Consider the following 144,179-nt stretch of genomic DNA (forward strand, 5'->3'; position numbering starts at 1 on the left):
CAATAGAGTCCATATTAACTATGTTCAACCGCACCACACACTTGCAATGCTTTAGGCTAGTGGTGCTGGTTAAAGTTGTATATATATGTTTGAAAAGAAAACTAAGAAAGTGCCACTTACCTTAGCAAGCGCAACTAACTACAAATGCAGGAAAAAAAGTCATTCCTGCTTATTACAAAATGCATTTCTTATAAATGAGGTGGCTTGTAATGTGGGTAACCCCGTGTTCTACCTGAACTGGGCAGCACTGGAAGAGCACCTGTTGTGTGAAACAGGGAGTAAGGAGAGAGAACGGAGAACGATCACGGCTCTTTCATTGATGTGCTTTTTCTTTTCTAGCCTGAAGCTCTTGACAATGTAGAGAGAGAGATTATGAAACATTCACGCACATAGATGTGGTGAGGGAATGGGGGAGGAGGTGAGAGGTAGGGACAGGCAGGGGAGGCGAGGCGATGATGGTGTGATGGGGGATGCCGAGCGCACTCACCATCCGCTGTAGGATTGCTGTGTTTCCCTCTCAGCATCCAGGGGTGCCGCCAGAAATTCTGGGCCCTATGGAAACCAAAATTTCTGGGCCCCATACATTTTTTACAGATAAAATGTAACCCAATAAACATGCCCTGTATACTTGAAAAAAAGATACTTAGCACATTGCATAGTTAAAATGTCTAAAGATGAGTACAAAGCCTACAAAAACAAGAAAAAAATATAGAAATATGTACTTGTTTACATAAAAGGGAGAACATTTATTATCTCAATTGCAATATTATATGAAACATATAACTATACAACACAAGAAAAAATTTTGACAATCCAAAACATGATTAGTTTTTTACTACCTTGGTAGCTGACCCTGTTCACCTTACCTGACACTGAGAGGACTGGGTAGGAGGACGAGGTGCAGACAATAAAGCTGACTCTGCATCTGTATAAGTCACACACACACGCACGCACGCACACACACACCATATTATTTGTATTGGCCTATTCAGTTTCTATCAGCTCCGCTTGCTGTCCAAAATCAAACATTTTCTCACACCTAAAACTCTAGAAATGGCTGTCCACGCTTTTGTTGCGTCTCGTTTAGATTACTGCAATTCAATATACTGCGGTATATCTAAGCGTCAAATTGCACGTCTTCAGTTAGTTCAAAATGCTGCGGCCAGACTCCTTTTAAAGTGTCGTAAACATGAACACATTAACCCAGTTCTCAAATCCCTACACAACATAGCCCCTGTCTACCTCTCTGAACTTCTTCATCTAAACATCCCATCCAGAAGCCTACGATCCTGTGACCGGACATTGTTGGTAGTCCCGCGAGTTAGGCTTAAACGTCGAGGTGAACGTGCTTTTGCAGTGGCAGGGCCTCGACTCTGGAATGCCCTCCTCTAGAGATTAGAACGGCCCCTTCTCTGTCTGTTTTTAAGTCTCGGCTAAAAACATATCTATTTTCCTTAGTGTATTGACTACTGGGATTTGGCCATTTAAAGTTTTTAATTCAGGTTGTTTTAAGCTGTTGACTACAATGATATAGCCAATGGGGTTGTGTTTAATTTGTGCATGGTCTGTTTTTGTATATGTATAATAAATGTTTTCTCCTGTAAAACACTTTGGTCAGCCTGATGGCTGTTGTAAATGTGCTACACAAATAAAATGAACTTGAACTTAGTTTTCTTATTATGAAAAATGTAAATATCTATTTTGTAAACTCCGTATGGCCAATGGTTACTACAGACACGTTTTATTAAATTTTATATAATTTTTTTCTGGGGCATTTCATTCATGTTAAGAACGTCAAGTTTGACAGCATCGATCGTAGCAGCAGCACTGCTACTTCACAGAACACACGACACGGCAAACTAATTTTGTAATTTTTGAAGCGTGTAGATTACTTTTTGTTTTGCAAAGTTATCATCATGTGGCTAAAACAGTAGATTAGACGTTTTTAGAGGCTTCAATCTTCGCGAAGTTTCGCGCTCAGGCTCACCGTGTTCGGCTGAGGGGATGGGGGACGTGGGTGTGCAGCAGCCGCTGAATCTGTGTCTACGAGACATGATAACGTCCCGGAGACAGCAGAGATGTTATTATTGTTGGATGCAATCATAAATCAGTAATTATTTTACTAAGCTAGGCTAGCTAGATAAAAGCAGGTCATGTAGCAACAAAAATACGTTTTGGAATACAGGAATAGGGCAAGCTACCTTTCTTTATGAAAAACTGTGTGACATACTGTCGACTTTGGCGTTCTCTGTCTTCTCTTTCCTTCTTTTCTTTCCGTTTTTGATGCCCTGACTTCTGATGTGACATGCCTGCGTGTGTCACTGTCTGCGCTGCATCATAGTAAGTCCAATAAGCAAGAGACTCTACACTAGCACCGATCGTAGCTCGGAAAGGGCAGGTGGAATGAACCATTGTGAGAGGGAGGGGTGTGACTGAAACAGTAAATACATTATTTGTTTTTTAAATATTAAATCTATGGTCAAAACGGACAAAATACACATTTAGTGCACGAGAGGCCCTAGCACATTTAATGTATGTATAAAAAAGAGAAAAGAAATAGGAAAATTAAGAGGGGGTCTGCTGTTCTGGGCCCTAAATCTGCCTGGGCCCTTAGAATCGTCCTAACCTTCCACCCCTTTACGGCGCCCATGTCAGCATCCCTGCGTTAATCTCTCTCTCTCTCCTCTCTTTCTTGTTCATCTCTCCTGAAAGACGTTTATCACTGCTATTCACTCACGCTGGTCATCCTGTTTTCTGTTCATCAAGGTCGTTGGCAAGGACGTTCACAGCATCTCTTCACTGATTGGTCGATTCGCCAGAAGGGACTTAAAGAGACAATAGCATTAAAAATGGCTGCCATCTTCTGTGTTTTTTTTTTCAGTTTTGGGCCTTTTAATGTAAACTAGCAGATATGTACATGAAACACAAAGTCATCAGCTAGGACACAGCAACTGTTTTCTCTGAAAACAAGACGCGCAGGACGGTTACAGTGTTCATCGATTGATTTCAGCTTAAATAGACCCTAAGGACAAGACAAGGTTATAGGGGTTTTGCATTCACACGCACACTACAGTATTGATTATGAGGAGACTAGTTTTGCATACTGAATTACTAGCTAAATATATGTCTTTTTAGATGTGTAGGTCAGAGAGAGAAAAGGTAAAATAATAGGAGATAAACCATGAGAGGACATTTGGAGATTTTCTGTAAGTTCATTCAAGAAAGGTCTGTTCAGAGAGAAAAACAAGGGAGAGTCGTAGTTTGGTAGTAATGTGATAGTGAGGGAAGCACTATAGTTCACATCTAAATCGATGAAAATGCTTTTATGAAGGAGGGAGACACAATGACTATCTCAGTGGCTATTATTACACGCACAAGTAAGCAGGCAACACTTTCAGCATGTGGATCAAATATCTAGATTTACCTCCGCGCAGTGTTCTGCCCCAAGTTGAGCATTTTTCAACTCTTGGCGCCCGGTCGAACTCAAAAATAAACGCGACGTTTCCTTTGGAAACAATTGAAAGAACATGTCGTACACCGCAGAAACACCTTTGTAGACACGGCCATATTTTTAAAATATCAGGTCAATATTTCAGAAAAGCTTTCTGTTGGAGGAACCATGTAAAGTCTTAATGTTTTTGCAGGTACTCAAGGGTTCGATTAAGCACTTGGCTTAAAGGAAATCCAAAGAAATGCCGGAGGTGTCCATTGTGCGGTGTTCTCATGAACTCCAATGAATGCATGTTTTTGTATGTGTGCTGTGCCCTAAAAACTAAGCCAAACGTGATCAGACCAAATGGGTTTTGGTGGTTTTGAATATTTGGGTCAAACATACAAAGTTGATCTTAAACAACAGCTTGATTCAGAAAGTGGCCGTTTCAACAGCAATAGTTTTAGCAAAAAAATTTGTTAAAACTAGAAACACTGTAGCTGTAAACAGATTTCTATTATACAAAGCATTCAACCATTGATGTTTACCTCAGGGATCTATTAGGCATTTGTCTGTTTAAATATTACTCAAATTTGACCACTAACTCCAGGTTTTATAGAGCATGAAAATGCAATAGTTTATACTTCGCAAGACGTCACTTCATTCAAAACCTCTATTAAAATGTTCTGTTCAACTGCACTTTCATAATATTCTGAGTGAGTCATTCAGATATCAAATTTCACGAGTATTTGCTTAAATTAGTAGTTTTGGGTTTAAGAGGTTAATTAAACATGTCCTTCAACCCCACATCTCCATCTCATGCTCAATCATTCTCTCAATATGTTACTGCCATGATTGGGGGTAAGGTTACTTAGCTGCTGTTGCTATGGGGACCTGATGGAGGGTGAAATTAAAATGGGACAGATGTTAAGAAATATACTGTGGCTTGGATGTTTTTGTCAGCTAATTTGTCTTTTTTTACCAGATGAAGTGAATGTAATGCTTGTGTTGCTTAAAACAACAAAAGATTTAAGGATATTGGCACTTTATTTGGATGTTGTGGCTTTAGCAATGTTCTGGATTTAACCATTTTAAAGCTTGAGCTCTTTTAAAATCAGATTCAAATTTGGTTGTCAAACGATTCATCGCGATTAATTGCATCCAGAATAAAAATTTGTGTTTTCATAATATATATTGTGTACTATGCACATTACTTTTGTATTTATAAACAGAAAAACATACTTTGTGGATATTTCTTATATATATAGAGAGAGAGATTTTCTTATATTTACAAATAATTTAAACTTTATATTTGTTCATACATTTTTATATTTTACTTAAATATATGCATTGTATGTGTTAATTAATACTTAATTTATATGCACAGTACACAGACATATATTATGTAAACACAAACTTTTATTCTGGATGCGTTTAATGGTGGTGTTTGCTTGCTTTATGCATTATTACTATGTTGTTATGCTCCACAACTCATAATACCCCACGAAACACTCGGAAAGATGTCAGACCATCCCCAACACTAATCAAACAATTTGTTTGTCTAAGCATATGCAGTGTTTTATGGTCTGGTGAAAATAACTTTTGAGAAAATGTGTATTTATATATTGGAACTAAAATATTGGATGATTATTTATATCAAAGTAATTTGCTTGCTCAGAAACCAGCGTGTAAATGTAATTATAAATTATTAATCTATGTTTAGAATCTGATGAAAAACTCTTTATCTCATAGATTCCGGAGGGGTGTCATCTCCAAAGCTTTATTTTTCGCTCACTGTCTTCACTATCCAGACTCTGAGTAGATGGTTGAGTCATTCTGTCTCTTCTATTCATTTATAACTCTCTCCGTTTGACTCACTGCATCCGAAATACCTGATCCTCTGCCCGCCCAATACAAACACAACACAATCCACCGTGAGTCTCTATCCAAAACACAACCAACCCAAAAACATCTTTATTTCCCATCCTCTGGTTGCTCAAATTCATTCTCTTCCCTTCATTTTATTATTCTGTGCTTTTTCCATTAAACCTGATTGTCTGTACACCCACACAGTGATTTGAGATCAGCCATAGTCGCAGGGCTCAGATAACATTGTTATATTGGATTATCTTTGGGAACATGTGCTGGGAATCAAAATAAGTTTTGCGGGGCTTAAAGGTGTTTCCAGGAGTAAAAATAGATCAAAGCGGTGAGAACATTTATTTTTAATAGCACTACATGGATTCCTCTGCTCTGCTACATTTTATAAAAAACTTGTTTGTAAGAATATGTGTGTATTTATTTACATTTATTCATTTGGCAGACGCATTTATCCAAAGCGACTTATCTAGCATATAAAACATTTTTCAACATGTACACCATACAACGTAAACTTCAGGATCATTTAAAAATACCACAGTTTTACCATTTGGCATTTCAAACATTCTTTGGTGAAATATTCCATGAGGCCTAAATCTGTGCATTGGTTCGGCAATAGGTGATGTTGAGCAATTTAGCAAATTTTTTCATACTTTAAATAACCATCATCTTCTGAAAATGCACAATTCTAAGGTGTCCACTGCACTACTTTCACACGTGGATTGATACGCAGTGTGTGCCGCGCATTCTGTCACTGTGGCGGAAGGATTGTGAAGCAGACCGAGCGCGTCGGTTCATCATCTCGCCGTTGTGATTCAGCTCGAGACGCTTCATAATCTCCTGTATGTTTGCTTCTACCATTATATCAAAGGCAGCCACACGAACAACCAATGCAGCTTGGCCCATTCTTTATGTTTTTCTTCATGTAGACCCAGCCTAGTGCATACTTGTATATGAGAACTGCAAGTGTATTTAGCTTTAATTTATCACATCTCTAGACGTCCATTAGAAAAGGGTCGTCAAATAAGCGCTTTATTTCTTCGCTCCAGCTTAACGTTTCATAGACGCAACAGCGACTGACGGCTCCAAGATGGGGGTAAGAATATCCGCTTTACGTTTTGAATGGTTTTCACACTCACATCTCTGCTTAGACCTTTTTTTGAGCATGAATTATACGCGTCTAATTATATGTTGCATTTAACATGCGAATGTACAGTCACCGGTTATTTCATGTGTTGGCATTGATCGCTATTGCAATGGCAAGCAAATGTTTATTGGTTAGTCTTAGGGCATCGTAACTCGAATACCCTTTACGTCTTTGACATTGTGAGATAACGATGCTCGGTCGTTTGGTAGTCGCGTCAGGTCGGACCACATCGGATGCTTCTGCATCGGCACCGGTGCGTCATGATGCAGTTTAAAAAAAAACAGGAAACCTGGCTGTGAATTTAAATCAATCAGTTGGCATAATTTTTATAAACGACGTTATGTGTTTGCCACTGAGCCTTTACAAATGCTAAATATTCTCGTGAGATTGATGCGTAAAGGCGCGCTGAGATAAGCGCGCATAGGCTCCCAGTGGGCAATTGATGTTAAATAGACATCAAATTGACGTCAAACATCGGCATCAAAGAATTGGTCAAAAATGCAAATCAAATCGATGTCAAAATTTGACATCAAATTGACATCAAATTTTGACGTTAATTTGATTAGCAATTTCTTTTACATTTTTTAACATATTGATGCCCTATTCTAGACCAATAAATAATGAAACAACAGTACTTAATGTAAGACATGTTTTATTAAATACAATCAGCTACAATTCCAGAAATTTAAAATGTTCTTAAACCACTAATAAATATAAAATCCTCCTTGAATTACATTTAAATTAATATATAAATATTAAGTGATCTGGAAAAAGCCATCACATGACAAAATTGTACATATTACAGGTTTTGATATCATATGAAAGCTCTCAAGCCCTTTCCATTTGTTAAAAACATTTACATTTACGTGTAGTCATTTAGCAGATGCTTTTATCCAAAGCGACTTACAGTGCACTTATTACAGGGACAATCCCCCTTGAGCAACACACTGGTGGTGGCTACTAGGATAGAACCAGCAACCTTTTGATTTACCAGTTCAGTGGTTTAACCCACTAGACCACCCACTCCATAAAAACAATTTGTAAATTAAATAAAAACAGTTTTGGAAAGGGCTTAATAGCTTTCATATGATACTAAAACCAGTATTTTTTATTTCACCATGTGATGGGTTTTCCTAGATCATATCCCAAATGAACAAAAATAATTTTGATAAACAATTGGCTTAAGGCCTACTTATTCAGAATCCTTCTTCAGCCCTGAGCCATCCATATTCATTGTTGACATCAATTTGTTTGTAAGAATTCTGAAAAAAAAGACAACCATATCAGTATTCAATGATTGTTAAGATTGTTGAACAATACAACTAAGTGACCAGAACAGCTGAGAAGTTTTCCTTTGAGCACAGTAACACAAATGGTCATTGAACCAGCTTTTGGTACCTTTAGTAGTGTGGGCTGGTCCTGCTTGACACAGTGGACCATCTACCAGGACATTTTAGAACACTTCATCAGTGTGTATCAAATTATGAATTATAATTATGGGTATGTTTCGCTTTGTCGCATAGCATCGGTAAAGAGATTCAAATGAGGGCATTTTTATTTTATCCGAATATTAATTGCAAAACTAACATTACTCACTGACATTTCTAAATCGTTAACTCAACGTTACACGCTTAATGGATCGCACATTAACATTACCTCAGAAATCTTCACGGTACTTCTGGCGGGATATTTCAATTCACCAGATTCTAATATATCGCCAAGTCATATATTTCATCAAAACACAATCTTCTAGGTTTTCAAAGTTACCCAATATAACGTATTTTTTATTCCATGAGATGTTTATTACTCACCTGATAAAAAGCGACAACCTTCTCCAATGCTTCGACCGCATAGCAAACACTGGCCTCTACGCAAGACGTGATGACGTACGTTTCAACGGTCAACGTAGTAAATCCTCCAAATATTTTTATAAATTTTATATTTTTACGTGTATGTATAAAATAATATGTTATACTACATTTGCATCAAATTTCACACAAAAAATAAATTAATTGTTGTAGTCCATTCACTAACTTCAGCTGCTGAGAAACCCGGAAATGTGAAATAGGCCATGGCGCCGTCTACAGGTGGTATTAAGAAATACATAAGACAGATAATAAATGGGCATTGTAGGCCCAACATTTTTCATAATAAAATTAATGATTAATTAATGATTATTAATAAAAATTAAGGAAAAATAAAAATTTATAAAAAATAATAAAAAAGTTATAAGAGTTTTTTGACTAAAATGAACATGAAGTTGTAATACTGTAAAAATGGTACATACATTATAAGGTATTACAATTTTATGAGTATTTTCAATTACAGCAATGTTTTTCTAATTTTACAGTAATATAATATCACTGTAAATAACAAAAATAAGGATACATAATACTTTATGTGGGGTTACAGCAAAAATGCTGCTTTTGTTTTTAATATTTTAAATTGTAATTACATCTGAATGTATTATTGGCAAATCAGTATATTTTCTTGTAAAATTTAACAATCACTGTTTCCTTTTATTTCAGCATGAGTATTTACATACTTTTAAAAAAAGTGTTTTTTACCACAGAAGTTACAGCAGTCCACTTTCATGTACAAATCCAACAACTGCTTCAAAAGATGTGACAAATAGATGCATTTTGAGGGGCCAGTTAGAAGAAAAATGCTATTTCAACTGGATTTACATTGATGTCAATATGATGTCAATACAACATCAAATGAATGCCTATAATGCAACGTTGATTTGACGTCATTTCAATGTCAAACATATTGGGCTATACTTACATTAACCAATTTCAGTATGGGATAAACCTCATATTTTCACCTCATTAAAAACCTTGAAGAATTTAATGTATGATTTGAATTTGAAATGATGTGGTGCACCATCTTGATCAAATCTTGTCTGAAATTTGACATCAAATTGACATCGAGGTGCCCGCTGGGCTGTTCATATAATAAACTATTATGGAACACAATTGTTAATCTTTCTTGTTTAAAAGTTGCTTTAATGCCTATGCACTATATGCGTCTGCGATGATCTTCCATGACTGCACGTCAGAAACAGAGTCTGAGGAGAATTTCTATCAGTCCCCTAAATGAAAAGGCGTTAACCACAGATGGGGCGGGGGCGCCCGGATTTGGGTTGGCTGCATCTGGACTCCTTCCGCATCGACCTAACATAAACTTGTTAGGAGTCGAAGAAATGCATTAGGTCAAAAATCGAACCGAATTGGTCAAACGAACCGCAAACATCTGCGTCAAATTGGATGTCTGCAGGTCCCATTCATGTATTTGCGGTAACGTGTCAGAGTTAGCGTCACACCAGACGCCTTCGAGTCGTGTTATTTTGCGACCTTGCAGAGACCCGGAACGCTCATCTGAATCCTTATCAAGAGAGACAAATTGTACCAGTTGATCTGAAAATAAATGGTGATGCTGTGACGCACGCGCAGCCGTATGGGAGGCGCAAGGCCATCACTCCCTTCAATCGAAGATTGATTTTTGTGGCCTATATATAAACTGCATAGCGGTTAAAATGTCGTTGTAACCTGCTGACGTCCATCGTGATGTCCGGAGCTGTCACCGCGACTGTGTCAAACCGCAAGCGGATCAATGAGAGTGGAAATTCCCGAACATGGATAGCGATTGGTCCATTATTCGCGACGAGGGCGGGAGGGCGGGGTCGAATTCAGACGCACTTTTGATGGATTGGTCTGGAGCCAATCGATCAATAGAGACTGTATGGTTGGCAAGATGGAGACTACCCGTTTCGAAGGGCTCATCAAATGCCCTAAGCCCTTCAAATTGTTCTCCCTCCTGAGTGAGAGCTTTAAAGGGTCAAAGGGTGTAGGGGACCAAATGACTGTTTCTTGAAGTGCCCTTCTGCCTCCTCATCCGACGCCCATAAGGAGGCAGCGGCACCACGCAAAGAATCTGTGCAATGAATCATGGGAGCCCTAAGTGACCAACAGTTGCACCCTTCCAATTCCTTTATTATGAAGGGCCCTTGAAGTAGCCAGTTATAAACACTTCGATTGGGAACGAACCTTCAGTACGGCGGCCATGATTGTTGTCACTCCGATGGGCCCTCGGAGGGCGATATATTTCCCAGTTGGAATGCAGGGTGTGTGTGTAGGGGTTAGTGGTTGGCAACAGCAAGTGTTTACCTGCTGTCACCTTGAGAAGACATTGTGGCTCAGGTGCACTGGTTGTAGGCACTACCAGATAAAAGTTTTCGGGTGGGTTTGTTCTCACACTACATTTTGCAATTTTGATAGTACACATGTACGTAAACTGTCTATAACGTTCTGTATGCATAAAATATCCAAATAACCTACTACAAAGGTGGACCGGCATTGTTTACATTTCGAATGTGGGTTGGTAGCAGACACAAGAAGAAAATCAATTGAACAGGTTAGGGCAGGTCGTCGATGAAGAAATAGGAGGCAGTCACCTGGTGTCACCTTTTGTAAAGCAGGGAACCTCTCGTAGGAGGCTCAGGTGTGTGAAGTTGTCAGCAATTAGTATGATGTGAGTGTTTTTTGGAGGGCGACTCTGATACCTTTGGGACTGGAGCCTGTCTGAAGGTTTCAAGGGCACGGCAGGTGTTAAGAATAGCAGAGGTGTCTTGGGGATGCGGTGCGTGACGGGCCATTAAATCTCCTTCAGTGATTGTATTTGAGCATTTTGTGATGTCTTCCACCATTTCGGTTTGAGAAAAGATCATCTTAATCACAGATTTCACTTGCAAAACCAATTTGTATGTTGCATGATTGTGGCATCGCACATTAGACACCCTGTTGGGTTTATGTGTGTGTTCGATGAGACTGTGGCTGCTGGAGGATAATGTCTTATTATAGCTGGCTGTGTAATGGACATGGTCAATAACACATTCTCACTGGGCGATGTTTGCACATGTGTGCGAGGGAAGCACACAGTCGAGAATAATCTCCCGAGGTCAGATGAAGCCCAGTTTGCAGACAGGCTACCGGTCAATTTGCTGTAGATGCCAGCATGATGTCATATCCTGTGGGACCCTCAAGGTCAGCCAGAAAGCTGATTTGATTGGCCCTCAAATGTCGATAGCATCAGTTTGTTCCCTCTCAAGGTTGGTTTCTTACAGTATTTGTTTAGCCGATCACAGCGACCGGGGTTTGACCGCCGTATGTCTGGTGCAATAGAGCTCCATGTACTGAAACTATCGAAAGCCAAGGATTATGATGTTTTGTCTGCAAGGTATTTAACTGCCCTAAAAAAAATGACTTTCTTGCTTAGTATTTTGTCTCGTTTTCTAGTACAAATGTCTAAAAATTCTTTAATCAAGATGCAATTTCTTGTGAGCAAAATGAGAAAATAAGTCTTGAAAAAGTAAAATAAAGACATTTCAGTGAATTTTGGCTTAAACAAGCCAAGAAATGGGATAAGAAAAATAATCTTGAATTTAGTGACTTCAATTTTAATTCAAGATTCTTTGTCTTACCCCATTTTAAGCGCAAATTCAATGAAATTTCATATGTTTTGTCTAAAAACAAGACTTATTTTCTCATGTTGCTTTATCGAGAAAATTCATCTTGATTCAAGAATGTTTTTGACATCCGTACTGGAAAGCGAGACAAAAATACTAAGTAAGAAAGTCATTTTTTGCCGTGTGTGTTCAGTTTAAGATTAGTTTATATATGAGAAGTGAGATAAAAGTTGCAAAGTAAATAGAATCTCAAAAACCGCTCATATTTCACTCATTACTTCTCATTATTGAAATGCAATTTCTTCGACTATCATCGTAAATTATAGTAATACAGTAGAAATCCTAAAAAGACAGATTCAAATATGGATGATAATGGATTTTCAGTCTTGACTTGTTGATGTCCACAGAGTAGTGCAGCATAAATCAAACGCCCACAACACTTTTATCATAATTTCATCATTCCTAGTGCTATGTGATACACTTTAAAATTGAATTATCCATTTGGCTTATGAGATCATGGGCCTCTTGTAAGCTTTCTATCTTTTGTGCATTTTAAGTGATGTAATATTGTTTTTTCAGTTTACACTTTAGCTAGATTTCTTTTAGGGATATTCCTTTCTAATGCACATTGTTAATGCACTATAGTGTCAACACTACACAGTGTGTCTCCATCACCTCAAGGTCATTAGATTAAGACTCGGACAGGGATATAAAGTCAATCTCAGATGCAAAAAAATTATCTTAAGATATGTGTTCCCAAACCCATACCCGTATTAATTCTGTCATAATTTATCCACCCCTTGTGTCATTCAATTGCATTTGGTCGTTATTTAAAGGGACAGTACAGCCAAAAGTAAAAGTTCTGCCATCATTTACACATTCTTTGTTCTGATTACAACAGAGAAATATATTTGGAAGAATGCTTATAACCAAACAGTTCTTGGCCACCATTGACTACCATAGGAAAAATTGCATAAAGTGCCCCAGAATTATTTTCTTTCTTACATTCTTCAAAATATCGTCTTTTGTGTCAAACAACATTGAACAAACAAATGTATACAGAATTGGGACAACTTGAGTTGTGTAAATAAGGACAAAACTTTCATTTTGTGAATTCGTAAATCTTGAATTTAACGGCTGAACTTGGATGTTATGAATGTTATTCAATCTGACAATGTCCTGCGTATTTGTTTAAGGTGGAGAAACTATAATGTTCTTGAAACCCTTGTTCTTGTTTGATGTCGGGGTCATGATGACTGAGTGTCCACAAGAGCGCACAAGGATGTTTTATGAATGACAATACAGCGAGGACACAGTGTACTGTTTATAAGGCCGCTCTATCTCATACTGTTGATGTACAGGATGTTTGATATGAAATAGCAGGTGAATGAGGGTAAGACAATAACAAGAGTATATAATCTGTTAATAGTAGCATTTAAATGTATGAATATGTGAAATAATGGAGAGAGAGAGAGAGAGAGAGAGAGCAGGATTACGTTTGTTCAGTAGGTTAATCCAAATGGTAGTAAACAGTCTTAATCCTACATCACTATCTCACCCAGACGATATAAAGAGGAAACCCTTTACAGATGGTCAAACTGTTTTAGCACACAGGCACAAGGACTCCACAAACTTGGTCTTTTTGCCATTTGTTTTATTTAAGCTTTCAATAAACTTTAAAAATATATTCAACATTATAGTTTTTTTCAGCTTGGAGCTGAACTATATTAACTAACATTATTTATTGTTTGTGATTTCATAGCATTATTTATTATTTAGCATTTATTATTTATAACATTTTTTATTATTATTTTATAATAATATTGATTATCATTCATGTTCTATTTAAAGCAAAACATTAAAACATGAGTACTACTAATGGTGTTTTGTTTATGGTTAATTTGAGGAAAAATTGTTTTTGTTTAATTGAGTTTACATTTATCATACATCTATTGAGCTGAGTTTTGGATTGAAAACCATGCAAGGAAATAAAAGCGCAAGCTATTTATCTTGCATTTGTTCATAAAAATTGAGTACAGAAAGAAAATAAATCATTTCAATCCATCTGGTTTAAATGTCATTATGTAATAACCATTACGCTTCTTTTTTTATATATTTATTCAGTTCTTCGAAAATCACAGTATCAGAGACATTTTATGCATCACCCATTAAAGTCTTTATGTCCTTATGTGTCGTGATGGTGGATTTGACCGTAATGCCTCGTCGGGTTTGCAAGCTAAAATAGGTCACACATGGGACATCAGATGATAACACATCAATGAAAAGCGTGGAATTAGGCGCAGTGGACCACCGTTAATGGATCTCACGCACACCGCCATCCATGTCCTGCACGGGGTTCCTGGTTAAGCTTTGCCGTTTCAAAGATATTCAGAGTTATGGATGAGATATTATCTGACTGGCATTGACATATTTTCCTGTACTGCAACGGCTTGCAGTGATGCATGAGCCTCCTGCGTTTTTATTGCATGAAAGTGCCAGCGTGATCCTGCATTAGACCTGAACAGTATATCCAAATGATCAGAGTTCTGCAGTTGTGCGTAATGCAATGTCCTGCAGTTACATATATTACATTTTTAGTTCGATGCAGATAGAGACCGCCACACGGATGTATAGCTTGAGTGCATGTGTGTGCTTTGACATGTGGAAAAATGAATGAGAGATGTATATGTTGGTTTTAGAATTTCAGCTTTTAAAGAGAACATGATAGCCCAATTTGATTTTACGAACGTTTCCAAAAGCACTATTTAGCAACCTATTGCATAATGCATTTTTCTTCACAGTTCAAAGCAGCATGTGTTTTTATAGTCTTTGATTTAGTAACTTGAATCTGCTTGTGGAATCGTTTTTGTGCAACTTACTTACGGAGTCTAAAATCTTTCATATTCAGTATGGGCGGTCGGACAGTTACCGCGTGGCGACCACGCAGGACAAGGATGAAAAGGAGTCACCCAAGAAGAAGGGGGGAAAAGATTTGGATGACCTGAAGAAAGAAGTACCACTGGTAAGACAGACACACAGGCACATTAAAACATGGTTCAATGTGAAGCGATTTACATAACATTTATGGCAAAATCTCAAATGATCTCTTCAGACATGCGATCATCAGATCATCTTTTTCCATTTCAAGAATCTTACAGAAAAAGTAACATAATGTACTCAAATGATCTGGTCCTTGTGATGGTGTGTCTTTATTGCCCCCCATCTGTTATTCATGCAATGTTAGACTCATTGACAATAAAGACTTTTTTACTGCGCAGATTGACATTAGTGTTTTTTTCCAGACAGAACATAAGATGTCGATTGAGGAAGTGTGCCGGAAGTACAACACTGACATTGTGCAGGTGAGTCTCTCAGACCGGGAGTGCAAAGCCAGATCAGACCTTTTAATAAGATTATAATATATCATGTTACACAGATAAAGCTTTTAATATTCTGCTATTTATTAAATGCTTGTCGAAAACAGCAACAGACTAATTCAATTCTCAGACATCCGGAAGTATTGTGTGAGCAACATGTTCTCCATCTTAAAGAAACAGTTCACCTGACAGCCGTGGAAAAAGCGGCCATTTGTAAATTATCTTTAGTTTTTCTGAATTTACTATTTGTGGGAATGCAGTTAAGTAAAAAATTTTGTTTCATTCTATGAACTGCTACAAATATTTTAAAATGTCAAACAAGATGTTGGATTTTATTAAAATTGACACTGGACTGGAATGACAAGATAAAATCAAGAAATGCTGATTTGATTAAAAATGTGTAATGATTTCTTAACTTTATCTTGTAAAGTACATGTCAAAAAATTGGTATTCATTCGAAATGTTGCAATATTTATGATCACACTTTAAACAGGGCTAACCTGATGTCCAGGCAGGTGTGTGATAAGTTACCATCGCCCTCTAGTGGCAATGCAGTGTCGGTGTGAATTTCACAGGATCACTGAAACGATCCCCTCTGTCTCCTTCTTTTCTCTGACTCTTATTCCTTCTAAAGGGTCTGACTAACGCTAAAGCTGCGGAGTATCTCGCTCGTGATGGACCCAACGCTCTCACCCCACCCCCCACCACCCCGGAATGGATCAAATTCTGCCGACAGCTCTTTGGAGGCTTCTCCGTCCTGCTGTGGATCGGAGCTATCCTCTGCTTTCTGGCCTACGCCATCCAGGCTGCCACGGAGGACGAGCCTGCCGGAGACAATGTGAGAACTCGCACGTGCACATTGCATATCATTACAATGCCACATTAGATGGAAGGTCAGATAGGTGAACTTTAATGGATAATAAACAAAGGCAGAGGACAGTTCTGATGTCAGGAGGACATTAAACAAATAACATGAGAGATGGGAAATGAGAGAATTTGACATATCCTGTAATCTCATTCATTTGTATTTATAGACTTATTTGAAATTACTAATAAAGTCAACAGCTTTCTAGTATAATAATTATTTTTTCTTTATTAACATATGATATCTGTATAAACATATTGGTGGATTTTACCAAAATAGTTCCAGTTTGGATTAAAAATAGCACACAAAAGGACTCAACCCACATGGATGAACGACACATATCTTTTGTCAATCTAGTGTGAATTTCTGGATGCTAACTTGCTCTTCGTTCATCTCTTTTCTCCAGTTGTATCTTGGTATCGTGCTGTCTGCTGTGGTCATCATCACCGGCTGCTTCTCCTACTTCCAGGAGGCCAAGAGCTCAAAGATCATGGAGTCTTTCAAGAACATGGTTCCCCAGGTACAGAACACAACCTCCTATAATCTAATGCAAGCAAGATTACACAATAGAATCTGGAGTGACTACACTTTCACTTTGATGTGTGACCACAATCTAGTCCTAATATACCCTGAATCAAATTTAAAAGGAACACAAACAGTTTGTTTTGAATGTACATATTATACAGGTGCATGCATTTTTATAGCTTTAGATTTCTCCCCTTTAAGGAACGATAGACACGATATAAACCTAAACAAACAACATTAGTGAAGCATTTAAATAATCTTAATCTCCTGTTTGCTTCTCTTCTCATAATCCTCATTATCTCCTTCTGTTGAGACGCTGAACCCTCATGAGTTTATTAATCCTGCTCTAATCTCTCGTTGCCCTCACAAATCCTAACAGGTTATAACTTGTGTGCGTCTTTGATCCCACAGCAAGCTTTAGTGATCCGTGAAGGAGAGAAGCTGCAGATCAACGCTGAGGAGGTGGTGGGCGGAGATCTGGTGGAGGTGAAGGGAGGAGACAGGATCCCTGCTGATCTCAGAGTCGTCTCCGCTCACGGATGCAAGGTACCTACACACCCACGCAGCCTGTTTATCATATAGATAGAGTACATGTTATAGATAAATACGCAGATTGATTGAGCTGGATTTTTGTTATACAAAACGCTCACATTATAATGAATACTTTTGATCATTTTCTAGGTTGACAACTCCTCCCTGACCGGCGAATCAGAGCCCCAGACCAGGTCACCCGACTGCACCCATGACAACCCTCTGGAAACCCGCAACATCGCCTTCTTCTCCACCAACTGTGTTGAGGGTACGGTTGCCATGACAGCTGCATCGCTGATCCATTTTGTCTCCATGCTGTCTCCTGCACTCCATTATCTTTCATATATATTTTCGTTTTTTATAAACTCACTCTCTCCGATCGATTCTCGATTTTCAGTTTACCCTTATCCATCTATTCTTCCTTGTCATTTATGCCAAAAAACTGCCACAGTGGAAAGATTTTGTCATGACAACGGGCTCTCACTTTTTCGCTGCCCACACGATTGCTCACACTCCACACATTTCTATTTTTCTGGCACGCTTTATTTGATCTAGCTCTTACAGAACAACTGAATTACGTAGCAAGGGTAAACACCGGCATGGGTATTTTACAATGGCAGTCAATTTCTACTCCTCAGCGTTTCATAATTTGATCATTAAAGATCACTCTGTTTTATAGTCAAAATGCTTGTAAACATCACCATTAACAAATCCAACTGATTTATCATTATAATGAAATGTGTTTGATCACAGGTTTCATATGTGACCGGCATTCCCCTGTTGAAATGCAACCGTCTCAGCACGTCACTTGAGTGATGCTGTTATGATAAGTTGTGAGTGGTTGCATATGTCCAGAGCAGTGTGCTGGATGCTCTTTCGTGACTCAGACAATGCTCTACAGATGGTTGTGGCCAGAAGGGATACAGCTACCTCCACTGGGCATGCGCACTTCAATACCGCATACTTTTAGTCATGTTGACAACAGTTTATTAAAAAATAAATATTATTGTAGGTTTACGCTTGGGGTAGGTTTATGCATTAGCTCATGTCATTTATTGTAATTTTATGCCGAGGTTTCGCATCACTTCTGGTCATAGCTTCCTGTATACCTTCTAGCCCAACCCCTACAGAGTTGTGCTCCACTATAAGTCTCTTCTTCCCCCTTGTGGTAGATTGAGAGGTCTACACCTATGTTTGTCTTTCATAGCCCGAATGCACAAAGTGCTTCATGAATGGACTGACCTGGAATATAATACCAAGAAATCTAATTTAAAGCTAAAATGGATGTCAAGGTTAAAGTAAAAAGTAGGAAAAATCCAAATGATATACCAGTAAATGCCCTGCGATGGGTTGGCACTCCATCCAGGGTGTATCCTGCCTTGATGCCCGATGACTCCTGAGATAGGCACAGGCTCCCCGTGACCCGAGGTAGTTCGGATAAGCGGAAGAAAATGGAATGGAATGGAATATACCAGTAAATGAATATAGTCGCAGAAAAAAATAAGAGAGCATTTAAAAGATAAGATTCAGTTTTTCTGAATTTAATATTATAGGCTTATTTTTAGGTAAAATTAACGTTTTTGTTTCTACTTAAAAACATCTTCCAAATTTTAAATAAAAATATTGTTTCTATTTATGTATTTGGAGAAAATGAAAACTGGACAAATAGGTAAAAATAACAGAAGAGATGCTCTTAATTTTTTTAAACCTGAAAAGAAAAGTACATATTCACTTTTAAGCAATACACCAGTAATATGTCTATATGTATTTAGGAAAAGTTCAATACTTATATTTTATGTGATAACCTGTTGATTTTTCATGTGTCTTGTCGTTCTGTCAGTCTTTCACATTGCTATTGAATGCCTTTATGTCACTCCTGAGGTTTGATTTTGTTGAAATTCAACAGACACTGAACTGGAATGGACACAATACATATAGAAATGCTGATTAATGAATATTTTGAAAGGTCTCTCTTATAGTTGTTTTGTCAGAAACCTATTAAGTAAGAGCTTATATAAAAGAGTTGGAATTAATCGATTAATAAATATCCCATATATCATAAATACATAATCTATGAAAGTCTTGTATCCTTTTACTTGTAATTTACATGTTCTGTTTGTCTAACAGTAAAATTTGAACAGCATCACGCGATGCTGTCACCATAGTAACCGTTCCTCTTGTGCAGGTACCGCTCGTGGGATTGTCGTCTGCACCGGCGATCGCACCGTCATGGGCCGCATCGCTACTCTGACCTCTGGCCTTGAGACGGGAAAGACCCCCATCGCCAAGGAGATCGAGCACTTCATTCAAATCATCACAGGCGTGGCCGTCTTCCTGGGCGTGTCCTTCTTCATCCTGTCAATCGTCCTGGGCTACAGCTGGCTGGAGGCCGTCATCTTCCTCATCGGAATCATCGTCGCCAACGTCCCCGAAGGACTGCTGGCCACCGTGACTGTGAGCATACTGTGTTCCTCATCCTTATACTCCTTGTGTTCTTTTTAGTGTGTCGTGTGAATTTTGTATGTGTGTTCTCGTTGGTGTTGTTCTCTCTATGTGTGTTGTTATTCATGAGAATTTGTGAGTTTATGTGTGCTACTGTCATTTTTTGTCAACGGGCGTGTTTGGAATGGAACATTAATGTGCTGCTTACTACTTTTTGTAGATAATAGTGTGTTAAACAGTCTGCAGACAGCAGCATCATTATGCAATGTTGCCAGCCGGATTCGGTCACAGGGTTCAGGCTTCGATTCGGTGCTCATGCAGAGCTGTAGTATAACCAGTATCGCATTCCAAACACGCGTGTCTGTATACTGTGCGTATCTGTTACCTGTACTTACCTGTGTAAAGCTGTGAAGTTGTGTATTGATCAGTGTAACTGTGTCGTGGCTTCTCGTCTGTGATGATGTGTCAGTAAAGGCTCAAGTAGTATAACTATATTCCCTCTAACCGTCTGTATCTGTGACGCCGACTCTGTTTCTGTCTCTGTGTTTTTCTCTTTCCTGTGTTCTTTTACAGACACTGACTGTTGAAAGCCTAGGCCAATATGACAATCTGAGAAAGTATAACTCTGTGTTATCTCTAGTTGCCTGTGCAAGCTAGCGGCTGCCACATAGACTGGATTGGCACACTTTTAGATTGAGGCTCTCGCTGTGCTTGGCTGTGCATGGGGGCTAGCCTGCGCCCTCTGGCTGTGCCACAAAACTAAGGCCTGAAACATAATCTACGCATGTATGTGAACACACAGATTGTTATCTATAAAGATCTGTACGGAGGCTATTTATTATGCAGCACGATGGTGGGTTTTTAGAGATGAGGGGATGTCACGCAACCTGCCTATTTGACCTGTTTTGACATACATCTAAAGGCTAAAATACACAGCAAGACTTTTGCTCGGATTTTTAGTCTGGACATGTTGCAGAAAGTTTGTGCAGATTTGATCAGTTAGTGTGTTTCTATCTGAAACTTTCAAAAAGACTGCAAATGTATGATGTATAGTTTTAATGAAATCTGTTTAGATTTTAAAAGTCTTGTAGTGTATTCCAGTCATAAGTGAAAGATAAATTCACGTCTTATGTCCTTCAATACATGTTTGTGACTTTTTCTTCTGTGAAACACAAAAGGAGATATTTTAAGAAAAGTCTCTGTATTCTAAGTCTTTGTGTCCATACTATGGAAGGATGTGTTGTTTGGTTACCAACATTCTTCGAAATATCTTCTTTTGTGTTCTACAGAAGAAAGACAGTCATTCAAAAATAACATAAGTGTGAATACATGATCACAAAATTTGTTTTCGGCTGAACTGTCCCTTGACCGTCACGGTCAAGTGTGCTCAGTAGAATATGTTTCTCTATTTGTGCTTTGGGTTTTCTTTGCTGTCAGACCCTCATCTTTAAAAATCTGTTATATTAGTGCACGACACTGCATTGTGCCACGAAAACAACCTGTCGCATCACTAAGATTTTGCTTTGTTTTCTTTCCTTCCAATCTCTCACCCACGCGTTGTTTTCTCCGCTCCTCTGTTCGCGTCTATCTTTCTGTTTCTGGATCTCAGGTGTGTCTGACCCTCACGGCCAAGCGTATGGCTCGTAAGAACTGCCTGGTGAAGAACCTGGAGGCGGTGGAGACTCTGGGATCCACTTCCACCATCTGCTCCGATAAGACCGGCACGCTAACGCAGAACCGCATGACGGTGGCTCACATGTGGTTCGACAATCAGATTCACGAAGCAGACACCACTGAAGATCAGTCTGGTGGGTGGACAGACAGACGCATATCAAACAGACAGTGAACATTACATACAAAGCAATATTATTTAATAAAACATCAAATTTATGTCGAAAGGTACTGTACTGAACTGTGATCTCTGTCTGTATCAGGTGCATCTTTTGATAAGAGTTCAGGGACGTGGTTGTGTCTGGCCCGTGTGGCAGCACTGTGTAACCGGGCCGTGTTTAAGGCGGGTCAAGATGTTCTTCCAATCCAAAAGCGTGATGTCGCGGGCGACGCCTCTGAGTCTGCCCTCCTCAAGTGTATCGAGCTGTCCTGCGGCTCTGTCAAAGCCATGAGGGAGAAGTTCAAGAAAGTCGCCGAAATTCCCTTTAACTCCACCAACAAATACCAGGTTCCTTGTGAATATTTTACATCTCGTAAAACTTGCATTTACAAAGGAATGATGTCCTTCCATAATTCGAGCATCTAATGAGTTGGTTTAAAATCCATTCAATACAGATAATTTGTCTGTAAATGATGGCAATGGATGCTGAACAAACAAACAGCTCTTTAACAAAATATCCTGTCATTTAAACTCGTTCTCGTGTGTTTTTTCTACTTCAGCTGTCAGTACATGAGATGGATGATTCTAGCGAGAATCATTACCTTCTGGTGATGAAGGGGGCACCAGAGCGCATTCTGGACCGCTGCACCACCATCCTGCAACAGGGCAAAGAGCAGCCGATGGACGAGGAGCTGAAGGAAGCCTTCCAGAACGCTTACCTGGAACTGGGAGGACTGGGAGAAAGAGTGCTGGGTAAGAATGAGTTAGTTGTTTTAGTCAAATATGAGAAGAGTTTGAGTTTAAAATAAAATCAAAAATCATATTATTTATTATATTATCATGTTTTTTTGTGTTTTAATGTGTTAGTAAGCTTTTTTGTTATTATGGCTTAAATCAAAACAAACCAACTGTTATTAAAAAGCTTTTCTGCCAACATATCTCTTATTCTGTATATCATGACATTTTTGTCAATTTTTTTACAGTAGAAAAACTACTGTTAAACTTTCATTCTTTCGCTATATTACATTATGAGTGTCTTATGACTTTAACGGCTAGCACCTTGGCAGAACTGTTCAATTTTTTTATAATATTTAATGGACAATATTAATATAATCTCACACATTAAAGATCGCATAGAAACTTTAGATCCTTAAAACCTAAAAACAAAATTACATTTTTTATATTAAATAAAAAAAACCTGAAAAATAGCATTAGATTTTTACGACCCCTGTGCCCTCTCTAGGCCTCTACATGTCAATGCACGGGCAGGGTTTGGCCTGTGTGGCTTAAAAGATAATCAAGTACACCTGGGACATAGGTATGGGTGGAGAGGATTGGGTTGGTTATTATTTTAAGGTTATCACACGTTCTTTGTTTGCCCTTTTTTTTGTTTCTTTTCCTGATGCACCGACACAAGCATTGTATGTACTCAACGTTTATGTATTTTTTTCTTACGCTATACAAAACAATATTGTTATTTTTCATAAACAATAATTTGTTTAAAACTCTATTTCGTTGTCTGTCCCTCTTTTTATGTTACGGGCTTTAAGACTGTAACAAGAGCTACAAAACCTTAAAAATAACATCAGACACTCAATAACTAAAAAATGTTCAGAATCTAAAAATAAAACTTTGTTAAAATCATCAGAATAAAAAAACTTTAGAGCCTTAAAAAAACATTACTGCATCAAAACTGAAAAAATTAAAAAGTAACAACAAATAATTAACTTAAAAAACAGCTTTTCAAAGACTAAAAATATTACGCGCTTAAAATAAAAAAACTGATACTTTATGTAAAAATATTCAGATCATCTTTAAGGCCTAAAAAAAAATAGGCTCTTAAAACTAAAGAAACCATCAGATCATTATAAACATGACTGAAACTTGAACTAATGGGACTGTATCTCCTCCTTCCAGGTTTTTGCCACTTGTTACTGCCCAATGACAAGTACCCCAAAGGATTCGCCTTTGACACGGACGACGTTAACTTCATGACAGATAACCTGTGCTTCGTGGGTCTGATGTCTATGATTGACCCTCCTCGAGCAGCTGTACCCGACGCAGTGGGCAAATGTCGCTCAGCTGGTATCAAAGTCATTATGGTGACCGGTGACCATCCAATCACGGCCAAGGCCATCGCTAAAGGCGTCGGCATCATCTCTGAGGGGAACGAGACAGTGGAAGACATTGCCGCTCGGCTTAATATTCCTGTCAGTCAGGTCAACCCCAGGTAACAGATAACAACACACTGACTGGGTAGATAATATAATCCACACATATGTCGTCTTAAGTGAAAATATGAAATGAGAAAAAATTTGGTGCGCAATCACTACAAGATAATATAATATACAATCTTTTGATTTAGTCTTTTATTTATGTGGTGAACTTTCGTCTCATGCTGGTATGAGATTTCCTGTTTTCAATTCGAGGAATGAAGTTGAATCTGTTTTCTATCCGACATAAATGTGTTCTCAGGGACGCCAAAGCCTGCGTGATCCACGGATCAGACCTGAAAGATCTCTCGCAGGACCAGATGGATGACGTGCTGAAGAATCACACAGAGATTGTGTTCGCCAGAACCTCTCCACAGCAGAAACTCATCATCGTGGAGGGCTGCCAGAGACAGGTGCGCACACACACGCCTACCGGTACTTCTCACACATTTCTAAATGCATATACACTGTTAAAAATGCCCACGATAGACTTTACAATTCTTTGTGGAATCCAAATGTAATCCTACAGTGTCTGTGTTATCGAATGGAGATGGATTTTCTCAGTACTGAAATGTTTTTTGTGGGTTCTTAGGGTGCCATTGTGGCTGTGACCGGTGATGGAGTGAACGACTCTCCCGCTCTGAAGAAGGCAGACATCGGCGTTGCCATGGGAATCTCCGGATCAGACGTCTCAAAGCAGGCTGCGGACATGATCCTGCTGGATGACAACTTCGCATCAATCGTTACTGGAGTCGAGGAAGGTGAGAGAGATACGAAAACATTCTAGTTCATATTTTTACTTGAATTAAAACTTGTGGATTGAGATTTGGACGTAGGATTCATTGAGGTTGATGTTTCTTCGCAGGTCGTCTGATCTTTGATAACCTGAAGAAGTCCATCGCATACACCCTGACCAGCAACATTCCTGAGATCACTCCCTTCCTGTTCTTCATTTTGGTCAACATTCCTCTTCCTCTGGGAACCATCACCATCCTCTGCATCGATCTGGGTACTGACATGGTGAGGCACACACACTTCTCATTGACTTCTAAGTCTGAATGTGTTCTCAGTTCTTGATTATTCTAGATGATGTAGTTATAAGGCTTAGTTTTGTTGACTAAATGTCAATTTCCATCTCAGGTACCTGCAATCTCACTGGCTTATGAAGCAGCCGAGAGTGACATCATGAAGCGCCAGCCCCGTAACCCAGCCAGAGACAAGCTGGTCAATGAGCGTCTCATCAGCATCGCCTACGGACAGATCGGTTAGTGCAGCGCTACATATAAAAGTGTATTTTGTAAATGTGTCTGATTTTAATGAAGCACTGTAAAAAGAAAAGTGACAGCTCACTATCTGTCTCCTGTTTGTGTGTTTGTGTATGTAGGCATGATTCAAGCCCTCGGAGGATTTTTCAGCTATTTCGTAATTCTGGCTGAGAATGGCTTTCTTCCCAGTGTGCTGGTGGGCATCCGGCTAAACTGGGACGATCGCTCTAACAATGACCTGGAGGACAGCTACGGACAGCAGTGGGTATGTTACATAAATGCCTAAATTACACTCCGTCAGATAATATAATCTACACATCACTTTGATTTCACTTTAAGAAATTTTGAGAGGCAATTCATATTTTCAAAAAGTCTGTAATCTATTTTAGCTGTTGATATAGTTTTTCTTACATTTATTGACATTATGAAGGGTGAAGATATATTATTAGGGTCCCAGTGAAATAAACATTTTAAATTCTTATTTTTTCATGAAATATTGCACCGTTTATAGTAAACAGCATATCAATGTGGGTCATTTTCTATTTTTAAATTAATAATCCTCAAAACCTGACAATGCACTTCCCCCCTGAATTGACTATCCATCTCAAATGACGTAAATTAGACGGCTTGGGCGGAGCATCCTCCCCTTCAACTCTCTATATATTTATACATTCTAAATACACTACAGTACATTTTGTAAAAAGTTTCAAGTCAATTGACCTATAAGGCATTTGTTGAAATGTTCTGTTGACAAAATATATTCAACACACTACATACATGTCTGTTAATACAAGACTTAAACTTTACTTAATAAAAATAGTTTTTTGAACTACAATGAATAATGGAGAAAAAGCCCAGAATACATGGGAACTCCTTTAATACGGTTTTATAAGCATCTCAGGATCTCAAGAAAACAAATGACAAAAAAGGCTGACTACCCTAAAGATGCCGAAATAAAACTGATTTAGAAAAGTTTTAGTCACAAAATGTATATTCTACAATGAGGGAAAAACATTAATGAAGTTAAAAAGGTAACGGGAGTCTAACCTTTGAGTAAAATAATCTCTCTCTTTCAGACATACGAGCAGAGGAAGATCGTGGAGTTCACCTGCCACACCGCCTTCTTTGTCAGTATCGTGGTTGTGCAGTGGGCTGATGTGATCATCTGCAAAACACGCCGCAATTCAGTGTTCCAGCAGGGCATGAAGTCAGTATCTTTGTGCTAACAGATATTAAAGCCAATACCATTGATCTTTATATAGTTTTGTCTGCTTTTCACTTTTCTCTAATGTTTTGCTTGTTTATTGTAGGAATAAAATCCTGATCTTTGGTCTGTTTGAGGAGACGGCCCTCGCAGCATTACTGTCCTACTGCCCCGGCATGGACGTGGCTCTTAGGATGTACCCTCTGAAGTGAGCACTACTGACATTCTGACGAAACATTATGAAACACACGCAACCTTTGCAGAGAGATTACTGCATCTCTGATGTGTGTTTGCCTTTCCCTTGACTGAACGTCTGTTTATTTCTCGTGTCTTCACACAGGCCCAGCTGGTGGTTCTGTGCGTTCCCTTACAGCTTCTTAATCTTTGTTTACGATGAGATTCGGAAACTGATTCTGCGTCGGAACCCAGGAGGTACAATATTATTACATCACACATGCACGTTGAGAAATACATTTATCATTTTTGGTATCTATTGATTCTTAATATATCGCTTCTTTCCTTCTTTCTTTCTTTCTTGTGCACTCCAGGTTGGGTGGAAAGAGAGACATACTACTGAATTGTCAAATATTTCGCTCATCCATTCATTTCCTCACCTTCTCTTCCTGCGTCTTTCTCTCTGTCTCTCTCTCTTTCTTCATCTTAATCTGTCCAGCACTTACCATGAGACAACCAACACAGAAGCAACTACGTTACTTCATCCATACTGAAAATGCGAATGAGAGGACCAGCACCCGAGGAAAACAAACTAATCCTCCTTTTTTTTGTTTTATGCCCGAAGACTACAGCTTAAAATCTGCCAGTATCTCCGTCGAGAGGTTTACCGATAACTGTTAAACACACTGTTAGCATGTGCACACGCACGGCTTTTGTAATGGATTTCATAACATCTCTCAAAACCCGGCAGCTGTATTTAGATTCCGTCACGGCCTACAGGGACTTCTGTATAAACACTGCCACGATGTCTCTCTGGTACAAATCCTTTTCCATCCTCTCGGATGCAAACAAATACCCCATTTGTTTCATTTCCATCAGCTCGCTGTCGCCCTCTTCTGGGGAAAAAGAATCAAGACACCTGCACCCGGCTCAACCACATTTGATGCCCCATCGTTGTTGTTCAAGTGTTGTTTTTACGAACCATCCATAATGTTTTTCTATTTTTTTATGTCAGAAGCGTGTCTGAGAGCTGCTCATTTTTCTCAGACATGAGAAAGCACACTGCCACTCTTTCACTCTCTCTTTATATATATATATCTCTCTCCCTCTCTCCGTCCCCCTTTATCCTGCACTGCCCCCCCCCCTCCACCTGTCCGTCTCCGTCCGTTTGTCTTTTTGTGAACGATGTGATTAAACCTTCCTCCTCTCCCCCGCCCGCCCGCTCCGTTACCCTGTTTTCCTTCTACCCCTGTTAAAAAAAGAAAATACAATCTTTCTGTGTCCTTAGAAAAAGAGATTTCACTCTGATTTCATTGATTAAATGAGTGCAGATAAAAAAACGGAGTTAAAGCAATGTAACAATACGTGAAAAAACAGCAAAAAATGAAATAAAAAGATGGAACTCTCTTTAATCAGCTTGGCGTCAGTTTGTTTGATGTGTTTGAGGTCCTGCATGAAATCTTGTATATTCATTAATATTACATTTTGGTTTAGTAAATACCTTTTTCGGGTCTTTGCTTTGAACAATATTTAGTCATGTTTCATATAATAAAAAAATAAAGTCAACAAATGCTTTTGCAGAAATGAATCTCACTGTAGGAGATATTTCTCCCTATTGTTTGCAATCCCCGTTACGAAATTTCATTACAATATTGTAGTGTTAAAAACTATTCTTTCCAAAACTCATGATTTTTTATCAATACAAGAATTGGTTTAACTTCAGTTTAACATAATAAACTTTGATGTATAATTAATTTACTGTTTTTCCACATTGCAGTAATGAGAATTTGACCGAAGGTGGTAGACAATATAGATGCTTCTCATAAAATAATTTCACGAAAATCATATCAACATTTAACTTGAAATCACGTACTAATAATGTTGTAACATTTTTTATTTCGAGGAAGTTTCATTTTTCAATAATGTTTCAAAAACAGGAGGTGGTGATTTACTGTAGATTGTATTTCCTGCACAAAATAAATAAATAAAATAAAATTGCTTTTTCACACACACATATCACCTGGAGGTGTGGGTCACCCCAATAAATGAGTGTCTGCACACACAGATAAAGACTAACGGCCATTATAACTGCTTATATATTTAAACAGGCTGTATATATATATATATATATATACTGTAACACACACTCAGTACATTGTGTGAGTGTGTGTCTGCATGTGCGTGCATGCAGATATGTATTTACACACACAGTTTGTGTTTTTATACAAGAAAAGAGCGAAAGAAAAATTCGGGCTGCAGTAAAGTCTTTGATGAATTCCCTGGTTACATTCAGCCGCTGTTTCATTTTGATGATGAAGAGGTGCACACATACACACGCCCGTGAACAACACACACACAAAACCACACCTAAAAACAGAATTACAAACATGCCTTGAAGCCAACTCTCCAAAATAACAGAAATATGGCTCCTCATTATGATACACACACACACAACACTCCCCTTGTCAGCTGTCCTGCCTGCTTTAATCTTTCTGCTCAATGCAGACCCCAATCTCTCTCTCTCACTCTCTCTCTCGCCCCCCTTTCCCCCTCTCTCTCTCTCGCGCTCCACTGTTCTGTGTGATAGAATATCGATCGCTTGCCTCGTCTCAGCAGAAAGGGGGAAGGGAGGGGGCAATGGTCAGATGTGCTCCAAGGTTGTCTCCTTGGCAACTGCTGGATAGGTCACAGGGTTGCCATGGTGCCTAGGTCGTCAGGGTCATGGGGTGGGGGGGTTTGGGTGGGGGGGTCATGTGGATGACCAGTAATGTTTGGGTGACGAGTAATTGTGGATGTGGGCTTGCTCTGGGTTTCGGTGTGTGTGTGTGTGTGTGTGTGTGCAGGTGGGGATGGGCAGTCATAAAACAGATCGCTCAATATGATGTGTGACAAGATTTTTGTGTGTTTCTCTTCTTCCAATTTATGGTGAGACATCCTACTGTGCATAAGATCAGATATCCCGTAAAATGCCACAAGTTTTAATGAAGGCGCCTAAGAGTTAAACTGAGATGTTAGCAAAGACAAAAAAATGTAAGCGTCAATGGGTTCACAAACCTTCAATTTGTTTATTTGTCTTCACAGACAAAACTGGAAATAATATAACAAATTATACCCCTTGATAAAAAACATGTATAATACAAATATTACATTTACATTACATTTAGTCATTTTAGCAGACGCTTTCATCCAAAGCGACTTACAGGTGGGGTAAGCAATGGAAGCAATTGGGACAACATAAGGACAACAAAAAGCATAAGTGCAATAAAAAAAGTAGACTGGTCTTATATAACCTAACACAAATATAATTACTTATTGTGAAACAATGGTAAATGTGTGATTAAGGGTTTACATCAAATAAAACAACCTCGTATTAAAAATAAAAGACCAGATAAACGGTTTAAGTGTTTTCTTTGTAGCTCGCATACTCGAATAAGTCAACATCTCATACTGTACACCGTTTACCGTGTAGATAAACATTCACGCCGCTAGATGGCGCCCACACTCACAAATTCTGTGATTTCTCCATAAGAATGATTTAAACAGTCCTGTTATATTCACGCACTGGATGTTTGAATGGTTTCTTCAGGTCAGAGTAAATCCTCTCATTCAGGTGATACTTCGAGACACATTTTACATTTTGAAAATTACAAAAATGAAGTTCAAGAACACTGCTGTTATTATATTTTAAAAGCTCTCCTATATCTCTATACATAGCGCTTTATTCAATAGGCTACACACCGTTTCTAAGCAGGTTTACAGTAAAGTTAATTCATAATTGCAAGTGCCTTTATGAAGTTTATATCTTGTGTTATAAATGTACGTTTTGTGGTATGAATAATAATATATGAAGGTTGTTTTTATTTATTATTATTGTCATATTTGTATCAAAACCGTGGTATACTTTACTAAGGTCTCACCATAACAACCATTACTAAGATATTTGAAGTCAAACGAATACAAACGTGGTTACTACACGTAGCATAATATTATAAAAACGTTTTATTCAGCTCGAATCAGTTCAGATTTTGATTCACTTCAGTTTATTAATGTCGGAGTTGCAAAGATCGTATCAAGCAGTTGAATGTCACGCTTAAATTACGCAGATTTAAATGAACATTTATGATAATATTGACAACATGATTGTCAGCACCTTTACATCTACGGTCTGTAATAATAAATATGCGTTACGTTAAGCTTAAAACTTTAAGCAAAGAACTTTAATGATGTTTAATAGTCTATTTTAATATGTTTAGCCTAAAATGTTTAAAAACGTGCTGACCTCATCAACTATTTTATGGAAGCAGGTGTGTATGCCTTTAAGAAAACCAATCATGGTTTTCTTGCAATTGCCACAGTTTAACTATGGTATTTGTAGTAAAACCATAGTATCTACAAATTGACCATGGACTTACCACCATAATAATGGAAATGGTTATCAATCTGCAAAAAACCCAACAAGATTACTTTACTTACAACACAACAATGGTTCATTTTCACGTGTGTGTGTTTGTGGTGTTGAATCTCCTCTAGGTGTATCTGAGAGCTTCATGTGATTTTAACTGGTCAGTTGATCTAATATTTTGAGATGATTCCATTGAGCGACCAGGATGAGAAATGATGGAAAATTCTAGACTTGGTCGAGCAGGAGTTGAGGGATTCTGGGTTTAAGCGACCAGAAGCATCTGATCCCGGTGACCAGACCGCAGTGTTCAGTTTAATGAAGGATTTTAGGTAATGGCTCCACGGGCCATCGGCAGCATTGCAGGCCAGTAAGAGTGTCCTGGGTTTAATTCCAGCAGTTACTGGGCGCCAGTGTAGAGAGCTGAGCAGAGGCGGAAAATGGGAGAATTTCCAGAGGTTAAATACAAGTGGAGCGGCTCGGAGGGGCGGGTGGCAGATGCAGTGGTCTATGTGAAATAAAAGCTTTAGCAAAGCCCAGATAAGAGGTTAAAGGGGCTGATTTGTGTTATTTTGATATTGTCATATTCCATTGCTTTTGTCATTGTGAAGTTCAAGACCTATAGGGTTATACAGCCATGCATTGTTAACCTTAGTGAAAATACTGCAGCAGGTAAGCAATTAAAGAAGGAAAAAGATCTGTGTGATTTCTGGAGGGATTGTTTTGACTTTGAATTATAAAGGTTTAAAGAAAGAAGAAAAGGCAGTCTGAATTATTTCAATATAACTCAGTGCATGCACATTTTCCATTTCTGTATAGAAATATTTATGTTTTGAGTCATTTACATGTTTCTGATCCCGACTTGTTCTAACTTGTTCGTTTTAACATTTATTTTTTGTAAGAAGCTGATGCGAATGTGGGTGATTTCTGGGCATTGTATTTGCGTAAAGGCATAAAATCTTGTCTGCAACCCATTTTATAACTGTAATGTAAAATAATGCTGGTTAAAAATTAAATTTAACAAAGTAAAATTGGGTGGGGACTGCTGAAAAGGCGTCAGCCAAAAATAATACATTTCAGAGTCATTTAGATCAAAGTATTTGTTTTTTGAATAACCTAAAAGACGAATCATTAAGACCAGGATCACACAAATAAAAGCAAATACAATTTTGGTTTTAAGCGATAAAATCAAGCAAATGACAGTGATTATTAAACTTGTTTTTTTATCCAGTTTATTACATACATGTAGATTTATAACAATGCCACACACGAGTTCACGATAAATTTCAGATGTGCCAATGTCCATCAAGTGGAGTCCCACCCTCACAAATGTGCCCCTCTTCCTCATCAGTGTCTACTCGGTCGTCATGGAAACAGCTAAGATGCTGGGTATAACAAGGAAAGTGAGGGAAGGAGAAATGGAGGATGTGGGATGCAGGAAAAAAGTGTCTGAAGGTCGCTCAGATTAAAGGTGGGTGATGACAACTGCATGCATGTACATGTGTTGCTCAAGTTTAAGTGCACATATTAATTCAACAAAATATTTGATCTATTTTGCATAGTCCCAAACAAACCATATCATGCACGTTGATCTTCTACTTTCTCCTGATTTCCTTCTTTCTTTCTTTCTTTCTTTCTTTTTCACTCACTCTTCACTCTCTCCGAAAGAGCCAGATGGGGTGAGGGCTCTTTATTCTCGGAGGCCCTGCTGCACGTGCCTCCTATTCAGAGCCTTAAAGCGTTTAATTCATGAGGGGTTTGATTCTACAGAGAAGGGGCCTCTACATCCCTCCCTCCATCCGCGTTTTCGTATACCCCTCTGATCCACTCTTACACCAGCCTATTTCTTCCTCCGCTCACCTCGATTTTTTCTCCTGCATGGCTTCTTTATACACTCCCTTCCTTTATGAATCTGTTTCTTTCTCTGTACATTCTGCATCTCTGTTGCTTCGCCTCTTTTTTACCTGTCTGAGCTAAAATTCATGTTTTAAGACAGAACTAAGGCTGTAGATAAAAGATGATTACCTTCAAATACGCTGTCTTCAAATACGCTTTATAAAGTCACATTCTAAATGCCACCATTTGCTTGTCCTATTGTTGTGCATTTGACAAAATCCTGTTTTATTGCAAATAGATGCACACAAAATTGACCGACTGATCTCTCTGATGATATGAATTAGTGGCAGTTATCCTGTCATGAGACATCTTGATGTATCTGTGATAAACCTTTTTTCCTTCCATCCTAGCACTGTCTGGAAGGAGGAGAGTCCTTCAATTTAAGCTATATAGAGAAAGGGAGTCTTGATAGTCTGTGGTTCAGCTAGATTTTTTCTTTTCTGGTTCCTAAAATGACAAATGGCAAATCAAGCACCTTTGATAGAATATTGTCCCATTTAAATATTTTATCAGTATAGAATTTTCCCACTTGTCTGATTCTTTACATCTGCCACCCAAATCTTGAATCTTTAGTCACAGCTTTCGCAAATATTCTTGTGATGCAAATTGTGTCGTTTTATTTTCCCCATTGAAATGGTGCTCGTATCACACTCCAGCTTTAAAAAACACGCATGCGTTCTTTCGTTTCGATGACCTCCCCACCTGTCGCGTGATTATTTAGTGCTTTAATTGATATTGAATGTGGTCAATATTTATTCGCCTTCAGTTAACGCGAAAATAATAAGGCCCGATGTTAGCCACCGGTGTGTTCCTGGACAGGGAGGCCGATGCGCCGTCGAGTGGAAATCGATAAACACACTGAGTTAATTATGAGAAATCAATTAAAAGGACGGAATTGTGACTTTTATAAAGAGCGAACTGCCATCGGGATATCGACAGGTCGAGAGGGGAGATAGAAAGACACTTCCTCCCGGCGCGCGACTCTCTGTGCGCGCGTTTGAAGTCTCGAGCGCGCGGCTGCTATCTCTCTATCAAGAGAAAAGGAGAGAAAGACAGACATGCAGACACACACAGAGACAGAAAGAGAGCTCTGTTGGCTTCAGCTACAAAGACTAGACCAAGATCTTCCAGGTTTAAACTCTGCCTGTTAAGATTCAAGAACTTTTATTGGCTTTGTCATGGGTTTTACATTGCCTGCGCATTACATATTAAAATAATTTATAGCTCATATTTTAAACATTCCTGTATTTTTCAAGATTTGGATAAATGCTTTTATCCTTTAATTTATTTGCAAAAGTTAAAGCTCCAATTTACCTCCAATATTTACGCGTAGTCTTCAAACACGAATTTTAAAGCATTTCTTTACTGTTTCTATACTAATCCTCAAACATCCTTTTTCATCTTCACCAATTCGATTACGACTGTTTATTTGAAAGGGTATTGACAAGAAATGCGACATTTTGGAAGATATTTATAGCTTTACCCAACAGCCTGTGCAAAAAGTATGCCACGAAAGAAAATGTTTTGTTTGTTTTTATGCTATTTAGACTTTGAAATCCGATCAAATTAAAACATTTATAACATTTAGCATGGGCAATGCGTCTGTTTTAATGTTCACCGTAGTCCAATAAAGAATAAAAGGTAAAATGTATTTTAGCATATTTTAGGTGTTTATATACGTGTATACTTTGATTTAATGTTTTGAGAAGCTTTATTTTTTTGTTTCATCGGAGTCTGAAGTTGCTCATAACTGTGAATTTGACTGTTGTGGCATTTAGTGTCGTGGTTTCAGTAATAGAAATCTCATTTGAATTTAAGTGCATAAATAGATATTGCATTGATTTGTTATTGACGGACGAAAGGGTCTTAGATGTGAGATATGCAGGATTTAATTACGTTATTTATTAGTGTCGTTAAAATTACAATTGGAAAGCATTTGCATTTATTGGTTTATTATACATTTACGTTTTTAAAAGATTAAATATGCAAACATGTTAATATTAAAGGCTATAGTTTATGAAACAGACTGTAGCCTTATATACACGTAAATATATGTACAAATGAATATTCATATTTGTTGTATAATTCCTTCATTTATAGAATTAACATAACGGTAACGAAAACAATATGTTGAATACTGTAATTCATTTGTTTTTATATTATATATTGGAACTGATAAAACATTTATATTTTGCATGTAAAAATGCAAATATGCATTTAAGAAATTATTGTAATTTCAAGTGTTTGCGTCGTCTTTGCGTTTTATCTTTTGCGTTTGGAAAGACATTTTGTTTTATGAATATATTTGTAAAATTTGTTTATTAGTTGTTTCTTTTTTCATTAATGATACAAACATCAAATGCCAAAATCGAGGCTAACAGTCTCGAGAAAATGTAAGAAAACCCATCCTAATATTATTTCTGATCATGTGAAGATGTTGGTCGAAATTCAAAATGAAAGATGTTAAATCTACGCATTCAACAGTCATGAGATTCACTCTGGAATTTTTTTTACATTTCAGACAGTTCTTTCTGAAATACCTTATAATAAAATCCTGTAATAGAAAATCCATATGCATGCATGGCACCAGATTAAATGATTTAATATTATCAAAATTATTAAAAGCTCGTAACTCGTAAAGACAAAGAATATATGAGTTGCATAGGCGTTATAGTGTTTTATTAATTGTTATAAGACACACAAAATATATTACAATATGATGTCGTTTTGTTTTCACACCATATTTGATAAACTGATGGATAAATGCTACATTTTTTGGGAAAGAAAATCAAGCCCTCAATTTTAGCTTTCACAACGTTTTATATTTCCCCATTTTCGTGTACGGACATTATTTTGCAACTGTATAAATGCAAAAATAAATGCAAAAAGTGAAAGCATAATAGATCTTTAAACTTATACCAAGAATATGCAGCTTCTGGTGCAAAAGACTGTGGCGATCAAAAAAAAATTAATAACGCTGATAATAAAATCTTACCATAACGCTAAAAAATACTATTTGTTTACACAAAGTGCAAAGCTCTGTGAAGCCCATTAGCTCGCGACCTCAGTGTCAGAGGGCGTCTGGTCAGTCTCGAGACATGACCAGCCAAGAGATTGCTCATCCTCTTAGGTCGTTATTGCTTAGTATTTCATTAGTGAAAAAACAGCTATACGTACAGCACAAATAAATATTAGTAATCTAGATTATAGACTTTTTATTGTGATGGTATAGATGTATTCATCATTTCTGCCAGCGTCTTTTAAATTGTGATGAAAGTGGTGAAACTTTAAATAAGCTACAGCGTTACTAAACCCAATATCTTTTGAATAAAACGAATATGAATAAAATGAGTAAAATAAATGAATAAAAGTAAATGTGTACAGTAAATATGCTACATGTAGATAGATGTATAATGTAAAATGCAATTTAAAATGTTTTTATATAGATGTTACATATAATGTATGTCATACATTTCCTTGAAGATATTGTAGAATTGTGTGATGTGGTAGTGGAATTAATTTAATTTTCTCAGTATTACTGCCTATGGACACACGATATAGATTCGGTCTGTATCCTGCAGAGAATTTCTCTTGTTTGACATGTATATAATCAATAGCTTTGATTCTTCTGAGCTGATTATTGACTTTTTGATGTGTCATCATAAGGAGAGTAAGTGAGGTATTGACCTCAACATTGATGTTCTTGTCCTGAGTTTTCCTGTTTGGTTTTCATGGTGTGTATTAACAGACCAAATCAAGTTAGTGCGTGTGTCTTTTAGTAGTAAATTGCAGAAGGTTATTAAGATTGTATTTAATAAATCCCAAATAAATTAATTCAAGCCAATCACATGTATTGTTCATTTTTGTTAGCTGTACTGGTATTATGTTACAAACTGGTATTATGTTATTGTCCACATTGTCAATACACATGTAGGTCTTTATCCATTTATTTTTTATACTCAGAATGAAGAAATTACTAGATTATTTTGTGACAAACACACATAGACATGCATGTGCACGCACGCACGCAATGTGTGCATGCTGGTTGGCCATCCAGGTGGTTAGAATGCTGGCAAGCGATCAAGTTGAGGGGTTAAAGGTCAATTTCATCCCAGACGAATGACCTCATTCGCTGGAGGCTGACCCCTGTGGTCAGACTGGTAAGGGGAGGAAAGAGAGAAATAAACAGAGAAAGAACAATTGGTGGCCGGTCATTTAACAATCGTGCTTTTGTCATTTTACATTTACTGTCATTCATTGGGTCAAATGTAGCTTTTCATCTGTATCCTATCAAGCATTTTACCAGAATTTTTCTCTATTTTTTCACCTCTCTCCCTCGCTCGCTCATAAATTAACACCTGACCTTGACCACTGACACTGAACGTAACCTTTAAGAGTGCCTAAACATCAACCCCCACTGCCCTAAAACACACACTCGGTCACTTATGCGCACACATACATTAGGGGAGAGAAAAGCCAGGCAAACACACACAGATGTTCAGCTGGAGGTTTGTATGAGATTAGGCAGTAAATACCACACCCTGAATAGAACTCTACTCAACATGTAAAGGTTTGTCCCTCTCCTATTTAATTTGTAATTTTATAAGTGAATCCAGTTGCATCTCCTATGTTATTCTGCATTGAATAAAACATAGTATTTGTATTTTTATTGTCTCAAAACACAGTTTTACTTTCAAAAAATAAGTGTCGCCATCGGTCAATATAAAGTACAGCATTTTTTTTATTTTTCCCTTAGTTACTGGAAAGCTACAGGAGGGGATCAATTTGGACTGGTGGCAACAGCAATCACCCCTAGCAACCTCTGGCCATCCATATACAGGTTTCACATATATATATATATATATATATATATAGAGAGAGAGAGAGAGAGAGAGAGAGATATTTGTTATATACATTTCATATATATATATATAAACTATATGGAGTATGTGGACAGAAGAAGAAAAGAAAAGCGATGAAAGGAAAATTCTCTAGACTGAGTATTTACACACTATCATTTTGGTCACTTCTCCTCCCCCAAACACCCCTTTCTTTTTCTTTCTTTCTCCATCTTCCTGCGTAATCCCTGCCCACTTCACCACATGTTTTCTAATCCCAAATATCAGAGGTATCCCCCCTTCGCCTTTGAGCCCCTAATGCTGTAACCTCCCTTGATACAACGTTCTTCGCTTCCTCTTGCTCTCTTTTCTCCTCGTCTTATCACTCACTCACACTCCCCGCACTTGCCCTACTGTGTCTTGCTTCTTTTTGTTTTTTGATTTTTTCGATTCTTTCTTTTCTTCGAAATAAATAATTAATTAATAATACATTTTGCTGATATTTTAAGTAAAAAATATACATTTTAAATTATCATTTTAAATAATTTCATTAATATTTTATTATAAATTATTTTTATGTATTTGGTTTTGTATTTTTTAAGTAACATAGACACATACATACATACTCTCACCGTTGGCGAGTGTGAGAGTATGTATGATCGTGTGCATGTTTGTTCACACTGCTGAGTGTCATATCAATAGGTTAATAGGCACAGTGTCAAATTCAGTAAGTCGCTGATTAGTTGGCACTTCACCAATCTATACACTAGTCAGGAGTCATAGACCCTTCCGCATTGATTTCCCTCTTCTGCCTTAAGAATGAGGTAAAGGTCGACACGGGGTTCACGTATTGATCGACCCCAAATCGCAACCCTCCCGCTCCCCGTCAACCTGTGCCGATGTAGCCGTCCCGTGCGTTCATACTGTAAGGCAATGAGACTGCACCTGATTGGCTAGTTGTCACTCAGTCAAGGTGCATGGATAATTAGGCCTGGTTTTGATTGACAGCTAGTTTTACGTGCTCACGCATGGCTGAGTCCCCTCGTGTTTGACCATCTGATGGGACCGTTGAACCAACTGCTACACCCCTGCATTAAAAACACGGCGCTAACCTTTGACACCCTAATTTGCTTAGTCACCATTTGAAGTTGTGAGATGGTCCATTTAGGTTGGCTGTTGTCCATAATGAGTACTCTCGCCAGCTCTTGTTCATTATTTGTGTCAAATCTTTCCACCGTCCCCTTTTCCGCCCTATTTTTCTTCCCTGGCGAAAATTACATGTCAAAATCCCCTATTTTCTTCCTCTATTTTTCTTCATCTGCACCCCATTCATTGGCTCCGTATCCCTTTCCCTCGCCCACTTCCCTCTATCAACGTTGAGCTCTCGTCTTCTCCTCGCTTACCGATTCCCAGCTGTAATCTCATCGACACAATGTTTCCCTTCTCCTCTCTCTCTCTCGTCTTCACTGTGTAAGCAAGAGAGTAGAGGTTGTTAAACATTTTTCTTCTCTCTTAATTGTTTTGACTTGTGCCATCGGCATCCCGATTAGGGCCCATTGATTTCCTAGTGCTAAGTGCATTGATTTCTACATTTCTTATTGATCTTGGTTCTAAATCTACCCACACACAGTCTCAATGCACAGGGCGAGACAGAGGGAGTGAGAGAGAGAGAAGAGGAGTCTGTTAAATACAGTTTGTCATATTATTAGCCACAGAGAAGTTTACAACTTATTAAAATTATATAAGTAAATTCTGTTTGACTTTTTTCAGCTATATTTGCTGTTTGGGGGGTTTTCACCGGTGATGAACAGCCTGTGTGCTTTAAACAATCGAAATTTGTGAAAGTGTATTTTTTTTCTTTATGTTTTTGGAGCTTTAGTGAGCCGACTTTTCATACATTTTTCTGATATCATTTGTTTTGGTCGAGCACCCATTTCAAGTTGATGTCCGTGCTTCTGTTGTATTTTGTTATTGTGTTTTTTACACAGGTTAATTTTGCTCTTACACATAGTATATTGATATTTCAAAAACACGTATACTGTAAATACATATCTCATATTTCCATAGCTCTTTATATTTAATATCAAATAAGCTCTATGAATATGACTGTCTATTTATAACAGTTAGTACACTCTAAAAAAAATTTGGGTTATTTCAACCTATTGTTGGGTCAAAATTGGACAAACCCAACTGTTGGGTTAAATTTACGCAAATAATATTTATATTTGACCCAAGAATTGGTCAAAACAATCCAGCGTAGGGTAATTTCCGAATTGAACTTGAATTCAGAACACTTATCAACATGATTGGCTCACAAAACAGTAAATATATAAAAGCTCTAAAGCTCAAAATCTATAAAGGCCACACATACTGTATATGGGCCTACCATCTATTCTTTAAAACACACACCACAAGTACATAACAGCATTATAGTGCTCAGAATAAACCCTTTACCCAGTTCTCTGTTGAACCACACACACACATTTTGGCACCCCATAAAGATCACAGACAGGGTATTGGGGTTTTATCCTCTTCTACTGTAACGCTAGATCACATATTCAGCAGGCCTCTGACGGGGCAAAATCAGCTCCCCCTCTCAAGCTAGTCTGTGCTCTACTGATAGCCCCATCCATGTCATAGTATTAGGCTGCTGCAGGCCGCTGCGGGCGAGACACATCACCAGCACTTTGGGGGTCGATGTCTTTTAACAGCACTGACTGCTGGGTCTTCAGCAAGACTTTGATCGCGTTAAAACTAGCGAGGCGTGGAACGGCGCAAGAATGGGGAAGAAATGTGAAATGCGTTTTCCCGTTATAATTTGCGGGGCGTAAAGACTGCATTAATGAAAAATAAATAGAAATCTTGTTTGTGAATTTTAGCCCTGGTAAGCAAATGTGTGAAATTGAAAGAGTGTAAGAGTGTTTGGAAGGGAAAGCTTGCAGATGTAAGCTTGTGAGAAGAACGCAAGAGAAACTCAACAGATGCCTTCATCTGTGAGCATATGAGACTAGCGAGCCACATATGTTGAAAGAATTTGAACTTCACAAATTAAAGTGATAAATCTTGTTCCTCTCCTTACTGTCTAGATATAAAGAACTACGAATCCCAACATTCCCCGTCATTGATAAGCAGGCTGTCAATAAGGCAAGAGAAGACAATATTTGCACTGTACAATGTATTAGCCATCCATCCCTGATCTGTGTGTGTTGAAAGCAAGCTACGACACAGAGGAGGGCTTTGTATTAGAGGTATTGGCAGACTTGAGCTGGGTATTGACAACATGTCAACACTGATCATTAGATCAGCCGAACAGAGAAAGAATGTGTCCAAGTGTCCTTTTCTCTTCTTTACTGAATGAACAACAGATGAGACTAAAAGTTGGTTTAAAGTTGTGTATTTCCACAGGAAAATCTTCTTTTGTGTGCATCTGGGTTTCGCAAAGGTGCAAGATTGTGTGTAGTATAAAGCACATTACATTCTGTGTGTGTGTAGAAGGGTTGTTCCACAGTGGGAGTGTGTCCTGGCCACAGTATTAGGTGCTTGTTACAGCAAGACGGGGTGTTGATATAATTGTAAGCTGGTATTGATTGGGGCGCCTTGTTATTGATGAGAGAGAATTTAATTCAACCAACGCATTTGTCAACATGACATTGCCATTTAACGATGAACTCTTTCACTATCGCTGTCTGGTTCACCCACCCAGACACGCGCAAGCGGAAGTTTCTTTGCTTGGTAATGATTATTTCTATTGATCTCCATTAGAATCACAATAAGAACGTCACAAACAATCATTACGGCATTAACAATAGTGATATAGTGCAGAATGTTAAAACACAAAATATTTTCACACTTGGATCTCAGTTTTTTTAATTTAGAGACATTGACGTTATATGATTTAGGGATATATTAACAATAGCAAGAATTTTCTACACAAACAAATGGAAATGTCACATTTCCACAATCTGTGTTTCAGTAGATCCGCACCTTTCTTCCTTCTCCACGCTATAAACGCGCAAAACACACTATATTCTACAAGAAATAATTGCTTTTGTCTGGAAGGAGTTTGGATGGGGGGGCTCGAAACGCGTGGCCTCTCAGGCGAGGGGGATTCGTGAAGGACAACATGTCGCTTCTTTTTTCTTCCTATTCCCCCTCTCGCTCGTTGGACACGCGGATGTCATCTGTCAAATGGAGGGGGGGGGGTGCTTGGGGACAATAAAGCTCAAGGAACCATTGTGAGTCTGTTGTGTTGCAGAAAAAATATGATTTTTCAAAAAAGCCAAAAAAAATCACATGTGATATAAGTTGTGTAAGACGTTATGATATTTCGCTTTATACAGTATATACACGCGTCTGTGGGGTGTGTAGTCTTTTAAAAAGGCCCTATATTTTTATGACACATTTACCGATCATTGATTTATATAAAATCTCTCAACTCCGATGTAGTAGGATATATAGGCAGATAGATACAGAGAGATTGGGGCAAACGGGAATGAGGGGATCAAGCTGTGCGCTTTCGATTTTCCCGTATTGACTGCGATGTTTAGCGTATAGATTTTTCTATTTAAAAAATCTATGTCGGCAATAATCTGGAGTGTAAGTGCGCGACATAGATTGTAGCTTTAATACTGACAGCATACAATGTGTCTAAGCAAAGAGAGAGAAAGAAAGAAAGATAAAAGAAATATAGAAAAAGAGAGAGATGCTCATGGACCAGCATTAGACCAAATGAAACTTTTGCGATGTGCCAAAACCAGTTTCCGCGTGCTGCTTTTGCCAAACGTGCTCACGATATACCACGAATAATATATGCGGCCATACAGTGTCAATGGCCGCTCATATCGCCAGCATCTTCCGCGCAGACATATACCTGCATGTATATGAGGTTATAATCACCTGATGTAAGCCTCTCTGTCAATGTGTGTAAGCTTATCGATCAGCGGCCCACCGCGATCATCAGAGTCATCATAATGAAGAGTAATCAAGCGATCAATACGCAGGATAGCTCGCCTTATATGGGATTAGTAAAAAAAGGGAGGGGAGGAAAGTGGGGGAGGTATGGATGGATGGAGAGAGAGGAGGGGTGGAGAGAGAGGAGGCGGGGGAGTATAGCGGCTGCTCCTCTCGTTTCAGTGTTGCTTTCATACCGGGAGGCGGACAGAGCTCGCGAGCTACCGGGGTTCCCAGATAACGGGACTATCTTGACGGACGCACACGCACACACAGACGGATGGTGATGGGACAGAGCCATCGGGCTGAAATAGTCTTAACGGGTACCGTGTTGTTTTCTTTCGTTCAGTTTTGACATTCCGAACACTCTTGGTTGTTTATTTATTTACGTATTTATTGATTTATCGCGTTTTAATTAGCGGCTAGCGAGTGAACGCGAAGGGGGAGGGGCGTATTCAGACGCTGCGTAGCCTGATAACGTTACGCGGTTATAGCCTATTTACACCAAACGATTATACTGCATGTTTTATGTATTAAAATAATTAAAAATGATGCTTGATATGCATGTCATGTGCGTGAGATTAACCACACAGTAGGACAGCTAGAAACCAAATAGAGAAACCAAATATCTTGTTAAACAACTGTAAACTGTTGAAAAGCAAACCCTGCCAGCAGCCGCGAGTCCATTGTGACGAACCGAGTAGTTTTTGTATTTTGACGCGAACTGGGTTTTGACTCACGATTTGTTTGCAAAGAAAAACCAAAGTGGTCCAGATCAGAGCGCGCAAGGCCATTGTGACGTTTACCGTCCGCACACCTGGTCTCGCGCGGGATACGCAAAACACCGGAAAAGCGATGAGCTTCTGCTATTAAGAAAAGTCGGCTTTGAATTAATAACAGCGAGTCGAATTTGCATGCTTGTTAACAGCATTATAAGCAGAGTAGTTGTTAAATCTTCAAAAAGAGATAAAACACACATTACGTGACCACACACGTAATCTTTGAGCTTGAAAGATTCCCGACTATCCGTCTGTGTGTCAGTCCGAGATAGAGAATCTCTGAGCGAGCCGTAATGACAGAAATGCACAATACCAAAAATGTAAAGAAAGCTCAAGCCATTTACTTGTTATAAATTATCTAACCAAAAAAGAAAACCACAACCAAAATAGTCTACTCGACAAAAGCAACCAAAGAAGAAGGGAAGAACAGACTGAAGACAAGTGCCAAATCAACGAAACCATAGAAGACAAGCCCAGACGACAGCGGATCATGTTTGTTCCCTTGCCGGTGCCGTTAGTTTTTCAGAGAACCGCTCCTGACTTCGGCGCCTGGCGACTCAAGTCTCCGCTGCCGCTGCGTTCCAGTAACTCCGGTAAGAGATTTAACTGCTTCATGTCTGTTATCCTCTTTTTCATTCGTGAAAGGAACGAAAACTACACGTGGAGCCATAGCACCTGTTCAGTCTTAGACAACGTTCTCAGTGAAATCCATTAAATATGATTTCATGTCATTAGTTTTTATTATTTGAATATTTGTAAATGTGCCACTTTGGTAATGTTGACGGCCGCTTGAGTTGAAAGAAGATGTCTGCCCATAATTGCCCTCGTTTGAAGGTTCGTCTCGGCCTCTTTTGGCTTTTCATCCTTCTGTCCTTTCCTTATCTGCTTCTCCATCTGCCGTCTCTCTTCTCGCGGCCGGTTCGGGGAACATTCATGCTAATTTATCGATTCCGCCGAGATCGATACACGCAGACCGCGGGAAAAAAAGGACTGAGAGAGACTGAGAAGTTTGAGAAGGATGGCAGTTAATGTCACTTTATTAGCAATTGTTTTTTTTTAATCATTATGCATTATTGCATTATTGTTGAATAACTTAATTTCATTGATTTAATTTAAAATTACAGTCATCACAAGTCCTGACTGTGTGTTTTTAATAAGGAATGTTATTGTAACAGTATTTATTATGTTATTGTATTATCTTAGCACTGGGTACAAGGTTAGCAAGCCTAATTCATTTATCCTATACAAATTGTGTGATGTTTCTTATTCAATTGTTTTTGTTATAGTTATACATTGTGATAACAGGTACATTGACACCGCGATTTGAAGTAGCTATTTCTTGGAATTTATTTATTTGAAATAGGATGAAGTAAAAATATAATAATACTTCAAACAAATCCTAAAACCCCAAACCGTAGTATTTGTACTTTCAAAGGAGTGCTCTAAAGTGCTGCATTAGTGAAGGGGGCAGGGGCGCGCAATGTGTGCGCGCGGCGTCTGGCCTTCACCGAAGCGGAAATTTTCTACCGGCAGATGGATTAAATGTATGAGCCACTTACATACAATGTGTCGCTTTAAACATGTCAAACACTCAACGGCTGAATGTAAATAAGACTATTACAAACAACCCTTTGGGTTGGCACCAGATTATTTACAACCCTGTTGCGTAAAACAATTGAATATTAAAAAGTGTTCAACATAGCTCCAGAATTGAGACCTAGAGACTTTAATTACTTACTGGCGCCTAAATGAGCAAAGAGCCAGACGTTCAACATTCACAATATAATGGCCCCACATGGTTTCCTTTCATGAAATGCAGGTAGTGTTAAAATCGGATTGGGCTGCTTGTTTGAGATTGGTTAGGTCAGATGTCTTGTGAATTAAAAGGGAGAAAGAGAAATCGAGGTCTATTCTGTTTTTTTATATATATACAAGAAAGCATTGTGAAAGGAAACAAATAATAGTGAGTATTGTTCATTTTGCAGGCTCCTGTTTCGAACAGGTTCTAATGGTGTTTTCATGTTTGTGCTGCAGACGCCTCATTGATCATGTGTGTTTAATGTTTGCAGACACTCTTTTGTGTTTGTTTTGTCTGCTATGTTTGCAATGATTAGCCTCTTTAATGTCTGCAGATCAAATGGCATCATCTCTTTATGATGTTTTATGAAGTCACAATGTTATTGTTTCAAAACTGGCTGTTTTTGTGTGCAGTTCTTATTTTTTTATATGGAACAGCAGAAGGTGTGCTGTATCTGTACAAAGATTAAAACCTTTCAGCGTTGTGATTATACAGCAAGCCTCAAAATGGACACCATGTGTCAGAGCTGACATTAAATGCTGCAGAGGTCAGATTGGCAAGGTGAACAGCCAATAAGAGTCTATATTTTTTGTGAGGTAAAGCACATTTATGGCTAGTCTTAAAGGTGACAGACACTATGAAGGGCATCAGTTTAAAGGTTTTATTGTATTTTTTTCAAGTCTTCGTTTCTAGGAAATGCCGAAGAAATGTTTACGTGTGTAAAAAAGAATATAATATATAAATAGAATACTGTTATGATTTTGGATAGATATGTGAGTGGTTGGAGTTTTGGGAATATGTAAAATGGTTAAATGTCATGTTCAGACTCAGAGGTGAATAATTATTGATACATTACCAATTGCATATCGTAATTATTCAAATCAGATCAAATATATATATATTTTTGTATTTATTTGCTTAATTAAAGCAATTTTAATAAAGCAAATAAAAACAAAAAAAACACCTAAACTAGTAAAGAATTGGAATATAATGCAAATATTTGATCACGTTGTGTAAAATATTGTCAGACACAATCATCGCTCCTTTTTCTGGATGAGTCTGTAAAGTTCTGTTGTAGTAAAATCAACATTGGGCTCTGCGATGAAATTTAAAATCTGAAGTTTTAAAAAGAAAAATGAAGATTTTTACTTGGTGTTCTCAGCAGTTTGACCACATGCTGTCATTAAAGTGGATCTAAAAATACTAAGAAATTAGGAAATTCATTAAAACATTTTCTATTTAAATTGTTATGCATTAATATAATTCTAATGAAAAATCTGCATCTGAATTAGAAAATGTACAACTTAAACATTTTCACTATTTGTCTCAGACTTTTACACTCCACTTTTTATTATATGCTTATTGATAAAAAGCTCAAAAATACAATGTATCTACAGCAGAGTTTTATTCAAATGAGTTTTCATCTCTTAGAAGATCATGTTTCCTATCAGGACTAGTGGCGTTGCCGTGTATATCAGAAAGTAAAGTTTTTCTTTCCTCCTCTATGCTGTGGAGATGAGCTAGATTCTAGCCTTCTTTTTTCGTCCAGTTGTTTCATTTCCTTAAGGCAAAAATATACTATTTTTCACTTGACGAACAAAGAACAGGTGTAAATCCAGAAGAGGTACTACAAAAAGCCGCAGTTACAGGTGAATTTAGATGTCCGCTGTGGTCCGTCTGAGTTCAAAGGTCAAATTCGATCAGGTCACTTGCGTCCTTAGCTGTCTGCCAATATGAGTTGCATTTACGCCGGTACAAATTTACAGTTTGATGCGCCGCAAAGTGTTTTAACCTCAAACAGCTATCGATTAAGGAAGATCAGCCCGGCCGTCCACAGCCGGCGTGTGTGCGCGCATGTGTGTGTGTATAGATCGGATTTGAGCGAGAACGTCGGTGAGTCCCAGTGCTAACGTGATTGCGAATGACAAAATGTCCACCCGGGTTTGTTAGGGACATAATGGGGAATCAATAGACACAACAGAGATGTCAATACAACATGCTTTATTGCATTAAACCACCTCTCTGTTCCGCATCCCGACACCTAGCCTTTCCCTCTACGCCTGCGCTCTCTCGTCCACATATTTTTACAGGTTTGCCATTTTTTGGTGTTGCATTTACAACAATCTGACATCATTTAAAGTACTGCACTTATAACACTATATATCTCAAAACACACGCGCGTGCATTAAGATAAACACACATACGTGTCGGTTCCCTGTTGAGAGGCCACCTTTACGATCGGAGCTGTCCCCACCCATCCATCTCTCTCTCTCCCTTTTGAGTATCCATGGAGACATTCATAGGCCATTAAGCAGATGGTAATAAAGGGATGTAGGTAAACACTCTCTCCCATGCTCGGGCATCACCTCTGCGATGGAGACCACCATCAAGACCACTGCAGACTAAATGGACCTCATTCGGGCTCCAATACCCCATATCTGACAGAGCCAAGTGGTTTTCTCGTGCTATAGTGTTGTGTGTTTGCATTACCAGGTGTGTAGGTGAGGACGTTTGCGTAATAATCGCTGGAGGGACAGCGTGTGTCGGCCGATTTCTGATAGCTCTTAACACACTGAGCGCTATTATGGTCCGGCCGTCTGAAATGGAATCCAGTGGTCATATTGTGACAGCAGAATCTCTCGCTCGCTCTCTCTCTATGGACCTTTATCAGACTCATAAACCAAATAACACATTCTCGCTGGTCAATTGTGGACTGTCTCTTTTTCCATCTCTATTTCTATTGGTCAATACCAGATGAGGACGATATGTAATCGCATGAGACTCAATTGTAGATGTCGTTGCATTCGATAATGTGTCAATGTGAGTCGTGCTCTCAGCACAATATTGTAAATGGTTTCTATGTTAAGTGTTTTTCTCTTAAGTCAGCCTCGGCCATGATAACAGAGAAACAGTTTAGAAAGAACATGGTTTAACAAGTAGTTCACGTTTAACTGTTGTTTTAATAGAATTTTCAAGCAAGGTTAACCTTGTTTATTCATCACCGTTTTTACATTTGTAAAACCCTTCTTAATGTTTCCTTATCAAAAGCGAAGCTCTTGCGATGGAAAAGAGTCAAGGTTTACTTATTTTATTATGAAGAGCGAGAGGCCGTAGCCCTCTGATCAGAACGAGAGCGATCGCTGGCCACATTAAAGAGAAACTGTTGCCAGTTCCTCTTTCTATTATTTATTTGAGAGACTGAAACAAGTTAGGAGAAAAAAATCTAAGTGCGTTGGAGGAGTGTGAAATGTGTGCTCATTCACGTAGATTTTTAATTTAATCTTCACTGATTTAATATTCACCTTTTGACTTGTATTAGTTCACTTTGCATTTGTCTTTCACAAGTATCTGTATCCTCTTTAAGTAAATGATACCAACAGAATCTTGTTTGATTGAAATGTCCCCCGATACCCAAGAGGTCCTGGACGGTTTTGGGTGGGAGCACCCAGTTTAATTTGATAGAAAGGTTGTACGAAAATGAGCACGTGTATGCATCTGTCTGTGTATGTTCGGACCTCAGGGACGGCCTGCCCTTCCTTATGGCTGCGTAGCGGTTACAGTCGGGTTCGAAGGGAGAAATTTAATATCTCTCCACAATGTATACACAATGAAGGGGGTATTGCAACAATGGTGCGGACTGAGAGAGAGAGGGGGAGAGAGAGAGAACGGGGTGCGAGCGGCAGCTTTTAATAAATCTGAGTGCTTTTGCGCTTCAATCTCCTCAAAGTAACCGCATCTTTATCGTACACCCCCATCCCAGCACACGCACAAAATGTGAACAGGTTCTCTTTCACACTCTTGACAATGGATATAGCTGAATGCATGTATCCCAAAGACATCTACACAAACTAACACAGAGAAGTGCTTATAATTTTTTCCAAAGAACTCTGATTCTTGCACTCTTGAATAAGGAGTTATGTAAAAAAATACAAAAATGTAACCATGCAAGTGAGAGTAAAGGAATGCGATTATCCATCACACAGTGGCACACATATTCCACTTGTTAGGTCAAGGTATGCCTTAATGTTGTCACACAAGGACAAGTGTCCAAGTATAACATTTCATTTGTTATTCGTCCTCTTAACATTTTTATTTTCTTAAGAATCCTATTCATTCCTTTGATCCTCAAATGAAATCAATCAACCTTTCTTCGGATCATCTTCATGGTTATGTCTTTTTGTCACTATAAAGGTCTTACATCTGACATCTCCACATTGGATGTAAAAGTGCTTGAGAACCCAGAACAAAGCATCGCACTATCTGTATGTGTTAATACAGCTCAATTAGTAAAGCGTTGCGTTGCCAGCGCATAGGTCATGAGTTTGTTCACAGGAAACACGCAAACGGATCAAATATTTACCTTGAATACACTTAAGTGGGTAGGGATAAAAGCATCTGCCAAAAGCGTAAATGTGATGTGTAAACTAAGAGGAATTTAAAGACGCATTCACAAACATATACACAGTAATCTGTGAATGAATAAACCTCATTTACCCTTTTAAACAAAAAAAGTAAAACATGAAAGTGTATAAGTGAACGTAAAAATTGTTGTATTTGTTAACATTTGTAAACACCAACTAACAATGAACAGTTCTACAGCATTTATTAGCCTTAGTTCAAGTTTATTTCAGCATTTAATAATATATTTACCATTAGACAATAATATAAACAACTGTATTGACATAGTTGTCAACAAAGATTAATAAATGCTCAAAAACATACTTAGAATAAATATTGCTTGATGTATGTTCATCCTAGCAAATGCATTAACTTATCCGAATTGTATATTGCCAAGTACAATGAGTTCACATGTACGAGGAATCTGGTGCATGACAGTTAGAAAACAAGACTTTAAAAAGACGGAAAAAATATGTATACAGCATAAAATGAAATCATATTCAATAAAACAAATTAAAGAATGTCCAAAAAAAGGCATTGACATTTGTGCAATTTTTGCAGGGTGTGCAACAAATACAACCTTATTGTAAAGTGTTACCGAAGCAAGTTTCTAATTTCCTAATGGACTTATTTGCTTTGACTCATCTTGACATTTCTGATTTGTGCATACATGTATGACTAATAGGTATTTGTGTATGTTGAGAATAAATAGGTCAGGTGAACCCCATCACTTTCACTCCTCCTGCTGTCTATCCATCTTCCCCTGTTCCATATGCAGGATGAATATGGTGAGTATACGTGCCGGTCAGCTGCATAATTCTGTAAAGAAATCCTGCGCTGATTACCCCAGAGGGTAACCACGGGAACGGGGCAGTTGGTGCGGGGAGTGGTTTACCTGACAGACCGCCTGGCTAATCCCGCAGATAAGATAAATGGCTAGCGTAGCTCCGAACGCAAGTGGACTTGACCTCCGCCGGCGCGGCAGCGGTGCATGTTTTAAGATAATGAGGGAGCTGCGACATGCACGCGGACTCCTCCACGTATATATGTAGCATTGAGACGTGTTATCTTTTCCCTTGAATCGACAAAGAAGAATCTTCAGTTGCATTAGCGTATTCAAAAGAGCCTCTGTGCATTCGCGGACCTCCACATCGACTCCTTAAAGGATGGCACTTGTGAGGGCGGGTGTGTATTCAAATTTCTCTTGTTGGAGACCTTGAAAAGAATTTGAATGTCTCAGCCGGTTAAAACGTCCTCAAAAGGATGAGCCGAGTGTTTGAAAGACGCTCTTTTCTACGTGTGGCTAAAGTGACGCCCCCCGATTGGAGCGTGTTCACCAGTTGTCCATTCAGTCCTGCACTTTGACCCCTCTCGCCTCCCTTTGTCTGGCCGGCAGGGGCAGTGGGGGTTGACAAATTGACCCCTGACCCTCGCCTCAGCTCTGCCCCTCTGCCGCGCCTCTCTCCTGCCCCGTCTATTCATGCGGCTACTCATCTACCCCCCTACATCTCATTGCGTTTTTCTAAAGCGGCATTTTCTTATCGACTCGCTTGCTGTCTCAAGTTCAAGGCCTTGCTGGGCCTAACATTGAGGCAGGAGTGAGTCAACCATGTAGAGATCTTAATATTCATCAAGTGCATGAATAAAAAAAATCTTAGTAAACCAGCTATTAAAGATACTTGCTCTTGAAGATAAGAGGTTCTAAAATTAATTTAATATGGTGATGAACTGAATGTTGTTTATTGCAGAAAAGTAATTAGAAACATTATTCTTAGTAAGACTATTTATTATATTTCTTTCTATTTTTATTTATTGAGAATAATAACATTTTTGTTATCATTGCAAGTTTAATGTATTTAAACTATTGAAGGTTGTATTTTCTTTGCGTAACTATTTTCAGGGTTAATGACAAAGAAGTCATGTCACGCCACTCCACTTCCTCTGTTAAAGTTTGCATCAAATAACAGATGCATATGCACCAAAATACAGTATAGTTTGAATAAACAACCTTTCACAACAACATCAACGGATGGAAATGTTTTCTCCCTTTTAGATGGTGAAAAGCATACATACTTTGCAATCCTAACGTTACACAGTTATATAGATTGCATTTCATTGTTTGGATCCAGCATTGTTTCCCCCTGCCGTCAAGAACCTTTTCAGAACCTGCGACCGATTTTTAGGTCACGACCCATCCTTTGAGAACCGAAGTTATAGATGTTATACACCAAAAGTCTCGCTATTTTTTCTACCAACGCATGAATGTGAATGTATGATCCTGTTTGCATGAGTCCAACGGTATTGAAATCTCTCACAAGCCTAATCAAAAGCCCATTAGAGCAAAACTGAATGAACCAAAAATATCAGTAAATACCGCAATCTACAAACATGACCTTTACATCACAGATGCACAAACACGCCAAAGAAACGCAGCGTTCTGATGAGACTGGCAAACATCTATTACACACTTGCGAGCAAGGGTCATTATTAGCTGTTCTGTGGACATGCATTCACATGCATTCCCTCCGTGCGGTTCAATACGGTATGAGAGGTGGAGGTGAAACGAATGAATTGTTGAAAGGCAAAGAAATGCACGTAAAAAAGGAAGGAATAATTGATTCAGAAATATGTAAACATGTTACTCGAAGAATGTGAATGTTGAATGTGGATGTTTTTGTCTGAATGTGATTTTTGTGTTTTTTCATTGGATGGTGTAATTGATTGATTATTGGAGTGGCCTCAGGGTTGACATGAAAGAAGAAAAGACATATAATCAGAATAAGATGAAATTTGTCGCATTTTTACATGTATGCGTTCTTAATGTTGTCTCGGAGTTGTATAGATGACAGAAGAATCTCAAGGACATAAATATTTGTTAAATATTGAAGTATTTAGTGTATGGTGGGATAAGTATAACAACCTCCAAACATTGTGTCAACGTTTTGTCTTAATCCATTGCTGAGAAAAAGTGTATTTTTGTAAAGGCATTTTGAAGATTCAAAGAAGTCTATATTTTAACATTTCAAAATGATTTGACTGAAATATCGTTAATATTCATTAAATATTTGTGTGATTAAAATTGCCGAACGCTCTGCCGTAGACTAAAATAAAAGTGTGTAGCCTTAAAGAAAAAAGAACACTTTACTTTGGACATGAACAATTTGTAGATACAGTTTTTAACACACACACACGCACGCACCGCCTTCTGTCCTAAAAGCCCCTTTTTACTCCCTCAATTTTGTCCATTTCTCGTCCATCCTCTCCGCTTTTATATTAGAAGTCGCTGCGAAACAACACTGAAAAATAACAGAAATAGATGTGCTTGTCCGAATTGTAAGCCTCAGCCCATACATCTCACCTTGAAGATATTCCACACTTATTTTTTCTACACATTGGAAATTAAGTTTCAAAGATAACAATTATTTGAATCAGGGCACATATTGTTAAATTGGAGTATGCGATTTTCCACTATATGGTTATACGACTGTTGAAATGATACACTGTGTGCGTCATTTTTCACTGCTGGAATTATTAAAACATTTGTCACACTGACGGAGTGCTCGGAGATGCTTCTATCTATCTGTGTTATGCCTTATGTTATTTCAGCAACATACATGCGTTGAGCGTATGGTCATTAGTGGGCACTCATGTTTGGATAATGGTGTATAATACATCATTTCTACTGAATAGAGTTACAGAATCAGGAGTAAGTATCGTGTCTTTGAATACAAGTGTGAATATATTTATAAGAATAGTGTTGTCTGTTTGTATACTGATGCTATTTGATTATAGCTACCTGTGGCTGCTTTGTATATTTAATTTTTTTTATATATTTGAAAAATAGATTTTTTATTTAAAATGGTTGCAAAATGAATATTTAAAAACAGTCATTTAACCTGGACATCTTTAAATTTTGTATTTACTCATAAAGCTTTTCAAGCAATTTAAACAAACAAAAAGGCACAAGAAATACTAATATGCAGTGGTGTACTTTTAAAGGTGCCAAATACTTAAAAAAAATATTATTTCTGTCTAATTAAAAAGATTTCACAGATCAATTGTTGTTACTTGTTTCATTCCGTTTTGTATCCGAAATGAGAAGGCTAGTTAACAGAAAGGGGGGAGGTGAGCGTCCAGGGTTCGGAAATGAGAAATGACCCAACGCCACACCACCAACCCCTCCACCTCTCCCCTCTGAGCCTGCCCCATCCCCCTCTCCTTTATTCTCCCCCCAGGAAAGAACGAAGGAGGAGAGCAGAGAGATGGGCGAGGAGAAGAAGGGGTGGAAAAAAGGTGGATGGGGGTAGAGGAGAGAGAGAGAGAGAGGGAGACAGAAAGCATTAAAATTCATGGCCTTTTTTATTTTCCCCACTGAAAATCAATACTGTCTACTATGGATGAGGTGAACAGTGGACAACAGTGGTTGTGGGCAGAGAAGGATGGGGGGGATAGATGGATGGATCTCAGGGTGGGGGGGTTGTTGTTCATTAAGTGTAGGCTGCAGTGGTGGGGACCCTCAGTAGGGACCCGAGCAGAGGCTATTGTCCAAGGGGCAGTCACACACTGAAAAGAGGACACAGAGAGACGTGTGTGTGTCCAGTCAGACAGGTACTAACAAAAAAAACCACACACTTCCTAACCTCACAATTAACATGGGACAGTTCACCCAAAAATGAAAATGCTGTCATCATTTATTCCCTCTCATGTCATTTCAAACCTTTCTTCTGCCGAAAGAAGATGTTTTGAAGAATTGAACAGCATCGAACAAGGACTTCTTTTGTATGAACACAAAACCATCGAGACATATCTCAAAATATCTTCTTCTATAGTAGAAAAAAATCACAATTACGGTATATTCGCCTACTACCCAGACATAGATTGACCAATCAGAAACGAGTATTCTATATATTCCATATTTTTACTTGTATCTCGCTCCTGACATAATAGCATCTTGTCTCGGCTTGTTCATACTTTCTAGATTCTCACCTGGATCTCAGAGACTCACCTCTCACACCTCCTCCCCAGGACACAAGGAAGCCCATTACCATTGTGCATACATGTATGTCCGAACGCACACGTGTATATATATGCCGATGCATGTGTGCTGTGGGGGCCATGCTCATGTGCATTTACAGGGATGGTGAGGTCGGTTACTATGGGGATAGGTGTAGAGGTGTATGCCCCGGCATTTTTTCAGACGCGAGTAAAAGAATCATAAATAATGAAAAGGAAACGGCATTAAAATGCAAAGGCCGAGGCGTAGACATGTGGCTTGTATCGACATTTGTGAATTCTGAGATCCACGGACTATGTGGAGTTTCTATCTTGAACAATATTTTTACAGCGATATCGGTATGTTCGCATAATATTTATGTCATAGCTGTTTAACTGAGAGGTTTTAGCATATGTTTTTTTATGTATACAATATCGTTTTCATTTTTGATAGTGTGCTTTTGCAGTTTGCTTAAGACAGATAGTTTAAAAGCGAAATGGAAGACGAAGATATTTCGTGAAATTTCTCAGTGATGGCTTTAAAATTGAAGTCGATGGGGTTCAATGTCGTTTGGTTAACGTCCTTCAAAATATCTTCTTTTGTGCCAGAAAGCCATACAGGTCTAAAATGACATGGGGGTGAGTAAAGTCAGAAAGAATTTTCAGTTTTGGGTGAATTGTCCCTTTAAATACACTCGTTTCTTCAATGCACATGTAGTAGATTTCACTCCAAACTTGAAAACAAACTGCGATTCTTGATATGTTCAAATTATTCAGTGAGTTAAAATAGAAATGCTGCACGCTTTATATCCATTTAAAATCACATAATAAGGATCGCTGTAAACTTGGAATCGCTAGTTTTGTCATCTCGCTCGCTTCCAGCACGGACGGGCGTTATGGACTTTCAGATGACAGATAGAGGTTTGAATTGCGTACTGAATCACACTTTAAGTGGCCTTCTTTATATCTAAGATTACACACGGAGGTGGACGGCACGGATATAGGCCTGAACTACAGATAGAGGTTGGAGTGCATTTCATGCTCACAGGTGAGGGCGAGTGCGTGTGTATATGTGTGTGTGAACGCGGACCCTTTGAAGTGGAAATGGCCCCTGGTTGGCAGTAGGCCAGTGCATCAATAAAGCCAACTGGAGTTTGAGAGCCAGTGAGAGGCATTTAAGTTCCATTTCTCCCAGGCCTTACAGCTCAGGAAAGACCTTCTCTTCCTGTCTCTCTCTCTCTTTTCTCTTGCACATACACACACAGTCAGAAAAAAGAGCGTAATCAGGCCAGAGTTGTGCTCTACAATGTTCGAGTGTGCCATAATTGAATATGTGCCCAGGTGTTTACGTGTGTGTGATTGGTTGCTGATTTTGAAGTGCCTTGTTAGACACACTAGCACAGTAGGGTTGACTTTCAAGTTTAATCAGATGATTTGTGTTTCTGTGCGACACACAACTGCAATGGGAGACACAAACACACACTGGTTTTCACTGTTAATCTGGCTTTACATTGTTACTAATAGGCACGGTGTGTACATCTTTGTCTGTTTGCTTTCATCGTACTGATTTAGAGGTTAAGTAGGCCTTCAACGGGCAGGAACTTGAGATTTCGGCTGTGAACAATGTTTGAAAACTGTAACGATGCAATGAAGTATATTAACATCAAAATTTTGTGGATTTTTGTATGTTTTAAAATATATTTTTTATTTACAAATTTTTATTACATCTTTTAGTTTTATTTCATTATTAATTTATTATTAGTAGTATTTTTTTGCGTTTATTATAAATATAATTTACTAATGTATTATTACTATTATTATTAAATGTAAAAAAAAATGTTTTAAAGTTTAATTTTATAAAAATGTACAAACATAAAATTTAAACAGAGCGTCTTGGGGTCTTAAATATTGACCTTTATTGGTATTTTAATGTTTTTGAACTTCTATTTTTATCGTTTATTTTATTTTAAGTTTTTATTGCTCGTTCTATTTTTATTTATATCAGTAGTGAAAGTGGAGAAATAGTAGAAGGTAAAAGGCTTTAACTTTTGCCTTATTTTGAGTTTTTGTGCAAACAGCACAAAAACTCAAAATAAGGCAAAAGCGTAGTGTTTCTGTCTTCCAGTTTGTTGTGTAAAACTTTTGAGATTGTTTGATCATTTGTGATCGCAAAAAGACATACCACAACTTTTCTACTAAACTGTTACATATACTTTTTCTTCAGATAAGCCACCGAATAAACCGTTTGCGTTCTTTATCCGTACAGCACAACACGTTTTCTTGTCCCTTTTATTTCGAACAACTGTTGCATCACTCAGCTGTTTTTTTCTGTAAACTCACAACCTATTTGCAGTTCCCCCACAAAACACGCAGCCGTCCGCTCTCTCTTTCTCCCTCTCTTTCTCTCTATTGATCTAGTCATAGTTTTCTGTCTTCGGTGTGCTGGCTGGCTGGCTTTAATCAATACAGATAATTGTCTGCTTTCTCCCGATGCCAAACAGTCTGCGTTTTTTCTCAATGAATCCAGGTCTTCCCCCAACTTGCACGCATACGCACACACCCGGCCCACCTACCCGGGATTCCCCCCATTAATGACAGGAGATAACCTGCTTTCCTTACCGATTTTTCCTCCCCCCCAACAGCTCCCCCTCTCATCGATTGCCGTGAGATATTGCTCCACGTGCCATTCTCTCAGTGTAAACATGGCGAACACGTGGCGCCGAGCTACACGCCCATAAACAAGTACAGCAAGAATACATTACGTAACCAATGATGGTTGGCCGCATTTGTGATATGCTTATGTTGTTTTTCTGATAAGTTTTTTAGAAGACCTTGCTGGTCGACTAACTTTGCTTTCAAAGTGTAGCTTGGTTATGTGGGTCCACCAGTCAGGTTAGCATCAACGACAAGTACGCCACATATAGTTCGAATAGCACGTAGGTTCCAATAGCTAGATCTACAGATTCAGAAAATAGTATCGGCCCTGTTAGGATTAGTCCCAGACTAAAATGAATGTTTGAGCTGTCTAAACTTAAAATAACTTACCCTCACATATCTTTTAATATGCCAGCGCCATTGTTTTGTCTCAAGATAAACATAAGTTATAAGGCATTTGTATAAAAGCAACTTAAATTTTCTATTTCTGGTTAAAGTTAAGCCTTGTCTGTGAAACCTATAATAATAATAATATATAAAAAAATATATTGTTGAATATCCTCCGAAACAAGCACTGGCCTTGGCTAAACAACTTTGTAGACTTTTGTGTCAGTCCTGCAACCTCGGTGCACTATTAACCCGAGACATTTCATGTTTTTGTAGCTTGTTCATTCAGCTACAGACTTGCTTATTTTTTAACAAATGTTTTCCCTGCCACACCATGGAAACCAGATGACAAACATCGCAGGTCGGTAAAAGTGTCAAGGTACCGCCATAGCACCATTTCTTGACATATTGTCAGGCAGGAGACACCACAGCATTTGTTAAATCTGAAGGGCTTATCTGCCTACCAAGCTTTTTTTGTTCAGTGCTATTTCACTGAAGCACGCAAACGGTCTGAATGCTCAATCACAGAAGATATATTTATAAAGAATGCGACTTGCATTACTGTCAGAAGATTGTTTATCTTGATTAAGTTAAAGAATCTTATTTAGGCCTCTGAGCATCAGAGGCCTAAATAATCTAGATGGTTACGTTACACCTAATAGCATTCATGTGTTAAAGACAACATGAAATCAATATTTGACTCTATTTACTTTCCAAACAAATGTGCTTGGCCTTTTGCACAATTCATCAGTACATGCAAGAAAAACTGTGTGTTTTTATAATCTATCATGAAAAGAACGTTCTCCATCTTTGAATTGACGTGACTCAATGAACTTTTTGTAACTTCGGCTGTGTGGGCAGGGAAAAATGGTTAACCAACATAATCTTTGATTTCTACTGAAATCTTTCTGGATGTCAGAGACAACGTCTGGTGGGTAGTGCATGTACATGTTGAATACTGTAGTGTATATTCACACCCCTACCATTGTCACATAAATAGCAATACGGCCAAAAATAAATAAATAAATGCAATTTTAAGTCATTGTTTCCTTCTGAATGTCTTGTTTTACTTAAAAGCATGTCACATTTCTAAAGGTAATGCATTTCATGTTGTCTTGAAGGTCAGTACATATACGTGCGCCTTTACAGTCACTACTGCATTATTTCCTTAATATTGTGTACCGAGTGATTTTCGTTTTCCTCTAACCATTAGTCAGCGGTCCACTGTCCAGTATTGCGGTACTGGAGATTCAGCCATTTTGTGCGTCTGATTTTTTTGCTGGTGCAATGAGAACATGGCCTGATCCAATTTGTGTTGGTCACCAGTGTGAAATGGCGGTCGACCGGGGGATCGGCGCTCTCCAAAGCCTCTCAGCTCTCTACCTTTTCTTGTCTCTCTTTCGCTCTCTCTTTCCCTCTTTCTCTCAGCTGGTGATGTGCCATTCATTCGATCCCTCACTAACACTGGCATCCAGCAACACCGCAGCCCGGCTATCAACAGACAGTTTATCTAAGCAGCCATATATAAGTATATACATGTGCATGCACACACATACAAGCACTGTGAGGAATAGGCTCTTTTTAAGTTCATTTGCATTATATTTACTGTTGTGGAACTTAAAAAGCACTTTTTTTAATTAATATTTTGCTCATTCATATGCATATATTAAATCTGCTTAAATTCTTATTAATTAAGTCTAATTAAAGTCTTTGTCAAAGGATTAAGGGACAGGGAGAATTTTGCATACGTAATATTATTCTTGATATTAGACTATATCAGTTAAATTTCTAAAATGTTTTGCCATTTTATAATATTTAGTATTATAACTACAATAAGACGGATTTCAATTCTGTCTCCTCTATGAGAGGCAGAATTAAAGTGACTTCACAAAGTACTGTCGACCCCCAATGGACACACACACACACACACTCCATTTTCAACATCTTTAACTCAAAAACACATATCTTGCCATTTCCCCCTCAAATACACACATTCACTGTGATTTTGACAAAATTGCCATGCTTGACGACCATATAGCCTACGACATAGCAACAAAGAGAGAGAGCGCAGTAGATGGGGGGTGTGTGATGGGGGGGCTGTTTGTGTGTGTCATTTGGTGAGTGAACATAAGTGGCTCTGAGGCGGTAGAAAGGTAGGCTGATGGAAAGGGCGAGGTAAAATTAGACAGAGAGTGGCCACCTTTTTGTGCAGGCAGAGCTTAGGACAGCCTCTGAGAAGAAATGCAACCGCGAACCTGGTGAGCGTGAGCGACACGATTCAAAATGGAGTTTTGTTAAATAACCAAACAGAAGCTTTTCAGATAAGCTCAGGTGCTGTGGCCGAAATGGACAGCACATAGTACAGAAGGAAGAGGTTTAATACACCCCAGGGAACCACGGGTGAAAAACCTTGCCCAAGGGCACAAGCGGAGGGTAGAGGGGGCCTTCATCCATCTAACTATCTCTCTTTTTTCCTCCTCCCTCTGTTTTTTAGAAGAATTGTCAGTCTGTCTTCATCTACACCCATCCTCGTGTTACGGTTCTGTTAGCATCGCTATGCTAGCTGAGAAAAAAACACGTCTAACAAAACGGTCTCTAGTCCACAGAGAGGGAAATGCATGTATCCGTTTCGATCTCTTCTTTTTTGTTATGCAGTGGCAAACGCTTTCCTCCATTGTCAGGAACGCAGGCATTTGTTGAGCCTACATCAAAAATAACGTTCAACAAGGTGAAAAAACTGTGTGCAAGATGACAAAAATCAAGAAATGAAGAAATCAGGCTGAAGACAAGGGAATAGGAGATCTGTAAGTTTGTGTGTATTCATCCATGTTTGAATTGTGAGGCCCGTTGTTGATTCCACTCCCTGCCGCACTTGTGTATGAAGTGGTTGGGTAAATATAACACAGCCGTCTCCGTCAGCTCTCAAAACACATTCTCCGGATTTAAATCCCCGGGTGCGTAAACGACAAAAGAAAGTGTGTGTGCATGTGTATGAGAGTGAGTAAAAGAAAATAAAGAAAGGAAGAAGAAATGAGAAGGGGGATAGGCGGCGTTGCAAAAGTGCCTCCAACGCGCGTGGCTCCCAGCTCCCTCCGAGAGGGGCCCCGATCGATACCAACTCGGAGCAATAAAGCTTTCTCCCTGTCATCTCCACAGAATACAAAGCAGAATGGGGGAGAGAAGGGGGGGGTGCTGGTGGAGGGGGGATTGAGGGGTGAAAAGCTGTTCCGCTAGCCAGACCAATTTCCTAACCCTCCCTTCTCTTCTCCCTCCACCTTTTTAGCCCTCCAACTACTACTATGTACACCACCTTTTCTCTCTCGTTCCCTGCTTTTTCCCCCAGACTTCTCCCCATCTACCGCAAGCCGAGTGTTGTGTCTGGTTATATTATTAATAGTGTTTGAATAAATAAACTTAATAATTCATCGCTGCAGTTTTACACAGATTGATAGCAGGTGAAAGATTCTGCGGGATGTAGAGAAATGAAAGAGGTCTGCGGAAGGATGGGGCACAGGGTCCGAACGGGGGAATGCCGAGGTTTGAGGTCGGAGCTTTGAGAACGAAACCGTGAATGCAGGATGGATATTCAGGCGGGGAATGAGAAAGAGAGGAAAGAAGGGGAAAATATAGGTGAGAAAGAAAGACGGCACGCAGGCGAAGAGGAAGAGGTCAAATAAGTGTTCTCTTTAATTGAGAGCCAATTTAAGTCCAGTGCAATCGATAAACCTATACACCAAGCAATCTACCGTCTCCCATAACACATACATCATGCTGTTTAGTTGCTTAGTAGATTCTGTCATGGACAGACACTGTCCTCGGCCCCCAGATGGGATTTGTGGACACATTAGATTGGCTCGGCTTCGGTGCTTATAGTGAACTTGGACTTGTGCACATTTGCACGGGATTTATTTTTATTTTTGCACTTTGAAAGGATTGACAGGACACAGTCATAATTACACCCTGTATCTCTCTCTCTCTCTCTCTCTCTCTCTGGCAGATCCCTTCCATTCTCTCCGGATCTGCTGTTATTCTTTATTAGGAGAAGGCTGTGTAAATCTCTCTAGCCTTCTCTTGTCATCCCCATTTTATTGTACAATCACAACGCGTCCGTTTCCCTCCTCTCTTTCCTTCTCTCTTTGTCTTACCTTTTTCCACTTTTTGTCCTGCATTTACTCAGATCCTTGACTAGCAACCTTCCAGTTGCTCATTGCTGACCACTCACTCCTTCCATCCAACCCTCCATCGCCGACACCTCGTGTCAGGGTGAAATAATAGAAGGACAGAGGGTCGGGGTGGACGGACAGAGGGATGGAGGAAGGGTGGAAGCGTTGGCCTCCCTCCCTGTTTTGTGCGTTCCCCCGGGGAGGGTGGTAATAATGGTAGCCATACAGGGGAGGGGGGAGAGAGGAGCGATTATTGTCTTGTAGGGAGTCAGAGGTATCGATCGGCCCAGAAATATGTGGTGCGAGAAAGAGGTACTGTATCGGATATAATATACACTCCTGAGACGGTAGACGCAGAGGCACACACACAATAATACAAAATACCAGGCGAGAGACTCACGCATACGCACACAAATAAAAATGAAAAAAATACTCACAGAGTGCGGCTTACACACACTCGTACACAAATATATTTACGTAAACCTGCTCTTAGAAACACATGCCGCAAAGATGGTCGCAAGCTCTTAGTAGGAAACACACACATGGCCACAGCCAGAGGCTTAGGAAATACACACACACACATACAACACACTAATACAATTAAACCTCAGCAAAAGATTCACATAGCGGAACAACTACACAAATGTTTCTGCAAAAACTTGCAAATCTTAAAACCTTTAAATTATAAGTCTGTTAAAGGAAAGAATTACATAATATCTATATATGACGCGGAAAAAATGCTGTTGTAATTCATTACATGATTATATTAAATAATTGTTAAAGTCAAGTATTTAACTAAAAACAAAGCAGTGTAAAACTCCATTCCTGTGTTATATGGTTAAAAGGTTTAAATGTTAAATCTATATTAAATGGAAATAACGTCAAAAAAATACTAGACCAACTTATTAATTTATCACGGAAAATTCTCACTCTTAGTTAGATTATCACATTAAACGCTCACTCACACACACGGATGCAGGTCTTTCACTGCTGTTGCCTGGCAACGTTGCTAGGTGTCCTATTGGAGAGCTGTAATGTCCAGTGATGTCATGACCACAGCTGACCAGCACTGCTGCATGCTGTACTGAAAAAAAGAGAGAGAGAGAGAGAGAGGAATAGACCGAACAAATGAGGCCTGGAGTTTGTGTGATGCTTAGTGTAAAGTTTTGACAAAGCAAAAAATTGCATAATTTTTATAATGCCATTAGTGCTAGTAAGAGCATCTTTTAATAAATTATATAAATCCAAAACGATACAAAAGCGGTTAAGTCTCAACATTAATGTGTACACTTCAACAGTGAAGTTATTTTGCTTTTTTTGTGGTTGCTTGTTTTAAGCATAAAATCATAATTTTGATCATTTATTCTGAGAAAAAACATTAGTGTCTCTCTCAATTAATTTTGCTTATCTCAAATTCTTGAAATTCAAAAATTCTTTCTGAGAAATGAATCGAAATGTATTTTTCGCTTTGATGCAACAATGTTTTTTTTATAACTTGGCCTGAAGTGATTCATCAGGTGAACCGAATACAAAACATAATGAGAAAATGATGCAACTCTATTAGTGTGTTTCTTTTGAAGAGTGTGAGAGGTCTAATTTTAAACCTGTACTCCTCCATTGTTCTGCTCTATTGTCTTTAAATCAGGTCAACAGCCGATAAGATTTAACACCCTAACCTGCCTCTGCATCTCTCCATGAGTGGAGGGGGAGTCATGGCTGTGCTTATAGTATGAGAAGCTCTGCGTGTATGTGTGTGTACTTCAGAGCGCCACGTTTATCTTTTGATTTGTTGTTGTGGCGTTGCTTTAGTCTGGGTTAAAAGGATATTCTGGGTTAAACATAAGTTAAGCTCTATCGACAACATCTGTGACATGCGCTCGATTACCACAGAAAATCATTTTACTCCTCCCTCAGTTTGTGAACAGCAAAACTTGTTTGCAATTACGCACTTACAAAGGAGGAGATATGGGACGACCAACTTCCTTCTGTAAGCACATCTTGTTTTTAAAAATTAAAAGTGCAGTATGATTTTCTTTTTGATATAAACGTTGTATATATTTTTTCTCGTGCAATTATTACATTATACGCTGACTGACGCAAATATATAGTGGCTAATGTATTGCTGTCTCACATTTTGGCACCCTCTTTATCAATTGCACCATTAACTAATTACATCAAAACTATATTGAGCAGCGCAACTAGTCTATGAACAGCACCCCGCCATTATTTATAGAGCTGTCCATAAAATATACCCCGCCTCCTGTTCCTCCGGGGCAGACGTACCCCCTCACTGGCCTCCCCAAAGGTTAAGGGGGCCAATACCAGGAGGAGGGAGATGAGGGAGGGTGCGTGGCAGAGTGACCCTTGACCCTAACACACGCCACCCAGCAGCCCTCTTTCAGTCCCTCACATGGACACACACACACCCACGCGCCGTCTGTCACGGTCCTGACAGGCGTTACAGAGGAGGTTGGGGGTACATAAAAGGGGGCCCAAAAACTTGCTAAACCCCTGACCGTGACCCTGAACAACATCACACACACACATTCTAAAGACAGATTCATTATGAGCAGTGGGCTAAAAGGCTTATGGCAGGCCGGAGGACGCATCCACTGTCATACTGCTGAATAATAAATGTGTGTGTGTGTTCGTGTGTGTTTGTGTGTGTTTCTGCATGGAAGTGTGTGGAGATTTTAATATGAATGCAAGTAATTGATTGATGGGTGTCCCTTGAATTGCATGGTGTGAAATCGTTAATATATGGAAAAAGTTCAGTTCAACGTATACGTATGGCTATTAATGTACATATATATGTGACATTATTTTCTTAAATGCAAAAAATGTGAATTTAATACTAGGTCCGTGAATTGTGAAAACGATGTTTAAACGATTAAAATAAACATGTAAGTTAAATGGGAAGAGAATTGTTGCGTTGCATGCATTTATGTTATATAAAGCCAGTATTTGGTGACCTTTGATATTAGGAACACAATGTTACAAATAGTTAAATATATAGGGGCAATAAAAAATTACGTGGAAATACGTAAATTATTTTTTCTTCATTTTTTTTATCTCGACATATTGTAATGTATTTACGCCGAAAAACTATTACCATAGACCATAAATTGAAACTAAAATTTAAATATATCCCAAAATGAATAAAAGAAACGAGTCAAAGTTCTGAATGAATCGGTCCTTCGGCGCTCGTGCAGCTTGAGGCTCGTTTAATATTGATGTGTTTACACTGCATAATAAGCACAGTTTACCTGATAAAACCATACGTAAACAAACTACAGCAATATCCAAAAGCAGATTTATATTTCACAGTTTGAAAATCACGAGAAAATAATCCTACAGTCTTGCGTTTAGCGTGAAGCAAGTGTTTGATACGGGACATTGAAGGCGTCTGCTACCCCCTTGCGGTCGCATTCCGCCATTGCAGTTTCTTTTTCGCCGGGCGTTTTTCGCTCTTTGAGAAAAGACAGTGGAAAAGAGATGCGTGTGAAGAGAGCCAAGAACGAGAGTACGATATAAGCTGCTTGTTTTTTCCTTTTACTGATGAAGATTTTCCAGCCACCCCAGCACTTTCTAATGCTGACAAGAGCTGAGTCTCTTGTTCTTTCTCTCTTTGTCTCCTTCCTCTTTTAGCAAGACAACACATCAAACCATCTTTGACACGTGCCCACAATATCAAAAAAGCACATCTTTTTTTATATCCTTATAGTATAACTCTTTTACTTTTATTGTATGTTGATTTGCACACAGGGGATGTCAAAGGAAGTGTTGGGTTCAAAGCGGCGGTATTTGGGGGTGAAGAGAGGAGGCAGGTGGGTGGGTGGATGGTTAAATTAGGAGAGAGTGACTACATCATCTTTTAACACCTCTGTCTTATTCTGTCTTTCATCTACACATGGATTTTAGACGAACAGAGTTAGCCAAGAACTTGTCAGGCAAGAAGTTGACACCAAAGTCTTTTGATAAGTTCAGACTTGAATATTTAAATGACAGTGTGAATATTTGTTCCACAATTGTCCTTCATTCATCCGCGAGAACTGGGATTGCGAGGTGGACCGAAGTGTTTTGTGTACAGTGATGAACCCGAGTGACTCGGATAGTAAGATAGAAGGCTGGGGTTTATTTAGAAAATGGCGGCTATGGCGAAATGTCTGAATTCCAGGTAAGTCTGTGTCTGTCTCTCTGGCTTTTCTCCCCTCTAATGATCTCTCGAGAGGGGGCCGCAAGGTTAATTAGCTCTGCCTTCACTAACACACACTGCTAATGAGAGAACATCAAAACTAACTGGACTAGAGACAGAAGGACTGAAATGTCAGGAGCAACTCCTTAGAGGAATGCAAGAGATTGGAGTATGTGTGTGTGTATGAAATAGACAGTGTAGTCAATGTTTGCACATCCTTATGTTACTTCTCATAAACAGCAAGAATTTGATTAACAAAATATGCTTTTTTATGTTTATATTTACTTTTGCGTATATATTTTTAAGATGGTTGTGTTTGTATTTCCAATCATAAAGGGTGTTACCATCAGGGCAGTTTTTGTTGGTTTCTGCTGCGTCTGCATTTGCGCTAGGGCATAACTCCACATTGGACTGACAAAATCTGATAAAAAAATTATGAAGTTTTTTTTAAGGTTGGAATCACAAGCTTACAGCGTACTGTGTTGCAGTTTAATTTTTGTTTTTTTAATCATTTCGTTTTGTTGGCAATCAAACACCTGCTTACACCAAAAAAACTGCATTGCCTTTACCGCACTGAGGGACGTCCTTTTACTGTAATTCATAAAGCTTAATTTATGCCAGTCAGACACACTCATCTCCCACTAGATTTTGAGTTATTGCATAACATTTTGATTGAAATACAGCATTGTTTCCTCATGAAATCAAATGCGTAACATTCATAATTAAAAGTAAATAGCCTGAGTTACGAAATATTTCAAATGTAAGTTTAAAATAATGTAACTTATGCATTGTGTATAGTATAAGAAAATTACTTCAGTGCACTTTGTTTCACAGTTTTATTGTATTCGAAAGCTCTCAGGAACACTATTTCGACAGCTTTATGCCTGATAAAAAAGCCACTTTCCCAGAATCTCTCTTTCTCTCTCTCTCTCTCTCTCTCTCTTTCTCTCTCTCTCTCTCTCTCTCTCTCTCTCTCTCTCTTTCTGTGTGTGTGTGTGTGGGATACCACACGTTTGAACAGGAAATGTGATGACACTACACTGACTCACAGCACAGAGGTTTGTGGGTAATACTGATACACAATAGGTTGCATGTTACAAAACCTTTTATATCTTTCCAGCCAATAATTACAGTATCATCGGAACAATAGATCAAATAAAGATATCACAGTGTGTGGTCTGCATTTTAAAGGTTTGGATAAATTACTCATTTTTTTTGTGACCTATAAATACCAGCATCACTTATTACTGACACATTACTGTTGCGTTTGTGGGTAAATCTGCCTTAAAATGTACTTTTTCATTCTTTACAAAAAAAATTTGTAGTGAGGTGAGCTGAACTGTGTTGTGAAAGGTCTTTTTATTCTCAGGTGAAATGTAAAACTGAAAAAAAGAAAAAAAAACATTTTTTCCCTCTATAGTTTGTCAACGTAAATTATTCAAGTTAATATTATTATACATTTTACAAAAGATTTACTTAAATTGCATAACTGGTCCATAGAGTTTGTTTCAAGTACAGACTTTGTTCCTATCTTCTTAGCAAAATTCTTCTTTAAGGATTTAATTGTTTTTGCCACTATATTACAGGTTTTTCCAGGTCAGAGTACCCTATTAATTTCTGAAATATTTTAACATGAATATTTGGTTTTCTTTTATATAAACTGTAAGAGTGATGGGTGGTCTTTAGTCAGACATGAAGGAAGTGTGAGAAACTTTTATGTAACCAGTGTGTGTCGTACTCGCCTTTCAAGGCCTTTCATGGCTTTACACCTTTACCGACTATTCATTGATTTTTACACCGTGCTTGAAAACTACAGTTCACCTCACCGGTGGAAGCTTGTGATGAATCTTTTCTTTCATTTTAACTCATTTGACTATCAATATCAGTGAGTAATTTGTCTTAATTTAGTAACCGTCTCGAATGCGGTGGGTGGCGGAGGAGGGTTTCGTTTGCCTCAGTTGGAAAGAGGCATTGAATTGTGTTTGTCTTCTATGACTAAAGTAAGTGAAATTTGTGAACCACCAAAAATAGGGACATATAGAGTGAAGGAGTTATTCTCATTGATTGTTCAGAGGAGTCAAAGAGCAAAAACCGTTCCGGTGAGTCACAAATAAACAGAATCTGCGATACTTCATTTGCGACATATACCGCAATTTAATAACATGCATTATAGATTATTGAATTTCTTCTTCGCTATCAGGTTATTAAGTTGCTTGTGTGTTACCAATCTCTTGGACTGGTGTTTGTTTGTGGTTGTGTAGTGTAAGTTCAGTGAAAAGGTTTGCAAGTGATTTCTATTGATTTGAGCAAATTTTTGAAAAATGCAATAAATACAGTAAGTTGAGAGATTTATTTAAAATTTATACGTTTTGTTGAGGAAAAATGTAAATCATAAAAATAATAAATTTAAGCAGCTTAAGTCTCACTTTGGCAAAATTATACAAAATTTTTGCAATCGGATGTGCACTAAACTGTTGTGCAGATGTTTCATGGTTCATCAAAATAGTTATTAAATATCTGACTTTGTGTTCATATTTTAGCCACATGTTGTGACATTTTTTGGAAAAGTAGTATTTTTTATTGATTACCTTTTTTTATTTCATATCCATGCACTGAATATCATTTGAATAATATATCATTTAAGATTTTATGTTTTAATGCAGTATATGTGTATATTCATATGACCAAATTTGAGAAGACGAAAACTACATAGGCTAATCTATTTGTTTTTGGAAATGACGGTGTGAATGGTTTAAGGTGGCCATCAATTTCACGAGTAAGAAAAAGAAAAGCTGTTATCCCTCTGTGAAGTGCACATGCTCCCACAGGATGAAATCCTCTACCGTCTGCATTAACAGCTATTGGCGCTGCGTGTGTATCTATATGAATGATGCTGTGCGGGATGGGACCTGCTCCTGTGTTTCGGCTGCGCTGCGTGTGGCGCAGGTGCTGTATTAGGATGAAGAGAGTGTCAAACAGGACGAAAAGCACAATGAAATAGAAACATAAAGGACAAAGGAAAGACAGATAGAGCAATTGAATAGGATGCTGAATTCTGGTTGATGGTGAAATTGAATTTTGGGTTGAAGGTTCATTGAATAAACCCATGGCATGAATTTATTTTTCCTATTTTTCGACAGGATGTTGCATGACCAATATTTTTATTATTGTTGGCTATGGCTGAAATTTTGGATGAAACTGTAAAAAAACTGTAATTCTACAGAATGTTACTGTCAGTTTAATTTTAAATATGATGTAAAAACTGAGATTTTATGGAACTATTTTATACTACAGGAAAAGACTGCAAATTTACTAGAAAAACGTCAAAAACATGTAATTTTGTGTGATTTTTTTTCCTTTTACGGTATTTTTTTTGCGCCCCAGCTGTTGGATTTTTTATTGTTTTTTACTGGATTTTTTGACAGATATTTTTGGTAATATAATGTGTACGTTAAATGAAGACTATATATGTATTTATTTTATTATTTCATTTTTTCATTTGAGCACCAAACAATTACTTAAATGCAAAAAATAATATAGAGATATTCGAATTGTAAAACACGAGGAAACCAGCAATGCAAACTTTTAAATTTACCTAAATTATTTTTTATAGTTTGATATGTTATCTGTGAACTATGTAGCTAATAACATAAGGATGATTGATGTCTCCAGAACTTTTTGTGAGGCTGTTTCTTGCTCTATTTCTGCAGATATCAGGATGTCTAAAGCCGTAGTGGATGACAAGACAGGAGCTGAGCTTCTAGTGGACAGTACAGGTAAAAATGATTTTCTGTGCATGTGCATCCTCATCAACCTTAGCGTTTAACAACAATATCCACAGCGAATTTGCAAAGCATTAGTTTAGATGTAGAGATTGCATGTTTCCATCTGTGATCATGTGGGAGAGTTGTGTTGACCGTGTTTCATCGCCCCCTAACTGTGATTCACCAATATCTTCGATGCGTTTGTGTGTGTGTGATGAGATTTTGTTTTGTCACAGTTCTCACATTTTCCATTTTGTGTGAATCACACACACTGGCAGAACACTTTAGTCAGCAGGGCCCCCGTTCACACACCCCACACACAAACCAGCATAAAGTAACCCAGGTTAAACGCTCCATGGTATTCCAATAATGTGATGCCTCTGGCTAACCAGACCATGCTTTGTTGATGTAAGGGCCGGAGCCTGAGGCGGTACTCTGACCTGATGTGTGTATGTGTGTGTGTGTTTTACAGACTCTGAGAGGAACAGTCCAGAAGCCAGTGATCAGGTGTGTGAACTTCTACAAGTTTTTATGTCGGTGGTTTGATGTCAATCAACTGTTTTGATAAAAAAAAGAAAAACATAATTTTCCACTTAAAGGTGGTGTGTGTAATTTTTTGGAGGACCTATAGACAGAAATGCAATAAAATATACATAACCATGTCTTCAGAGGTTTATAAAGACCTTACTTAATGAAGCAATGTGTTTTTATTACCTTAGAATAAGCTATTTCAATGTACATTCACCGCAGGTCCCTTTAATTGGAAATCACCATTGTTTTTACAGTAGCCCTAAATGGACAAACTGCTACAGAGTGCGTTTCGTAAAAACACATTATCTCTTTCGCCAAAGAAGCGAAAACGTGACGACATCTTAGGCCTGTGAAAACATCGTAGTGCTTCAAACGGGAGTGGCGGAGTGAGCCGTTGGTTGCAATTCGCAACTTCACCATTAGATGCCGCTAAACTACATACAATGCACCGCTTCACTATATTATGATATTTTATTAGCTTTGCAGGCCGATACCCCACTCTTACGTTTTACTAAACTCTATGAGCTGTAAATGTGTATGTTTTGTTTGTGTTAATAATGATTTAATTAAAAAAAATTACAACGTGGTAATGATTAAAAATTGACATTTTAGAGAAGCAATGTTCAGCGGCACACAAGATAAATATTTTTGGTAAAAGTGGAGAAATAGAAGAGTGGATATATAAACATTAACTTTGATTTATCAAGTCGTTCTTGGTCTTTTTATACAGTTTGCAATTATTTGAAGCATTCTGTTTCAAATCATCAGGGCTTGTGATCTGAACATCTTGTTACTCTAAAACACAGATAATATCATAATTTCTTTCCTTTTGTTTCATTCAGACCCAGCCCATGAAAACAAGCCCTTTCTGTCTTTCTCCTGCCCCCAGCAACACAAAGGTGTGTTTGAAGGTTTAATCCGAATGATCTTTTTTGTCTGTATTCACTAACACAGATGTCTTCAGGTTATGTACGCTTAGATGGTAATATGCAAATAAGACTTCGTTGGTGTCATCCGCATTCCAAGATAGCTGTTAGATAAGGTAGAGAGAGAGCTAACAGGTAATCAAAGAAAGATTGAGCAATCAGAAGTAAGGGAGGGACTGATAAATGAGAGCCGGTTAGTTGCATTAGTTCAGACACTCTTGTTACGTGTGCTGGACCGATATTCACTGCATTACAAGTTAAACTGCTGCTCTCCGTCTGAAGCCGTGAGTACACAGGGTTTATTTATAAATATGCACTTATTGTGTATTAATTTAGTCCTAATTTTCATACTCGTTTGCTTAAAGTACTAAATGAATTAGTATCTTAATTATTATTTAATTATTTTAATGCTGATCTGTGTTTTTGAAATCAAAATTTTGTGGTCATGCATACAGTTTATTTATTCTCGTTTTTATTTTATGTTTGAATTTTAAATGAGATTTTATAATTATATGATTTACAAGTAAAGCTGTGATGATCCATGTGTTCTGTTGTTTGTGTGTTTGTTTAAAGCAAAAACATATTGTTTATTTACATTATGTGTTGAATAGGTTTAAACCGAAGATCAGCGTGTTCTCTATTGTTTGTGTATTTATGTGTTAATATGTGTGTGTATGTTTAGACTAAAGCAGAGGAAGCTGCTGAGATGGCCAGTGTTCACGGTCCTCCACCTCCACCAGCTCAGCCGGCTCTACAACACACACAACTCATGCTGGCAGGGAGTCAGCTTGCAGGAGTATGTACACACACACACACACACACACACCACAAACATATAAGGCATGTGGGAAAAATACAGGTACATCAGGTACGTGCCGACTGTGATCATTAATGATTTTCAGTGTTCATCTCATGCTGCCTTTCTCTTCTAGTGAACCAAATAAGTGTAGTCATAATTTAATTTAATTTGCTACACAATATTTCAGCAGAAAGCTTTCGTTGTTTTAAAAACAAAATGCTCATGGATGTTTTTCTTGCTATCCCTCTCTGTTTCACCCTGTACATGTGACTGCTTTCGGTTGATGTGTTTCTTAATATTTCGCTATGCTTTTAATGCCGTAGGGTTTCTATAAACTGTCCTGAATGCTTGACAACTGAGATGCCTTTAAGCCCCTTTGCTGCTCGGTGACGCTGGTCTTTATCTCTTCTCTCTATTCTTCGCTCCTCTTCCTCTCTTCAGCTGGCCGCTCTGCTCCCTGCTCACCAGCAGCTGTTGTTGCAGCAGGCTCAGGCCCAGCTGTTTGCTGCGGCCGTGCAGCAGTCCAACGCAGCGCATGCCGCCCACGCAGCTGCGGCAGCCAATCAGGAGCAGCAGACGCAACAGCAGCAGGCCAATCAGGCAGCCGCACAAGCCCAGAACCAAGCCAAAGCCGAGCAAACTCCTCCTCCACTAGCTCTATCGCAGCCTATCCAGCTCACTGCCCAGGTACAGCTGCCAATCCGGGGGTGCGGTTATAGTTTTGAAAGTGCAGTTTTGATTGGACGCCCTCTAACTGTATCGCTGATGAAATGTAGGGCTTGCAAGTCGCCAAATATGTCAAATGAATTAATACGCTTTTCTATTTTTGCTGTATCTTTTTTTTCACTTCTCATCCTCACATCGGTCTTGTTCTCTCTATTTGAAGGACATCCAGCAGTTGTTGCAGTTACAGCAGTTGGTTCTAATGCCCGGTCACCATCTTCAGTCTCCTGCTCAGTTCCTGTTGCCTCAGGCTCAGCAGGGCCAGCAGGGTAAAACACCATCCAAATATGCTTTATGTTGTCATATGGTCAGCAGTCTACACTGAGTGTATGCTAGTGTTACTCCTATTTTATATAATAGCTAATCCTTCCACTCCTACAGACCTCTTTGAAAAACGGAAACAACGCTGGTCCTGAAGAACTTCCTGTTTCAGTTTTTTACGTTTGAACAAAATACAACTACCACACCATTTACAAAGAATGAAAACGTTAAACAAATAATTAGACATATTTCTATATGTAAGATTAAATCAATAAAAAATGAAACTGGAAGTGCTATAAGACCAAAGTTTGCATCTTGCGAAATGGTCTAGAACAAGACTATGAAATTAAATTTATGCTTTATACTATACTATTATATCATATCATATTTAAAATGTTTTATATCATTTTACACCCTCACAAACACATACAGTAAATAAATAAACACAAAAACAAATTATGCATATTTATAATGAAATCAAATCCGTGCATGACTAACCATTTCATGAGTGATTTATAAATCCCTTTTTTTATTACACATATTTTTCACATATTTACACACACACAACGGCTTGGGGTGATGCAATAGTGTCTCTTGTAGTGGTCAATGTGCTACGATGCCATTAAAAATGCTTATGCAAGAATAGCCTTATTGGATTGCTGTCCACTGAAGTGCCCTCTGTGCATGAAAGGGTTCAAACATAATATAATAATTAGTAGATACGATATAACTATATATATGTTATGTATATACATATAGTAGAATTATTTATAATTATAACCATTTGCTCACTCTCACAGGTTTGCTTTCGACACAAAATCTGATTTCACTACCTCAGCAAAGCCCAGGGAGTCTGTTGAACCCCCAACCCAGGCTGGGGCTCCAAGCACAGGTAAACAACGGAGACACTTTGGATATTTTGAACAGCGTTGTAAAGATTACAAACATGCGTTGCAAATTTTCATTCTACATAGTGCATATTATTCATTTCCTGTTCCTCAAAATAGCATGTGAATTAAATGCACTGAAGATTGATCCAAACATACAACACGATCTGATGTACAGCACAATTTTTGTTCTAGCAATAAAGAAACTGCATAACATACACTGGTACATTACAGCTGAATGTTATTCTGAACACACACACTCTAAATGACATTTTCGAGAAAAGCTTTGAAAAGTAATTTGATGATAAATTCTGCAGCACGCTGTCGATTACCGTAGGAATTTAACACTTCTCTCGCAGTTTTAAAGAATCACAGAGAGAGAATATTTAGAAATATGTATGAAATGGCAGTGTGGTCTGAACTTCACACGTGTTTGAGAAAGTAGTCTGTTTTCCCAATTTGTGCTGTAGTATCATCTTGACGACAGACTGTGGTCATTGCAGAGGGAGAAGAGCGTGGAGAGCGTTGTGAGCACCGCCCCGTCCTCAGCACCGCCCCTGACCTCCGTTGCTGCGGTGACGCCACATCCCGAGGAGCCCAGCGATTTAGAGGAGCTCGAACAGTTTGCTCGAACCTTCAAACAGAGGCGAATAAAACTGGGTTTCACACAGGTTTGTTTGCTTAAAGTAGCCTCTATCTTCTGTGTCTTTTATACAACTTAATATATAGAAAGAAAATGAAATGGAAACTTTGTTCAAACGTTTTTTAAGTTTTCAGTAAGATTGTATATATTAACAATGAATAAATGTTGTAGTTAACACAAACTATCAACGATCAAACTTTGTTTTTTATTATTTATTGTTTTGTTAATGGTTGAATGCCATCCAAAACATTAATTTAATAACACTATTTATATATAAAGATTATTTAACATTTATAAATATAGAAAAATGTTAACATATGTAATGCATTATTTAATGTTAAAGTCCCAGTGAAATAAAAAAAAATGCTTATTTTTTCATGAAATATAGCAGCGTTTATTATAAATAGCTTATCAATGTCTTTCTCTTTAAAAAAAATGTGTGCCCTCATAACCTTTAGTTCAAATCTGAAAAAGCACTTCCTTCCTGTAATGACTATTCATCTTAAATGTCATATTAGATGGCTTGGGCGGAGCATCTGTTAACTCCTCCCCTTCAATCGCCTGGCGCTTCCATTTCAAAATGCAATGGCTGTTTTTATACATAAAATCGCAGGGAAAGATGAAAGCCACGCCCACTATTTTTCTAAGTAGAAATTCCTTTTCACTCGGTAATGTGTCAAAACACAGAAGCTAAACGTTCGCAACTTCCAAGTTCACAGGGACTTTAATATACACAAGCTTATTGTACGCTTGTTCTTAATTTTATCAACTTGTTTTAAATAAATGTTGAACAGAATAACTCTCGCAAAATTTTATCTTGATTGCTAAACAACTTTTTTTCAGCAAAAGAAATAGGCCTTGATAAAGAGTCAAAATAAATGATGATCTTAATGAATGCTAAAGTAATCCTGCTCCATGTCCTCATGTAGGGGGATGTCGGCATGGCCATGGGTAAACTGTACGGCAATGATTTCAGTCAGACCACCATCTCGCGCTTCGAGGCTCTCAACCTGAGCTTCAAGAACATGTGCAAACTCAAACCCCTGTTGGAGAAATGGCTGGGCGACGCAGGTGTGTGTTCAAGCGTACGACTATATGTGATCCTTGTTTCATTTGCAATCGTTCTCGAGTAAGGTTACTTGATTGTTTTATAGAAAACATGGCGATAGACAACATGCTGCCGAGTCCCAGTTCGCTGTCCTCACCTCTGATGGGCTTTGAAGGGATGCCTGGGCGACGCAGAAAGAAACGCACCAGCATCGAGACCAACGTCCGCATTGCCCTGGAGCGCAACTTTATCTCGGTTAGAAACACACGACACAAGATTTACATTTATTTGTACGAACATTGTTCATAGGTACTTATTTGAGTCTTTATGATTATTGCACACAGCACAGCGCGGCTTTAGGATTGACCTCTGTTTTGCTGTATCATGAAAAAATATATTGCTTGTTTTTTGAAAATGCTGAGGTTGTTTTTTTCTCTCTGGGGGAATGGCGGTCTATCAACGAACTCATTTATTGCAATATTATGTCACCATATTAAACGCCATATCTCTGGCTCTGTTGTAGCGTTGTTACTTAAGTATATAAGTATAGTATAGCAGCGTAGACCAATAAATACATAACAGTAAATTTGGTAAGTAATTATTTAAGTCTGTGATTTATTGACCGTCAACCAATTTTGAAAATGCTGTCTTTGCATGCCTGGCACTTCTAAGAGATGCAATTATTTCGTGCATCAACATGAAAGTGGTTCGGACTGCAGGTATTTATCACATTTCGCCTCTCCACAGAACCAGAAGCCTACCTCTGAAGAAATCCTTCTTATGGCCGAGCATCTCAGCATGGAGAAAGAGGTCATCCGCGTCTGGTTCTGTAACCGACGGCAGAAAGAGAAGCGCATCAACCCCTCTAGCGCCACGCCTCCGCTGCCCAGCCAGCCCCCTGCACCCACGCACAAAACCCCCTGCTACAGCCCGCACATGGTACACACTCCTACACCATTAGCTGTCGATTCAGGCCAAAGCCTTTACAGTAGACGGCTGGCATTGAAATGACGTTTGTAGAAAGCGATAAGAGAATGGATGCTTGATGTGATTTACAAGAAGGCATGTCTGGTCATGAAGCGTTTGAATAATGTTAAAGATTGTATCTTTGAAATGTGAAAAAAGTTGTAATAAACAAAACCATGCTCTTTAATGTTTTGAATTCAGGTGATTTCTACTTATGTCTTTTCTCCTTTTTATCTTTTAGATGACCAGTCAAGGACTAGTCCAGGCTGCCACCAGCCTCAGCACAACGGGTGAGATTCCTACCTCACGTTGTACCTGCTTGTGTATTTCTTATTGTTTTATTTGTGGTTATTAGGACATACACTGACTTTCTCTTCATATGTAGCCATCAGTCCCACAGCATCCTTGGCCTGCCCTGTCAATGCCAGTGGACATGCAGCAATGAGCTCCGCCCCTTCCTCTGTGACCCCGCCTCCTCTCAGCACAGTCAGCCCCTCTCCACGCAATCTCAGCAGCCCTGGTCTGAACGTAGGGTAAGAACATGTTCTTATTAAAAACTTTATTTACTTAGGATTTACATTTTTAACTAAGGCTGGAACCAAAGTTATAACGCTAATACCAAAGAGAGAGAGAGTTCTGCCAAAAGAAGTCCAAAACGCTGGAGAATCCAGTGATTCATGGAGCCTTCAGAAAGTTCCAGGAAGTTATGTTTTCTCTTTAAATGCTTTATTTGGTTCATGAGTTTACCTCAGTTGGTCTGTTTAGTCGCAGCTCCATGCGTGACTAGTAATTTCCGGAAACTATTGAGAGCCTTCATGAGCCGCCATTGCTGTGAAAAAACTGTTCCATTGGAATCGACGGAGTTGACGCAACTCTCTCTCTCAATGGCTCTGATTATGACTAAACATTCAAGACTAGAATGACACATTTACTGTATTTGTATATTTGTGTTGCTTTCGCTTTGCCACTTGCTAAAGTTAATACAGACAGCATGCTGAATTTCTTTGTCTTTTTCTTAATTCTTTCGAACACACGAAACAATCACAATAAGGGCACGCCACACTTGTATTGTCACTAAACCGCTTGCTTCTCTCTGCATGTGTGAATGGCGTGTGTCTGTCGGCACGTGTAAATGGCACTCGACACGTTACAGGAACACTATGATGGGTGTAAGCACAGGAATGAACCAGGCTCTCATCAGCAACAATACTCTGGCCACAATGCAAGGTTTGTCAAAGAGACAGGAAAAGAAAAAGAGGAAGTAGCTGAGATGCAGAGGCACCATTTGGGGGTTTCCTCAGATACATGTTTACAGAACACTCTGTAATATATTTAGGCAACATATTTTAGCTCCTATGAACTGTCAACGCTTTCTCCAATGAATCTATTATAAGGGAAAGGCTGCAGCGCCTCACTTGGCTTTCAATTTTGACAGTGTGAACAAGAAAATTCGGGAAGACAAGAATGACACACTGAATGGAGGCAACTTAAAGTGGTTTAATTGGGGATATTGATAATAGTAAATTAAGGGGTGGAGAAGAAATATAAATGAGTATAAATACAACTTTATCAATCAAAGGCTTTCACTATTATAGTGATTTATTTTAGGGCTGTCAAACATTTAATCGCAACTAATCGTATGCAAAATAAAAGTTTTTGTTTACATAATGTGTGTGTACTGTATAACAATTATTTATATTTAAATACACACACATGTATGTATATATTTATGAAAAATGATATATTTAATAATAAATACTTATAATTATATGAATTATATAAATTATATATCAGTTTAAAAATGTGTATACACATGTAAATATTTCCTAAATATATTAATGTATATGTGTATTTAGATATATTTATATACGCAGTACACATACATATATTATGTCAACAAAATTGTTATTTTGCATTCGATTAGTCGCGATTAATTGTTTGACTATTTCTTTATTAAGTATAGTGATTCATTAGTGTTTTATAGTGATGCAGTTTAGAGCAGATCACAGGACTAAAATACCCTCACCACAAATTCATCACATCCTCATCCTCAATGCGTCCATACGTGTGTGTGTGCTTATGTTTGTGTGTAAGAGGAATGGTTTGTGAGTCGTTTCCTGTCTTATTCCAAAGCTCCTTTCATCTCCTTTCATCTCATTGCCTTACAGTCAAAATGATGTTCTTTACTAAAGCATGTTTCCTGTCTTATTGTGCATGAACCATCATGAAACATGATGATGATAGATTAAAAAACAAACAAAGCATTACAGTCAGAATACATGAAACTGTTGTAACTTAACCTTTTAAAAGTAATTTCATGTTGACTTGAAACTCATTTCATCGTCATCTTCATTACGTCACTTTTAGATGTGGACACGTAAACTGCATCTACTAATTTGCTCTTTTCATATATATCTTCACAGCCCTAGCTGCCAGTGGTGGTCAGATTCCCCTTTCTGCTCTTGACGGCAGCAGCCAGATGTTCCTGGGTGGAGCCGGAGGTCCAGGAGCTGGACTTCGCCAATCCCTCTTCCTAAACCGCCCCACTTTGCTGCCTCTGGCGACGGGTATGGGCATGGGGCTGGTTAGCAACCCCAGGGCTTCTCCGCACCCCGGAGGCAGCGGCGAGAGCCCAGACTCATGCTCCATGTCCCCCTGCTCAAGCCCCGCCTCCTTCTGCTCATTAGGCGACGGTTCGCCGCCCCATCTGGGCGGAGCTATGACCGAGTGACGCCTACGACCTGCTGGACTTGAGGGGAGTCAGAGGGGCGGAAGAAACACGAAAAACAAAACTCGCCTTTTCAACCAAAGCCATCTCTCACTTCCCTCCATTGCTCTCCTTTGCTCGCTCTCTCATCAAGTCTTTTAATGCCAAAAATACAGTCAGTTGGAGGGAGAAACGAGCAGAAGAGAATGGGGATAAGGAGAGAATAGGACGATGGGTGGTCTGTTTAAACCAAAAAAAAAATCTTTACACCGTGGAGAGGTGGCTACACTGAGCTACTGCGAGAATGTACATTTATTCCTTTCTGAATGGAAAACGACTAACTTACATGAACTGATACAATTGAGGGCAGGGTCAAGAGCCAAAAAAACCTTCATGGTGGAATAAGGAAACAACAACAAAGAAAAAAAACGGGTGGCAAAGAATGGAACAAAGAAAGGACATCTGACAAGTGTCACTGGATGGTAGAAGGAGAAACCAAAAAATAAATAAACACAGAAGAAGAAGGGAGAGACTCACAAAGACAAAAAATGACAAAAATGCCAAAATTGCCAAATACCAAAAACCAAAACCAAAAATCGGAGAGAAAAGCTTTACCTAAGACTTTGAAACCTGACTTGTCCAGGATCAGATTAACTCTACACAACACCAAAAACGTCCTTTACATTTACTTCCCACACACTCCATATTATTTATGATGGCCTGTCAATTTTTTTGTTTTTTCTTTTAAACTGTTTGTAAATGTCTTTCTCAATCTACCTCTGCTCATTCTTTTTCATTCCATTATCACTGACGATTAATATTCTTCATTATTTCTCCGTCAACCTCATGTAATCCGATAACAAGAGTTTGGAGGGAGTTTTGAAATACCTCCCATATCTGGATTTTAACAGCCATTGCTCAACCCAAAACACACACTTTACACGCACACCCATACACTGTAACTGTGAGACAGGTCACTGATTTTCCTCCACCCTTTCTGTCATTGGCCATTTCATTTCTGCATCCGTTCAGAACTCATCCATGCCTCAAACTTTGACTCACTTTCTTGGATACCAAAGCATTTGTCTGACCTTTTGCGTCAGCGGAAAAGTGCTCAGACGACGAGACCTCAAACGTGTCGAAACCAAACGACGTACGATGTTAACATTAAAATCCCCTTAGCCCCCAAAACCCCTGCCCTCCATCTTCTCTGAAGCCCTGTGCCTCTGAAACACAGGATCAAAATGACGGACGAGCGAAACCAACGTCAGGCCTGAGGAGCAGAAACTGGGGAAACCACAACCGTGATGCAGAGGGGATCCTTTAATCCGGGACGTGTGATGTCGCCGTTGTCGCTTTTTTTTCCGACACCAAAAATGAAACCAAAACCAATGGACAAGCCAACTTTACTTAGTTGAATGGAGCAAAATGAAACCAAATACTAGGAGCGGACGTAGAGGAGGTGAAGCAAGATGGAATCTTGTCAGTCTCAGACTGAGATCGATGTGATGTTGAAGCGAGAAAGCTGGACGTGGCTCGGACTCGGAGATGGTTCCATCATCTCCTCCCTCCTTTCTGTTCGATGCTTTCAGTCTCCTTCCTGGACGGGAGAATCTCTATAAACCTCATCGAACTGAACTTCAGTATATATAAATATATATATATTGCTTTTTCTCTTGGTCTGTCTGTTTATGCTGTATGACCTTGTCTCATTCCTTTATATTTTTGGGATAATGGGGTAATGTATTGCCTATTTTCATATTTCGTGTGTTTCGTCATTTTGACTTTGTCGTGCTGGGGAGTTTCCCCTCATCAGGCGGTTTGAAACAATACTGTGAAAATGTAGCTTCCAAGTTTTGCTTCGATTGAGAATGTGATAAGCCAAAAGTGAAAAATACCAAAAGCGAACCGCGTTTCTTTTGACACACACGATAAAACCAAATATCAACCTAACCAATGCACAAGGGTGGAGAAAGACAGTCGGACTGTTGTATTGGTGCTAGGTCTCTTTGAGGGAACAAAGATTTGTGTGCGAATGTTACGTGCGTGTGTGTGAATGTTTGAGCGCGTGACCGCGGAAGCTCATGTCCAGCATGGAAACCAAACCGACAAATGAAGCCAACGTAACATTCGTTCAGCGTGAAACTGTCTTCGACCGCGTGATCTTAGACGTACAAAAACACGGGACGAGTGACACCAATAAGAAATGTAGTGGGGTGTTGGGGTGGGATGGGGCTTTCAAATCAACTGAGATTCCAGTTGACGTCTCACTTCTAGAGGGAATGTACCTGTTAGTGCTTTGATAGATTTTGTAGGAAAAAAATCTATGTTCAACTGCTTATTATTGCTAATGTAAAAAAAAGGCTGTGATGAAAAATAGTCCTTATGAAATGTTAATGATGACTTGATTTTAGACCAAAAGCTTTAAACTGTCTCTCTTTGAATTTTTTTCCCTCAAAAATGTGTATTTATTGTGCGAGGGGAGGGTGTGTCGATGATTTATATGTTACCAGCTCTTCATCTTATTTATTGGCTTATTTATGTATTTATAATGCTTTAATTTATCGATTTGATCTTTTTCAACTTCGTGAAACCAAACTGGGGAAATGCGGGGTGGTTTGAACCACAAAACATGGTTAAGACGTGCTAATAGAGTACATTTGGTTTATGTAGCGTATGATTTCGTCCACTGCTTCTGACCAAACAGAGAATCGAAACGAGATGTTTGAAAACTACCTCTCTCGGTTCTCAATGTGAGTTATAGTCGTGCATAGCCTAGAGAAAACCTAACAGGTTTCGGAAGAAATGCAACGCCCAACATTTTCCGCCTCGGGCAAGTCACGGGTCGATGTTAAACATGACTCGACGTCCACACTCTTGTTCCAACTCTTTGTTTTAGGTTGTTTGTGTCACGTTTTTACGACGAGTTGGATGAGGGAAAAAGAGTGAGAGAGATACGCTTCTGCATATACCTCATGTCTGATTAGAAATGCCAAATAGATGGGAAAAAAGCTTTAAGAATTTGAAAAAAGGAGAGCAGAGGAGATGTTGCTCAGGAGAGGGTCTTATAAGAGTCTTTTGCGTGAGTATAAGGGTTCACAGAATTTCCCCAGATGATCTTTTCGAAATCCACTTCAACTATCTGACCCACTAGCTCCATATTCAGCAACATTTATGTGTCCTATTTTGGAGACAGGTGGCTTTTTTACACACCTTTTATCCGTTCTAAAAGTTCGCATCTCTCATATTTTTGTAAATATCTTGTTGCGTTTGAGTGTGTCTGGCTCTGCTGTATGAGGGCCCTGAATGAAACCAAAGTTAAACCTCTACTGTCGGACCTCTTATTAGACACACTTAAATGCATGGACATTTTTGTAGACATGCAAGACAAAGTTGTTTGCTAGTTACATCGGAAATGTCCCCAAACGTATCAAAAACAATATTGTTGTAGTGCAGTATGTTCTGTTGGTATACATTGTACAACATTTGCCATATCGGGGATAAACCTACTATGATCGTACAGTTTGCCGAATTTTCTAATTTATCAGTATTGATCGTACTTGATCGACATAGAACTTCATATCAAATCGATTTGCATTCTTTCTATTATTTCTTTTGATTTGCCTCCTACCAATACAGCTTAAATCCAAAGGTAAATGATTAGGTCAGCAAAGATTTAAATGCTAAAACCTCAAGAGTTTAAACCAAAGAGTTCCACCGCAACTTTTTACATGTTGTCAAATGACATGCAGATCTTATTCCTTTTGTTTTCCAGAAAAAAATACTGTTCTTTTAGACATTCGATGTTGTTGATGATGATGATGATTTCATGATGACGGTCACTTTTGACTCTGTAACTTTTTCTTCTCTGTCTTTGTGTCTCACTCTTACCTCAGAAGCTCTCCATGGGATTCGTAATCCGCTTTGGATTTTGATCTGGATTCTGTTCAGAACTGTTGAACTGTCTCTTACTCATCGCTCTCTGTGTGCCTGTTGTATGGGGTGGGAACGGGGTGGGGAATGAAGGGAGGGGGCAAACAGCCAATAAGTGTTAGGATTAAAGTGCAACTTTAGACCAAAATTGTGTGTGCGTCTGGTTCTGTTTTTTTCCGAGATTCCTGCATTACACATGTTCCTTGACTAGAGCAAGTTGGGTTAAAGTCACATTTTCAATCCTCCAAATGAAGTCATTTTGCAGTGCTAAGCACACAGTAATTATGAATGTTCACATGCTTTGTTAGTTTCGTAATTTTGCGAGAAACGATTTCAAATGTCAAACAAGTGATGACAGATGTGTGAACACAGCAATTTAAATGATTTAAAAGTTACATCGGTTACATTTCAATTTTTGTATTTATTATTGGCTAAAAGAAATGTTTATGAAAGGAAACTTTAATGTCACACTAGTTACGCAATGGAAATCCAGGTCCTTTGGAGTGAAAAACATTAGGGATGAGAATGCAAGGAATTTTCAAACTTTGTGCATAACAAACTGACAACTACTCGAGCTTGAATCGCTCTCTTGAAAGCAAGTTATGATGTGTTTTGAAAAGCCGGTCAAGCACCACTTTCTTGAATTAACACAGTGTCTTGACCCCTTTACTAAATGACGTCATCTTGGTGACCATTCTAAACATGTGACGCATACATTTTTGGAGGGTTAAAATCCCTAACAGCGTATTTACCTTTTGCCTTCCATTGGCGGTGGTACAGTCCAAGTTTTATATAGCAGTACCATACTGTGATATACTGTATACTACGGAATAAATAATAACCCTATTTACACATTATAAATCTATACATTCCACTTTTCATAACTGTAAAAAATGTTTGCCAGTAACTCTTTTTTACTTTAATATTTAAAATGATAAATTAAAATCAAATTTGATTTTATTAAAAAAAACAATCACAGTAAATTTACATTAAGGGATTTGGCAGACGCTTTTATCCAAAGCGACTTACATTGCTTTATCCTATACATTTTACATAGGTATTTGCAATCCCCTGGGATCGAACCCACAACCAAATGCTCTTACCACTGAGCTACAGGAAAGTAAATGAATTAAAAAAAACTAATTTTACAGTGTATATGATGTATGCATATCTCAAATACATAGTAGGCCTACATATCCAAGACAACCTATGGCATAATACTGTTTTCGTTGTAAAACTTCACATGAAAATAGTCCTACTAAACAATTCACCTGCCACTACATCCAAATAGACCTTTTAAATATTTCTATACTGTTCTGTGAAATAGAAATTGCTAAGCAAGCAGATTTATTTACAAAGCACATTTCATACAGTGCGTATGCTATTCATATGCTACAGTACGGTTTCACAGACACGGCTTATGTAAGGCCTTAGTTGAATTAAGATATTTATGTGGCTTTTATGAAAATGCCTGTGAAGAATATATTCCTGAGACAAAACAATGACACTGATATATTTTGAGATATTTCTGATATTTTCAGTTAAGACAGGTCACTCATTCCTTTTAGTCTGAGACCAGCCTTAAACCCTGCCTGTGAAACCGGGCCTAAGAGTTTTAAACAGGAATGATTTAACAGAATAAAGGTGAAATATACATAATAAGTCAAAATGTCATTAAAGAGATAAGTTTTTTTTAACTATATAAGAAACAACAACACAAACAACTATACTTCTGAATTTACTGCGTTTTCTCAAGTAAAGCAGTCAAGTAAATTGTTGCAGGGAGATGCAACACTGAAGTTGACCAGCAGGTGTCCTCATCTGTCCGCGACCGGGTGCACGCGCGATTACGGCAAAACAATCACACCTGTAAAAGCAACAAGTGACTGCGGTGAGAATTCATGTAAATAACCTCTTGACTGTTAACTTCCCATTTCGTGACTGAACCCGTGATGAGTGGGTTATTTTGAATACATATTTGAATGTTAGCTGTGACTCGAAATAGTGGTTTTTATACTGTGGAACAGAAGCTGCTTATGGCGTTCTCAGTTGTCACCTCAATTGCATGCTTTCTCTTTTAATAGTTTTCGTTTCTAAAGACAGAAACCAGTTTATTATCTTCTTTTAAAACTATTTTTTTACGCTTAATGTTCATTTAAAGCAAACACGCTTACATGTAATGTCAACATTATGCTACACTAATTTATATCGTTTAAATTGTTTAAGAAAAATGGCTTAAAGGAACCATATTCAAACGAATAGGAGTACAGGCCTCATTTCTGCAGAGAAACTTTAACCTTTTGAAATCGATTACACTTATATTTTAGTTTATAAAAGCTTTCATCATTTACCAACCATCATGTTAAACCCCTTCGGTTAACCGCAATTAATTGCAAATTAAATTATAGACACTTACATATGGAAAGTGGACTATTCTAGTACCTTTTTAACTTAAAGTTAATATCATGTATTGTTATCATGTCTAAGCGTATCTGTTTTAAGGGGGAAGTTTGGATCTGAATGACTAGATGGAACCACTTAGAAATCTAATATATGAAAGGTCAGATATTTTGCATGTTCCTACTCCTTTCTGAGGCAAAACTCATATCATAAGCTCAAAGAATAATATGTCAGACGTTTAACATCCTTGAATTAGAATATAATGATGGACATGCTTGTTAATAAAACGCCACACAGAGTCGAGCCATGGTAAGATATCAGCCTCACTAATTCACTCACAGCCTCCACATTTAAACATAAAGCCGTTCAATTCAACAAACAAGATCATTCACAGTCAGGGCCTTGTGTTATACATCAGCTGGTCAAATTCTCGCTTAAAGAGAGAACGAGTCGAAAGAGACGTGGACACGAATACATGTCTGCATCCAGTTTAAAACGTACAATCCCAGGTAAACGACAACTGCGATAATCCACAGTCACTAAAATATTTCTATATGTACAGTATGCATCTTTAACATCCCTTACAATATATAGCTCAATGTCACATTATAAAAATATGATTTTCTGTCAAAATATTGTCATGATGGTTAAAAAGGGACAGCTACAGAACTTTGTTTGTATAGGCTATCATTTACACACCCTTGTGTGCAGAACACAAAAGAAGATATTTTATCCGCCCCCATTGACTTACATTGCATGGACACACAATCGAGACGTTTCTCAAAATATCTTCTTTTGAGTTTCACTGACGAAGAGTCGCATACACGTTTTGTACCACACGAGGGTGTATAAATGATGACTTTCTGGCTAAACTGCCCCTTTAACTTAGAAGTAAATTGTGTTTTAATGATAAAATGTTCACAAGCATCTGTGCCCTCAGTTTCCAATCTACAGCGTAGGCATCGCAACGGCTTGTTGTTATGATAACATCTAATAATCATATATTATTAGCTTGGCTTTCGTCTGCGTGCGGCAGGAGACTAATGGCCATAGCAACAGACACCGCGAGGTGTTTCTCGACACCCGATGAACGTGATTGAGGTCGGAGTATTGGCAAGCTGTCGGCCCACCACAGTCATCCTGGCACTGGGTACGCAAACACATATTCTCACCCTTTTTCTTTATTTCTCTCCCCCTCACAAACCGACACTATGTTCCTCTGACTGCGACACACACACATTTCCTCTGTATGGTTGTGTTAAAAGGCAGGGCCGAGACTTCAGTGCCAGTGAGGTAATGAGGCCGCCATTGCTACACAGTCTGCAGTGTTCGGCAGACTCACCCGGGCACAGTTTCACTCTTTCCAAACCGAGACTAACTCTCTGGTTTACTTTATAGGCCAAACGTCCCCATCATTTCTATCCCCTCTCCATTTTTCCTTACACCACTATCCTTTTTCTTAGACGTATCTTTGTTGTTTTAATATGAAACAAATTTTCGAGACTTTGACGACGCGTCCAACCAAAACAAAGCAGAGATGTCGGTTAACGGCACCATGAAATGTATCACTCCGTGACTATTTTAAGTCGTTCCACTGCGGGGGAAAGATGAAGACGGAGAGAGTTCATGCGAGGGAAGCGGAGAAAGCCGGAGAAGTAAGAGCAAGAGGAAGTTGCACATAGGAAGTAGGAAGAGAGAATTTCTAGCTGAAATGCAGGAGACGCCGCTGTCAACACACGCGTGTGCATGCTTCATGGGCCCAATATAGACTGACATGGTTTTGCACATACCAGCCGTCCTCACACACACATACAAACATGCAAACTCTCTCATAGCCTGTTTGGAATCCTCAAACGTGTAACCGTACTCGTGCGCTTGTGTTTCTTGTGACCGGTGCCCTGCTCCACAATTTACGTCTGTTCTCACTTTTAATTCCTTTCCCTCATTCCATTGCTCTCTCACTTTCATAGGCTTGGCACAGAGCTTGGCAAAGTGCCTGAAATGGGTCAAATATAACTTTCACATTCCTCTCCCAGTCTCTTTTCCTTGCTGGCTTATAGAGGCCTCACACACACACGTGTGTATATACAAATACAGCCTCCCTCTCTCAGGGATTACAGTAGACTTTATTTACACCGATCAGGTGGTCACAGGGCACCTGGTTTTACCACTTTCATTATGTTTACTTTAAATAGCTCAAGGGCTGCTCGTGTATGTGCAGTTTGACGGTGTGTGTGATGCGTTAACACTCCATTCTCATATTTGCTTACAGGAAGGAGCAAGTCAACGTAACTGACTCTTGAAGAGTACAGTATGACTGTAGTCATATTCTATATACAGCCTGGAAAAACTACAAAAAACATTCACAATTTTCGTTTAACCAGCATTTATTGCGAATTTTAACCAAATCAAACCTCGGGAGTGTCATCCAAAAGCAATGTGAAAGACTGACAGCATGAAAAGACACGTGAAAACTGAGATTAAATCCAGGTTATCACATAAAAAAAGAAGTGTTGAACTTTTCCGAAATACATTGCTTAAAAGTGAATAAAAACTTGTTTTCTTAGCAGAATTTGAGGTCTGAAAAAAGTGTCTTTTCGGTTATTTTGACCTGTTAAACCTAAGAAACAATCTTTTTATTTAGAATTTGGGAAAAATATTGTTGGTAATTCACAGAATAAAACAAAAATGATCATTTTACCTAAACACATACATACAAATAGTCAAATAATAAATAAAAAATCTGCGGCTGTACATACACACATAAATTTAAATAAAGTGAAATGTGGGTAAAAGTAATGTAGGTTGTAACAATAATCTGGATTTGGGTAAATTTGATGCAAAACGAATGAGTTCACATTGAGATGTTCAGTAATATTGACTTTTGATTGCAGATGTGACGAATCTGAGTTCAGTTTGTGACATTGTTGAGATCTCTTCTGAAACTAATGGAGACGTTTGTGAGATTTCTGGCTCTTTCTCTCATTAGAAACATCTCACACACGGAGGAGACTTAAGCAAAAGTTTCCATTTGCTCTCCGTTTTATTTCATTGATGTCTGGGAGAAATAATTGAGATATTAGAACGATCTCATCTGTGATTTTTCCTTATAGGATTCTATCAGGAATCACTGCTCACATTTTCGTCTGTGTAGTTAAAAATCTATTTGTTCTTCTCACATTTTAACCTAAAACATTTCTTAAATCTTAATGCTTTTCTTAAATCCATTCATGCACCTCATCATCCCTGGTATACATCTATCTGCTCTTCCCAAAAGTAAAAGTGTGGTAATCCTATTAGAAATGTGTGAATACCAGCTGGGACAAGGAGACGCAGAGAGAGAAGACACTGAAGCCATCGAGAGGGAGAGAGAGTTTATGCATACTTAAAAGAAAAACATGGACGTCAATTTGCATGGTCCAGATCAGAACTCCCTTATGCATATGTATTCCAAGAGGAGATTAGGATCGGGATTGCGTCACTATAAAATCTCTCGCTGAAGTGTGTGTGCGAAGTCAAAGGTGTGTGTTAAAAGGTTAGCACGGCAGACAGCGGAGAGACGGGCCAAATGTGTTTCCTGAAGAGTTCAAGCGCCAAGAAAATAAACAAGTCTTTTGATCACAAAGAGTCTATTCACACACTTTTTTACACGCACACACAGAGTATGCATAAACTCTCTCTCTTTCTTTTTGCCCCGTTGCCCTTCCCCCTCCGTTTTCGGGCCGCTGCTTTACCCCTTGCACTCTTATATGCATTTCATCCCCACCCCTTCCTTTCTCTCTTTCCCTGACACTCTTTCCTAATCCCTTATTCCTTTGAGAATTCCTCCCCATTGGTCCCGCAGCACTTCCATATATCTCTCGCCCTCTGCTGAAAAATTAGTCCTCAAGAGTCACAGTTTATCTCTCGTTTTTAAACTGGTAGTATAGGTATTCTGCTGGCCCTGACACCTTTAAACACCTTCGTAATGCCAATTACACATACTCGTAAGAACCCACCATCGTTGGTGCACAAAGCTCCCTTTGTGTGTTCGAGTGTGTGTGTGTGTGTGTGTGTGTGTTTGGATTCTGGATGCATGCATATGTGGATGTGTATATTGGGCCCCCTTCATGGGGGTCAAAGGGGGCCATTTACTTCTAGAACTATAATCATGTTTGAGAGATGACTAAGGGAGGAAACCTTTTCATATTAAACCACAATCACAGATCAGAAAGTACTTAAAATGGTGCTAAAATTGAACATTTGACAAACAGTCTTTAATTGGTTATACTGCAAACCCGGCCACATAATACAGGTAACAGCTTTGATCAGACCTTCATTCATTTTAATGATCAGTCATTCATCAGTAGTTTGCCTTCAGTGATTAATCTTTTCATTGTGAACTCTCAGTTGTGTGATCATTGGCCTGTGATGTGTGGGTGATTGGAAGCTAATTGCAACGATTGCGGTGTTTAGTTTAGACTTGTTGGGAGGTGAGAAGTTGTGGGACAACAGGCTGAAGGAAAACTTTGATTTGTGATCACAATCTTGTATTTACATAAAAAAACTGACACTACATATCAGCAAACAACTGAAATTAGGGATGTGCCATAAAGATGCTTTAGGTTTAAAGTTTTGTTGGTCACATACACAACCATAAACATGAACGACGTGCAGTGAATGCTTGGCTCTTCTGACAGTTTATAATTTTGGTTTAAAATTACATAGATTGGGAATGACGGTCAGTGTTAAAATAAAATAATTTAAGATAGGATGACTGATCGAATTATGCAATTATATACTTGAATATATATAACCTGTAAATTTATGATTTTAATTTTTTATAAATGTTCAAAAATCATTTTTTTATAATTGTAGTTCGCTGTATTTCTTTCTTACTTTGAGTTATTATGACTTCAATTAAAAGAAAAATTAAAAAAGATGTATAAGAAAAGCAAATGAAAGAGGCCTCAACTTTTGAAGAGACAAGCAGCAACAAGAAAACAATACATCCATTGAAAACAGTATTCAAATTAGCTGAATTGCATTTCATTTTTATGCATTTGGCAAAGGCTTTTATCCAAACTAACTTAATGCAAGGCAAGTTTATTTATATAGCACATTTCATTCACAAGGGCAATTCAAAGTGCTTTACATCAAATTATTGACAGAAAAAAAATAAGCTTTAAAATGCAAATAATATAAGATCACAAATACTTTTTAAGATTTTAAGAAATAATAAAACAGCAATAAAATTGATTAAAAATGTGAGTGTATATATAGAAAGAGGTAGAGCAAAATAAAAATAAATAAGAAATAGAAGTGCAGTTGATGTAAACCAACACAGTGCTCAGGTTGTGAATGCACAGCTAAACAAGTGTGTTTTTAATCTGGATTTAAAAGTAGCCACTGTTGGTGAACATCTGATGTCTTCTGGAAGCAGATTCCAGGGTGGAATAATGGCTAAACGCTGACTCCCCCTGTTTTGAGTGAACCCTTGTTATCTCTAACTGACTTGTTCCTGATGATCTGAGAAGTCTATTTGGTTTATATTCCATGAGCATAACTGAGATGTATTTAGGTCCTAGACCATTAAGTGATTTATAGACAATTAATAATACTTTGAAGTTCATTCTAAAAGTAACTGTTAACCAGTGTAAGGACCTGAGGATAGAAGTGATATGTTCAGATTTTTTTGTTCTGGACTTCGGCCTTAAGCCCCGTCCACATGAACACGGGTATTTTAAAATGCCGTTCATCCACACACAAACGCAGTATTCGGTCACAGAAACCAAACTTTTTTGAAAACTCCTGCCAGGGTGAAGATTTTTAGAAACTCCTGTTTCAGTGTTCTCGTGTAGATGATGAAAACGGAGATTTTGCGTATGACGTTGGAATGCGTGCCAATATCTCCTTTGTCTAAAATCAGATTCCAGGCTTCTGATTGGCCAACTCTGCTTTATGTTTAGAGTTATATCGCCACCTGTTGGTTTGGCATCCATTTGAGAGCACTTTATATCGTGTGGATGCAGAGTTTTTTTTGAACGAGGAAGGAAAAACTCTGTTTATAAAAATACCTGTGTACGTGTGGACTAGGCCTTATATTGCATTAAACTATACATTTATTTCTGAGTATTTGCAATCCCTGGGATTGAATCCATGAACTTGGCGTTGCTAACACGTGCTCTAACCACTGAGGTGATGGAAAGTTCATACAAACTCTTCTGAGTTCATACAAACCATACCACCTGTCCCTTTCAAGGGGACTTGGGTGTGTTTGGCGGTGCCAAACAAACTCTGACGTCGAACTGACTTGGGTCCGCACCTCATGCTCTGGTGTGAAAGCACCCTTAGAAGCGTAGAGATTTGGCACTTTCTAGTGGAGGCTTTAGTCACTGCTTCTCATTTTGTTGAAATAAGCATCTGCAGTCAAAAACACTTGACGTTCATCAGCTTGTGGTGTTCCGCTGGGGAACCGTCCAGCACACGCCGTACTTTGGTACTTCTCCTGTCTTAACACGATAACGCGCACGTCAGCGTTCAGAAGTTAAAAGGCTCCATGCATGGAAAAAAACTGCACTCGTGTGAATCCGTTGTGCAGTATGGATGTTCTTTATGACGTACTTACTCCGCTATGTACTTTGATCCCTTTGGTATTCTTGGAATCAGAAAAAAGGGTTACTTAAAAAAAAGCATGGCTATGGTTTCCATTAAGTCAGTAGAATATGTGTATTGCTGCTCATTAGTGCTGCACTAAAAAAGCTCAACATTTTGCGTTGCCCCGTGTACCACTTGTACGTTTCTAAGGCCCATTTGCCTCATCTCTTTCTCTCCGAGGGTTCCTCATCCCTGTCTCTCCCCCTCTCTTTCTCTCCCGCGCGTCTGTCTGTCATCCTGATTAGAGACGGCGGGGTCGTGCCACAAAGGAGAGGAGTGAAAGAAAACATCTCCAAACGAGGCCGCAAACCAGATCTCTTTCTCTGCCTTGCTCGTATTGAGTCATTCGCTTTAGCAGATGCAAATGGTTGAATTGAGAATGTGACACCCAGGGCCATCTTCTCATTAACATCAATTACTCTGAGATGTCATTTTTTTCCTCCGATCTAATGACTGAGGTTTGAGTGTTATGTGTAAATTGGATCACGTGTAATGAAATGTTGTCGATCATTTATTTTAATGCGCCTTTCTTTCAAAAAATTAAGTGTAGGTTTTTGTTCCATCCTTGTATCGGGAATTCCCCGAAGATGGAAGTCAAGGCCTGTTGTGCGTATGCTCGCAGGTAGCATTAACGCTGAGCTGGTAATTTAGCACTTACGCGCAAATGTTTTACAAATGTCATGCACTACCCATGAGTTTCCACCGACAACTGCTCAGGCTCTGAGAGCGAGAGAGGAAGGCGGTGGAGAAAGAATGAGAGATAAGGAAAAGAGAAGGCCACCTACGGACTCACATTCGTTTCTCACTCCTGCCCACATTTAGCACTCTCAATAACAATTACATTTCTCTGAGCAAACAACCTTGAAGAATATTTTGACATGGTAACCATATGCTTCGACACACTCTATCTTGCATAAATAAAATGCTATGATTTATCGTCTGATGGATGCTTGCCTGGTTCTAGAAAGGTGATAGTGTGCTGACTGTTTATGATCATTAGCTCATATGGCCTTTAGGCATCTTTATGAATATCTTTAATAATAAGAATGTGAGTTGTCATGTATGTTTAATAGAGGAGGGACCAATAAAGTGCAATTAAACAAATGTTGTCATGATTTACTCACCTTTATTGTACTCATTTCATATGACCCCAGTTGAAGAATCTTCAAGCAGATTTTATTGACATTGCAAAAATGATATTTTTTAAAAGTCGCACGAAAAAAGCATGCAACTCCATGCATCTAAATAAAGTATCTCTCAACCATTTGAAAATAAAAATAATATTAAGATCATTCTTTAGTTTTTTTTCTTTGTAACTTTCTTGTAATATGGCCAAATCTAGAAAAGATTCAACTTCTCTAAAAGCCAGTTAAACATTTTGAATTGTGCTTATTGTGTAGAAAAGAGCAGGTTGAGGTTTAATACAAATAAAAACAGTAACCTGGGTTAACAACATTCATCTTTTTATATACCAAACCATTAACGACTCATTAATACTTTGGAATGGAAACATTAATATTTAAAATTGAAGATGAGGTTAGTTTCAATAGGTTTCCACCTGTGAGTAACGCTAGACCACCTCTGACGTTTATGTTCAGTTTCAGGTCTGTTTCTGTAGGACAATTATCAGACCTCATCATCACCTCACGATGCTCGCCAAGATCGGACAGCGTTGGCGGTCTCCATAGTAACTCTACGTGCTGCAATGACGCCAGCCCGGCACATACTGTGGTGGGCGTGGTTACACGGTATCCCCGCCTTCCCTCCCCCGCTCAGCGTGGGCGGCCCCGTGTGGTTGGAAGAACGCAACACGACACCCAGATAGAGGAGGAGGAGGAGGAGGAGAAGGAAAAGGAGGAGGGAGGGGGCAGACGGGAGAGAGAGTTGCACGGAGTGAGTGGAAAAAGAAAAGTCCGTGGAAAGAGAGGGAGAAAAGTGGATGATACCCTTTTTCTCTCTCTTCTTGTGTTTTGATTTTTTTTGGGAGCTTCGCCATGTGTTTCAACGCGAATGATTGAATATGCAACTTCGCAGCGAACGCAACAGAGTAACACGGAGTTCGGAACGGACACGGCGCTTCTCTATCGGCACGACGCGATCCGATATCTGACCGTAGCGACTCTGCCCGGCCACCAGGCAACGACGAGCGTCTCCTCCACGTTGGGGAGGAAAAACAAAACCAGAAAAGTCCAAACAAACTGCGGGAGGACGAGCAAAGGGGCTGGATCTTAGCGGGAGCGGAGGAGGAAAAGTTTACAGAGGAGTTTTGTGCGCGAGATCACCGAGAGGCTTATTTCATCTCTCTCTCTCTTTCTCGCTCTATCTTCTTTCTCAGTTAGCACGACTGCTAACGAAGCGGCTACACTCGCAAACATGAAGACCCCGGGCGATACGGGTAAGTTACCCTAAACAACACAATCGGATGTTCAATCTAATTTCACGGCGTTTTATCACAACTATCAGTATTTTGATGTGTAGTTTTACGTAGTTTCGATGCGTGTGTGGCTTTGGATGAGTTTCGCAGCGTTTCGTTTGTGCGTGCAGCCCGCTAATTTCTCCTCAGCTTAGCTAGCAACTTTAACTTCGTGTGTTTGTTTTGTTCCTAACTTCATGGTTTTACTGTGACGTTACTTTGAAAACTAAACAAGTCTTGAAGTTGAACGTTCGGTTGTAATGACTGGAAACGTTGAAAACACGACAAAACGGCCAGCTAACTTAACTGACAAAGTTTTCGCGTCACTCCGCATTTGTTACTAAAGTTGAATAAAAGTGAGGTTGTGAAGCACTTGCGTACGTTTTAATGTGTTACTGTCACTTTATGTTGTTCAGTCCTGTCGAAAGTTAAACGAGTATTGATTATAAGCGAAAGATGTTTGGGGGCACACTTTGCACATTGAACTTATTTCAATTGAGTCTCGAGTTAAACAATCGAGGTCGGTTTGGGTGCGATAACCATCTTAATAGTTTTTACACTTCAACACTTTAGGAGATGATGTAATGGGACTTTAAATTGTTTTATAACCGGTTGTTATGATCTACAACGGCATCCACCATTTGCGAGCAACTTTCAGCCATTTGGCCCTGAGAAAAGTCGGTGGCATCCCATCACAGCGCCTCTCTCTGTGTGCAGAAGGATTTTACACAACAAATTTCATATTTATAATTTCTTTGTGCTTCCTGTTGTGTATGTCACTTGTGGTCGTATGTAGTACAGTCGTGTTTCCTAAAAGACGCAGGTGTCGTAAATGTTTCATTTGGCCCCAACAAGTCCTTGTTTTCTCTTTATGATGGAGAGTCAACATGTGCAAAGTGGGAAAAAAACCCACTTTTGCGTGTATGTGATTAGCACATTTTAAAAGCCACATGTTAAAAAGTAGTTGTGTTGCACGTGAAATAAAGCAGATATAATAGACATTTGTCTGATAACCGCTAGATTATTATTAATCAGCTGAATATTCATCTTGTTGTTCAGAAAAATGAGGCCAGATCATGCCACGGTTGGGTATCTGAGCTCCACCAACGCTGAAGTCGTGCTCTTTATGCATGAAACCATTAGCTAATTCTTCCATGTGTCCTCCCCCTCATTGGTCTCTCCGGCATATAAAGTAACCCTTCTTATGGTATGGTTGAAGTTTTCCATGTTGTGCGTCGTGTCTGGGACACAAGTCTGCGTAGGTGTGCAGAGGTGGGGTTCTGTGCACACTTACTAACTCATGTCAACTCGAAGTAAAATTTCAAAGGAAGCTTACGAACTGTACTTTGATGTTTTCATTCATCCGTTTTATTACTGTACATCTTTCATTTAAGCGTCTGCATGCTTGTATTATGTGCGAGTATAATGCGTACGGCAAACATAATGTAGGTGTAATGAGTTTTTCCTTTGCCCAACCTTTTTGTTCGTGATTGGACAACACTTAAGTAAACAGACAGTGAAATGGGTTTCTGTTAGCGGAAATGAATTGTAGGATTAATCTTAGCACCATATCAAATTGTTCCTTTTAGGACATGTTTGCCCCACCCATGTCACCTAGCAATTGTGTTAGAATTATGATTGATCTCCAACTTTTGAAAAGCTAATATGCCACCCAGTGTAAAGTATTTTACCTACTAGTAATTTCCTGGAAGGAAGGAAGGACTTAATCATACATTATTTCATCATTTACTCATCCTCCAAACCTGTATGACTTCTGCGGAACACAAAAGAGTCTAATTTGAAGAATGTTGGCAACAAAAAAACATTGTTCCCTATTGATTTCTGTTGGATGGACAAAAAGACATTTCTCAAAATAGCATTTGTGTTTCACAGAGGAAAGAGTCACACACAGCGTATAAACAACATGAGGGTGAATAAATGATGACAGAAATAGGAAATTATTTTTGTCTTTCAGTGATTGTCCTAAGAATTGCAATCATGACATTCTTTAAAGGTTCCTAAAAACACAAAGAACAGGTTTTTGTTGTCGAGTAAAACATGGCTTCTGCTTTTTGCAGTTTTCCAATGTGAGTTAATGCAAAAAAAGATACACAGTTGCATTTGTTGCATCAGTTATTTGCACTTTGGCACTCTTATTTGGCCATCAACTCTTGCCCAGCTAAGCATGATTTCTGTCTCTCTCTCTCTTGTAGGCCAATAAGTGGCCTATTTTTGGCACTTTTTCCAATTGCGTTATTCGTTATATCAACAGTTTGCCACATGTGGGTCTCACATCTGGAAACGGGCAGTCTGTTGTCTGTTCCAGCATATGAAGGGACCCACATGGGCAATTAGCCAGCGTCTAAAGAGGGTGCTGGTTAGTGCCATTATTTTTCAAAGGAGGGTCTTGGTTGGGGTGGGCTGAGCGTAGGTGTTGGTGTGTAATTTCTACGTAGCTATGAAGGTATGATTCACTGATCTACTGGCAAGAAGTGCCATGCTTTTTTTTTAAGATGGCGGGATGCCTTTGGGTGTTTTAGCATGATCTTTTTCACTCTTGCTTAGCAAAAAGTAAGTGAGCTATGAGGCAGTTAACGCTGTACTAAATTTGTTCCAGACCCTAACAATGTTAAGTTTGTAAATGCAGCATCTCCTCAGATGCGTGCGTGCAAGAGCCTTTCTGGTCCACACTCTTTAAGAAAAGGTGCTTCAAAAGGTTCTTTGATGCCATTGAAGAACCTTTTGGTTCCATAAAGCGCCTTTTACATCTAAGGAACCTTTCTGTTTCACAAAACGCTCTTTGTGGCGAAAAAAGGTTCTTCAGATTATAAAAAAGTAAGAATGAGACTGTTCTTAAAAGAAACTTTGAATTAATCATACTTTGTGGAACCAAAGAGGGTTCTTCTATGGCATCGCTGCTAAGAACCTTTTAAGCAAATAAATTTTTAAGAGTGCGTGTAGAACGGAGAGACCTTGTGTTTCTCTTATAAACCCAATGTTGATAATGTTGGTTTGCTTTTCAGGTTAACATGTCATGCAGTTGGGGTTGCTTGCTTAGTATGGTTAGGACTAGAATCACTCAGGAGGCATGTGTGTGATTGGCTGATGTATTATGTGGCTCAGTGGATTGGCTGGGTTTCCTGGAAACACCGTATAGATAGTCTGTGGCTGGTTAGAAAGTAAGACTAGTGTTCCAGGGTTAGACATATAGCAATGTTTAGGGCTTACCAAAATACATGAAAAGAAAGATACTCACTATTAATACAGTTTGAGTATTTAAAAAATATTCAAGTATGCCTAAATATAAAGTGTAATAAATTTAGCTACCAGATTTAATCTTGGAACAGCTTCCTAGTCGCATCTGTACCCCTATTGGCACAAATTGTACTTTAAAAAGACATATGAGAAACTGTTTTTCCATTAGAACAAATGCCAGTGCTGAAGTTAGAAACAATGTTCCTAAATGTACTGCTTACAATAAATGCAATGATGTATAGTAGGAAAGCATATCATGAATACACATTGTCATTCCGCATCCTGTTGAGTTTCTCCAAGGTGCTTTCCAGGATTGAAAGATGGATCCAATCACACTGACCCGAATAATATGGTTTGTGTTAAAAATCTCTTCTTTTATCTTTAGAATCTTATTTCTCAAAGCAGGCCTTGCCTTCCTGTCTTTAGTCTTGGATCAATAGCTTTCCCTGCCTTCTTGATGTCTGTAGGCACGTTTTTTCTCATAATTCAGGGAAAGATCTTTTGATGAGCAATACCTTTTGTAACGGTGTGCTAAACACATGTAACTTTCTCTCTCTTGCCTTCCAGGGCAGTCTTTGTAGGCTTTGATAAAAGCGCAAGTTTTCACAATAGTCGTTTTGAGGTTCAGCAATGGTTCTCTGTTGTATCTATCACCACACCTTTCTTTAATCTGTATTACAAGACTCAGGTGGCTGTGTGTGTAATGCAGAACCCACATGTTTTGTTTGTATCCCCTTGCCAACAGGCCGCTGACCAAAGCTTTAGCATGACCGGCTTCTAGAGTGTTGTGTCTAGTGGAGACCACGGTTTTGTGGGAACTCTGAGGTTTTGTCGAGACTGCGGCTGACAGTTTTCCCCCCGTGTGTGTTTGTCTGTGTGTGCGCGTGTGGCTTTGGCCGACCTTTTGGTGTGTGTGTGTGGTCACGCTCGTGTAACAATTTGTGAGCTTGAATTGTGTATACTTTCGTTGACATTTTCAAGAGCTTTCGCCTTTGGAGTCTGTGCCCAGGCTTATGGTGAGGAAAGTTGTGAAGTGTTAAGGCCCCGAGAGTTTCTCTGCAGTTAGAAGATAGCTGAAACCTAATAACAGGGTGGATTTTTTTTACAGGGTTACCCTGTTGGGAAAATTCATTTGTGTTTCAGCGTAAATGCCATTCTAGCTTTTTACTTATCCATAAATGATGATCTCATATTACCTTACTAATGAAGCAAAGCTACTAAAGGGATTGTTCATTCAAAAGTTTAAATAATTTCTTCACAAAACTGTATTAATTTTCTATATATTTTGAACAATGTGGGAAACTAAACGGTCCAGTGCCCAAGAACTGTTTGGTTACAAATATATTAAACCTGTTTCTTTAGATGGCTTTAGTTCAACATTTTCAGATTAATTTCTTGAATGCTAGGTTGGTCACTGTTTTAGACTGTTTTCTGGGTTTCAGTATTGAATGAAATGTTTAAAGTCCCATCTTGTTTTTGTGACCGATAGTGGTGTGAGATTACAAAATTTGTGTCGCTAAAGAATATATTTTGGTGGTACCTATTGACTTCTGCGTCCACGCAATAGAAGTGAATAGGTACAGCCATTAATCGATGACCAACATTCTTCAAAATATGTTCTGTGGAAGAAAGAAAGTCACACAGGTTTGAAATTTTTTATTTTTAGATGAACTATGCCTTTAAAGTCACCATGCAGTCAAAGAGGGAAATTCTAATTGTTTTACCCAGTGTTGCAGTGATTATTATAAATGATTTATCCTTGTACACCATTCATTTTTATAAAATTCATTATTTTATTCAAAAGTGTTAAGCCCCTCCTCCGAACAACAATTCTTTACCACACAATGTCTGCAACAAAAATAAGGTAGTACTATACTGACTGTCCAATGGCCAGCCATTTTTAGCCCTCCCCTCCAGGCCCAATTTACAACAAACCAATCAATAAGGGAATGGGAAAAATAAAGCTCGCCCAAGTACATTATTTCTAATTCCAGAAGCCATTTCACTCGGACACACGTCACCATCCTGCAAATAAGTCAATCGCAACTTACATTTCATGGTGACTTTAAGGGTTCTTACAATGACACGTAATATGTTTTTAGGAAGTTTGTAGATTCTATTTTTGAAACAACCAGTATCCTGTAACTATAAACAAAAATAATATTGTGACAGTATTGCCCTTTCCTCATAATATGGTTATAATGAAGACTACAAGTCATGGTTTTAAGTGGGTGTTTGTGTGTGTGTGTAATGCATAGTTTATTAGTGGGGCCCAGACCCCCCACATTCCACTTTAATGGCTGCTGTCTGTGTTGCATTACACACACACTGGCGTACGTTGAAGGAAGAGGCGCACACACGTTCCTAATTCTCACAGTTGTGCGCTCTCTCTGTCTTTTGAGCTGCCATCTTTGTGGTGACGCCACTTTGACTCGCTCCCACTTTTATTTTTATGCAGCCAATTTATTTTTGCAGGCAGATCCAGCGTTACTGCAGCGAGGCTAGGTTTTAACTGTGTGTGTGGGAGAGGGAGACGTTGATTATGACCGAGTCTACATCAAGGCCAGGCGGGTTCGATCTCTGCTTCTGATCTGAGTCATGGAGGTCTGCGTGGAGGAGAGAGTGCTTTCAGAACCTGTCAGTGGATTTCACGTTCCGTGTAGGCCATTGAATCAGGCGGTGGAAGTTTCGGCCACTTTTGCAGAACAATGGAAATTAGAAGACGAAATTATTAGAGAACCAAACTTTTTCATTGGCATCCAAGTGTCTCGTGGCGCACCGGTGATTTCCAGACCTTCAAATTGTGCGGTTTTAAGTAGAACGACCTAAAAAGTCACGCTGGCCTCGGTGGGACATTTAGCCTAATTCTTACTCCGCTTAGGGCCGGTGGCTGTGACTGACATGTGGCTGCGCATAGTTTGAGGAGGCCTGATGTCTGTGCGCTAATGGAAAGCTTGTAAATGAAGGGCCCATTAGCAGCGAGGCAGTGGATTGGCAAGGTTTTTCTGCTCCGCAGTCTTGGCCTGGGGTGGGAGTGAAAACAGGGAGCGACCGTGGAGACGGCGTTCTAATCCCACAGCTGGAGCCCCGGCGTGTGCCGTCAACGACTGTGTGTGCTTTGCGAAAATGAAAGTGAAGCCAGAGTCTAGAGACCTAACCACAACACAGAACTTTAAAAGAGCCAATCTGTTGACTTCTTCTCTTCCCAACACTACCACCTCTTTTTCCACTCCCATCACGCTCTCGCCGCTCTGATCTCTTTTGTGATCTTAGTTGCTCAGTCTTTAGTTCGTTTTATTTTGACTCTCACTCCATTTGGGTGGTACGATGAACGCATGAATTCAGTCATTGTGGTACTCTGCAAATTAAAGTCTATAGGAGACTACTTGATATGTAGGTGGGAAGGTGATATTGAAGTCAACGTAAAATCAAAATGGACAAGTTTGCTGTGCATGAATTATTTGCACAGTGTTCCAAAGAGGAAAAAAATGTGAGCCATAAGCTTTTCCCCTTGGGTTAATTTTTCCCACTTTTCCTCGTAATAATATGTTTTACCTGACATCACAGGAGTAAAATTGGTTGCAAATGGCCTTTTTTATGTTGACTTTAAAGGTGAGACAGAAGTCGTAGTCATTGCCTGCTGTGGTTGGTCGTTAAATGAGGGGGTCGAACGCGCTGCACGTTGCCTCCAGGGTCCCCATGGAGATATTCAGACACCTAGTCTCCTGTCTGCCACACTCTCACACTCGTTCGCTTTTCTTTAGACATTCCACAATACACACGCATACTATCTCAAGAATCACCTGGGGCCCAGATGACTGTCTCCCGGCCAGCCCTTGGGTTTAATGGTGCTTTCTTGCTGTTGATGTGGACCAATCATTGCTCCCAGCAGGGTGCCAGGGTTTGTAATCACACAATCACATTGACGTTTCGCGTTATCAGACGTTGCATCATTGACAAAGCACGAGCTAAGCAGGGGAGGAGTCCACTTCAACAATAGCGCCGCCCATTTCTTCAAACGCTCCGCTGATTGGCAGCAGGCTTAAATGAAGCTGTTATGACAATTATTTATGGTATCTTTGAGTCAACATTACACAGTTCAAATGATTTTGCATATCAGTTGAGGGCTCTACCCCATCCCCCATCAATAGGTAGCTTTTACAAAGGGGACGTCAACTATAGACGTCTTCAAACATGCAGCAGCAAGTATCTCTGTTTTGTTAAGTTATCTTATAGAGATTGTAAGATTCAGAATTGTCTTAAATCCTTTTTTGAATGGCAGTGCTCACTGTTTTTCTCCATGTCAGGTTTTGCATTTCTTAAAGCATAGGTATGGCATCGGTCGCAAATTGCAGCCACGTAGAAATGCCGATAATAGAAAAATTCTCTCCAACGTTTTGACAAGGAAAAATGGCACTCAGAGCCCACAGATGGGAGGGAACGCTAAGCCATCTTCCGAACGAACCAATAACAGGGAACGACAGGGATGAGGCGAGACAGTGGATAGACGTACACCATGTTTATTGCTTAGCAAAGTCAGTTTGGCTGCCTTGCGCATCCACAGGCCTGTTGCTGTTTTTGGCCAATCTAGAGAAGCGTTCTCCCGGCCGGTGCTGCCCAACCCAGTATAATCTGGCATCGGCAGGGCGATGGCAGTTAAAATTAGCTGCAATGAATGAGTTTAAAATGCTGAGCTCGATTGTAGCCAGATTCAACCTGGCTGACTTCCACCTGCCCTCGTACACCACGAGGGTGAGGCAGACTTTATTTTCTCTGAAGTTAAAAGTGTGTCTTCCACACAATATGGTTTGCTGCGATCTAAGATTTGAGCCAAAATTGCCAAAGCTTTTGCAACTCTTAATAAAATGCGCCCATTTAAAGGCAGTATTAATACAAGGTTGACCTTTGTGACACAGACCTCTTATCAGTTTTTAGGTGCCTACTCTGAAAGCGCTATCTGGAACCGGAAAAATCAAGCAGATCTGTGCCGGTTTTCTTTGATCTCTGGAAGACTCTCTGTCCATGACTAAGTGTGAACAGAAGTGGGGGAAGGAAAAGAAATCGGTTAAAGGTTCATGTAGAGGTGGCTCCCAGCAGGAGATAAAGCAAGGATAAAAGCTTTGCTGTGATAAGATATTAGAAATCCACGTCTCGCTGATAAAACGTAATGCCACTATCACCCGTGCAACCTCGGTGGTTCTAATGACTTTTGCTCGGCTGCCTGAGCGAAGGCCACTGAAGTGTGTGATTTAACACTCAGATGAAGAGAACATGAAGGCTGGAAGATTCTTAAGATTGAATCTCGGAGATTCCACATCGGCAGTGAATTATAAAGTTTGACCCTTCTAAGGTAATGTTTGTGCACTAGTTAATCATGTTCTCGGTGTCTCGTATTGGAGGAATTCAAAATTAACTTCTGTTCAAGTAAAACGTGGGTGTGATTCATGCTTTGGCCCCCGCTGGGTAACCTGTAGGCCTACTCATGTTGAACTCTTTAGAGTGTGTGTCGAGTGTCTAATGCGTAAAATGAAATGCAGTCCATTAATCAATTGAAACCACCAAGGTGCCACTCAAACTACTGTTGCTCTTTTCCTGGGAAATTGACCAAGCACAGTGGTTCTTGACCTTTTTTACTTTAACAATAATTGCAGGCCCCCCACTTATAATTTCTACCCAATAAAATATTCTAGACGTTGGCATAACTACAACTGTTTAAGCTTATTTTAATTATGTGGTAAAGTAGAGATTTGTTTTTGCTTTGCGTAGTTGTTATTTTATATGAAGAGAACACATTCATAAGTCAAATGCAACCACATATTATACTGTTCATTTTGATAAAGAGTTAGTTCAGCACAAAATCATAATTTACTCATCCTCATTTCATTTCGAACCGTATGACTTTTTCTTCTGCAGAACACACAGGAAGATATTTTGAAAAATGTTAAAATATCTTCTTTTGTGTTCTGCAGAAGAAAGAAAGTTATACATGTTTGAAATTAAATTTCATATTTGTGTGAATTATCACTTTACACAAGCACACTGTGACCGGTAAAAAAAAATTGCTGGAGAAATACTCTTAAAATCATCTCATCAGAGAGCTGAAAATGAGTTTGGCTTATATATATATATATATATATATTAGAGGTCGACCGACAGTCATTTTTCAGGACCGATACGATTATTTCCATGTGAATTAGACTGATAACTGATATTTTCAACCGATATGGTGTAAAAACGTAAATTTGTTTAAAAATTAAGAACACAGGCTCTGAAACATTTGAAGCATTTTTTATTCTGACTGTGAAATCTTAATCATAACACTTATATTAATAATACCAAAAAGAAAGAAGGGAGCACCCAGCAGAATTCTGTGAACATTTGATCTGGTGACTTAAACATTACATACAATACTAGAACTAATCAATTAATCATTTTGCGCATCATTGGATTAACTAGCACAATTTGAATTCATATAATAATTGCCTTCATAGCTTTATTGTGCATGTTGTTGAAAAGACCGCAAATGTTTTCATGAAGCTATAACATTAAAAGCATATTTTAGACACACTTAGTTAGTACATCAGCCTATTCCTTGAGTGTATTGTCGGCAAGACGGGCATTTAATCACACCCATGTGTGTCTCTGAACATTTATGTGTATAAATGAGTTGCGAAAAATAACTCGATCTAACATTTGTCGCGAGCAGCTTGAGATGCGGAGTCTGTGTGTGTGTGTGTGTGTGTGTGTGCTCGCGTGCATGAGATCGCTCTGACTGAAGACTGAATATTCAAGTTCTTTATGCTGTAAAATGGCTTGTATTTTTGAAATGGCGTAACTTAAAATGATGTGCAAAACGCCAGCTCGATCAATTACAAGAAACGCGTGTGCTGCTCGCTTGCAGACAAAATCATTGTTATACTATGGATGTGAATTATATCTACGTGATAATAATGCTTAAATCCTGCGGAACCTGCAGGAAACCTTCAACGCTGCTATGAAATTCAGGCACTAATTATATTAAAGTGTTTTGCATCTTCAGTGTAGTAGATTTTGATTTATTTCAACGTCTGATGCTGCCTTACCTCAGAGAGCATGAATCCGAAACAGTCCAGATATTAAGAGCTTTCGGTGCGAGAGTGAAAAAAACTTTGTTCCGCGGCCTCCCGCGTTGATTGGCCGGACTCATGACTTAGTCCCAACACATCAGAGGGGCAGTGCGCGGGCATTACTCTAGGAGTCACTAAATCGTTGGCTGCATCAGAGCCAAATAGCGCATTTCAAAATTAAATGACTTTATCGGCGAATCGGCTATGAAAGTGACCGATATTGATTATCGGCCAAATCCCTAATATCGACGCCGATAATCGGCCAGTTCGATAATCGGTCGACCACTAATATATATATATAGGATTTTGTATTCACCGCCAAATTAGGGCTGCTCAATTATGACAAAAGTCTTAATCACGATTATTTTGGCCAATAATGAGACCCGATTATTTAACACGATTACTCATTAACTTTTAAAACAACATAGGAAATAAAAAAAACAGAGAATCTTGGCAAAATGGAATGTGGCACAATAATTGTTTTACCTCGATTATTTTGTAATTGTTGAAGGCCATAATAGACGATTTAGATTATTTTTGATTATTTGCACAGCCCTACGCAAAATGCATGTGATTGTCATGTGTTTTTAGGAGTTTTTTTGTGCCATACGAGATAAAAGATCTAGACTACCGTTTGCCACGGTTTTTGGTGACGCACACAGGCCCGCTCAGCGAGAGCGCGATCGGTTCAGGAGACCTGCACAGGCCTGTTGGTAAGAATCGTTTGGCAGGCAGCAGTCGCAGGCTGCTCCTCATGCTCGGCAGTCCTCACATAGCAGGAAAATTGGCCCAGAAACGCGCCCTGCCTGACCATTTATGGTTGATTTAATCATATCCCTACGAGGAACTCCCCTGTGACGCGTCTGGTTTCTGTCTGGGCAGAGTTGGCCGTCGCACCGCGGCGTCCTGGACATCTGGAGCTCTGTCTCCACCGCCGTGTGCCGGTAACTGGAGTTTTGGTCTCGCTGGTGTTGACATGAAGATTGTAGACATGAAAATAACAGCTACTAGATGTTTAGCTTACAAAGCCACAGCTGTGAAAGTATTAGACATAGCTAATGGCTTCTCCTTGGCGACGGCGTTTGGGACACAAGGCGTTCTTCAGTCTCTGCTTGGGTTGGAAATAACCCTCAAGGTGTGAGATGGGTGGCAAAATGACCTGGAGGTTTGCGTAATATACAGGACAATGTATGTGCTACCAACATAATCAAACACTTGATCCCTTTTGCCCTCACTTCTCTCGTATTTGGGTTAATGTGTTCCCAAAACACCTGTCTAAGTGTGCACTATCAAGCACTTCAGATCAAGGAGACAGATTGCCTGTATTGTGACTGTAGCGTAGACTGTTGGCACGGTTTATGGGATAGTGGAGTCTACCCTTGTGGGAAGAAAAAGAAACTATGTAGAACTTGAATGTGTATTCGTACAGTTTTTATCATTTATAAATAAAGTATGTAAGTGACCATTGCTGTTGCTTCTAATTCAAAGCTGCAATTTTTTTTTCAGAAACCTGTTATCGAGCAAAAACACAAAAATCATTGTTCAAAACCTTCCTTATAATAATGATTTGTATATTAAGCAATCTGTACAATGTTGTTGGAAATAAGCTTCAACCCTTTTAGTGCAGAGTAACCAGCAATTATATCTTTCAAACAGGGTAGGCGATATAGAGTTAAGAGCTACGAATTGCAGCTTTAAAAAAAGTGTTATAATTCAATCCATAGATTTAATTGGCAATTGTATATCTGAAAAGTAATACACACAGAGCTTTACAAAACTGAACTCATCATAAACACGTCTTTTATCGCTTCTAAAATTGTCTTGTTTTTTCGTCTGTCATGTTTTTCCCGGTCAACCCCGTCTAATCTCTTTTATTGTAGAGATGCAGGGCTCTGTATAAACCTGTTGCCGATGCCAGCTCTGTCACCGCTTTTCAATGTCGTCTTTATGCTGTCATGCGTTTGAGCGGTGGCCCTGACGGAAATAGCCTACTGTGATCAGTCAACCTTGGATTATTTACAGTTACAATGATAACAATGACTGTCACAATCGCCAGATGCAGAAAAGTATTATTGTTCATGCAAATGAGCGAGTTGAATGACAAAAAGCATCCTTAGCAAAGCAGTGTTTGACTTAAATCCACAACTTTTTAATTTGAAATGCTGTAGCGGCCGTCTATTATTTGCTTGACTTTGAATTGCATGATGGTATTGAAATGATGCTGGCAGAGATGCTGTCAGAGAGTGTTTGCACTAATGCTTTAATGTATTAAACCTGAAGTTCAACTATCAAATTCATTTGGAAGCATGTTCAATGTTTTTTAGCGATTAGCCTAATTCAGTCTATTATTTATTGAAGCAAGTCTTTTAGGAAAATTTTCCTTGAATGTTTCCTTATGCTAAAGAAACTCCCACCGTTGCCCTGACCCTTCCCTTGCTAGCTAGAGATTCACCAGCGGTGTATCAGTGTGTCTGCACACCTTCTCCAGTTTGCACTCCACTGGGAGCTCTGTGAGGTCAGCTCATATGGATCCTAAAAGCTTTTATTCGCTTCTTAGGTGGAAGAGATGAGTAAGGATGCTGCCTGTTAGGGCAATGACCCTGAACCTTTATCATCAGGGTTGAAAGAGAGCGGCACGGCCGGCAGTGTGGTGGGCAGACATGCATACAAAACTGTGTTATGTAAGTCTGCATGGCGTGCATCATGTGAGGTTTGTTGGCTGGCACTGTGCCCCAACAGATGACTGCCTGACTCTTTGATCCTCTCCTCTCAACCTGAGTGTTTTTTTTTTTCTTTCTCTTCACATCACTTTCTGTTTTCCGCTGCTTTTTGCTTTCTTGTTCTGAACCTGTTGTTAACCACTATTGTACTGTTGTATATAACTGTCTATACTGCAGCTCAGTAAATAGTAAAGATAGATTTGCTATATTTTCACAAAATGTCTTTTTGCATTACGTGGTATCCTTTAATGTAGAAAATTATTATGTAAGACATCACACAAATGTCTTTAGCTGGGTTTTGATGTACAGGCTAACATGTTGGTAATGCTGGGAATTGTTTGAAATTTATCGGATCCAATTCCTGTTCTGCTTATCGAATTCTTATGGATTCACAGTTTCGAATCCACAGTTGAATTAAAACATTTAGATATCAACCTGTATTGTCATTTAGCCTGCTTATTGACTTGTTTGCGAAAAAAAAATATGTATTTTTGAGCACCGTTTTATATTAATTTACACAGCGGGGAAAATAAGTATTTGACACATTATTATGTGTCTTATTAAGAAATCAGCAGATGACACAACACTTGTACTTTTCTGCAAATATGCACACAGGAATTAATAAAAGGAATTGAAATTATAATCTCGCATTGGTTGTTTTATATTGTGCTGTTATATGACCTACGGTCATGTAATATGATTATTTATCTTGATCGAGAATTTTAACAACACAAATAAAAAATCCAGATATCCCTTAGAGAACATTAGAAACAAAACTGAGTTTATTTTTCATCAGGGATGTTTTCATTAGCGCTCAACAGCACTGACTCATTCTGTGCCACTCAAGAAACGGGCAAATGCACGCAGATGGACGTCAGAGCGTCCGCTTTGAATGTTTGTAATGTTTTTGGCCATTCTGCAAGGCAGAATGACACTTTTCTGTCAATTTTAAGCTGAACATTTTGGCAGAATAGCTGCTCATGCTGTGTATTACTCATCCTGCACCCATTCACACTGGCACACACTATTACCTCTTTTTCCCTGTCGCCACCATCATTAGTAGATGGAGAACGACCTTTTCCTCTGCCTAAATATAGAGCCCACAAAGAATAGGAGGAAGGGAGGGAAGTGGGGGGAGAGATGGAGAGAAAAGAGCGAGAAACAGAACGAACGAGCGTGGGGCCCTAAACATTTCTGAGCCTTTAAATACAGACCAGAGATGCAGTGGATGGCGTTTGTTTTCTTTTTCGTACTTGCGTCATAGCTTCACCATAAAAAAGAGCTTTTACAGCCGAACTTTAATCGCAAACAGAGATGACGGCAATATGTGCTGTTTTAGATGCTTTGCAGAAGCGTGCATAAAACTCTGCTTTAAAAATGCCTGAATGGACAGTAAAGGAACATTTCTCCCCGAAATAAAAACATGAGTAAATAACGGCAGAATTTTCTTTTTTGCTAAAGAACTCGCAATGTATTGCTGTATTCACAACGGATCGTTCGTTCACGTAACATTTAGTCAGATGTTCGTCAGCTGGTTTGTTTATTCGTGTTAGGACAGTTTGTACAGGTGGTATCATGTAAGGGTTATGTCATATTGTTTTTGTGTGTGTGTGTGTGTGTATAGGGCCCTGTCAAGCGAGGGGTTTGTCGGGCGGTCTCCTGACTCCATACCCATTAGTGACAGTAACCGTCAGAGAGACGGCTGTCCCAGCAGAACCCACAGACACAGGGGACGTGCCTGTTATAGCTGTTATTGCGCTTTGATTGAACATGTTTATGTGTATGCGTTAAGTTGCCTTGCGAGCTTGTGGTCCTATGTGAAAAAAGTGTTATGGCATATGGGTTTGTTTGAAAGAACTTCAACACGGTTTCTTGTCAAGTTATTCCTTTGCTCTCCTTGGGGTCTGATGTTTAGACCCGGTCTGTGATGTTCTTCATCTACCTGTTGCAGGTTGCTCAAAGTAATCATTCAAAGTAAGGATATCCGCAACATTTTTCTTAAAGAAATCGTTGCAAATATAGCTTGAAACGTATGTTTTTAGTCTAGTTTACTTGGCAGAGAAAAGGTCCTATACATGTCCTATGCATCACCTGTGTTTTCAAAACAAAACTTTTTACCTAGTTTAAAAGTCGTATGGGATGGATAATCATATAGGGCGAGAGAAACAAGAAAAAAAGAGTCAGAAGGACCACCCCCGGTCACCCCGAAACGCCATTGTACAACATGTTCGGATTCAGCACACTCTCTTTATTTCTTCCTCCTTTGTTTTTCTTCATAATGCCTCTGCATACTTTTGATATCATACTGAAGCGTGCCCGTGCTTTCGATTTTATTGATTTGATTTAATTGAGTTTCGGTTGTTCTAACCATATCTATATTTATAGAGCTAAAGTGTCTTGTTGCTAGGAGATGGCGTGGGAGCCAGGGACCCAGTGAATGAGCGAGAAATAGGTACGAGAGCAGAGGGAAAAGAAGCACTTCTTGTGAAAGCTGAATGACAAAAACTCACGCATACGGCGTGAGTCAGCTGTGACACGCGGACACGGTGGGAAGCTTTATGTTTCTGCGTGCCCACTCTTCTCGGTGGAGGTCTGGTCCCTGAATCGCTCGACTAGTCACGTATGATCTGTTCTGTGTGACATTTCTCCTTAAAGTAGGCATGCATTGTGTAAATTGGTTGGTGTTTACGCAGAGAACACTGAAGCTTTTAGAGGTCGTGTTCCTAATAACTTGAAATCGGATTTGTAGCGAATATGTTAATTTTGCGAAACACATTACGGCAACGTTTATCGTTGTAGTCTTTCATGTTGCATGTAAATTTAACCTCAAAGTTATTCTGTCCCAAACAGGTAAGCAAACATTGTATGTTTTGTGTCAGGTTAGTCTTACATTTTCAAGATCTGTCAAAGCATCTCAGTCATGAGTCAAGCCTCATTGCCGACTGTTCAGCAGTTGTCACGGACAGTTAGTACCAGCCCACGGTGTCCAAGTCATCCTTCCACCCCCCTGCGCAGCGTGGGTCCCTGCAGCACATGCGTGCGGTTGGCTGTGGCAGCAATGCTGAGCTGTTCCGCGTTAGCTGCCTATCACAGCGATCGGCTTTATTAGCAGCCAAGCTCTAAACAGTCTAAAAGGGGCATTCCACTGAGCAAAACAACACATTGTGTTCCAAGCCTAGCGCTCTCCTTCTCTTTTGTTTGGAAGTGTGGGAATAATGTAGTGTTATTTTCGGTCGTTTTCACATGACATGGTGCTCTTGGAGATACGATCTTAGTTTAAGATTGCTTATTGTTTTGTGGTGTGATTTTAGTTTTTCATTTCCTAATAGGATGTTGTGTCATGTCTAATTTAAGGGCAACAGAAATGGACTATTAAGTCTAACAATGTCGCCTTCTTCAAATCTTCTGGCAAATATTTAGTTATACCTTCGATTTGTTTGACATAATTTCCATTTGAAAAGCTTTTCACGGTCATATGTCATGTTGACTCAGCATTGTGCATGGATTCGTAATAGGTCTGTCACTTAATATGTTGTGTAACCGTCTGTCCATGTTAATATCCATCTGCTGGTACCAAATCCACAAAATGTTTCGATAATATAACGAAGACCCATAGAGTCACGGCTCTGTTTTTGTCTCTGGTCCAACAGCCTCTTGCTTTTCTTCAGAAGTATTGAGTCTAAAAGTAGCATACTTGTGTGTTTGCTCTGTTTTGACTATTATTCCAAGGATACTGATGTGAAACTCTTAACTAGTGACTATGGCATTCATACCGTACCTTCAATTCATGTCGTAGACAACTTTTTATCAGACTTTAATTAAAAACATTAGCATACACAATGATTTGAATGCCTTTTTTATTTCGCCGTTAAGTTTCTCTGCCAGAAGGTCAGTTTCTCAGCCCCTCCTTGAGATATTTAAACCTCAATATTAAAAGTGCTTATGGAGTTGGGAAGTTTGACTCAAATCTCAAGTACGTCTTTGTGGTCCACAACAGTTCGATTCAGTTTAAGGTTTCAAAACTTTTTCGTTTACGCGGTCACTCAAAAATGCTCACTCAAAGTCCCGTGTTACTTTTCTTGAAAACAAAACTAACTGTAATCATCTACTCTTGAAGTTCTGGTGGTTGTGTTGCTTTAAGGCACTTTACAGAAAGAAGTAATGGCCCCTATATTGATCTAGAAATGATATGAAGTTTACTCTCATCTTAACCATTACAGACCATCGTCATGACTAGATTACATTGAAAGATAAAAAAGTCGCAAGTGACAAAGTGTTTTTCTGTGTCTGACCTGTAGGGTTTGCCTTCCCAGACTGGGCCTATAAGCCGGAGTCGAGCCCTGGGTCCAGACAGATCCAGCTGTGGCACTTCATCCTGGAGCTGTTGCGAAAAGAGGAGTACCACGATGTCATCGCCTGGCAGGGAGATTACGGAGAGTTTGTCATCAAAGACCCGGACGAGGTGGCACGACTATGGGGCGCCCGCAAGTGCAAGCCGCAGATGAATTATGACAAGCTCAGCCGAGCACTCAGGTACAGACTAACTCTGCCCGATAAACCTGTAATAACTGCAGACATGCTTGTACTATTTAATTTTCATCGCCAATGAGTTTGCTGATGCATAGAAAGATTTGCATATAGTGTCTTCTCTGTTGGCAGAGTTAGCTACTACTGAGGAAGCATTTTTAGAAACTGAACCAAGTTCAAATCTTTTTCTTTTTATCCTTAGTCTAGTGTGCTTTGGCAATTTTAATGTATCTTTACATCGTGTCTACACATGACGTGTCGAGATGTGACAAAAGACACTAGAATGCATTTGAACCTATTATAAGTTACAATTTTGTCCACACTGGATGCGGCGCGCTGTAGAGGTATTAAATTCTGTATACCTCTCACACCTTTCTCCTACCGTTAATTGTATATCGTATCTTCTTGTCCAATGTTTTCCCTTATTTTTCATTCTCATATGTCAGTCAAAATCTGGCCAGTTATCCGATTGTAGACCTATAATTCTCCTTCAGCTCTTTAGATTACCATGGCAACGTGCAGATGCCCACTTAAACCCGCTGTACGGGTCTTCACCATCCCAGAATAATCAAGCCCACATAGGCCTCATCATCCATCTCTTACAGCAACAGTGTCCACTTCGCTCTTCCAAGAACTTAATTTTTTCAGAGCTGGACATATGAAGGAGGGAGGGGAACAGAGGAGAAGCAGACAGTGTCACTTCTGAGAAACAGAGGGACCTCTCCTCGGTTCAGTACATGTGGGAAAAACATGTTTTCTTAATTACCTCAGCCCCACAAATACACAGTTTCCCCTCTCATTTTTTAAGGACACATATTTTCAAACATTTTTTTTTACCTAACCCTATGGTGAAATTCAAAATGAACAGATTGCCTTGTAATGATCGGGCAAAAGCATTTCGTGTTGCCTGTTGACCTGATACCACTTATGTATCATGTTTAGACAGACGCAGCTTCCGTGATAGATGGTGTCCACATTAAAAGCTGAGAGAAAGTACACAAGGTCGTTCGGGTCAAAACACAGAAGGTCTTTTGGATCAGCCATTTTACTAAGTGGCCTACGTTCCTTTTGTATGTGAATGCCTGTGTTGCACACATGGTCAAAAACAGTCACGCTTAAGAGTTCTTTGTGTTCTTTTGAAGAGAGATCAAATGCACTTCAAATACAAGTGTGTTGTGTTCATGTGAATATATTCTTTCTTTTCCTGGTTGTTTTGGCATGTGCAGCAGCTCTGGGTCTGTAAACAGTATGCGGTTATCTTTTGCGCCAGTTTAACATATCATAGCGTATCTAAAACTATATGTGCACACACATGCGCTCTCCATACCCTCAATGACATAATAATTAATGCCAAATAGCTTGTCTGGATTAGATCCCATATAAAACATGCTGGATTCATAAATCTCCAACCATTAAAGGGTTCTAAACTGTTAAACTGGTTGACTGAATTCTTTTCATCATGTGTGGAAGAATTGAACAAACTGTTCAATAATCAAATTGGTAGTTATTTCAAACAGTTATTTTTCAGATTATGACACTGCTTATATCAGATGAAACATGAAAATTGCCTTTTCTTATTTAAAGTTTTTGTATTGCTAACTTTTATGCAATGTCGATTGCAAAGATGTCATATTACTTTTTATTCGATGGCCTTCAACACATTGACTTCTAATATTGGCATTCACAAATGTTCATAATAATTGTGTAACCATGCCTACTCTGTTCCTGCAGATACTACTACAACAAAAGGATCTTGCACAAAACCAAAGGGAAAAGATTCACCTACAAGTTCAACTTCAACAAGCTTGTGCTGGTCAACTACCCATTCATTGACATGGGCTCTGCAGGTGAAGTCCCCTCTCCCTTTCATTCTGGCCTTTCAAGAACCACCCACTTGATTTGATACATTTGGAAAGTTAGAAGGTTCTGTTTATTGAAAAATAATGTTCTTGCTTCACCGTTTCTGTAGGTTCTGGTGTTCCACAAAGTGCTCCGCCTGTCCCCTCCGGCATCAGCAATCATTTCCGTTTTCCTCCATCTACCCCGTCTGATGTCCTCTCTCCCAGCGAGGAACTGCGCAGTCCTGGTGTATTCAGTGCTGTGGCTCGACGTATGGCTCGCGGCTCAGTCTCCGACTGCAGCGATGGGACCTCCACCAACTCCGAGCTTGAGGAAACTGGCATGGCTCCCGGAGACGACCGCCCGGCTGATCGTGCCTTTAGAAACCTCCTCCACCCGCGTTTGTCCCATGATTCCTTGTTCCGTGTCTACGGCGCACCGCCCAACCCATCCGGGCTGCCCAGAAGCGGGCCCCACGCACCTCAACATCGGGTGCACTCTGAACCCCTTTCCCCCTTCCCAGTGTCCCCTCTCCCAGGCCCCGGAGGCTTGATGGGTCCTGCTCTTTCCCCAGCGCTGTCTATGACCCCAGGCTCTCACATGGGCTACACACCCTCCCCATCTCTGTCACCCATGCTGGGCTCCCACTTCTCCTTCAACCCAGAAGACATGAAGCGGTACCTGCAAGCTCACACTCAGAGTGTCTACAACTACCACCTGAGTCCCCGTGCATTCTTTCATTACCCCAACATCATCGTCCCACAACCCCAGCGTCCAGACAAGGGGCTTGGAGGGCCAGCAGGTGTTGGTCCACATCTTTCAAGTCACCCTCTGCATCACCAGCCTGAGGAGCATAATCTATCTCCATTCAAGTTTAAACTACAGCCACCGCCACTGGGTCGCAAACAGAGAGATGGGCCAAATCATACTGGAGCAGGGCTTTCAAATCATGGAGGTGCGACTGCTTCCTTCTCATACAGCGGTGAGCCTGGTTCTGTTTCTGGGCAAGGGTCAAACTCTGCCTTATCTGCAATGATGGCTAACAGCACAAACCTTGCCGGGCCCCCGAAGATCAAGGTGAGTTTCTCATGATTTTGAACACAGAGCAGTTTAAATTCAAGCAAGCTTGACTATATTGATTTCTTTTTTGCTCATTTAGAATCTCACATTTGTAGTAAAAAGAAAGTTTAATAGTAATTGTTGTGCCTATATCTCTCCTTTTGTTTTTCCACTTTAGGTGGAGCCTATGTCAGACATGGAGTCCGAGGAAGAAGTCGAAGTCACTGACATCAGCGAAGAGGAGCACGAAGACGACGATTGTGACGTATTTTCCCCACCTCACCCCAACGGTTTCCTGGCCCCTCCTCCGAGCCACGATCGAATGACCGACGAGGATGATCTCGACGAAGATGTCTTCAAGACTCCCGCTGCCCCTACCTCAGTGGTTGGGCCGACCCTTTTGGGTCTTAAAGCAGAACCCAGGGAGCTGAACCTGTGCCAGGGTGCTCCGATCAGCCCCGGGGGTACACTCTGCATCCCTCTGAAGCTGCGTTTTAAACGCCGCTGGAGCGAAGACCAACGGATGGAGGCAGAAGCCGAAGAGGCTGAGGACAAGAAGATCAGGGCTGAGGGCGAGGAGCCTCCCCAGGAGGTGGAGGCTATACTGGGGGAGAAAAACGGAGAGAGAGGAAGTCCTGAAAGTTTGGCTGCGCCCCTAGGGACAGGCAAGAGAAGGGTGAGCTCGGAGCTACAGCGAGCGACAGCACAGCTATCTTTAGAAAACAACGTTTGCTAAAGAGACGTCCTCAGACACAAATGAATCAACACAGAGCTGTCCTCTTGAAGTGCTGAAGGCGACATTTGCTCTATACATTCGAGTCGCCTTTAGAAGTTTCACATAGACTCATCAATTTAGAAGACCATCAGTCTCTGTAACCACAGGTTCATTCACTTCAAAGTGTTGCGACACTAAGAATCCCTAATACTGACATAGTCTCTTATGAATTTTAAGTAACTGGGCCCCTCCCCCACGTTTAGCCGGAGCTCCTCCCTTAAATTACTCAATCCTTCCTGTTGCTTTCTAGACTAACACCACATGAACGGTCTCATTCAAGCCTGGATTCTCTCTCAAAAACTCGATGCCTTCAAAACAAACTCACGAGATTACAGAAGTGCCTAAACTAAACATTGATGCACCCCTGTAGGACAGGCAGTGATGTGGTAACGTCATAATGAATTGTTCTCCTCTCCAAGTGTTTCTTCTCCTTGTCATTCATGCCCGTGGAATTCGAGGTCACGGGGTCAGGGGCCAGTGGACATTCTACGCTTAAAACAGACACTTTGTGATAGAGAAAAATGAGGGAGGATGCCAGCCCACCCTTCAATTTTGCAGTAATGGATGCTCGTCTCGAGGTGATGCGTTTTTTTTTATCGCACGCCAAGATTCACATCCCTATCCAGACATTTCAACAACCAACTTGCCTTTTACCGTCAAACCAAGATCGTCAATTTTCATCACTGCCTTTAGAGTCACCAGCAAAATGCTGCTTTCAATGCTGCGGTGTCCAAAAATGGCTCAAGACACTACGTACTCCTGCTTTTCAGCGAGCTCGGCCTCAGCAAATGGGACCAATTGACAACATCTTAACGTATCTTACACGTGTATATACATTGAGGATTAGTTTTATATATGTAAGTCCATCTTCATGACCACCAGCTGAAATGCAAATTATGGATTGTGTATGACTAGTCCTGTTATTTATTTTATTTTTTATAAACTGTGTTACCCCTGTGGGAAGGTAGGAGGCATCATATAAGTGCAGGTGATTTTGAAGCTTCAGACATGGTTTTAGCATTGTAAATGTTGCTAGAACCATTTATAGAACTGTATACACCCCTGTTTTTGTAAAGAAAGGAAGTCGTCATGGTTTGAGGGCCGTATATCTCAGGCGGACCTCATCATACACTGTTCCGCTATTAAACACGTTGTGTTTTGAATAGGAAGACATCTAATGAACAAAATAATGGTGCCTTTTTATGTACAAACAGAAGACTGACTTGCCCAATGCTTTTAAATGGGTTGCTTTTATTGATACATACAAGCTCAATCACACAGACGAGGCCTTGTAAAAATGACCCCAGATTCTGCTATTATGCCTTATTTAGTTTTATACATTAAAAGAAAAAATTGCATTAGAGTCCATATATTCTCTCACTTTATTGCGTTAATCGTATATATTTGATAAAGTAATTGCAGGTTTTGATGAGAGTTATATTTCTGGAAGTAAATCTATATCAAAGTTATACATAGTGTAGTTAAGGCCCCTGCAATGCTTTACGGTAAAAAAAAGTGTTGTGCGCAGAGCTTAATTGACCAATCATAGTGAACCTCGTCATTATAAGGTCTACGTATAGTTTAACGTTGTGTCGTATCTGCATTCTTTGTCCCCTACAGTGTTTTAGTTGTAGAGGATCACGTTTTATCCAAGATCGAACGCGTGTCACTATTTGGCTCCGCTCTCAAACATGCGTACGCCGTTGTCATACGGTTACGACCAGCACCGTTTGTAGCAAAATGCAGGGATGTCTTTGTCAAGACCACGACTTCAAGAAAGGGAACCTCACTTTAGTAAACTGACAGATCTAGAAAGCGGACAAACGCTTAGCCCTCATCTGAAGAGGAAATAGAAGGACCTGACACACTCAGTTTGTTTTGGTTTACTTTGCTGTTTTTGGATTTTGTTCTTCTGTCTGGCGGCCTTAAACCGGTTCAGTATCTGTATTTCAACTGACAGCTGCCTTATTCATATTTGTTAAATATATTTTATCCGTCTCTCTTTTTTCAATATTAACAGTGCTGTTTTATTATATATATTTTTGGTTATATTACCATTTACCGTTTTTAATGTTGATATTATTGCTTGTATTTTTCGTTTGTATCCTTTGCCTGAATTTTAGCCTTTTGAGATGAACATTTTATCAAAGCGCTGCCCTTTACCATGATATAAGTGCTCACCGCAACGCTCTGGCTGTGTACTAATGCTGGTTTTATTTGTAATTACGAAAACCAGGTTTAGGGGGCGGGGTGGTATTATTACATAATTTCTCTTTTAATATGTTCTTTTTTTTGTAATATGTACATATATATATTTTCCATTTTGGGGGATGATTTATGAAAGACTATTATTTCTTTGTGTTCATGGTCTCTCTCATGCTTTTCTTCTTTCCATCTTTATCTCTCAACAGTTATGTAATACTTGTAAAGAGAGACGAAACTTGACATCACGAGGAACCATGTATACTTTCTAGTTTCCCATGTGGTTTATTTTGATCTTGTAATTAAAACTGTAATCAGGGTTCATTAAAACAGGTTAAAGAGGATCTGGTGTGTAGTCTGAACTGATTTGCATCTGTAAGTGTTTAGGTCTCTGTTGAACTGTATTTGCAGCGTGGAATACGTTTTACAACCTTAACTGTTTCAGTATATTATAAATTCAAAGATATACCTTGTCGTTACAATAGCAATGTCATGGTACTCTTTTTATTTACATGGTGCACAGGTAGGTTATATCAATATAGGTTTACCATAGTACCACTATAGTAGCCCCTTAAAGTACTCCAGTGGCACTATGCATGGATGAACAAGTAAATGAGATGTACTATAATATACATTGTACTACATACTACCTTAGTATGTGTCCTAAAATCATGCATACTAATTCTTGTAGTTTTGTAAGGCACCATGTTAACTGTCAAACCCACCTGAAAACAATAGAAAATGTCTTTGATTTAATCATTATAATGGGAATTGTATTACTTTAAATGGAAACTATAATGGTGTCTAGTCTACTGGAATGGTGGATTCTAATCTATGGGATGTTACCGGAACCAATAGAACCATTAAAGCATATAGAAATAATGCCCCAAACATTCTACAAAAAGTAATTTTGTAATGATTTTAGTGAAAAATGCTAATGGTTGGTAATTATATTTTAATGGGAACCATTATAGTTTTTATGATGGTTTGTTTTTTTGGCAAGCTGGGAAAGTTCCTTCAGTTAAATAGCCTACATTTGCAATTATAACCACATAGATTCTCTTTTTTTTAGTTTTAGTTTAGACAGCTTTGTTATTTAGGCCTAAACTAAATAGTGCTTGTCATTAGGTTGGTTTAAAAAGCATTCAGGTAAGTTTTTTGCTACTAGTTGACAGTTATGTAGGCCTATCTACATCTACGTTACTTGCATGTAGATAAAAAAAAGAGAACTGTAATTTCAGATACCAGATAGAGATAAACAAACATGCAAAATGTACCAGGATTTGCTTTCCCATCTGACTAGAAATACGCGTCACATAAAGACGGTTAATATTAACGTTTCTAAACGAACCGAACAGGACGTTGCAAATATTTGTGGGTTGATTTGAAACGACAATCATTTGTTTATGCATATGCGAGATCATTTAATTTTTTTTCCTCCAAATTTCTAGCAACGTCAACATTTAATTTGTGGTAAAACAGCGCCACCTGCTGCCACAACACTGACGCAGTTGCATCTTTGTTGATGTTCTGGTACGTAGAAATGTCATTTTCCTATTTTTTTTCTATTAGAGTTTAAACCACAGAAACCACTGTATTAACATTGTTTATATGCTGATCTCCCTAAAGAGTCTTTTAATGGTTGTTTTTTGCACAATATATGGCGGTTATATTTACCCTTTTTATTGGATGTGGAGTGCAGTTCATTTGGCAAATAATTATTTCAAACTAAAATATATGTCTTGTTGCATAAAGGTCATTTTGGTTAATGTAGTAAATCAGTTGTTCATACAGAACTATATACAGTAAGAGCAGTATAGTATTAAGACAGCCATACTTACTATGTTTAACTAGTAATATAGATTATGGTTTACATAGTTTTATTCACATAATTTATGGTCATATGTCATGTGCTGCCCCAAATTGACCTTCAGACATGTCTTTATTGCATCGATTTAAATTGGATTTTTTTATTTTACTTTGAAAATTAGTTTTTATTATTAAAATAAATTATTAAAATTTAAATACATTTATATTTCAGTGATTTTAAGTAGTGATTGGTAAGTTGGAAAGTCAACATTCACACTCTCAAGTTAAGTACTATTATTAGTATCAATTGTTTTCTATGGTGGAAATGTTTTGTTTGCTACACTTGTAACCAAAAAGAACGATAGTAATGTCATGGTGTTCTCTGAAGTACGTTGGAGAGAAACAATGTAATACAATGAATAATACCAGAACATTTTTCCAAGGGCTTTTAAATTCTCCTTGCTTGGCCTGCTTTTTTGTCAAAGCCATTCTATGCATGAATCTCACGTCTCTCGTCACCCTGCAATAGTCAAATATCTTACAGGAATTCATGAAGGAACAGAAGGAGGGCTGGTCACACACAGCTTGATTGACAAGCAGGCCTGGACTCTTGCTGGGAGGGCTCGTTGACCGGTTAAGGGTAGGTCAAAGGTTAAGTTTTGATAGAAAATAGGCCTTCTGCATTCTGGTTGTAACAAAGGACTAATTAATTTGTGTTCTTTGTTGTGTTTGTTTCTTTGACTTGTATTTTGATTGAAATGGACCACTTTGTACTTTCTCTTTAAGTTCATCGAAATAAAAAATAGAAAGAAGATAGTATTAAATATCCTATAGGCTGTGTAACTTAGTCATCTGATATAAAAGTGCTCATGAAAATGAATGATTACATTAAGATATATTCACCCATAATCCCTTTATGTTGTGTCTCCTTCCAGTTGTTTGTTTTGGCATCATCAAGGTAAAGGGTTCATAACAGTTATGAGTAATTCATTTAAATGTTTTTGTTGGTGCAACGTTTAGGGTGTGTGTAGAGTAGTTTGTGCATACAGTGTTGGTGCTTGGTTGAAAACCGCAAGGGTGTAAACAAATGCTTCTAGAGAAAAATCTAGCACACAATGTCAAAGTGTATGTCACTGTGTCCAGCACCGGTCATAATTTCACTTTAAAGCATCTTCAAAAGTTCCGTCAAAACTTTTTTATGTCTCATTTTGAGTTTGCGTAGTTCAAGCTACAACTGCCCTTTCAAGCGTTAACCTAACTACACCACAACAAAGTTCGAACATACGTGTAACACAAAAAACTGCTCACAGATCTCTATTGAACGCCATTGGCAATGGCTCCTCTGGAGCAAAACAACAGAGCAGGGTGTGGCGTGTGCTTGAAGATTAGCCTTCTGTCTGAGATATGCATGAGTGAGCGTATACGTGTGTGTTTGTGTTATGTCATTTCTCATTGCATGTAATAACTGCATGCACAGTGCGTGACTACCCAGCCGTGCCATGTTGGGTCAACTCCGATCATCTCCACAGTGTGTTACACAAACACACGCTTTTTGCGTGCACTGAAGCTGCTTTAATTCAAAGCAGATCTCGGTGGATAACCCCCCACTGTTATAAAATCACATTAAAAGTGATTTTGCAATTGCATTGTAATTTTGCATTTTGACTAATTTATCCTTGACCCTCTCTGTTTGGTTGCAGTGATGGCAACAGGCATAATGAGCTCATCACATGGCGTGGTCATTGGTCTGGAGACCCCCGCAGCTTGACCAATCGCGGGGGAATGTGGTGACGCTGGAGTCTTATCTTCCCGTGCTGGTTGTGAAAGGCGGGCTTTAAGGACTTCGGGTGACGTCATAACGACCCTGCTCCGAGATTGGTTGGATTGGTAAATGTGTGAAACATATATTTTAAAAGGGTAACCAGTTTGCATCTTTTAAAGGTTCACCCAACCTGACTTTAGTTCAGTCTAGAGCTTGGTTTACACCCCGTGTGCTATGAAGTCAGACTTTATATTTCTATGTACCAAGTGAGCTGTAACACACAACCTTTCGCGTTAACTAAACTATTTATAAAACGTGTGCTGGCCCACTACTCTCGTTGTCTTGCGTGATAGTGGATTAGTGTGTACTAGTGTTAATATTCTCGATATCGCCCACCTACTCCCTGCAAACCTCCCTCCCTTTAATTCTCATTGGACGATGGCGTTTCAGGATCACTCAGCTGTTTCTTGTTTTCCCATAACGTGATTCGTCAGCGTGAGATGTCGATCTACAGGACTTTGACAGATGACTCCACCCAGATAGACGTTGCCGCGTGTCCGATTGGCTACTGTAAGCTTTTGTGGACGCTGATTGGCTGACGGCAGTAGTTGTCAAGGCTTAGGGCTTCATTCACCATTTTGCGTCTGTAGTGTAGCCTAGAACCTAAACGGCTGGACTTTTTTCTCATTTGGGTGGCTTTGCGGAAGAAAAACAACCTTTGCAAAACCAGCCTCGGGGGTTCATTGGTTTCATCTGCTTGATTTTCGCATCGACGTTAGTTCGACGGCGCCGCACGTATTTACAAGGTGAGTTGAAACTAAGCTTTGCTACAAATCTTTCGCCTGCAGCACTGCAGTGACCTGCCTATATATTTACGCTGTGTCTTTCCTATACGACGCGGATCCTCGGAATCGGTTGCCACTGTTATGTACAGTACTGTACACATTATGAGTTTTTTCTTTATGGATTGAATACAATTGAGAGTGGGCATTTGAACATACAAGGGGTGGGGTGGAGGTGCGCTGTCAGCCTAAAAACTTTTTTCCTAAAATTGTTTGCTTGACACCACATCTGGAGCTTCAGCAAACTTATCGTCTCTATTCGTTTGACTTTCGCGGACTGTCATTTTTCAGATCCAAAGTGATTTCGAGCAAACAACTGCGTGTTTTTTTTTGTTATTTTAACTTGGACATTTCCCTAAATGTGGCACACTCCCCCTCCCACTGTCGGTCCTTCTTTCAGCGGGCCCGTTCTCTTCCTGTTAACGGGCTTGAAGAAACATTGTATCGTCTAATTGATAAAGAAACATCTCGATCGGTTACAATGTTGCGTCGCGGAATTAAGCCCGCGATCACGTCTTTGATGTTGTCACCGCGCGACGCATACGGACATATCTCTTAAATAGCGTTTTAATAGAGGCCGTCCTTATTACATTAAGTGATATTAATATGAATTAGATTATAGGTTTTTCCACATATTCAGTCATATTATAGACAGCGTCGATTCAGGAGCCTGAGGTAGACGGGAAACTGCTCTGCGGCCTTGTGTTATGGAGAAGGCCTGCGCCACTCGACTGTGTCGTAGGTGTGTGTAAGCGTAGAGTAGGGCACTACGACCAATAAAAGCGCTTGACACAGATACGGCGGTGTACTACTCAGCAAAAACTTTCGCAAGTCGACGACAGCAGCACAATTGTTGATAGCAAACAAGGACGTGGTTTTAGGGGAAGCTGCTTCTGAGTTGTATTAATTCAGCAGGAGTGTCTTCGTTGCGTGGAAACACGTCTTGTGGAGTCGGCAAGACGTAATAACATTAAGTTATTGAGTTAGATGAGTTCATGTATGCAGTGGACAAACCAACAAAGAAGAGTAGTTGTCCAATACACAGCAATATGCTTAAAAAACAGATTTGACTCACACCTCTATAAACAGACAATAAGTCTTATGTATTTGTTCAGTAGTTCTTACTGAAGTGTTTCATGTGATAATCTTTTTATTGGGGTGAATGCACGGCATATCTTAGATTTGCATATTGCTTGCAAACTTGTGTTACAGTGCAAATGGCAGTGTGGTTAATGTGGTTTGTGCTAACAAGAATGGGGCAGTTTTGCAGTACGGACCCATAAAGACCTGTTTCACAATAATAGTTTATCAAATGAGGTCATGGATGTCCATGCCTTTAGATATAACGTAGTAATAACTAAATGTTCCATAATTATCATTATGTGAAACCCTTCGGTCATTTCATAGTCATAAACCAGCTGTGTACATATTGAGATATTCAAACCTTAATTCACATTTGACTGTACTGGATTATTTGTAATTCTGTGTTTTAGAGCCACCCGAGTCTCTAAATACATTTATGCAAACCTCTGTGATAATAACTGCATATTTGGGTGATGCACAGTCCGACCTGGACCCAGTTCGAATGGTAAATGGAAAGGATCTGTTTGTGTAGGAGGAAATAAAGTTTAAATTGTAACGTGATGGCATTGTACATTTGTGTATAGTAGTGCCGCGACAGGAAATGAGGACTGTAGGGGTGGATTGCCTCTGTAACAAATGCAAAAAGGTCATTTGAAAGAGCGAGTGAGTGAGAGAGACATAGTCACAGAAATACCACTGAACAAGGAATTCCCCCGCCTCCTCTGATCCAGCCAAGGAAGTGTGTGTGACTTGTCTGGGCAAGTGCTTTTCTTTGTGTTCAGACTTTTTCAAAGCATTTAGTGTTATGTTGTATCTATGTCGTACAGTGTAATTTTATATTTACAAAAATGTGATTAGCTGTAACTATGAAACGGCATCTTTATTTTGAACGGTATATGCTTTGTTCCTTGAATGAGCACGTTTTTATACATGTTTTGTATAACTACCCATCGTTATACTGATCCTTTCTTTTTTTCTGTCTTTCATTACAGGATCTAATTTAAGAAGGAAAGGAAAAGCAAGCAGGAAGATATTAAAGGGAAAAAGAAATAAGGGGCGGGATGCAAGAGAGAAACAGACTGGAAGATATTGATAGGCTGGGACACACCGGAAAACAAGAGGATTAAAGAATCTCCTAAAGCTCGAAAGAAATGAAGCCTATTAAAAAACAAGGAAGACGGTCACCCCCCTCCACTCGCGCCAAGGGAGTTAAGAGAAGGACAGCAGATTGTAGCCCACAAGAAGAGAAGCGAGACACTGAAGAAAAAACCCAAACTTCACCTACCTCTCCCAAGAGGCAAATCTCCTCAAATTCAGACTCGTCGCAGGATGGGCCAGTGAGAGGCGAGTGTCCAGAAAAGGAGGGAGTCCAAAGCAACATCATTCTCAGTATAGCAGGGGATTGTGGGAAGGTAGAGGAGCGTCCTGGGAGCTCCAAATCTGGTGGAACCCAGAGCGACAGCAACAGTAGCACTACCAGTGCCAGCAATAGCCCTTCATCTAATCGCAAGACGGCCACTTTTAAGGCCCGTGTGCCCAAGAAGAAGTACACCTCTGAGCACTGTGCTGGAAACCATGGCAACGGCAGCACTCCCAGCACACCCCCACAAATCAGCAGCAGCAGCTCTCACAATGGTGCTTGTGCTAGCCGGGGCCCAGATGCCTCTGTTGCACACGCAGACCCACACGGCCAAAGCCAGCCAGCTGAGGAGAGCTTCATTGGGTACTCGCACGACAGTGTAACTGTTCCTAGAGCTGCTTGTGAGGGAGGAGAGAGGGATGGGATTAGCGCATCCAGTCCGCAGCGTTGTTCCTCGACAGATACAGCAAGTGAGCATTCGGCTGAACTAGAAGTGACAGCATCAGGACCAGATCCTCACTCCAAATCCCAAAAGCCACAATCACATAGCACTTCAACAGTTCTTGCCAAGGGTCTCAAGAATCAGAGAGTTCTGGCACGACAAAGCCCCAGATTAGGGGAGGGCTGGCCTCCCGATAGGGGCCGTAATATGTCGGGAGTGTTTCGTGCCGGCGTTGTTCGAAGAGTCAGCGAGGAGCAAGGGAGTGTAGAGGTGCAGCTTAACGGAGAGAAGACCATATGCAAGTATCCTTTTCGAGTGGCTACAGATTTTGTTGATTTAATTTTGGATGCACCCCCTCCTGGAATGGCCCCAGTGGCTATAGGCACACAAGTCTGTGTTCCCTTTGGAGGAGGCGATGAGGGCGGCGAGGGAGCTCGACAGTGGTACAGAGAAGGTGTAGTCACTCAAGTTGATCAGCATCCTGCTGTGTCTTTTCCATACCGTGTCCAGCTACGGGAAGATCTATCCGATGATAGAAAGGAGAGGAGAGAGGAAGATGTAAGGGGGATCAACGCCCAGGCCATTTGGGTGGCAAGACAGAATCTCCGCCTGCTGGTTCCTCCATGGGACTTGGAGCCCCCCCAGCCAGCTGAACCGGGGAGTGGCGGCAGGAGGGGGAGGGAAAGAGAATGGGAGGAAAGAGAGGAGATGGAGGTTGAGCAGGAGGTCTTCTGCCTGACCAGAACCGCATTTGAACTTCAGACTTTTCAGCATCCTGTATCAGTACCTTTTACATCACCTCTTTCTTCATCCTCTGTTGTTAGCACTGCCATCACCCCTGTACTAAGTGTAGCTCCAAATAGAGACTGGGAACATAACCGAGAAAAGGATTATGAGAGAGACAGAGACTTGCAGAGGCACTTAGAGAGAGAAAGGGAAAGAGATAGAGAAAGGGAGAGGCACAAGCATCATCCTCTTCATCCCTCCACCCCGGAGGAAGACATGGAGGTCAGCCGTCTTAGCCAGCAAAGCAAAGCTCTAGGGCTTCCCTCTCAACATAGACCTATTCTTTCAAAACAAAGCTACCTCAGCACACACCCTCACCTTTCTATGGTTAGAGGCACCCCAATTGCACCTCACCTGCCCCTCGCCCCTCATCCAAATCATCCCCCTGTGGTTTTGGGCCTGGATTCAGCTACAGGGACAGCAGTTATCTCCTCCACACCCCAGCTGCCTCCCCTGCCTCCTACATCTTCAAGAGGCTCTCTGGACAAGACCCCCAACTCTAATTCACACAGTGCGTCAGGAGGGGGCGGGTCTGGGTCTGGGTCTTCCTCCTCTTCGTCACGTTCCCGCACGCCCCTCACGGCTGCTCAGCAGAGGTACAAGAAAGGAGATGTGGTGTGCACCCCTACAGGCATCCGTAAAAAGTTCAATGGCAAGCAGTGGCGCAGACTGTGTTCCCGCGAGGGCTGCTCGAAAGAGTCCCAGAGACGCGGCTACTGTTCCCGCCATCTCTCTATGCGCACCAAGGAGATGGAAGCTGGAGGTGGGGTGGGCCGAGACCGAAGCGGTGCTAGCAGCACCGGGACTATCACGCCTGACCTTCGCTTAGGTGGACGCACCAGCAGTGAGTACGACTGGGATGACAACTCACGAGACAGCAGTGAAGCTAGCAGCCGTGGTGGGGACTCTCGGCCACGTCTGGTTATGACCTCACTCATTCCACAAGATCTGGCCCGCTTTGACTTTGATGAGTGTGAGGCTGCTAGTATGCTGATGTCACTCAGTAGCTCACGCTCATGCACGCCTTCCTACTCGCCTGTCTCCAACCAGTCACCATTCTCCCCAGCACCGTCCCCCTCCCCCTCTCCGCTGTTTGGCTTCCGCCCAGCTAGTTTCAGCCCTATTACTGCACCTTCATCTCTGACCCCTCGTCGCCCTCGGCACTTTAGTGGCCCCAAGATTCTGGGCACCCCCAATGCAGAACGAGAGCGCCAACACTCTGGCATCGTGCCCACTTTTCAGACCAACCTGACGTTTACTGTACCTATGAGCCCCAGTAAGCGTAAGCTAGATGCCCCACCACCCCCACTGCCCAGTGCTGACTATCCAAAATCTGATCCCCATGACCCTGCACTTGGCCTCAATGCTCCAGGATTCAGAGTTCTGTCTCCCCAAAGCCAGCTTGCCAACCCTTCTTCTCTTTCATTCCCTCGACAGAGGAGCACCACAAGTCGGCCTTCATCTTCTGCTGCCTCAACACCTCCCCCCATGCTAGTTTCCCCAACACCGCCCTCACCTCTGCCACAGGACCCAAGCTCACGGCGCATCGTTCCACTTCGTGATTCCCCTGTCATTGTTCGGAATCCAGATGTACCTTTGGCAAAGTTCAGTGATGGTCCCATGAGCCGTAGAGGAAGCTCACGCTCAAGAGAGCAAAGCCAGCCTCCTCACCTGGCTGTTGGACTCCAGGCCCCCGTGCCCATCAACGGCACTGCCACCAACGGAGCCGTTCGGCTCCGGAGTCCTCCACCCACTTTAGTCTTGGTGACCTCCTCCCAGTCTTTGACACCTGTGGCACCCGGACATCAAACTTACTCAAACTCCACTACTTTGAATGTGTCCACCTATGATACTGGTCCTGTCTTAGCAGTATCTGGCTCGGGAGGGAAAGAGCAAGAAAGAAAGCCAGGTGGTCATTCAGATGCAGGTGGTGGCGCTTTGCCGCAGCCCGTTGCTTGCCATCCTTCACCTACAGCCCTGTTACCCCTCATCCTCCCAGCCGAGTCCCCTCATCCTGCTCCCCGCAAGGACATCATCATAGGACGACCTGGCACTGGTAAGAATCCTGGAAAGTAATGCTAATTATACTGTTTAAAATTGCAATCAGTAGATAGTCATCCTTTGCGGTAAAAACTAAGTAAGAATGCTTTTATTTCATTCTGTGATTTTGAAACATTAAGTGAACCGGGGGACGAATTTTTGCAGAATATCTAAAAAGCGATTGCCGAATAGGTAGCAAAGTAGTTCCAGGTTGTCTGTGCATTTTTCTCCCACATGTGTCTCCAAAGAATTTTAGGAGCAACATTTAAGACAAGATGTTACTTTTGAGCAGAAAGTTTTCCTCTGGGTTAATTTGCGCAGTCTAGAATTTGCTCTTTTGTTGTCTGGAGGACACAGAAACAGATTTCTATTTTCTATCAGACAAACTGAAAAAATTGGGGCTCCGACTGATTGAGCTGTGAATTAGTATGCAGGTCAGTGTTAGGTGTGTCTGGGTGGGTCTAGTTAAGAATGTTTTGTGCTTTCATGGTCAGTGTTACTTTAGGCACTCGCAGCATGTCTGAAATGAAAAACAGGAAACTTGTCCAGACATGCACAGCAAAAGAGGATTATACCTCCCCGAGGTATATTCTCACACACAGACACACAGTTCATTGGAATTTCAGATGCCCACAACATGTTACATACTTCTCTGTGTTGCCAAAAACTTACTGATGCAGGAATACAAATGAATGACTTTTACACTCGGATGAACATTTTCGCAAAGAAACCCTTTGGTTTTAACAGTTCCTTAAGAGAATAAAGCAGGCTGTATCTTAACCGAAACAGTCATGTACTGCATATATGAAAGACTTGTTTGTTTCTGCATACAGTCTGGACCAACGTTGAACCGCGCTCTGTACCAGTGTTCCCATGGCATTCATTGGTTCCTTTTTTGGAGACAAGCCAATCAAAAATGTCCACCCAGCCTGCGGACAGCCAAACACTTCATCAGAGCAAAGGTAAACTCTGATAGAAGAGATCAAGATTATGATGTGACAATATTTTTTTGATTCACACAGTATAGTGTGTATAACACAAAACAGATTCAGGAGATGTTTTTTTAGACATTTTAAATCAAATTACAGAACCACGGTGTGGAGTTGCCCTTGTGACCGAGGGACGTTCTGACCAACCAGCACCAGAGAGAGGTTCCCCATCGTGCCCTCCTCCTGCTGAAGATCCACCTATGGAGAGAGAAGGAGGCGACAGTGAGACAGAGAGTGATGCAGATGATCTGTAAGTATCCATGCATAAATGATTGTGACACACGTTTAATAGTTATCTTGGGTTCTTTTTTGTTTAGCTTTTCTCGGCAACACTGTTTTTTGGACCCCGCCTAACTTTTGTTACCCTTGCAGATTTTTTCCAGGTGTGGCCCATGATCCGTCTCCATCCGCCAGTGCGAAGCGACGCACACAGTCTCTAAGTGCACTGCCCAAAGAAGGTGACAAGAAGGTAAGGTTTTTGCTTCTAACCAGGCATGAAACGCTAAAGTAACAAGTCACGATTCTCTTTGAAATTTCTTTAAAACGTAAAATCATTCTTTCCATACCAGTCGCGGCTACAAGCTTTGCTGAGCTTTTTTGCTTTTGGTGATGACAGTAAATAGTCTTGCCTGTTAAGGTTACAGTTTTTTGTATTATGTCAGTATTATGGCCTGTAACCGTTTTCTACTCTTTAGTGAGATGATTACTGTTTTTCTTCTGTTTTGTTCACACCTACACACAGAGGGAAAAGGACCACATCAGAAGGCCGATGAACGCCTTCATGATCTTTAGTAAGCGTCACCGTGCGCTGGTGCATCAACGACACCCTAACCAGGACAACCGCACCGTCAGTAAAATACTGGGCGAATGGTGGTACGCTCTGGGAGGCAAAGAGAAGCAGAAGTATCACGACCTTGCCTTCCAGGTACACAGTGATCAGATATATTGCATTGAATATAAAGATCTTAATATTTTGCAGTGGTTGGTATGTAGGTAGAGCAGGGTGGTTGAATGGCTGTATTTTAAAATCTCAAAATAAAAACACACCCTATTTATTTTATTTTATTTTATTTTACGATTTAGATTTTTTTTATTATACATCTTTACAGATTTTTACAAAGAAAACATGGTTTCCATTTTTGCATTTTGATTTTCCAGCAAAATGGAATAGCTTCTTTAACATATCCTTCTTGTTTTTTTAAACCACATCTCATATAGTAACTTGTTCTTGTTATGAACTTAGGCGTATAAATCATAATGAATAAATAAACCACGTCTCATATAGAAGCCATTTTGTATGATCCAATCAGTTATTGAAAAATATTTTACTTTAAATACCATTATGAAGATTATGGATGGATGTTGACTTTAAAAGGCAAATCATGGAAGTGAATTGAAAAAACTACAAATTACAGAAACTATTTTTCCAATAATTAAACATTTCATTACAATTTTATTTTTAACTGATCCCTCTTATAGGTAAAAGAGGCACACTTCCGGGCTCACCCCGATTGGAAATGGTGCAACAAAGACAGGAGGAAGTCTCTGTCTGAGGGCAGGGGAACTCCAGGGGCAAAAGAAGCTCGCGAGCGCAGCATGTCTGAAAGCACAGGTCCGTGTGGGTGTTTGTTTATATGTGTGGGTGTTTGTTGGTCTTCGTGGTGTGAAAGTGAACTGACGGAAAATTAACCTAGTTCTTTCCTCAGAGGGCAATTCTGCATCTCAGGGGCCAGAACCGAAAGGAGCCGGGCCCAGCTGGACATCACCCCGGGGTGACGGGCACGCAGGGCAGCATCAGCGACCTCGCGCCTTTTCTCACAGTGCCGTGAATGCTCTGGAGAGTAGAGAGGAAGAGAGAGAGCTAGAAGGTGCTGGTCTGTTTCAGCCCCGCTCCCAGAGGAGGGCCAGTGAGGACGTTACCAGTGACGAAGAGCGTATGGTGATCTGTGAGGAAGAAGGGGATGATGATGTCATAGGTGAGTGAAGTGACATCTTGGTGTATCAATGGGATCATAATGCGACAATAGCTCAGGCTTTCTTGTGTATATGTTGTGCTTGCATCACTTTTGATTAATCATTCTTTTTCAACAAGCCCCAGTGTGTTAACATTTGATATGAGGGTTGGGCGAGAGTTGGGGAGAAGTATGCTATTACTTTTGTATGTGATTGGACTTGCACTTGTGCCGAGTTTATAAAACTACAAAATTCACACACACACACAGAATAACATGTAAGAAGAGACCTGACCTGAAAAGCACAAACGTTTTTTAACTAGGGACACTAACACTCATGTAAACACCTGTTTCCGTTCAATATCAGAAGCCTGTTAAATGATTCATACTGATCTGTAATTGATAACGCTGCTGTGTGTGGAATGTCAAATCCATCAGAGAATGATTATCTTTCTGTGATTTCTTTCTAAGATAAAACTTTTGCATTCCATTCTCATTCTCTCAGGCTTGACTTGACTGTTTAAGTTTGCTTTTCCCAAGAATTCCTTCTTTCTACTGAACACTCACTCTTGGTATTAAGTTAATGGTCAGGGCTCAACTGTAAGTGTATTTGAAATACTTTTTATTAAAACAGTAACTGTTTTGTATGTTTTTAATGAGCTTATATCTGGATTTTATCGATGGTTTCATTGAACAAGCGCGCTTGGCCCAAAGTTTACATCCGGTCTGTTTATTTTATTTTATATTCACATTAATATTTTATTGTATTGTATGAAATTAAAACTACTTAAGTTATTGATTCTTTGCGGAGGTCTACGGAAGTTACATGTGGGCCACATAACGTTTATATTGATGCTGCTGAAACCGTCTATACTGCTAATGTTATTAACTTATTGTCGGGCACAAATTCATAAATGCTTTCTGTAAATACGAAACACCTTTTATAAACTTCAACCTATTTTTCAACCAATGCTCAATTTTTACCTCTGTCTTAGCGATAGAAAAAACATAAAAAAACATGCATCATTAATATGAGCAGTATTTGGATCGTGCTCAGGACCAAAATCAGTTTTTTGAAAGCCAGAATCTCTTCACTGCTCATCTCTCTCACCTCCATGAGTGTGAGATGTATAAGCTCAGATGTGTCAGTTTTAATGTGGTTTCTTCACAGAGGATTCGCTTACCGAGGGCTCTATAGACCTGAAGTGTAAAGAGAGAGTGACAGACAGCGATGACGACAACGATCATCCAGACGAAGCTGACTGCAAGGTAAAGAAATCAAAAAGTTTTGTATTATCAAGGCCGTTGTTTTAAACATGTTTAATTTGATTGAGAAGCAAGCTGTTATTAATAACTATCCACATCCACCTATGATATGTAGCCCAGAATAAAGATGCCGCTCTGTTTTTTTTTTTTCTGTAAAAGGCCAAAGATTTCTAATGAAAAATATGCTTTGCATTAGACCAGAGCCATTGAATATGAGAGTTACGACACACACATAGACCTCCATGGGAAGAATGGAATGCGGAAGTAACACGCAACACGGAGCGTCCGATAGTTCCAAACATTGCACTGAAGCCCATTCATTTCTCCCATTTGCTGTATTTAAGTGAAATAACTACATGAGTTTACATTTAAATGAGTTGGCAGTTGAAATTAAATGTTTAAATTAGGCACAATGGCTGATCTTATATTCATATTACACCTAAGATAAAATGCTTCTATAAATATAGTCAACGTAGTAATCAGTGCACACGATGTGCTTATATTTAGCATAATATATGCAAATTCAGTTGGTGTTATCTGTCCCGCGAAAATCCATTTGATTGCACTGATTTGTTTGGAACTATGGAGGAGGGCTCCATGAACCACTTGTCCACATGGCGGCGAGATCAAGTGTCGTAACTCTCATTCTCAACGGCTCTGCATTAGACTTACCTCATTACCATAGCAACAGAAAAGATATTTGCTCTCAAATGAGTATTTACAAATCTAGTCTATTTTAACATCTTTATGTTTGTCTGGCAAGTAACTTCTGTTTCACCAGGGTTTGTTCATAAGACAGCCCAGTTATGTCATTATTTATTCGCAAGTTTAGTAGCTGCAGTCGATAGCTCTTTTGAGTAAAAATAAACAAAATCAGTAAGCTTATAATGACGTTATTAGAGCAGTTGGGCACATATTCGCAGGAAATGACCGTTTGACATAATTTGACTCGCGTAAAGAAAATGGCTTGTTAGGAAAGTAACTGCAAGTTCATGTTTCAAACAGAGATGCCGATAGAGTTGTAAAAGTTACCGATTGTCATCCACAGTTCTTAGTTTCCATGTCTGTCATGCTCCATTCAGCTATCTTCTCTTTCTATTTTCCGACTTTTGTAGCGCACTTTCCACTCGGTCCATTCCTCTTTGCCGTTTTCTCCTGGTGGAGAGGGGCAAGAGAACACAAAGAAGAAAAGAAGAGGCATGGGGGGAGCGGAACAGGAGAATGGGGAGCTTAAGGAAGGCAGAGGAGGAGGAGGGGGACAGGTTCCTCCTCACCCAATTTCAGCCTCAGTGGCTAGCCAAAATGCTACGATGCCTCACGGTGCGGGGACGTACAATGCTGGCGGTGTACGGATGGCCCCTACCATAGTGACCAATGTCGTTCGTCCCATCACAAGCACCCCTATCCCCATCGCCAGCAAACTAGCTGACGGAGGCATGCCTGTTGGGACCTTACCTCTAGATTGGAAATCCAAGCTACTGATTGGTTCTGGCGATGCAGCAGGGGGTGGGTACCTACCCTCTTCTTCTCCTAAACCTAATAGCCAAGGAAGCTTAGTCACCGGGGTAGTCCTAGGAGGCACCTTCTCTAACCAACCCACCGTTAGGCTTATCACCCCACCCCATCCTGCTCCATGCAATGGGACGGCGAGCAACAGCTCCATACCCCTTCCCATAATTCACCCACAGTTCCTTCCTGCCACCTCTATAACATCCGCTAGTGTCGGAAAACCTGTGACACAGGTGCAGTACATCCTTCCAACGTTGCCTTCATCAGCCAATCCTAACAGCCCCTCCTCGCTGCAGATCCAGCAGCCATCCAGTGTCCTTGCTTTGCCCAGTGCACCGCATAATCACGCGACCCTATCCAATGGGGTACACTCAGGGGGAGGCCAAGGAATAAGATATGCCTCAGTCCCAGCAATGGGAGGAGTCAGCACATGTGGAGGAGGTAAGATGTAAGGCAGTGAAAAGGTGGACGCGATCATTTGATTGAATGTGAATTGTAGAGAACTTACAAACATTTAAGTTATGGTTGATTATCTTTGTAACACATCACCATGACTTGTTTGTAGTTTGCTTTGGAAACGATTTCAAAAACATTTTGGACTAATGGACCGTGCACACAATGTTGAGAAAATTGTATTAATTCTATTCCTGGCCTGCACTACATCATTCTTTATGTCTCTGTGCAGTTCAAGCACAGTCCCCAGTCCTGCAGAGCAAGATGCTGGTTCCCATGGCAACTGTCGCAGCAGGATCCACACCTCCGCAGCCAATTTCTCTGGTGGGTCCACCCCTTCCTGTTCAAAATGGGGCTCAACCAGGAAGTAAGGTAGATTGGCTTGTGATACAAACACACTGCATAAACATTTAGTATTACTTGTGTTCACCATAGATATATCAGATCACACCACTGGTGTATAAATATATGCTTTACAGATGATTCAAATTGCACCAATGCCAGTGGTCCAAACAAATATGCATCCCGGAGGCTCAGTGCAAACTGGTACCTCCTTCCCTGTCTCTATGGCAACCGCGACTGTCGTGGCCTCTGGCCCCACCCCTCCGCAGACTGTACTTTTGACACAGCCACCCACGAGGTAAACTACTGCCCACCTTTAGTCTACTAATCTCTAAAAGAAACCTGCTGGTGATCGCACTTGGTTTAGCATTCTTGATGGTCTTGAAACAACATCCTGTTTAACCAATTAGAGCTTAGGGTTTGAGAAAAGAGAGGGATTAGTCCTAAAGCTGGTTTAGGGGGTTGTACATTATTTTTATTAAGGGACCCTAAAAATGATAAATTACAAATTACTAACCCTCAAGTCGTTCGTCAACCCTAGGACCTCGATTTATCTTCAGAACACAAGTGGTGCGGACCCCCGATGCACTGTGAATGCAGGAACAAAGAGGTCAAGATGACCTACTTTTTTCTTTGCTTTCCTTCCATCCCTCAGGATCACATACGTCCAGTCTTCTCCTGGAGTAGCCACACCTTTGCCATTGGGATCTACACCTGCAGTCTCCTCCACCCAGCAGGCTCTATCCCCCGCGGGTCGACCTTTCTTGCAGTCTCCGGTGGCAACTCTTGGCTTTACTGCAATTGCCCCTGCTGGCCAGACTTTGGTGCAACCTATCCAAAGTATGATTGACAGTCCTGTAAACCAGTAACATTTTAATCTCATATTATTTAAATATTCAAATATTATTCTCATCTAATATTCTATCACAGGTCAGCCACCCCTCCTGGCTGCACAAGCCTCGACAGCCACCCGTCAGGTTGTAGCTGCCGTTTACCCAAATGGCAGTCTCGCAGGAGGGGTTGTGTCCATAACAGCCGTGCCACACAGCACCGCAAGTTCCACATCCACCCCAGTGACATCCCCATCATCTCAAATCAAAACCTCCTCAAACCTGACCGCGCAACAGCACCCGCAGGCAGACAGGCAGTCTCAGGTAAACATGCAGATGGAGGGTGAGAGAGAAGTAGAGTCGAAGAAAAAAGATGCACTGAGAGAACCCATAATGTCTAATGATGGACGTCAGACACCATCTAGTGGTGTGGAGGAAGCAGTGCAGCCCACCGGTACATCACACACAAATGCAGGTAATGGTTATATGATAAAGTTTAGTTATAATATTTTTTTTATTACTTTAAAAAGTAGCTGGCAGTATGCTAACCGACCACTTCTATTCCGCAGGTCAACATTATGAATTTAAGGATGATGGAAAGAAAGGAAGCAAATCAGAGAGAGAGTACGAGAGAAGTGTTGAAGGGGCTGCGTCTCAAACAGAGAGAGCTGAGAGAGCGAGAGCGATGGATGGAGTGACCGAGACTCCATCCGAGACCAACAACAAGGAGGTGTGACTTGTTTTCTCTCGTTTTTACCCCTTTGCAACATTTAGTGGTTATCGTCAGTCTTGTTTTGTTTCACTTTCAGGCAGGACGGAGGGATGCCTGTGCCCTGGACCCTCCACCACCTCCTGTACAGACTGACGCCCCTTCGACTAAAAAGACCAAGTTCCGCCCTCCTCCACTTAAGAACACCACCGATTCTGCTGGCAGGTGAGTGATGTTGCAAGATATAATTTTTTTATTAAATATTTAATTTAAAGAAGAACTTATGATATTACAATGTGTTTTTACTAAAATCAGACATATATGGATATATGCAAACACAGATTATACACGCAGATGTTTGAATATGTAGACAGCCTATTAACAACATTTGTGTGCAGCATCTTGCCTGTTATTGTTTCTTCTTCGAATTTCAGTCTTGTTAAACTGCATTCTTTTTTTTCAGGGTATCATTCGGCCCCTCTTTTGAAGAGCGTCTTGCCGAGTTGCCGGAGTTTAAACCAGAGGATGTCCTTCCCTCTCCCAATCTACAGAGTCTTGCAACTTCACCTAGAGCCATACTGGACAGCTACCGGAGAAAGAGAAGAAACTCCACAGGTCAGATTGTTGTACAGACGGCTATTCTTAAAATTCTAAGCACAATGAAGTTCACACAATGAAATGTGAAAAATTGTTGTACATTGAAGTAGGGATCTGAACATTTGAGAGGCCCGAATGTTTTAGAAACACTTAGATGGGTTCATTTCACTTGCGCCACTAACCAACAACTTGGTGACTACCAAAATTATCACAACAAACATGGCGCCCCCCTCGTATTTTCTTCTGATAATCTAAAAACCGCAGTTTCTTCTTTTCTTTTCTTAGATCTAGACTCCGCCGATGACCCCAGTTCACCGAGGAGGAAGAGTCGCCGTCTGTCCAGCTGCAGCTCAGAGCCCAACACACCCAAGAGTGCTGCCAAGTGTGAAGGAGAAATCTTTACCTTTGACAGGACCGGTTAGCCTATTATTATTATCAATCAACATTTATTCATGAAGCAGATAATGTATATAAAGACTGTAAATTAGAATACAAAAAAAACTATGATCATCATCCAAGGTCCTTTCTTGTTTCTCATTGTATGTTTTCTTCTTTTCTTTTCATCAGTTGGAGAGACAGAACATATTCTGGAGGAGTTGGAGCGTGTGCCACCCTCGTCTCTGCGTCGAATGCTGGACCAGCGGCGAGCGCTCGTAATGCAGCTGTTCCAGGAGCACGGCATCTTTCCCTCAGGTAACAAACCCTTTGGGATTATCTCTTTATCATTGAGCCAGACTTGACCATCACTGTGCCTGATCAAGCCAATGTTGATTGGGGATGTTGTAAAATTTCATTTATCCACTACTTTGTTCGAAGCATTTTTCTCTAATATCCAACAATAAGCACTGTGTACGAAGCTACATCGTAATGTAAAAATCTGCACGTTTTTATTTTGTAGCTCAAGCCACAGCTGCCTTTCAAACTCGCTACTCGGACACTTTTCCCAACAAGCTGTGCCTGCAGCTGAAGATCCGCGAGGTACGGCAGAAGATTATGCAGAACGCCAGCAGTTCGGAAGTCATAGGCGTGGCCAGCGGCTCTGACTCCGCCTCCACCCCTGGACCATCCAATCCAGTGCCCAGGGAGAATTCCGAGCCGGAAGAAAGGGGGAGGACTTCGGAAGCGCCAAAGAAAGACGCGGGCGATCTGCCGTAAAAGAGATGAAGAACGACGGAGAAGATAAACGGAGCGGAAAGACGAAGGATAAGTGTAGGGGCGGACGATAGAATTGCGTAAAACCATTTCCCCTGCCGTTAAACAGCTCCTCGTGGATGTGGATTTTGCTTCATTTCTATCGGAAACGGTTTCGTTGCCATTCGGGTTCACTTCGTCGATGTTTTGTTGTTATATGCACACACATGCTCACGGTCACACACTTTATGCAATGAACACAGAAACGTCACTTTCACGCGTTAACAAGTTGCACAAGAATCGCACTCGTTTGCATATGCCACTTGTGTTAGGCAGTCATTGGTCCGCCTCGGCGTTAGGGGGCGTGGCTTCACTTTCTGTCTGAAGTTTCGAGCCCTTCAATGCTGCACCACAGGCAGCACCAAACCAGCCTGTCTGCACATGCTCAGTAAGCCCCCGCCGGGTAAACACGGGCTAGCACAGATTTTTTTTTATCGAATGGACTGAATGTTTTAACAAATAGAAGAGATCTTAGACTGTTTGAGGTACCGGTAACTTTCAATCCAAAATGGGGAGGGGGGAAATGCGTTTGCACTTTTATTTGTGAGAGACTGAGATGGAAAGCAATAGACAGGGAGGAGCAGGGTCTTCATGCGAATATTACGCCCCCGTTGCGGGTAACATGCGTTTGCTTTTATTGTACTTCAGCGTGGGCTGTAAATTTAAAAACAGGTTTTTTCCCCAGAAGCAACAAGCTCGTAATCACCTAGACCAGCGGAGCAGAAAACAGGCTACGGTGACCGCCAATAACGCATCACAACACAGCACATTCAAACCGAAAAAGGATCACATCACCCTCAGAAGAATGAAAAGAAGATATAAAGGAATATAGACACTACCCCTCTTTGAATCAACTCGTAATTATGCTTTGTCGTTCGTTGTTGTGTCGTAATGGTGGAATTGACTGATATATTTTTTGTATTAGCTTGCGCCTCTCTTACTCAAGTAATATTTTAAGCATGGACTAATCCAGCTATCTAAGTGTTGGAGCAAATAAGTCATAAAAAGACTCTGTTTTAGCTGAAGCTCCTCTTCTCTGGCCTCAAGTTTAGGTTTTTCCTGTACACTGTATATAACCGTAACGGCTGGGGAAGGGGGGATAGGGTGGGCTTAAAGCTCTCTCTGTTCGTTTCCTCTATTCTTTCGTTCGTTTTTATATTTCAATCAGGTGTTTGCACAATATGTGGTCCTAGACCATGGTTTAAATCAGGAAAGTATTTGTTTTTAGATATTTAAAAACTAACCAACAACCTTGTTCCATTGTGTTTGATTCTCCCCCTTTCGTATCCCCCTTATTTTTTCACGTCCTTGAAACTTTTAACTGAAGTGTTGATGGAAAGCGCCACTTTAAGCGCTGGTCTGGAGTCAGAGTGAGCTTTGCAGCCTGGCACGACTTCGGGATTACGCAAGGGACGGCTGACCCGAGACCAGCGCTGCGGCGGCATTTCTCAGGATCTCCTCTTTCTCGCTCTGCCTCTTCTTTCATTGGTGCAATAGGACATGTGGGTGGGCAATTTTTATTGAAGTAGATGAGTCACCTGTTAGTGCCATAGATTTTCACTGTATGAGCTGTAATAAAATGATATATGTATTGAAAAGAGAGGGGGGTAAAGAAATATATTACATTTTAGAAGTAAGTCTTGAGAGAGAATCCAAAACGAAAATCAAAAAAAAAAGAAAAGAAAAATGGATAAAAAAATTAACCTAGCACTTTTTTCGCGTCTAGTTTTGCTGAAAGAGAAGGAGCGATGAGTATAAAAATGCTCCTCTGTCTTCACTTGAATGTGTGACAATATAAATGTATAAATATATCTATATATTTCTATATGTCCATGATATACAGATGTCTGTGTGTGTGCGAGCGTACGGGCGTATATATGACATGCACCTTAACAAAACCCGTTCCCAAGCAAAAGCGTTTTATATTTTTCCAGAAATAATGCAGGGGCACTACTTCAAAAGACTGTTAGCATAAGCCTGTGAACTGGTGGCTACTGGAAAGATGGACTGATTGAAAGGCATATATAACCATTCAACTCGATTCTTATTTTCGGCATTTTCTTTTGTCCTTCCCCTACATCAGACATGCTTGCACACACACAAACATACCTGCACATGTATGCGTGTACAACCTATGATTGTGTATTCAATAAACTGTCTTTACGTTGGAGGAGTTTTAGAACGAGATGGGTGAGTGTAAACTCATCAGCAGGCATGTTGACCATGTGCAATATTTCTAAACAAGAGATTATTGAAAAAGATTAAAGACCTAACACAATTCCTGGTTGTTGTGCAGTTCTTTGCTGACTGATCAAAGTTTTTTCTAGTTAAACTGATATATTTTATGAACATTTCATCGTGTTATCTCTATGATCAGTTATGTTTTTTTGTACGTTCAAAGCATAATAAATAATGTTCTTGTATGCATATACAGGTAAAACCACAAATCTACATGTAAAATATATTTATATTTGAATATCATGCAATAATGCTTTTGACAGGTGCTTTTACCTAACATGACTTTCAGTGCATTCAATGTATACATTTGATCCGTGTGCGGCTATATATTTATTATATTACTAACATTTATATTTTTAATAGAAAATAGCATAAGAAAGATGAATGTTCATTGTAAAAAAGTATATATTTTTGCCTTATGACACATTTACACATTTCTCTGTCTACTATACATATACTGTGTATATATATATTACACTACTATTTATATATACACACACACTTCATATAGCTCTAGTACTTTAGTTTCAACAAGTATTCATATAGGAACCAACCAGGATGAAAAAATAATGTTTTATTATTCTGCAGTATTTCTATCTCCGTAATCAAATAGGTGACAATAACCTATAACAAAAAAAACTATAGATTTTGTGGGTCCAAATCACAATTAATCTTTTACACAATAAAACTATACAACATTTTGTGTTTAATTTAGTGTGATCTAATTCCAACAGGATTTAATGGTGTGAACTATTGTTTTCCGGCATCCCACCAATAGAGTCGAAAACATTACCAGCATAGAGGCCATTCATTTCTATTAAAACTACTTTATTAAACAATTACTTAATAGCAAAGGGATCTGTGTGCGACACCTGCGTCTATCCAGTTGTTTAGAGCTCAGACTTAAACCTACAGTCGAACTGCATTTCCCAAGAGGCTGTGCGCGTTCTCGGCGCGTGAGAGCTAGCGAACGCCGAGGATCGCGGCGAAACGTTTGACATCTTTCCGATTTTAACCTAATGTTTCGTCCTTTTACTGGCCAAGTCGACGAGGAAACCGCTGTTCCACGCCCCCTGCCTCGACGCTTTTCCCGTCAGATATGAGCGGCAGCGGGCGGCCCAGGACGAGCTCGTTCGCTGAGCCTCAGGGGGCGTCCGGAGCCGCTGCAGCATCCGTTGGAACCGCCGCTGTCGTGGGGAGCAACACAGGAAAGTCCGGGGTCTCGCAGGCCTCGGCGAACAATTCATCTGCATGCGCAAATTTTAAACTGGCCAGTAAGTATATACATTTTGTATCCATAGAAAGAGTATTTAGAGGACACACTATGAATAGAATTGAATAATAATTCTATGTTTGTTATATTTTAATGTACTGAATGATTTCAATATTAATGTACAGTGGTATTTACATCATTCCGAGGGACCATAAATAATACTATGGTTGTCCGATGGTACATGTCCGCAGGTGTTTAAATGACCATCGTGTCATGTCCAGTGTTTTGACTGTAAGAATAACTACTATAAGGGAACAACAGAATTTGACAGCTATGTTTGTCAAATGTAATAAAAAGGTGTCTCTAAATTTGCACCTACTGTCATTCAATATTTAAGATATTCTGTCATTTCTGTCAAATCCCCTTGTTCTAATATAATATATAAACTTGACTTTGCAGTTATGTCATATCTAGATCTAATCTATACATTGTTGTGTCCCTTAAATTGAAAATTGCATTGTAGGGCAGAAAAATGATGTTAATGATGACCGAGGTCCTAAAGGTTTTTGGTTCAAAGCTTCATATATGCTACATCAAACCTATATGTATAATATATGGGAACTATCTGTCCTGACACGCCCACTTTCCTAAGACATGTTGTGTATAAAGGACACAAATGGGTGAAACCCGTATTTAGTGACATACATGCTATGTTTTCATTTAACTTACCAATGCTTTTTGACTTCCTAAGTACACTCGCATAAGAAAGGTTAAATGTACGTTTTCATCAATTTATGCAGCTGGTGACCTATCTGATTATCTCGTGGATTATGAGATGGCTGTATATTATTGCATTAAATCCATTCCTGTGTCATGCTCAGAATATCTAGTTCTGAAAAAAGCAGCTGACTATATACACACACACACACACATATATATATATATATATATATATATATATATATACACACACAGACATATACATATACATATACACACACACACATACACACACACACACACACACATATATATATATATAATCACACACAAATATATATATATAGTGTATATTTAGTGAATAGCACGGCCGTGGGTGTTTCTGGATTGATGAATATTCAACTTGACAGCACTTTTAGGTTTCTTGAAGACCTTCGTCTCAGAAATCCTTGGACAATAGCCATATAATAAAGGCATAGATAATCTGAGTTCATGTTTCAAATGTGTTTTAGGAGACAGCGGGAAGGTGACCACGGTGGTCGCCACCCCAGGCCAGGGCCCGGATCGGCCGCATGAGGTGTCCTACAATGATATTAAGGTGATCGGTAATGGCTCATTTGGCGTGGTATATCAGGCACGCCTCATTGACAGCCAAGAGTGGGTGGCCATCAAGAAGGTCCTTCAGGATAAGCGATTCAAGGTATGACACCCTTCTACTCAAAGAATGCCGAACAGCTGTGTTGACGTCATTTGTCAAACTAATACAGAGCTTGTAGTGTGATTCTTGGGATTAACCCCTAAAAGATGCTAACTGTCTTCTGTATTTGTGAAGAATCGAGAACTTCAGATCATGAGAAAGCTGGACCACTGCAACATAGTGAGGCTGCGCTATTTCTTCTACTGCAGTGGAGAGAAGGTAGACGATTGCTCTTATGCTCTTTATTGTGGATAATCTGACCTGAAAAATGTATATTGCCAAAAGAATAACTGTTGGGTTAAGTTTCTGCTTTCATTCCGTTCTGTTTTTCTGGGAGCTACGGAGGTTCAATTGTCCTTTGTTTCCACAGAAGGATGAAGTGTACCTCAATCTGGTGCTGGATTACGTGCCCGAGACCGTCTACAGGGTGGCGCGACACTTCAGTAAAGCTAAAACCATTATTCCCATCATTTATGTGAAGGTAAAGTTAAGCGGATGGCTGACACTGAGACCGCTCTCTACTTCTTGATAGCAACAGGGTGTTTTTATTGAAAAATAATTCACAGGGAATGCATGTACTGTTAAATGTAGACCTTGAATCTAGTTGAAGCATCTGCCAAATGCATAACTGCAGCAAATCCAAATTATAACCTCAACCATTGTTATACATTTTATACAGAAATCTGTTAAATTCAATGCACAGAAATCTTTAAAGTAATAAATGCTTACTATAAACTATATTTAGCTATGCATTCTTCATGAATGAATATACATTTAAAGGAATGATTCATCCAAAAAAATAGTCCCTTTTGGCTTTCCATAGTAGGAATAAAAATGTAATTTTTGTGTAAACTATTCCTTAAACATAAAAAATGAGATTTTCGCTTACTTGGCTTTTTTACTTTCTTGCAGGTTTATATGTATCAGCTTTTTCGCAGTTTGGCCTACATTCACTCCCAGGGCGTGTGTCACAGAGACATCAAACCGCAGAACCTTCTGGTAGATCCAGAAACGGCCGTTCTAAAACTCTGTGACTTTGGCAGGTCAGTGCTTTGTGTGTGAGAATGTATATGCTGTCTGGTATGTTCTCCGATGTGTCCTTTTGTCCAACATAGATTGGAAGGGCGAATCAGTGCTCCAATTTTGATATTTTCAATGCTCCTCTATAGCATATGTAAGAAATATGTGTGTCCTATTGGATTGTTAAATATATTTGCAAATGCAATGTTCACGGTTCACTGAGAAAAGCAATTTGAATCTACATCCAGAATGCAGCAGGTGCTGCTGGTGTCTCATTGTTACGTCTCTTTGTCCCTCAGGCCAAACTCTAGCCAGTGGGTTCCCATTAAATAAAGCCACTTTTTCCTGAGCTGTTTTTATCCTCTGAATGAAGAGCAGACATGCAGTCTGCTATAAACTAGACCACTTTC

General features: G+C 39.7%; 5 protein-coding genes across 11 annotated transcripts in view; all 5 read left to right on the forward strand.

Annotated features, from left to right (window-relative positions):
* Positions 1 to 6,091: 6,091 nt before the first annotated feature.
* On the forward strand, positions 6,092 to 27,761 carry atp1a3a (ATPase Na+/K+ transporting subunit alpha 3a). The gene is made up of 21 exons (XM_056740861.1): positions 6,092 to 6,404; positions 14,831 to 14,944; positions 15,225 to 15,284; positions 15,934 to 16,137; positions 16,571 to 16,684; positions 17,101 to 17,235; positions 17,371 to 17,488; positions 19,406 to 19,674; positions 21,272 to 21,470; positions 21,597 to 21,841; positions 22,054 to 22,246; positions 23,411 to 23,723; positions 23,969 to 24,119; positions 24,299 to 24,467; positions 24,572 to 24,726; positions 24,847 to 24,970; positions 25,091 to 25,236; positions 26,048 to 26,178; positions 26,282 to 26,383; positions 26,516 to 26,607; positions 26,724 to 27,761. Exons 1-21 carry the CDS (start codon positions 6,399 to 6,401, stop codon positions 26,750 to 26,752), a joined length of 3,069 nt encoding a protein of 1,022 aa, XP_056596839.1. The 5' UTR covers positions 6,092 to 6,398; the 3' UTR covers positions 26,753 to 27,761.
* A 2,112-nt stretch (positions 27,762 to 29,873) lies between these two features.
* On the forward strand, positions 29,874 to 83,039 carry LOC130415925 (POU domain, class 2, transcription factor 2). Of its 6 annotated transcripts, none has more exons than XM_056741935.1 (18): positions 29,874 to 29,959; positions 32,100 to 32,219; positions 37,401 to 37,484; positions 69,510 to 69,575; positions 70,036 to 70,070; positions 70,937 to 70,993; positions 71,703 to 71,816; positions 72,261 to 72,506; positions 72,706 to 72,811; positions 73,604 to 73,695; positions 74,161 to 74,361; positions 75,263 to 75,404; positions 75,488 to 75,636; positions 76,129 to 76,320; positions 76,589 to 76,637; positions 76,733 to 76,880; positions 77,501 to 77,574; positions 78,771 to 83,039. In XM_056741935.1, exons 2-18 carry the CDS (start codon positions 32,174 to 32,176, stop codon positions 79,076 to 79,078), a joined length of 2,109 nt encoding a protein of 702 aa, XP_056597913.1. In that variant the 5' UTR covers positions 29,874 to 29,959; positions 32,100 to 32,173; the 3' UTR covers positions 79,079 to 83,039. The 6 variants fall into 6 exon arrangements, with proteins under 6 accessions (XP_056597913.1, XP_056597915.1, XP_056597916.1 ...); XM_056741937.1 differs by having other exon boundaries at positions 74,194 to 74,361; XM_056741938.1 differs by lacking the exon at positions 37,401 to 37,484.
* A 10,817-nt stretch (positions 83,040 to 93,856) lies between these two features.
* Positions 93,857 to 118,263, forward strand: erf (Ets2 repressor factor). 2 transcript variants are annotated; one of them, XM_056741742.1, is made up of 5 exons: positions 93,857 to 94,418; positions 111,831 to 112,050; positions 113,776 to 113,891; positions 114,014 to 114,960; positions 115,121 to 118,263. In XM_056741742.1, the coding sequence occupies exons 1-5, from the start codon at positions 94,397 to 94,399 to the stop codon at positions 115,676 to 115,678; spliced, it is 1,863 nt and encodes a 620-aa protein (XP_056597720.1). In that variant the 5' UTR covers positions 93,857 to 94,396; the 3' UTR covers positions 115,679 to 118,263. The 2 variants fall into 2 exon arrangements, with proteins under 2 accessions (XP_056597720.1, XP_056597719.1); XM_056741741.1 differs by having other exon boundaries at positions 93,858 to 94,418; positions 111,816 to 112,050.
* A 3,879-nt stretch (positions 118,264 to 122,142) lies between these two features.
* cica (capicua transcriptional repressor a) lies at positions 122,143 to 140,159 on the forward strand. Its single transcript, XM_056741038.1, has 20 exons — positions 122,143 to 122,296; positions 124,408 to 128,059; positions 128,877 to 129,005; positions 129,132 to 129,282; positions 129,405 to 129,501; positions 129,775 to 129,957; positions 130,512 to 130,644; positions 130,739 to 131,008; positions 132,156 to 132,253; positions 133,366 to 134,200; positions 134,445 to 134,584; positions 134,692 to 134,852; positions 135,210 to 135,394; positions 135,485 to 135,859; positions 135,954 to 136,114; positions 136,194 to 136,318; positions 136,557 to 136,708; positions 136,976 to 137,107; positions 137,258 to 137,383; positions 137,589 to 140,159. The coding sequence occupies exons 2-20, from the start codon at positions 124,567 to 124,569 to the stop codon at positions 137,843 to 137,845; spliced, it is 7,203 nt and encodes a 2,400-aa protein (XP_056597016.1). The 5' UTR covers positions 122,143 to 122,296; positions 124,408 to 124,566; the 3' UTR covers positions 137,846 to 140,159.
* Positions 140,160 to 141,071: 912 nt separating this feature from the next.
* The window catches only part of gsk3aa (glycogen synthase kinase 3 alpha a), an 8,823-nt gene continuing 5,715 nt past the window's right edge, over positions 141,072 to 144,179 (forward strand). Inside the window, 6 exon segments of the mRNA XM_056741805.1 lie at positions 141,072 to 141,190; positions 141,193 to 141,393; positions 142,565 to 142,752; positions 142,885 to 142,968; positions 143,120 to 143,230; positions 143,662 to 143,792. Of these exon segments, the coding sequence (XP_056597783.1) occupies positions 141,139 to 141,190; positions 141,193 to 141,393; positions 142,565 to 142,752; positions 142,885 to 142,968; positions 143,120 to 143,230; positions 143,662 to 143,792 (767 nt within the window). The 5' untranslated portion in view covers positions 141,072 to 141,138.

This window comes from Triplophysa dalaica, chromosome 25, assembly GCF_015846415.1.
Source record: "Triplophysa dalaica isolate WHDGS20190420 chromosome 25, ASM1584641v1, whole genome shotgun sequence".
Lineage (NCBI taxonomy): Eukaryota > Metazoa > Chordata > Actinopteri > Cypriniformes > Nemacheilidae > Triplophysa > Triplophysa dalaica.

Coding starts and splice junctions, on each gene's coding strand:
- erf (XM_056741741.1), top strand. CDS start 94,397: ATGAAGACCCCGGGCGATACGG. Junction 112,051..113,775: donor AAGCTCAGCCGAGCACTCAG/GTACAGACTAAC, acceptor CTGTTCCTGCAG/ATACTACTACAACAAAAGGA. Junction 113,892..114,013: donor CATTGACATGGGCTCTGCAG/GTGAAGTCCCCT, acceptor CCGTTTCTGTAG/GTTCTGGTGTTCCACAAAGT.
- LOC130415925 (XM_056741935.1), top strand. CDS start 32,174: ATGTGGGATGCAGGAAAAAAGTGTCTGAAGGTCGCTCAGATTAAAG. Junction 37,485..69,509: donor CTCTGGCCATCCATATACAG/GTTTCACATATA, acceptor CTATTTCTGCAG/ATATCAGGATGTCTAAAGCC. Junction 72,507..72,705: donor CTATCCAGCTCACTGCCCAG/GTACAGCTGCCA, acceptor CTCTATTTGAAG/GACATCCAGCAGTTGTTGCA.
- atp1a3a (XM_056740861.1), top strand. Junction 24,120..24,298: donor TGGAGGGCTGCCAGAGACAG/GTGCGCACACAC, acceptor GTGGGTTCTTAG/GGTGCCATTGTGGCTGTGAC. Junction 26,179..26,281: donor GTGTTCCAGCAGGGCATGAA/GTCAGTATCTTT, acceptor TGTTTATTGTAG/GAATAAAATCCTGATCTTTG.
- cica (XM_056741038.1), top strand. CDS start 124,567: ATGAAGCCTATTAAAAAACAAGGAAGACGGTCACCCCCCTCCACTCGC. Junction 128,060..128,876: donor CATAGGACGACCTGGCACTG/GTAAGAATCCTG, acceptor TTCTGCATACAG/TCTGGACCAACGTTGAACCG. Junction 134,201..134,444: donor AGTCAGCACATGTGGAGGAG/GTAAGATGTAAG, acceptor GTCTCTGTGCAG/TTCAAGCACAGTCCCCAGTC.